General features: G+C 44.5%; 1 protein-coding gene across 2 annotated transcripts; it reads left to right on the top strand.

Annotated features, from left to right (window-relative positions):
- Positions 1 to 15,427: 15,427 nt before the first annotated feature.
- On the top strand, positions 15,428 to 68,006 carry LOC141047486 (triggering receptor expressed on myeloid cells 2-like). 2 transcript variants are annotated; one of them, XM_073542593.1, is made up of 5 exons: positions 15,428 to 15,541; positions 54,716 to 54,800; positions 55,348 to 55,753; positions 55,846 to 55,959; positions 67,705 to 68,006. In XM_073542593.1, the coding sequence occupies exons 2-5, from the start codon at positions 54,758 to 54,760 to the stop codon at positions 67,862 to 67,864; spliced, it is 723 nt and encodes a 240-aa protein (XP_073398694.1). In that variant the 5' UTR covers positions 15,428 to 15,541; positions 54,716 to 54,757; the 3' UTR covers positions 67,865 to 68,006. The 2 variants fall into 2 exon arrangements, with proteins under 2 accessions (XP_073398694.1, XP_073398695.1); XM_073542594.1 differs by lacking the exon at positions 15,428 to 15,541 and adding an exon at positions 18,264 to 18,338.
- Positions 68,007 to 144,179: the final 76,173 nt, after the last annotated feature.

Raw genomic sequence — 144,179 nt, forward strand, 5'->3', positions numbered from 1 at the left:
GCAGGGTCCTAAATGACCATTATGGGTCTCAAGGTGGGTGGCCTTGGGATGCAGGATCCAGGGTGTATTGATCAGCAGAGGTACTGCTGATCTTTCTGTTACACTGTATCAGGGAAGCCTGTATGTACAATACAACCTTTAGTGATGTCATAGCCATGTGATCACCTGTGGGTGTGGTTACAGGGCTATGTAATTGAGGTGTTTGGCACATGTGAGAGAGAGTGGAGTGAGTGTCTGAGTGTGGACAGACTTCCATGTGTCCAGGTGGGACACTACAGAGGTTGTATATGGGGAGGACTACACCTCCCAGCATGTGCTGAGACTCTCAGTCCGAGTCTGAAGCCACGGACGTTTATGTTCTTTTGTGCCTAAGCTAGAGGCTATTTTGGTGGTACGCTGATTTATGGTTTATGGAGCAAATAAACCTCATGAACTTTGGGAAGAACCTGCCTCATGATTGTCTCCCGCTGCACCTAAGCGAGTCACATCCCTACAATATGTAGTATGTATGTATATTGTATGAATGTAGTATATATGTAGTATGTATGTATGTATGTTGTATGAATGTAGCATATATGTAGTATGTATGTATGTTGTATGAATGTAGTATATATGAAGTATGTATGTAGTATGTATGTTGTATGAATGTTGTATATATGTAGTATGTATGTTTTTGTTTTTTTTTTACATTCAACACATTAGCCGGATGATGGGACTACTACTGTACTATCATTGGCTAATGTGTCAATCACTGTCATTGTAGCAGGCATTGCCTGATGGGACTTGTAGTCCCTTCGGACGATGCCTGCACACACACAAGACCCCCAGCAGGCCCGCACAGACCCTCGGCAGCCGGCACAAGCCCCTGGCAGGCCCGTACAAACCCCCGGCAGCCGGCACAAGCCCCCGGCAGGCCCGTACAGACCCCCGGCAGCCGGCACAAGCCCCCTGCAGGCCCATACAGACCCCCGGCAGCTGGCACAAGCCCCCGGCAGGCCCGTACAGACCCCCGGCAGTCGGCACAAGCCCCCGGCAGGCCCGTACAGACCCCCGGCAGTCGGCACAAGCCCCCGGCAGGCCCGTACAGACCCCCGGCAGCCGGCACAAGCCTCCGGCAGGCCCGTACAGACCCCCGGCAGCCGGCACAAGCCTCCGGCAGGCCCGTACAGACCCCCGGCAGCCGGCACAAGTCCCCGGCAGGCCCGTACAGACCCCCAACAGCCGGCACAAGCCCCCAGCAGGCCCGTACAGACCCCCGGCAGCCGGCACAAGCCCCTGGCAGGCCCATATAGACCCCCGGCAGGGCCGCACAGACCCCGCCCGCACACACAGACACGCACAGTGTCCGCCCACTCACCGCCCACACTCTTCCCCCCTCCCAAACTGGATGTGCAAGTAAAGAAAGGGGTTTTTTTAATTCCGATATTTCTGTCCCATTGACTTGAATGGGACTTCCGGGATCGGAATCGGCGATATCCGATACTTTTTTGGGTATCGGGCCAATCCAATCCGATCCGATATTTCTCAAAATCGGATGGTATCGCTCAACACTAGTCAGCACCCACTGATGTTGTTGATGTACTCAGGGGTGTCCCCGCAAAAGCGGGTGATGTAGTGTCTTTAGGACCGCGTATGTGGATTTTACTCAGTGCATACCGAGTTATGCATGAGCAAAATATCCATATGCAAAGAAAGTTGTCGGAAATGGAACAAAAAGTGAATGAAATCGAGGGACAAAAAGTGGTACTGGAATGCAGCACTAGATTGCGCCGCGATAAGCTAGAACATTATCAAAACATTGCAGAAAGGGCTGCTGTAAAGATAGCTCAAAATAAGTATAAAAAATGCAGAGGTAACAAAGAAAAGGTGCATAAAAGTATTGCATCTGCCTCCGTAGCCTGGGATCCAGATCAATGGGATGGGGATGTGTGGGATACCACCTCCTCTGATGAGGACTGGGAATATTCCCCAGATCCTACTATTAATCCACCCAGTAGGATTACTGCGAAACCCATTAAAAAAAATCTGAAAGGACAGAATATGAAACAACATGAGTCCAAGCACGGGATAGTGGGGTATATCCTCAATATGGTGAGGATGGACAACCCATCTGGGTAGAAGACGTAAAACCTCACATCCGTTGTCGAGTGACTGTGGAAGATTTTGCCCAAAATGAGATAGATGACATTTTAAAGTGCTTTGGACAGCACCATGGGGAAAGTGGTATAGCTTGGCTGGTCAGAATACATGATCAGGGAGGAAATGGAGTACAATTGAATGCGGCAGATGTAACAAAGTTTATCACTTTGTCCAAAGATCCCACCATAGTGAGACATATCGAAATTCACTTTTCAGAAAGGGAAAAAGGACCCCATAGTTTAGTGACTATTATCGCAGCAGCAATAATGGACAAATATGTTACCGAAGCAGACATAGCCCTTAATGAAAAACCTTGGTTTACATTAAGGGATGGTGTTGATCGCCTGAAAGAAGAGGGGATGAGGGCAGCTATTGGGGTTTTAGCTATAGAAGAGGATTATCTTCAGCATCCTTTGACCGCCAGCATGAGAAGCCGGATTGTGAAAGCTGCTCCCCCAGCTTATAAGACTGTGGTGCTGACCTTAATGGTAGCACTCACAGGAGAGAGTTGTAGTACTGTTATTACAGGTATGAGAGAGTTGCAAGATATGGGGGATTGGGGATCCGTTAAACTAAATATTAATACCCCCAGTCACCCAGGCAACTCTAAACCTGTTAATCCTGATTGGAAGAATGCTTCTAATAATAATAATCCTTTGGAAAACCCAAGGGTGTCTAGGAAAGAGATGTTTCAGGCTTTAATAAAGGCTGGGATATCCAAAGAGTCTATGGATGGGAAAGAAACTGGAGAATTGTGGAAATTATACAAAAAGAAGGTCCTTTCTGCCAAAATGATTGATACAAAATCTACAACCAAAACCAATGGGATTAATGAGTCAAAAATGGAAAAAGTCGTCAAGCCCAAAAAGGTCGCTTGGGATGACTTCCAACAAGTTTATCCGTCGGAGGAGTTGGCTGCTGCTGTAGCCACTTGAGTGATAGCACAATTGGGGAAGAGTGTGGCAGCATCTGCCCCTCCTCCTGAGCTAAAGTCTGAATCCGATAGTGATGCATAGGTAGCCAGCCAAGTCCCTGTTTGGATGTAACCTTGCAAATTCATTGGAAAGGGGGGAGTGTTCAAAGAGTCCCCGCTTTAATTGATACAGGGGCGGAGGCTACTTTGATTTATGGAAATCCACAGAAGTACAAAGGTCCTAAGATTAAAATTGCTGGACTAGGAGGAAAAGTGACAGTGGGTGTACAAACCCAGGTTGCTTTAAAAATAGGGAATTTACCTATCAGAAAATACAATGTGTTGGTTGTCCCTATCCCTGAATATATCTTAGGAATAGATATATTAAAGGGAATGACTCTACATCTTAAGGAAGGAAAATTTTCCTTCGGGGTCCAAAAACAGGATCTTGTACATTGTCATACAGCAATGGTGGGCAAAGTAAAAATGACGCCAATTCATGCTCCCCCAGCCACTAAAATGGTAGCTATGAAACAATACAGGATCCCAGGGGGTCATAAAGAAATTGGGGAAATCATCAAAGACTTGGTGGGAGTAGGAGTAATGCGTCCTACAACCACTGCATGGAATAACCCAATTTGGCCAGTAAAAAAGAATGATGGATCATGGAGAATGACAGTGGATTATCGGGAATTGAATAAGCATACTCCTCCCTTGATCGCTGCTGTTCCTGATACTATCACTATTGTTGAAAATATCCAAAGTCATGATGGTACTTGGTATGCTGTAATAGATTTGGCCAATGCCTTTTTCGCTATACCCATAGAGGAGAAGGCGCAAGATCAGTTCGCATTCACCTGGCTAGGAAGGCAGTATACTTTCACTAGGTTGCCTCAGGGTTGAGGGGGTTTTACACATAGCGATATCGCTAGCGATATCGCTATAACGTCACCGATTTTGTGACGTTATAGCGATATCGCTAGCGATATCGCTATGTGTGATACTTACCTCCGACCGGCTCCCCCGCTGTCCATCGCTGATCGCGCGAGAATGTCCGGCTCCATTTCTCGTCGTCAGCTTCCTGCTGGGGCTTTCTGCTGTGACGACGAGCGACGCGTGGAGGCGGGCGGGAGGACGCCAGGATCGCTGTGTGTGAAAAGTGAGTATCGTGCGCTGCGTCGCTGCTGCATCGCTGTGAGATCTGCCTGTGTGACAGCTCACTAGCGATCATTTAGCGATGCACCAGCGATCCTGACCGGGTCGGATCGCTGGTGCATCGCTAAATGTAAAAGGGCCTTTGGATTCATAGTCCAACTATCTGTCACCGGATGGTGGCCGAACACTTGGATGAGTTTCCATTGCCTGCCGAAATGCAGTTTTCTCATTATATCGATGATATAATGATACAGGGAAAAGATGAGGAGTCAGTAAAAGATCAGCTGACCAAATTACTATCTCACATGAGATCCAAAGGGTGGGAGATTAATGATGCTAAGGTCCAAGGACCGGCTTAGTCGGTCAAGTTCCTGGGAATCCAATGGAACAAGGGTCATAGGGAAATTTTACCCAAAGCAAATCAGAAAATAATCAATTTCCCTATTCCCAAGTCAAAACAAGAAACCCAATCATATATTGGTCTTTTTTGCTTCTGGAGACAGCATATCCCACATGATGCCCCATTGTACAAGGTGACTCAGAAAAAGTATGAATGGGGTGAGGAACAACAAAATGCTTTTGAAATGGCCAAAGAGGCCATTCAACAAGCTTAAGACTTGTGGCCCATTAAGGAAGGGGACATTGAATTGCATGTTTCCGTGCAACACCTGTATGCAAATTGGTCACTGTGGCAAAAACAAGGGGCAAAGAGAGTTCCCCTTGGTTTTTGGAACCGTAAATTACCGAATGCGGGAGAGAAATATACCCCATTCGAGCAACAGCTGCTAGTGTGCTACTGGGCGTTAGTGGATACTGAACAAATGACAGTAAGGCCGGGGTCACACTAACCTGCGCAAAATACGGTCCGTAGATTACAGGTGTAATACGGATGAATGACCCCTAAATAGTGCTCCGTAGGTCATCCGTAAGCAAGGTGCGGTCGCGTATTTTGCGCATGTCTGCATCCGTATGTAATCCGTATGGCATCCGTATGCAATCCGTATGGCGAGATTTTCTCGCAGCCTTGCAAAATGGACATTTAACGGTTTTGAGGCCTGCTAACAATTTAAATAATTAGCCTGCACCCTATTTATACACTCAGAAACAGGTGGCTGCCTCCATTCTGTCCATTTGTGAGCTTGCTTTCACGAGGTGTGTTGGTGTTCTTTGTGCAACATGGCAGAGGGTCTGAGATTCAATACAATTGAGCAGGTTCTCTTCAACTGGCTTTTGTCACGGCGCTTTGGGCAACCATACCCAGTGATAGTGGATCCGCGGAGGAGGAGACGCATGTGGGTCCATCCACTTTTGAGGCAACGACTCACAAGAGGTCATTTTCACCACCTCTATTCTTCTCTGCGGGAGCATCCAGAGAAATTTTACCAGTACTGTCGCATGAGCATTTCCACATTTGATCGACTCTTGGAGACAGTGCGCCCTGGGATAACCTTTCAGGACACAAGGATGCGCAAAGCAATATCTGCAGAGGAGCGACTTCTACTCACAATACGGTATGTACTACACAACCACATTCTCTATGTTCATAATGTGTGTGCTAAAGTATGTTTTTTTGCCTTCTTGGACTAAGTTTAATGCCCTCATCTTACTCAAAATATGTTTCAACTTACACACCAGAATGTTAGCTCTAATATGTACTGCATATCACTTAGTCATTGTGCAACCAAATATGTGTGTGTTATTCTATCTCAATTCCTACCAAGTTTGGTCGGCATGTAACTGATGTTTTTGGACTTTATGCATTCTAAAATTATCAATTTCTGTTGTTCTACAGCTTCCTGTCCACTGGCCTGTCTTATGCTGCCCTCCACCATGAGTTTCTCATTGGAAGATCAACCATTTCAGGCATAGTGAGGTCTACATGTACAGAAATCTGGACAAGACTCCATCAAGTGGTCATGCCCGAGCCCAGGATGGAAGACTGGTTGAGGATATCAAGGGACTTTGAGGAGGACTGCCAGTTTCCAAATTGTATTGGGGCCCTGGATGGCAAACATATCCGGGTGCGTAAGCCGCCGAACTCTGGCTCCCAATTCTTCAATTATAAACAATACTTTTCTGTTGTATTGTTGGCTCTGGTAGACCCTCAATACAAGTTTATAATTGTTGACATTGGGGCCTATGGAAGGACGGGAGACTCTAGAGTCTTCAATACTTCCATAATGGCTCGGCGGCTACGCACCAACCAGTTGGATCTACCACCACCACGCCAGCTACCAGGCTCCCCTGAAGAACCAGTCCCTTATGTCCTTGTGGCAGATGAGGCGTTTCAGTTATCGTGCAATGTCATGAGGCCATATCCCCGGCACAACCTTGACCACAGGCGCAGAATTTTTAACTTGCACTTGCTTTAATTTTTTAATCACGTGCTAGGCGACTGGTGGAGTGTTCCTTTGGGATTCTTTGTGCCAAATGGCGGGTACACCAGTCTGCCATTCAGTTGAGTGAACAAAATGTGAATGAAGTTGTGAAAGCCTGTGTGGTTCTGCATAACTTCACCAGGATACATGATTGTTCCTCCTCTGATAGTGTTGTGCGTAGGCCGGACAATGTGCGCAGGGTGAGACCACCTATGAACCCTCAACGTAGACCGCTCTCTGGCCTCAAAGTGCGTGATAATTTCACTAATTACTTTATCTCACCTGAGGGGGCAACTTCTTGGCAAGAGCATGCTGTGTCTGTTATAATTTGTTTCTTTAAGTGTGTCTAAATATATATTACTCAACCCCTTATGATTCTATGACTGTTTCATTGCATTGGTTAGTGTATGTTAGTATGTTGTCAGGGTTTTTGAGAAATCACACAGAGACGTTAACTATAGTAGACAAATTTTTAGTTTTGCCTTTTTTTTTGTTTCTTAAAGGCAAACATAATATTGCCATATGAACATTTTGGCAATGGGCTAAATGGCCCTTTTTGTCTTCTTAAACTTTATTGAAAAGTAACATTGTATAACATAACCCAAAAAAACATTAGGCAATAACAACATTGCTGCATGAGAATATTTAAATACAAAGGAAAAAAATAGGTGAGCTCCATCAACAAAATTAATGCTAAAAGATAACACTCACATTTCTTCAGAATGTTTTCCAATCATAGAAATAATCCACCATGACAGGCAAGGCTACCTCACGGCTTTCAGACAGATATTACCTGTCTGTAGAACAGAGAATATTTAACCATGCTATACTGGAAAGGTTTAAAAAACAAAACTCACTTGTTAAGACATAGAGAGAGTGTGATATTCTGAAGGCTGGTCGCCTTCATTTGTTACTATAGATTAATAGCAAAAAAGGTGACTACTTCACTAAGGCCAGCATGCCTTTCCTAGGCATTAGCAAGTGAGTAGTGTATTTTCATCCTTTGACTTTACAGTATAGCGCGTTTAAATATTCTCTTTTGTACACACATGTAATATCTGTCTGAATGGCGTGAGGTAGCCTTGCCTGTCATGATGGATTCTTAATATGATTGGAAAACATTGTTAAAAAATTAGAATGTTAAATTTTGTAACAAAGTTTGGTGATGGAGAACACCTGTTTTTTCCTTTGTATTTGGAGCACCAGTCAAACCGCACTGGACATCTACGGCCATCAGACTTATAAATCCTCATAGGTTGGGGAAGGGGAACGTGTAAGAGAAGCCTGTGGGTGCTGCTGGACACTGTGGCCAACATCGCCCTGTGTGGGGCCATACTGTTGCCCATGATGTGGGAATTGTCCTGCCTCCTGGGACTGTTGGGGATACTGGCCAGAGTAATGATGGGGAGGGGCATCTTGTTGGCTGTGGTAGGCACGTGGCTCATACCCGGCAAGATAGCAAGATCATCCCCAACCAGGTTGGGACCAGCCTCCAACACTGGGTGGGTACAAGTGGCCATATTGGTGGGGTTGGCTAGAGGCTGACATTTGTGGCTGCTGAATAGAAGGTTGGGTAGTGGGAGGAAGGGGGTGAGGTGTAGGCCCACGTATTAGAGGATGTTCGGACCCTGCTTGAGCAAGCATCTGTGTGGATGGTCTCATGCGCATTAGATTTCTGGGGGAAAGCTGCCACCTCTCCAGATATTCGAAAAGCTCATATGGGGTATTGGGGGGGGTGCTTGCATCAAGCAGGATCTGAAAACATCCCCTAATACGGAGCCTGACCTCACGGGTAAGGGCACGGAGTTAAAGGGTGAGGCTACGTGAGTAGGCCTCCTCCCCATCATCTGTAGTTACTCTTGATAAATAATTTAGCACCCCTGTGTCCACATTGGTCCTGCTCTCTTGAACAGTGACCTGGCGCCTTCTTCGTGTTCGCCGGGATGTAACAGCAGCCTGTGGGGATCCCCTGATATGGCCAGTTGGGCTGCTGCTCAAGTTGCCGGCTCTTCCAGGATGGGTGATGGGGCAGCAGCAGACCGTCCTGGTGGTGTTGTGTGTTGGGCAGCCAATGGGTTCTCCTGTGATGCCTCATCTTCTGCCATCCTTCTTGTAGGGGGAGAAGATGGGCCAGCCACCTCATCCCCTACAGGATCAATTATGGGCTCTCTCTCTGAGGCCGTTCCTCGATCCGTAAGGTTGGATTGAGTTCTGTTATGAAATAGAACAGAGGCAAAAATACATCAATATTTTTCGCCCTGTAAAGTATTTGTGTAATGTGGTGTGAGGTATCTACTTACGGACTCAGATCCAGAATTGGGGCGAGGAAGGGGAGCCGGTCATAATAGATGTATTTCCTTTTGACGTATCCCGCATCCCCACTCCTGGACCGCTGCTGGCGTTCACGGCCGTATTGGTTCCGGATGCTTTGCCAGCGTTTCATCACATCTTCCACTGCAATGTGACAGGAAATATTGTCAAATTCACATATTTGATAGGTCACATTTGCTACCAGTAGTCTAGGCATGGGGCCTTCTGGGGTGTGCTTTCTACCCATGGTGGCATATCTAATTGGGCAGATACACAGGGTCTCTTTAGCTACACTTAATAATTGGTTTGTCTAGGAGGATGAGGAGCTTGTGGCCTAACCCCAAATTATGGCTGTGTGAATCCACGTCTCACATCCAAATCTAACAGCCTCATGAGGCAAAAAGTACATGCACAGGAAGAGGGGGTGCTGATTCTATATTCCTTTTTTGTTGTGCGCTAAGGTTACTCATGTTTTGCCTTGTACTTACGAATTTTATGCTGCTCCTCACGTGGTCGGTCACCAAAGTCATGGTACATCTGGCGACAGATGCGCCTCCATGACGCCTCCTTTCTTGCCCGGTTTGCATCAGGGCTGTGAAGTCGGTAAGCCAAACCTGCGACTCCGACTCCTCAATTTCCCTTACACCGACTCCAACTCCGACTCCGACTCCACGACTCCGACTCCGACTCCGACTCCCACACATATTGCTTATATTTAAGTGAAAAATTTATTGTAGTACAATGTGAACCTCAGACATTTAATCATTTTTATGATCCAATAATCAAGATATTTAGATAGAACAGAATATATATTGGTGTACTACCCGGTTTTCATTCTTTTTGGTACAGATACGATATGGATAGACAGATATGGATAAATGGATATATAGATAGAGCAGATTTCTAATCTGCTTTTGCTATTGAAAACATTATCTATGAGCTCAAAAACCTTTCAGGTGATGCAGTTTTTTAAAAAGATGATCAGCTTTTGCAGCTGAAAAACGTATCCTCAAAAAACACAGGAAAAACGCTGTGCGTGAATGTAGCCTTAGATCAGGAATAGAACAGCCATTTATAGGACATTTCATAACTTTCCCAAACTCCTATAAAAAAATATTCAGCACATCCTGCATTGAATACTGTACCCAATTTATTATATATTTTAGGAGTCGGAGTCGGTCCATTTTATACCGACTCCAACTCCGACTCCGACTCCACCAAAATGAGCACCGACTCCGACTCCACGACTCCGACTCCACAGCCCTGGTTTGCATAATTGGCATCGCGTTGGTCCCAGATTTCAGGATGCTCCTGCACCAGGACAATGAGCATCTCCACATTTATGTAAGTGGGCGCCATGCTTCTGCTGTACTCCGTGGAGGCGTACTTCTGGGATGTCTGGAGCGCTTTTTGAGCTCATTTGCATGTCTAGGCTTCCTGATGATGGATTGGCCCATTTCCTGTCACCAGCCAAAAGACCTGCGTATTGCTCGCAGGTCACACGTGTGTTCCGTGTGTAATCCGTATTTTCTGCACACCCATAGACTTGCATTGGCGTACTACGTAGTACGCTGACAATCGCAGCATGCTGCGATTGGCACGGAGAGTAGAATACGGATGAGAAATATACACCTGGTGCGAGTGACCCCATAGAGAATCATTTGTCCGTGTCTAATGCGTGCTTTTAGCGCCTCTCACTCGGCCGTATTCCTCGCCAGTGTGACCCCGGCCTAAGACATGTAGTTCTATTAAGACCTCAGATACCCATAATGCAATGGGTATTATCAAATCCTAAAATTCACAGGGTAGGACATGCCCAAGAACAAAGTATCATTAAATGGAAATGGTATATTTCAGAAAGGGCAAAGAAAGGAGAAGGTGGGGTTGCTACCTTACATGAAGAAATTGTTGAAATATCAGAGGATCCAGGAGTGAATCCTCTCCAAGCAACTCAAATGGAGGAATCTCCAGTCAAATGGGGACAGAGCTATTCAGACTTGTCAGAAGATCAACAGAGGCACGCCTGGTTCACGGATGGATCTGCCAGGTATGTCAATGGAAAAAGACAGTAGAAAAGTGTAGCATACAATCCAAAGTTGGAAAAATATATTACCATGGAGGGAGAAGGAAAAAGCAGTCAGTATGCTGAGTTGTATGCTGTCTTTCTTGCCGTAAGTTTTGAGCAAGGAAATGAATGTCATTTGTACACGGATTCCTGGTCAGTGGCAAATGGATTAGCCACCTGGATGATGGGGTGGAAAAAACATAATTGATCCATGGTAAAAGGGGCACAGAGGTATGGCAAATCTTTGAAGAACTAATTCAGAATACCAAAACAACTGTGTTTCATGTTGATGCACATGTACCTATTGACTCACTTGAACGTCTGTTTTATTCTGAAGCAGATAAAGCAGCTGCAATACTCAAAACATCCATTGAAGGAGAAAAAGACAAAGAATCATGGTTACAAGGTACAGCTATTTGGGTACATCAGAAAAGTGGAAACCTGGGAGAAAAAGCCACTTACAGGTGGGCCCAGGAGAGAGGTATTCCTTTGACCTATGATATAATAAAACAAATCATATTGCAATGTCCAGTGTGTCAACATTCACAAAAACGAGAGGTCCTGCACACAGTCATGGGACACATAGGAAGTGGACAGCTACCAGCTCATTTGGATTTAGATTTCATTGGTCCCTTGTCAGAAAGTAGGTGGTGTAAATATGTTTGCACAGCTGTAGACACCTTCTTAGGACTGATGGTGGGGTTCCCTTGCAAAGCAGCCACTCAATGGAGCACACTTAGAACTTTGGAGATAATCACTCAATACTATGGGACCCCACTACAAATGCAAACTGACAATGGGTCACACTTTACAGGACAACAGGTCCGAGAATATGCTACACAGAATAACATTAGATGGGTATTTCGTATGCCATACTATCCCCAAGCCGCTGGTTTGGTGGAAAGAATGAATGGATTATTAAAATCCATGCTGAAAAAATTAAATAAGGGATCTGATTCACAATATGGTGAATGAGAGATAATCTAAGTGAAGCATTACAGATTATTAACAATAGACCAATCACTGACTCAACGACACCACTGATGAGAATGCTGACACCAAATCTCAGTATACATGAATCACACGTGATAGGTATCATCATATATTGGAAATTTGATGAGGGAGCAGTAGTACCAGAGAGATATACCCCTTTGTCTGCTGGATTGGAGCTTCATTCTACTAAGGTTTTTTTAATAACACCAGGTAAGGTGGGAGTCATTCCCACAGGTTTGGGATGACAAAATATTCCAAAAGGCCACTATGGGCAAATAGCTACAAGATCTAGTTTTGCCTTAAGAGGAGCAATGTTGTTGGGTGGAGTAATTGATGCAGATTATCAAGGTGAAATTAAGCTAATAATGATCAATATGGGAGAAGAGCCTTTGATCATTGAAAAGGATCAGCAAATGGCACAGATGCTGCTGATAACTGTATCTTTAGCCCAGACAGGGGAGGGAAGCGCTCCTACTGAATTAGCCCTTAGAGGGGACAAGGGTTTTGGGTCCTCAAATATCACGAATGTTGGTGCCAAAATCTGGATCCAAAATGTTCAAGGACCTCCTTCTGAGGCTGAGGTCATTGCAGTAGGGAAGATCATAAAACAGGCAAACAAAAATAGGTTTATTGCTGATTTTCAAAATCCAGCCACAAACACTAGAGAGTCGTTCCAATCTACCTGACATTGGAACGACTCTCTAGTGTTTGTGGCTGGATTTTGAAAATCAGCAATAAGCCTATTTTTGTTTGCCTGTTTTTTGAAGTTTTGAAAACTTTTTAATGATTGGTCAATAAAGTATCTTTAAGGCTAAGTGCACACGTACCGGAACTCTCGCGGAAATTACCGCGAGAATTCCGGAATTCCAGTCCGCGGGAAAATCGCATTTTAAATTCCCGCGATTTTCCCGCGGAAAAACTAGCATTTTGCAAGCGTAATTAGCTTGCAAAATGCTAGCGTTCTCCAAGCGATCTGTAGCATCGCTTGGAGAACTGATTGACAGGTTGGTCACACTCGTCAAACATAGTGTTTGACTAGTGTGACCAACTTTTTACTACTGAGGCTGCCTATGCAGCATCAGTAGTAAAAGATAGAATGTAAAAAAAAATAAAAAACGGTGTTATTCTCACCCTCCGACATCCCGCGCATCCGTTCCCAGTAATCCTTTGCGAAAATGCCCGCGATGACGTCAGTTCTCGCGGGATCGCGACGTCTCGCGGTCATTCGCGATGACGTCGCGCGAATGACCGCGAGACTTCGCGATCCCGCGAGAAGGGACGTCATTGCGGGCATTTTCGCAAAGGACTACTGGGACCAGAGCGTGAAGAGAAGCGGGAAGACTGCGCGGGACGTCGGAGGGTGAGAATAACAATATTTTTTATTTTAAATTCTATTTTTTACAGGGATATGGTACCCAAAGCCCGGAGGACAGTCTCCTCTCCTCCGGACCGTGGGTACCATCCGCAATTGTTCTGCTTACTTTCCGCATGGTGTGCACAGCCACATGCGGGAAATAAGCGGAACAATGCATTCCTATGGGTGCGGGATCGCCGCAATTCCGCAAATTAATGAGCATGCTGCGGTTTTTACCGCGAAGCGATTCCGCCGCGGTAAAAACCGCAGCATTAGCACAGCATTGCGGAATCCCATAGGAATGTATGGGATGCTTATTTTTCGCGTTTTCGCGGCAAAATCGCGCGGTTAAAGCTGCCGCGGAAATGCGAAAAAAACGCCACGTGTGAACTCAGCCTTAAGGATTGATTTTTTTTTGTATATGAGCCGTTGAATAATTAATCCAGAATTATGTTTATTAAGAATTTTTAGGGAAAGATCATACCCTATTAGTAATGAGACCGGGGGTTGAGAAATGGGAGTATGTTCCCCAAGAAAAATGCTATATGCGGGAATAATGCTTGTGTCTCTAGATTACAGGAGTAAAAACCAGTTTATGGAATCCTTGGTGCAGAGTTATTGGCCAATCTAGAAAATGAAGTATGAGATGTGGTGGCTATGGGTCCTGGTATTCCCTTTTGCGGATTGATGGAAGAATTTCTACAAGGAGGAGCCAATGTCCAATCGATTCTTAAAACATCATCAAGTGATTTTTGAGGCATTGAACAGCAGTCAACATACGGATTGCTGGATATGTACCCATTCTCCGGTAACAGCCACCAGTATTCCTTTTCTAGCTATCCCTGTGGCAATGGAGGATATTTTAACATGGAACAGCTGTTTTAATACCTTAGCAAACAATGACACTTGGAATTCTCGGTTATGGAACATGATCGTACCCATACCTATTTGTATATTAGTGAGTGTTACATAAGTAAGGGCGTACCCGCCCTGTCACTTTGATATGGTAAAACACTCGGTCAGGGTCGTCATAAATGAGGGCCAGGGCCCCAAAAAATCCCTCCACAGACTGGAGACAAACAGAGTCCTGTGGAAAGGAAAAAGCCCAGGAATGAGGATGTCCCTGCAATAAAGAAATCACAATCCCTACTTTTTGCTCTTGAATGCCAGATGAGTAGGGACGAAGTTTGAAATACAATTTGCAGGCCTCTTTAAACACAAAAAACTTGTCCCTGCCTCCTGAAAATCTGTCAGGGAAAGCAATCTTAGGTTCAGGCCAACCCGGCCCAGCAGCAGAGGCCCCCAACACTGGCAACCTGCATCTGCTACTGCTGCAGAACCTCCCAACAGAGATCAGTCACTTCCAGAGACAGACAGCGTAGTCACTCAGCCAACTCAGTGACTGCATCCATCTCCAAAGGAGAGAGAAAAAAAATACCCCAACCAAAAAAAACACAAAACTAACAAAACACATGCACAAATGAGCCATGTGTCAGTTTTTTTTTTCTTTTTTTTCTCTAAACAGTGCGGCGGGTAATAATGTCACTCACGGTGAGGGAAAACCAAGTGTAGCATAAAGGGAAATGGGGAAGGGGGCCCAGACACTAAGGAAGGGATTTGGTGCCCCTAGGCTAGATCAAATCTCTCTCTAGAACTCCTACCGAGTCCCTGTATTGGTTCCTCACCAATCGTCGAGCCGGAACCTGAGGCCCTGAATCTCCCTGGGGCTTAGTCCTGAATAGGGAACGGGAGGGAGATGCGCGCTAGGCAGTCTCCGCTAAACTAAAGATGGTAAGGTGAGACAAACAGGGGAACACTTAGCTGAATCGCCAGATACGGATACCAGAAGAGGGATTCCAGACACCAAACTGGAGCACGTTGAGATGGTCCAACACTCTAGCAAGCAGAAGTGGAAATTAAGCTATTACCCGCACTGGGTCACAGCTGAGCCACTAACTAAATAGATCCAAACTTCTCAGGGCAGGAGGAGGTCGACGCTGGGTCCTAGAGGCAGATGGTTCAGGGAGCAGTCTGTATGGACAGGTGCTCAAACCTTCTTAGGCCCGATGCAGGATGATAGCCTGTCACCTCCGAAGCACTCGTGACAGCTCTCCCTTTAAGAGCTTGTTCAGTTTCCTGGGGCTAAAGAAGTTGTAGCCATATTCTCCCCGGATCTGAGTTACACACACGTGTCCTGCTCCCTGCAAATCACTGCTTCTGTCAAGCGGATTCCGGTGAGGGTTTAATGCAGTTATGTGTTTGTGCAATGTATCTGTGTTAGCTAGCCATAATGCAGCTCCCGTGATATGTGCAATGTATCTGTGTTAGCTAGCCATAATGCAGACCCTGTGATATGTGCAATGTATTTCCAGCTCGTAATGCTCTTGCACTGCATGTAGTTAGATGCATTTCTGTTCAAGGTAGTGCAATGTTGGCAGCCTAAGTTTGCTTAGATACTGTATCTCTCTTAACTGCATTATGTGTTGTTTTGTGCAACCTCTGTATTATTTCCTGTTACTGCTGTAATCGCACCCTGTATTACTGCTGTTGTTATCTGCCAGTACTGATATATTGTACTGTCTGTTTCTTTGTAGTTTTTACCTGTAATCATCGACTATATCATCCACTACTATATCATCCGATCTCATCCATATCATGTTATCATCTACCATTTGTTAGGAACGGCAGAAAGCACAAAAAAAAATAAATAATAAAGTGCGTTTGCCGCTCGGGGTGCACCGTGCAGGAGGTGTAAACACTGCTGCTAAGTAGTGACAGACGAGCAATATGGCGAAATTGCGCACGTGGGTTGAACGTCACTAAAGTGCGCTAAGCAATCTCTGTTTGCTCACAGAGATGTCAGCAGAGGTAAACACAAAAGGCTGAGCCTGTTAGTGTCACAGGTCTCAGGTAAATGCACACACGGTATCTGGTCACAGGAGCAGGACCCAAGACAGAGGAGCTGCATCCGTCTAGACCTACCATGTGTGCGGCGTGTCTACTGTGGACGCCAAAGAGGGCTGCAACTGCAGCGCGACATAGGGCACAGCCGCTAGTCGACAAAGCAAGGAAGCAGGCGCAATGTCGGATGCTAGCACTGTGGATGATGCTGTAGTGGCTTGAGGCTTGCCACGCGCTGGCGCTGACTCTAATCTAAGTCCCTGTACACATTCGTAATATCAGAGGGAGGAGATCTTAATGAGTCATTCGCAGGTTCATACATCCATCATCATTCACACAGTAGCAACTAGAGACTATACTAGCACATGGCCGAACGGTCATGTGCGCTTTTTATAGCCGGGACCTTCTGGAAGCTTCCAGATCTCCGAGATGGACCAATGAGATCTGGAGCAGGACCTGGGCACATGACTACCGATCTCCAATGGGAGATCGTCTCGTGAGCATGCCCAGAAGGAGAACAGAGGAACTTAGTCTCTGGAGCAATCTGCTGCAAAGTAATCTCCTCTGCGGTAGATGAACAGCAGGAGACCGCAGAATGTGAGGCTCTGGAATCCTGCAGAGCAGATGCAGAAACCTGACGCCTAACACCATTGTTGTACTCCGTTACTAAGTTAATCATCATCTCAACAAACATAGACTTATGCACCCATGCAGTCTTTTTACTGGGAGTGGATGAAGGATTTAGCCGTATGCTGGAATCCACACAGCATCATGCGTGGAAAAAGGCAGAACAAAGCCTATAGAGAAAAAAAAACACCAAAACTGAAGAGTTCAGCAGCGTCTTTAGTCGCTTCAAGGGCGGAGATTTCATGGAATCACATCCACTTTGCCTAGACATTTAGATCGAGTTCACATGTAGCATAAATGCTGCTTTTTTGGACAGAAATTCTGCTGTGTTTAACCGTCCAAGCAAAGTGGATGTGATTTTATGAAAACTGCCCCCCCTTTGGTCTAAAGACTCTGCTGAACTGTGCTGTTTGGTGTTTTTTTTCTCTAGAGGCTTTTATGTGGAGCCTTAAAAAAATGCATGTAAAAAACTGCAGTTACTTTTTTTTAAGTGCATACTCAAAGCTTTTGTGCACTATAAAAAGCAACCTGGCTTCACATCTGCACAAAAATGCATCAAATAAGGGGGAAAAGTCAGACAAAATGCAACAACAATGCAATAAGAAGACTCTTATTGTGTAGTTTGGTGTGGACACCAGCAGAAATAAAACACACTATTTCTGCAAGGTGTGAATACGGCTTTACAAACACCAAAAAGCCAGATGTCATATAGTGACACTACATAAAGATGAGAAAGTTCTGTAGCCTCCGACTGTGAATTAATGAACAAAAAATAATCCACAGGTCCCAGCTAGAGATGAGCTGGACTCACAGATGACATCACACCAGTACTGACTATTAAAGCCACTCCAGATTCGCAGCCTTCCATCCAGCCACTAGGTACCACTGACCTGGACGCTGGATCAGAGATCTGTGAATCGATCCACTCATCTCTAGTTCCAGCTGTCATGGATACAGCGGGTAGTCTCGGATTTGGGTCTATGTCCTGCAGGCATGGGCAACTGCTGAATGTACCTCACTGCCACCACCTCTCTGACATCTCCTCCTGCCAGGGGAGAAAGAAATGGTAAATGGGCGTGAATTGGGGTGTGGCCAGCAGGGGGGGGCAAAATTTGCCACATGATTTCTTCCTCTTTGTGGTCTTCAAAAGTTGGGAGATATGCATCAGTGTTTCATCAGTTTTTCTCATATACAAAGAAAAATCTGATGGAGGGTTCCCAAGCTTATTCTAAGGGTGTGAGAAGATGGACCGGACCAGGGGTACCTCTCTTTCACCGGTTCTGGAACTGTCGGGGCTGTCACCATTGTTGCCCGGGGGAAAGCTTTCCAACCTGGACCGACCTTTGCACTTGACAGGGGGCATGACTGAGATAAAAGGGCCAGTGTGCGGGAAAGGGGGAGGAGACTTGGTGGGAAGACAGAGCGCGCAGCAGGGAAAGTTTGGTGCTCTGTCCTCTGAGTACCGTTACAGCGCAGGCTTGTGCTACAGATCCCTGCATCCAGGTACAGTGACTATAGACAGAGATTTGCTGTGGGCACATTGGCTCCCACAACCAAAAGTATCATAGTAACATAGTTTTGAAGGCTGAAGGAATGTTAGGAGTCAGATTTCTTCCTCTCCTATGATGAAATCTAGACCCTTACATTCTGCACTCTCCTGCACTTCATCTGCTGCAGAGGGGATTGCAGAGGAGAGTGCCTTGCGGCAACTCTCTCCAGAGGCTAAGTCCTTTGTTCCCTCAACTGAGCATGCTCATGGGACGAACTCCCATTGGAGTTCAGGAGTCAGGTGCTCAGGTCCTGTGTCGAATCCTATTGGCTCTTCCTGGAGCCTTGGAGATTTCCGGAAGGTCCCGTTTGGTATAAAAAGCGCGCATGGCTGTTCCGCCATGCGCTAGTATTTCTCATACTTGCTGCTGTATGTATGGTAATGGATGCTTGGACTGGTGACTGACTTATTAAGAAACACCTTCCCTCTGATAATACGATTGTGTGAGTGTTTGGGTTCAGCCAGTAGCAGCGCTAGCGCCAGCAAGCCTCAGCGCCATCGTGCTCAGCAGCTTAGCATCTGCATTGCGCCAGCGTTATTGCAGCTCCTTGCCAGCGGCTCAGTTCTTGCCACGCTGCAGTTGCAGCTAGGCCTCTTTCACACTTCAGTTTTTTGCATCAGTTCAAATCCGCCAAAAAGGCAGACAAGCGGATCCGTTCTGAACTGATGTGAACGGATGGCACAGGATCCGTTTTCAGACGGATCCTGAAAATGAGGAAATTTAAAGGAAACGCTGGTCGGGAAGGAGAGAGAGAGAGAGAGAGAGAAGAGAGAGAGAGAGAATATTTTTTTTTTCTTCATTTTGTCCGGCAACCAGAAAGAATTTCGGGTTAAAGTAGTCTCTGGAGGATCCACCAGAAAAAAAAACGTTGCAAGCTCCGTTTTGAAACTTTTGGCGGATCCTCAAAAAAAACGGATGAAACGGACAGCCATCCGTCACAATCCGCCATTAATGCAAGTCAATGGGGAAAAAACGGATCCTCAAAAAAAAATTGAGGATCCGTTTTTTTTCAAAACCTGGCGGATTGTGACTGATTGCAAAAAACTGAAGTGTGAAAGGGGCCTTATCTGTACGTCCGCAGTTGCGGCGTCTCGCACCTCAGTTTACGGTAGGTCTAGACGGAGTAGTCCTGCTGTTTAAGGCTACTCCTGTGACGTTTAATACCGTGTCCGCGTCGCTGAATGTCTGTGACTCTGAACAGACTCAGCGATTAGTTTATGCTTTGTGCCTGCAGCTCTGTGAACATAACAGAGCTTGCTTCGGTGCACTGGATGCAGTTAAAACCCTTTGCACATTACCGCCATAGTGCTCTGCCTCTTTTAGCAGCGTTTTTTCCATCCACCGCACGGTGGACACCGAGTGGCGAAGGCACTTAATTTATTTTTATTTAGTGTCTTCCGCCACTCCTAACATAATACTAGCGCCAGGGTCTGGCTAGAGATGGCAGAACAGCAGCAACTTCTGCAGTGTGTACATCAGCTCAAGACTCGCTTGGTCACCCTCGAGAGGTCTCTCACTGCTGCGCAAGCCACAGACGCTGCTGTTCAGGCACTCACAGGTGCGGTAGGGCGTATGTCCATGTCTTCCCTTGCGCTGACAGTTGCCCGCCTCCCATTGCCCGATAAATTCTCTGGGGATGGCGTCTCCTGCAGGGGATTCATCAGCCAGTGCTCAATAAACCTGGAGCTGCTAGCTGCGCAATTCCCTACAAAGCGGGCTAAGGTGGCCTTTATTATCTCCCTACTGTCGGGCAAGGCCTTAGAATGGGCTACGCCTCTATGGGAACGTGGTGACCTCGAGATTCGGATGGCTGCCAACTTGCTAACAGCCATCGCAAGTATTTCTCGGTCCTCAAGTCACGCACGATACATCTCTGCAACTACTCGCCCTTACTCAGGGGTCACTCTCGGTTAGCCAGTATGCCGTCCGTTTTTGGACACTGGCGTCCGAGTTGGAATAGTCCGACAAAGCCCTCATTTCCGTTTTTTGGCGAGGTCTAGCAGAGCACGTGAAGGATGCTCTCTCCACTTAAGAGATCCCCACCAGCTTGGAGGAGTTAATTTCCATCTCCTCACGTATTGACCTCCATTTTTCGGAGCGTGGTATGGAGCGGGCTCACTCCAAGCGAAGAGCTGTTTTGGCTCCTAAATTTTTTGAACCTCTTGAGCTGTCTGAACCAGAGGTTCTACCCCCTGAGCCCATGGAGGTGTCTCGTACCAATCTTAATACAGACTCTGATCAGGAATCCATTTGCGGTTGTCACCATGTATGTGCGGTTTCTCCGGAAGCCAGCTCCCCGCAATGGTCAGAGTCTGATCCGGTTAACGAGGCCTTTGTCCCTCCTCATCTTAGGGCTCAGGTTCTCGCATGGGTGCATGCGTCCAATGCGCCTTACCATCGGGGCTACATGCAAATCTCGAAGCTCTTGGCCGGAGCGTATTGGTGGCCCCATAGAGCTCGGGACATCAAAAAAATTATCCAGGCTTGCACCTCATGTGCTCAGGACAGCCTTCCTAGGCGGAGAGTGGTGACGGTCGCTGATTCACGGCGGCGCTCTGTTACCTCGCCTGCTCCTGCCATCTCTCAGGTTTCTCTTCTGAAACCTGGTGACCTAGCTTCCACTGATGCCTTCCAGGTGTCCCGGTTTACTGTAACACCTATCAGGACACCAAGCTCGCCTTCAGTCGAGTTTGAGCCCTATGCCACCGTAAGGTCCAGGTTGTTGGTCCGGAAGGCTCAGGGAGGAGGGGGCCCTAGGAAGGGGGGTAATGTTAGGAGTCAGATTTCGTCTTCTCCTATGATGAAATCTAGACCCTTACATTCTGCACTCTCCTGCACTTCATCTGCTGCAGAGGGGATTGCAGAGGAGAGTGCCTTGCGGCAACTCTCTCCAGAGGCTAAGTCCTTTGTTCCCTCAACTGAGCATGCTCATGGGACGAACTCCCATTGGAGTTCGGGAGTCAGGTGCTCAGGTCCTGTGTCGAATCCTATTGGCTCCTCCTGGAGCCTTGGAGATTTCCAGAAGGTCCAGTTTGGTATAAAAAGCGCGCATGGCTGTTCCGCCATGCACTAGTATTCCTCATACTTGCTGCTGTATGTATGGTGATGGATGCTTGGACTGGTGACTGACTTATTAAGAAACCCCTTCCCTCTGATAATACGATTGTGTAAGTGTTTGGGTTCAGCCAGTAGCAGCGCTAGCGCCAGCACGCCTCAGCTCCATCGTGCTCAGCAGCTTAGCGTCTGCATTGCGTTATTGCAGTGCCTTGCCAGCGGCTCAGTTCTTGCCACGCTGCAGTTGCAGCTTATTTGTATGAGTTGCGGCGTCTCGCACCTCAGTTTACGGTAGGTCTAGATGGAGTAGTCCTGCTGTTTAAGGCTACTCCTGTGACCTTTAATACTGTGTCCGCGTCGCTGAATGTCTGTGACTCTGAACAGACTCAGCGATTAGTTTATGCTTTGTGCCTGCAGCTCTGTGAACATAACAGAGCTTGCTTCGGTGCACTGGGTGCAGTTAAAACCCTGTGCACATTACCACCATAGTGCTCTGCCTCTTTTAGCAGCGGTTTTTCCATCCACCGCACGGTGGACCCCGAGTGGCGAAGGCACTTAATTTATTTTTATTTAGTGTCTTCCACCACGCCTAACAAGGAAGACCTTATGTCCATCTAGTTCAGCCTATTTTTAGTGCAGCTGTTCTGCATTGTTGATCCTGGGGAAGGCAAAAAACCCACAGAGTAGAAGCCAATTTTCTCCATAGGGAAAAAAATTCCTTCCCGTAATCTGGGTCAACCATCTACCTATAATATTTTGCTATTCGTAACCTTCTATACTGTTACTCACAAGAAAAGCATCCATTCCTTTCTTAAATTCATTCAGTGAGTTGGCCATCACCACTTCCTCAGGAAGAGAATTCCAGAGCCTCACTGCTCTTACCGTGAAGAACCCTCTTCTATGCTGGTGCAGAAATTGTCTTTCCTCCAAACGAAGAGAATGCCCCTTTGTTCTTGTCACAGTCCTTGGTACAAACAGTTCATTGGAGAGATCTCTGTATTGCCCTCTGATATACTTGTACATATATATTAAGTCTCCCCTAAGTCTTCTCTTTTCTAGAGTAAATAGACCTAATTTTGATAACCTTTCTGGGTATTGTAGAGATCCAACTGCATTTGTCATTTTAGTAGCCTGCCTTTGAATCCTTTCAAGTTCAGTAATGTCTTTCTTGAGCACCGGCGTCCAAAATTGCACACAATACTCCAAGTGTGGTCTGACGAGTGATTTGTACAGAGGGAGAATTATGTTTTCATCTCGTGTCCCCAGACGTCTTCTAATGCATCCCATGACCCTATTTGCTTTGGTGGCAGCTGCCTGACACTGGTCACTCCAATTTAGCTTCTTATTGACAAAGATGCCTAAGTCTTTTTCCATGTCTGATTTCCCCAGCAGTTTCCCATTTAGTAAGTAATTGTAGCATCTGTTTCTCCTTCCCATGTGCATAACCTTACACTTATCTGTGTTAAACCTCATTTGCCATTTTTCAGCCCAATTCTCCAATTTACTCAAATCTGTCTGCAGTTGCAAAGTGTCCTCCTTTGTGTTAACTACCTTACATAGTTTTGTATCATCTGCAAATACTGATATTTTACTGTGTAAGCCATCCACTAAATCATTAAGAAATATATTAAATAGTAGGGGGCCCAATACAGAACCCTGTGGTACCCCACTAGTAACCCTGGCCCAATCTGAGTATGCACCATTAATAACCACTCTTTGTTTTCTATCACTAAGCCAGCTACCTACCCATCTACACACATTTTCCCCTAGCTCAAGCTTTCTCATCTTACTTACCAATCTTTTATGTGGGACAGTGTCAAATGCTTTAGAGAAGTCGAGATAAATGACATCCAATGATTCTCCTTGGTCCATTTGAGAGCTTACATCCTCATAGAAGCTGATCAGGTTAGTTTGACAGGAGCGATCCTTCATAAATCCATGTTGATATGGAATTAAACATTTATTAACATTGAGATATTCCATAATGGTATCCCTTAGAAACCCTTCAAAAATTTTACCCACAGCAGATGTTAAGCTTACCGACCTATAGTTTCCAGGTTCCCTTTTACACCCCTTTTTGAATATTGGTACCACATTTGCTTGCCGCCAATCAAAAGGAACAGACCCTGTTTCTATAGAGTCTTTAAATATAAGGAATAGAGGCCTGTCTATCACATTACTTAACTCCCTTATTACCCGAGGGTGAATGCCATCAGGGCCTGGTGATTTGTCAATTTTAATCTTACTAAGGTGGTTCTGCACTTCTTCCTGGGTTAGGCAGGTAATACTTAATGGGGAGTTTACATTATCACTCTGCATTTCCCCTGGCAATTCCTTTTCCTGTGTGAACACTGTGGAGAAAAAAGTATTTAAAACATTTGCTTTTCCCACATCACTCTCTATGATTTCACCCTCATTGTTCTTTAAAGGACCGACACCATCAATTTTAATCATTTTACTGTTTATATAATTAAAGAATAGTTTGGGGTTTGTTTTACTTTCCTTAGCAATGAGTCTCTCAGTTTCCACTTTTGCTAAATGTATTTGTTTTTTTCACATTTTATTTTTTTCTCTATAACTTTTAATGCTTCTTCATTGCCTTCTTGTTTTAGCTTCCTAAATGCCTTGTTCTTGTTATTTATTGCCCTTTTTACATCCTTATTTAGCCACATTGGTGTTCTCCTGTTCCTAGCCCTTTTATTTCTGTACGGTATGGCTAGCTCGCAGTGGGTGTGTAAAACTGATTTAAATATTTCCCATTTATTTTCTGTGCTCCTATTTTTGAGGACATTGTCCCAATCAATTCGGCGAAGGTCCTCTCTAAGCTGATCAAACTTTGCTTTCCTGAAATTCAGTGTTTTCGTAACCCCCTTCCAGGGCACCTTACTGAAGGACAAGTGGAATTGTATTATATTGTGGTCACTGTTCCATAGGTGCCCATCGACTTGTACTTCTGTTATTCTATCTGGCCTGTTGCTTAAAATTAAGTCCAGAAGGGCTGTCCCTCTAGTTGGGCCCTGCACAAGTTGTGACAGATAATTATCCTTGGTCACTGACAGAAATTGGTTTACTTTCTGAGATACGCAGGTTTCAGTTTCCCAGTCTATGTCGGGGTAGTTGAAGTCCCCCATAATAATCACCTCATTGTGATTTGCTGCTTGTCTATTTGTTTCAATAATACATTTTCAGTGGGTTCTGTCATATTTGGTGGCTTATAACAAACCCCTATGAGGATTTTATTACTTCTCTCTCCTTGTATCTCCACCCATAGAGACTCCACCTCTTTATTTCCCTCTTGTATATCTTCTCTTAGTGTGGGCTTTAAAGTGGACTTTATATATAGACAGACTCCACCTCCTTTCATTTTTTTACGATCCCTCCTAAACAAATCATATCCTTGCAAGTTAGCCGCCCAGTCATAGCTGTCGTCAACCATGTCTCAGTTATTCCTACTATGTCGTATTTTTCCTCATACATTACCAACTCCAGATCTTCAATCTTATTGGTCAGGCTTCTTGCGTTGGTCAGCATGCAGGAAAGAAGTTTTGCTTCATTTTTCTTAGCTTCCTTCTGAGTACCCTGTCTTGGGTCCTCTTTACCACATCTAGTATCCTTGATTAGCTTGTCCTTCTGCTGCATGTTCTTGTCTGCTGTTTTTCCTCCCATCCCCTCTTCTTCTAGTTTAAAGCCCTCCTGATGAGTGTGGCAAGTCTTCTGGCGAATGTGTGTTTCCCAGGTTTTGTGAGGTGTATCTCATCTCTTGTGAGAAGTCCATCATAGAGGTAATTCACGCCATGGTCCAAGAATCCAAATCAAGCGCTCTGGATCAGTTGTTATCCCCGCGAGCCAACTAAGTCAACTAATTCAGACTGGGTGACTCATCCTGAACTGTGCCCTCCTTCACCCGCATACTACTGTATAGCTGAGTCATGCTCTGGCAGTGATACAGACTGCGCTGTACTGCACACAACAATCCTAGAACACAGGGCCCCGCACAAGTTAACAAGGACTCATCGCCATAGCCGGGAACCGGACCCACCACTTCTCCAGGACCACATCAGAATCATCATGCACTAGTTGCGTAGGCGCCATTATTGGAACCTAAGACTCTGCAGTCAGGAAACCGTCAGACTGATAAGTTAACTTTTTCATGAACAGTTGCTTGCCCTATTACAATGATTACTTCACCCCACACCTATACTGTGCTAATAACACTTGCCACATCCCTGCTAAACCCAATACCTCCCTGCGTGGATTATTCCCCTGTTAATAAATCTGTTAACCCTTGCTCTGCCTCCTGTCCGTCACTGCATCCCGAGTACCTGCTCACACTTGGCGTAGTCGGCAGGATGCAGTCCAACAGCATGGAGGCGGAGAACAAAGCAGTTGGGGTGGGACCTAGGTCCAGCATATCCCTGGGGGCGATGTTGAGCAACCTCTCGAAGTTAACTGGGAACAATACCATGCTATGGAGCTAGACTGAGTGGATCAGGGGGATGATGAGGATGCACCCCATGACCCCTGCCTTAAAAGTGGCGGTTGCCATGATGGCTTTAGATGGGGAAGCGAGGGATTCTGTTATGTTACGACCTCCCCGGGAACGAGACACTTTTAACAAGGTGTTACAAATACTGGAGGAAACCCATGGAGACCCCACGGATGCAGGGGAGTTGCATACGCACTTATTTTTCCGGGGCCAAGGGGAGGGAGAGACCATGACCCAGTACACCCGCTACAGGAGAACTATACTGCCATTATTAGAAATACGGTGTAGGCATAGGGTCTACTGACATAGTGCTGCAGATCAGTTGGTGACAGGCCTGCGAGACGTGCTGCTGAAACACGCCTTGCAAGAGCGCTTGCGGGTAAACACACGCATTGTTAGGAATCGGAATTCTGTCGCTGCACAGCGAGAATCCCGAGTCTTACTTCCAGTGGTCTCCCATTCCTCCCCAGCCACAGAGGAGGTTGCTCAGCAAACTCGTCGGTCCAGGCGCTCTGCCCAGACCAGCTCCATAGGTTTGCTTGCTGCTGCCACCTCTGGCACAGCTATGCCAATACATGCTGCTCAGCAGCGAGGTTCTCCAGGGACTAAGCCCCCATGTCGGGCCACTGAGCATGCCCGTGGAGTGATCTCCCATTGGAGATCGAAGGTCACGTGCTAAGGTCCTGCTCCTGTTCGGATTGACCCATCCGAGAAGCCAGGCAGGTCCCGGACGCTCGCGGCCATGCGCTAGGATAAGACTGTATTTACAGACTATGTGGAATGAGTGATGTATGCATGTATGATTGTCTCTGGTGAATGACTCATTAAGAAAACCCTACCCTTGGTACGCATGTGTTGTGCATCCTAGCCTGCTAGCGCCCAGGCTTAGGCGTAGGTAGGTCAGAGGTTGAGTCAGGCATCAGTCCTCACCAGGGACTTGGCACGCCTCAGTGCACGTGCTCCACAGCCAGCGTCTCAGTGCACGTGCGTCTATAGCCCTAACACGCATGACCTTTTCTGAAGTGGGGAGTGAGGCGCGCACACATAAACAGGAGCAAGGGGTGAAACAATGTGGAAAAAAAGGTCTACCTTCACAAAAAGTCCAATTTATTGTATAAAATAAAGTACAGAAACAGTAAAATTTACATGAATAACAAATAGGCTACGCGTTTCGAGCAAAAACCTTGTTCTTTTTCTTGTTCAAAACGTGTAGCCTATTTGTTACTCATGCAAATTTTACTGTTTCTGGACTTTATTTTATACAATAAATTGGACTTTTTGTGAAGCTGGACCTTTTTTTTCCACTTTGTTCTGACTACTACGTAATGACTGCACGTGGTCCGTGCTTCCCACAACACATGCCGACAGGTGAGCTGGCTATCTTTTTCCTTTTATAAGGTGCAAGGGGTGTCAATCCTGGTGGGAAAGGTCCGGAGAGGAGAGGTATCTGTGACAATGGCCACCGAACCGAGATGGGTGGAAGAGTTGCATAAGGAAATTTGGGATATACGAGAAGAGTTAGCTGATTCAAAAAAGAAACCAACAGTATCATCAAACTTGCCTGGGGAAGAAGTGGTCCTAAAGCCCGTCGTGCAACAAGAACATCCCGCCTTGAAGAACTTCCCACGTGTTACAATTGCAGTGAAATTGGACATTTGGCTCGGGGGTGTTCAGGACGAAGTAGGCCTCTTCAGCTCTGACCGTTAAACTTGGAGGTTCCGAGGCAGAGGGACGCCGCCCGGAGCCTGAACAATCAAGAAGGAGTAACAGAAGTCCCACAAATCTAATTTCCATGTGTCCCTTCGTCTGGGCCAAAATGGATGGTCAGGCTGTTTGTTGTCTAGTAGACACTGGCTCACGGTGCCTGAAACATATTTCCGACAGCACCTCCCTGAGGCAATGCGGCCCGAATGGGCCCAGTGATAAAGTTGACGGCTGCTAATCACTTGCCCATCCAGGTTGCAGGGGTGGTCCGGATGCAAATAACCATCTGTGGTAAAGATCTGGGTCGGAAGGGAGTGGTGCTGACCGCCAGTGATGCCAGTCACGGACATGCTGTCACTCTAGGGATAAATGTGTTGAAGGAATTCAAAAGTCTTCTCATCATCGAGTTCCCAGATGTGTTCCTAAAACAGTGGAGCCCTTGCACTCCCCAAAAGAGAGCATTTCAACAGCTAATCCATGAGGTCCAAGCCCAAGAGACCTCTAGTGATGGGAAGATGTTGGGAAAAGTGATTGTTTCAGCCTCAGCCAATCTTGTTTTGCCACCGGGACAAACCGCGCTTACCCTGCCGTCCGGACTTGTACCACTCTGGAAGGAATCGAGATCCAGATAGAGCCAACTATTATGGAGCAACTACCTCCAGGGTTCCTTGTTGCACGGACATTAGCTACTGTATACGACAGGATGGTCCCAGTGCGATGTCTTAATTTGGGAGAAAGTAATATCACGCTGCCATCCAGGAGTGATGTAGCGCAAATTCTGGGCATGCCGTAAGAACTGATACCACCCCAGGCCATACAATTGATGGTGGAACAGGGAGATCCTTGGACCGTGGCTGTAGACACACCGTTAGTACCAGAACCTCAGCACCTGTGGGAGGAGTGTGGTATACTGGAACAAATGTGGGCCGAATTGACAGAACTGACACCACAACTGGTCCAGCAGGTAGAAGCTATATTAGGGCGATATCAAAATGTGTTCGCATGACAGGAGGATGATTTCGGCTGCACTACAGCAATCACCCATGAGATTCCAACTGGAAACGCCACGCCCACTCATAAGAGAACGGTACCGACAAATTCCACCGCAAATGTACCAAGATGTGAAAGGAATGCTGATACAGATGCTCCAGTGTGGTGTAATTCGAGAGAGTCAGAGCCCATGGGCTGCTCCCGTCATGCTGGTGCAGAACAAAGTTGGAACTTTGCGTTTTTGTGTGGACTATCGTAAACTCAGTGCCTGCACTGTGCAAGATTCCTACCCACTACCAAGGATTGAAGAATCTTTGTCTGCGCTCAGAAGCACAAAATACTTCTCGTCGTTGGATTTAGCCAGTGGCTATTGGCAAGTACTGATGTCCGAGCATGACCGAGCAAAGACAGCCTTTATACTTCCCATGGGTCGATACGAATTCAACAGGATGCCTTTTGACCTAGCTAATGCTCCTGGTACTTTCCAGCAACTGATAGAGAAGTGACTTGAACTTTGAAGCCACTCTCATCTATTTAGACGATATCATCGTGTATGCCGCCTCGTTCGAGTAACATCTTCAGACACTGGAATAGGTGTTGAGCCATCTCCAAAGACACGGTTTGAAAGTGAAGCCCCAGAAGTGTCATCTGTTTCACACCCAGATTGAGTACTTGCGACATGTCGTCTCTTCTGAGGGAGTGAGACCGTCCTGTGAGGAAATTGCTGCGGTACAGGATTGGCCTACCCTGAAGACGGTGAAAGACGTACGGGCCTTCTTGGGGCTTATCAGATATTATCGGCGATTCGTAAAGAACTTTACTCGTATAGTGAACCCGCTGTTAGAACTTCTAAAAGGGGTGCCGTCTGGCCTGAATAACAAAACTATTTCGTGGGGAGAATGCCAAGAGAAAGCATTTCGAGCTCTGAAGGTGGCTTTGACTGAAGCGTCAGTGTTAGCCTATGGACTCGGAGCTGTGTTGTTCCAGATACAAGAAGGAAAAGAATGAGTAATCGCCTATGTGAGTTGATCTCTCTATGACTCCGAAAGGAATCCGGACAATTACAGTTCGTTCAAAACTGGAGCTGTTGGCATTGATGTGGGCCATGATGGAGAAGTTTGCGGAATACTTGGCTGGCTCTGAAGTCCTGGTACGCACTGACAATAACCCTTTAGCACATCTGGAAAATGCAAAACTAGGAGCTCTAGACAAGCGTTGGGTGGCTCATATGGCAAAGTGTCAATATTAAATCGCCTACAAGAGGGGAGCTGAGAATACTCACGCAGACACATTATCCAAAGTGACACAAGAGAAGCCTGGGCCCAACCGGGATGAAGAAATAGAGACTGAAGAGGTCCCTGAGTTCTGGGATTCTGCCATGCCATTGGCATCTATGCAGGAGCAGGTGCAGGTAGTGTCCCGGGAACAAATACTGGGACGGTCCCGTGATGAGTGGGTCCGATTGCAGCAAGATGGGGAACTCACTCAAATGAGACAATGGGTCACATTAAAACAACTTCCCAGTCAGAGAGAGAGACGCCCTGTCCCTGGGGACCTTGCAGATCCTTGGGCAGTGGGAAAGGCTCCAACTGAAGAATGGGCTACTGTACCGGAAGATCCAACTTCAACGGGAGCTGGGTGTTACCTGGCAGGTGTTTATCCCTGAAGCACTGCTACCTAAGGTAGCCACAGAAGCACAGGAAAGAGGAGCTCACTTTAGTCAGGAGAAGAATTTTCAGTGGCTACAAAGACTAGTTTATCATCTTCGACTGAAGGACGTGGTGGAAGAGACCTGTCGGCTATGTCGAAACTGTGAATTAGCAAAATCTCCAGAGCAGAGAGCTCCCACACAGACCATTGTGAACTCTGCCCCTTTGGAAGTACTGATGATAGATTATCTGACAATTGTCCCGGCTCTTCAAGGATATGAACATTGGTGATGACAGACCACTTCACGAAGTTTGCTGTAGTGACCCCGACATGTTATCAAACTGCCAAATCTGCTGCACATGCCATCTGCAAGAATTTCAATAAGGTGTACGGCTGCCTGAAGCGAATCCACTCTGATCAAGGCACCTGTCTTCCTGGGTGGGTGATGGACGAATTGCATCGCCTTTACCAGATCTAAAATTCTCAGACGATGCCTTACCACCCTCAGGGAAATGGAGCCTGTGAATGGTTCAACCGAACTCTGATTCAGATGTTAAGGACGCTGGAGGAAGATCAAAAGGCCCAGTGGCCTGAATTTGTAGCTGAGTAAGTGTGGGTGTACAACAACTGAATATATCGCACCACGGGTTACACTCCATACACCCTTCTGTTCGGCCGTCCAGGAAGAGAGATTACTGAGCTATAGTGGGATCCCGGGGAAAACTACCCACGGACGGGAGTGTACACCTGGGTCCGAGAACATCATCATCGTCTGGTGCAGATCAGATTTCAGGAACTGGAATATCCAGAGACAACTCCTCTGCGAGGGACAGCTCTCCAAGCAAGGGACCGTGTGTTGGTCCAAGATAAACGTCCTCGAGACAAGCTGGAGTACCGGTAGGAAAAGACCCCAGTACAACCTGACTCGACTACCCAACTTGATTCGGCTACTCCTTTTGACTTACAGCACTTTGAGCAGGCAACAGCCAGGATACCCCCCAACAGATATAATCAAGATCAATTTATTTGGCAGGGGGAGTGTAAGAAGAAGGACCTGACTGGGGGTACCACTCTTGCGCCGGTTCCGGAACTGTTGGGGCTGTCACCATTGTTGCCCGAGGAAAGCTTTTCAACCTGGACTGACCTTTGCACTTGACAGTAGGGGGCATGACTGAGATAAAAGGGCCGGTGCATGGGAAAGTGGGAGGAGACTTGGTGGGAAGACATAGCGCGCAGCAGGGGAAGTTTGGTGCTCCATCCTCTGAGCACCGTTACAGTGCAGGCCTGTGCTACAGATCCCCTGCATCCAGGTACAGAGACTGTGGACAGAGATTTGCTGAGGGCCCATTGGCTCCCGCAACCAAAAGTACCAAGTGTTCCGGGTCAGTTGTTACCGCGCGCGAGCCGCCTAAGACAGACCGGTTGACTCATCATGAACTGTGCCCTTCTTCACCCGCATACTACTGTCGAGCTGAGTCATGCTCTGGCAGTGTTACAGACTGCGCTGTACTGTACTACACACAACGAACCTAAAACACAGGGCCCCGCACAAGTTAACGAGGACTCATCGCCATCGCCGGGAACCGGACCCTCCACTTCTCCAGGACCACACCGGAATCATCACGCGCCAGTTGCGTAGGCTTCACCGTTGGAACCTAAGACTCTGCAGTCAGGAAGCCATTGGATTGATAAGTTAACGCTTTCATGAACAGTTGCTTGCCCTATTACAATTATTACTTCACCCAGCACCCATACTGTGCTAATAGCACTTGACACATCCCTGCCAAACCCAATACCTCCCTGCGTGGAGTATTCCCCTGTTAATAAATCTGTTAACCCTTGTTCTGCCTTCTGTCCATCACTGCATCCCGTGTACCTGCTCACAAGGGTATATGCACACTTTTAGAATTTGGTGCTGAAATTTCTGCACTATATGCTCATCTTTTGACAGGAATAATACAGCTGCAAAATGCCTGTTTGTGCTGTGTTATTCTTTTGTTTTTGGTAAGTTTTCCAAACTCATTAGAATGTTTTAAATTTTAAGCAAAGCCATTGAAAGAATCTGCAAGTCACAAATATGCAATACATGCATGAGACTTCTCATTCACATTCTAGCAAACTCTAGCAATTAAAGGCAAAACATTAACTCTTCTATATCACTGGCAGCAGGAAAACCTTCAGGTTTTGTGACAAATCTGCACTGAAAAAAACACAACAGAAAAGCAAAGTGTGCATACAGCCTAACAGTAAGTGAAAAACAGATTAAACAGATGAATTCCTATTTTGCATCTGTTTTCTCTCAGAAAGGAAATGTAACATCAACTGTTCTTCACTGTCCTATTAAGGGAATAGAAGAATCCAGGATATCTATAAACAGAAAGATAGTGTGGAAACACTTAGCTAATCTAAATGAATTCAAGTCTCCAGGTTCAGATAAATTACACCCCAGAGTACTGAAGGAGATAGCAGAAGAAATGTTGTTCCTATCTTCAAAAAGGGGAAGAAGGTGGACCCAAGCAACTATAGGCCGGTGAGTCTGACTTCTATACCAGGAAAGATCTTTGAACAAATTATTAAACAACATGTATGTAAGTACCTGGATAAGAATGAAGTGATTAAACAGAGTCAGCATGGGTTTGTAACTAATAAGTCATGTCAGACTAACTTAATTTCCTTCTATGACAGAATCACTGATTGGGTGGATCAGGGAAATGCTGTAGATATAGTATTTCTTGACTTCAGCAAAGCATTTGACAAAGTATCTCACACAATCCTTATTGAAAAAATGACTAAGTATGGAATGGACAAGGCAACTGTTAGGTGGATTCATAACTGGCTTAGTGATCGGACCCAAAGAGTGGTCGTAAATGGCTGCACATCGAGTTGGAAGAATGTCTCAAGTGGGGTACCACAGGGCTCTGTCCTGGGCCCTGTATTGTTCAACATCTTTATCAATGATTTAGATGAAGGAATTGTGGGTAAACTTTTTAAATTTGCTGATGACACAAAGCTAGGAAGGATAGCTAATACTAGAGAAGAGAGAGAGAGGATTCAAAAAGATATATATAGTCTGGAGCAGTGGGAAGCAACTAACAGAATGGTTTTTAACAGGGAAAAATGCAAAGTACTACATCTGGGCAATAAAAATGAAAAAAGCATATACAGAATTGGAGGAATAGGGCTAAGCAACAGCACATGCGAAAAAGACTTGGGTATACTAATAGATCACAGACTGGATATTAGTCAACAGTGTAATGCAGCAGCAAAAAAAGGCAAATTCAATTCTAGGATGTATTAACAGAAGCATACAGTCTAGATCACGTGAAGTCATTATTGCCCTCTACTCCTCTTCAGTCAGACCTCATCTGGAACACTGTGTCCAGTCTTGGGTGCCACATTTTAAAAAAGACATCAACAAACTGGAGCAAGTTCAGAAAAGAGCGACCAGAATGGTGACTGGTCTGCAAACCTTGTCTTATGAGGAAAGGTTGCAGGTAGAGTTGAGCGAAACAGGTCGGTCAGATTCAAAAGTCGTCAACTTTCGCCAAAGTCGGGTTTCATGAAACGAAACCCAACCACAGTGTGAAGTTGGCCATGCGGTCGGCAACCCAAGCGTCAAAGTCGGGTTTCGCCGAATGCTTGCACGTGACTTTTTTCAGCCAATGAGAGAAGCGGAGCATAGCGTAGCGGGAGCGTAGCTGGAGTGGGAGTGGGAGAGAGGGAGAGAGAGAGAGAGATTTTGCCGCCACTGGGGTTAAAATTCATGCCAGGTGTGTTTACAGTCCTTCACTCACTGCCGACTTTTCTCCGCATTGACTTGCATTGGGTTTCGTGTTTCACGACTTTTCCCTTTAGTTGGCTGATTTTGTTCGACTCGACTTTTGAGAAAGTCGGGTTTCATGAAACCCGACTCAACCCTAAAAAAGGCAAAGTCACTCATCTCTAGTTGCAGGATTTGGGAATGTTTAGCTTGCATAAGAGAAGACTGAGAGGAGACTTAATAGCTGTCTACAAATATCTCAGGGGCTGTCACATTGTAGAAGGATCATCTTTATTCTCATTTGCACAAGGAAAGACTAGAAACAATGGGATGAAACTGAATGGGAGGAGACTCAGATTAGATATTAGAAAAAACTTTTTGACAGTTAGAGTGATCAATGAGTGGAACAGGCTACCACGAGAGGTGGTGAGTTCTACTTCAAAAGAAGTCTTCAAACAGAGGCTGGACAGACATCTGTCTGGGATGATTTAGCGAATCCTGCTTTGAGCAGGGGGTTGGACCAGATGGCCCAGGAGGTCCTTCAAACTCTACGATTATATGATTCTAAACTATAATGCCATCAGTGTGCTGTACAAATGTTTCAAAAGACCATACACTTTCTTGAATGGATGAGTTTCATCTGTGACTCAGATCAAAAATGTAATAAAAACTGGAGGGTCAAAAAAGAGAATAGGGTGCTATCCTGACCACAGGTGTTTAAATATTCAGAAAATCTTCACATGGTGATGTTGTAAGCAAGCACAACACTTGGAAGGGCTCAAAAATAAAGGTTCCAGCTGCTGCTCTGGAAGTTGGTAGATCCAACTTAGAGATGCAGAGACGTAGAGAAATGGATATACTGCGCCACTTGTGGCTCTCCTCCTGAAATGTGTTGAGAATGAAACCACATTATTTACTCCACTTTCGCAAATCTCATTCTTGTGATCATGGCTCATGGCTATGTCGTTACTGACGTGATTGCCCGTGAGAAAATCTATGGACGACGTGGGACCTAGTTGGACGTCGTCAGATCTGCGGAGATTTTTTTTATTAATAAATGGGTAAACCAGGGAATATGTGAGGGAGTCTTCATTCAAATAAAATGTTTTTTTGCCTGTGTGTATATTTACAGAATTTTATAATGTTTATCTGTGAAAATAAAACAAAACAATACATTTTTTCCACAAAAATGTTGGTTCCGCCCCAAATTTTTCATTTTCACAAGGGTAACAAAAGAAAATGGACCATACAATTTGTTGTGCAATTTTTCCTAAGTACAATGGTACTCCATATGTGGTGGAAAACCACTGTTTGGGTGCACAGAAGGGCTCAGAAGGGAAGGATCACCATTTGAATATTGCATTGAAGATTTGCTGGAATAGATAGTGGACACCAAGTCGTGTTTGCAGAGCTCCTGAGGTGCCTAAACAGTGGAAACCCCAAACAACAGACCCCATTTTGGAAACTACACGCCTCAAGGAATTTATCTAGTGGTGCAGTAAATACCATAAGCCCACAGTTGATTCACAGAATTTTACAATGTTAAGCCGTGAAAATGGAAAAATACCCCCAAAGAATGCTGCTTGCCCCACATTTTTCATTTTCACAAGGGAAACAGGAGAAAATAGACAGTACAATTTGATGTGTAATTTCTCCTGAGTATACTGATGCCCCATATGTAATGAAAAACTACTGTTTGGGTGCATGGAAGGGTTCGAAAGGGAAGGAATGTCATTTGAATTTTGGAGCACCATTGGAATAGATTTTAAAGGTAACATTTGAAGAGACCCTGATATGCCAAAAAAGCAGAAACCCTCACAAGTGACCCCATTTTGGAAGCTTCCCCTCTCCAGAATTTCATCTGCTTGTGTAGTGAGCATTGTTAAACCTCAGGCGATACATAGCATTGTATAACATTCAGCTGAGTAAATTGAAAACTACCATTATTTTCAATAAAATGTTGCTTTGGCACAAATTTTTAATTTTTAGAAGAGGGAATAGGAATAAATCAATGTTGCAATTTGTTGAAAACTACTTTTGAGGCACAGTGTAAAATTCAGAAGGGAAGCAGAGCCATATTGGCATGCAGATATTGTTGGAATGGTTTGAAGGTTCCATGTCACATTGGCAGAGCCCCTGACATGCCAGAAAATCAGACTCCCCCCATGAGTGACCCCATTTTACAAACTACAACCCTCAATGAATTAATCTAGGGATGCAGTCAGCATATTGACACCACATGTGCCTCACAGCGAACTACACTTTTACCACTTTTAAAATGTTGCTTTAGTTTTTAATTTTTTATAAGGGCTAATAGGAAAAAATGGACCTCTGTTTGTTATGCAATTTCTCCTGAGTACAAAAATACCTCACAAGTAATACCTTTCAGGCACAGTATAAAGTTCAGTAGAGAAGTGCCATATTATTGTGTAGCTTTTATTATTATAGTTTGAGGGTGCCATGTCACATTGGCAGAGCCCCTGAGATGCCAGAACAGCAGAACCAGCCCCATAAGTGACCCCATTTTACAAACTACACCTCTCAATGAATTCTTCAAAAGGTGCAGTGATTATATTGACACCACGGGTATATCATAGAATTTTATACCATTGGCTGATGAAAAAAAATTAATTACATTTTTACATGGGGAAATAGGAAAAATGGCACAAAAAGTTGTCACACAATTTCTGATGAACGTTGCAATACCTTATATGAGACTGTAGAGCACTACTTAGCCACATGGTGAGACTCAGAAGGGATGTCCAGTTTTATGACTCTTGGAGAACAAATTTTCATAGACTAGTTTGCGGGCTCCATATCCAGAGCCCCTAAGTGTCAAAAGAGCAGAATTTCCCCTCAAGAGACCACATTTTGGAAATTACATCACTCTGGAAATTTACTTACAGGTGTAGTGACTATTTTGACTCCATGGGTATTTTTCAGAAACAATCAGCAATGGATGTTGCAGAATGAAAATTGCATAGCTGCCCGTAGTGCCAGTACACTGTCATACCCACACATTGTGTCCAGCTCGTGCTTCTTGAAACATGAACCCCATAAATTAGGCAGGCTCTCATCTCTACAGCATTGCCACATGTGAATGCTAACTGCCATTTAGGCAAATTGTGGGGCTTAGAAGCAAAGAGGGCATTAGGATTTGGGAGTGCAGAATTCGCTGGATTTCTTTTGGGGGATGAGGCGCTATTTTGCTTTTCCAGAGCCTATGTGCTACCAATTTTCTTTATATTTGACTGCTTTCTCACACACTAAAAGATGTTTGTTTTTTTTACAAAAAAAAGTTTTTGCATCATCATATTTTAGGAGCTACAATTTTTCTTCCGAAAGAGTCATGTGAGGGCTTGTTTTTTTGCAGGATGAGTTGACATTTTTATTGATACCATTTTCAGGCACATAACCAGCAATGCAGGAATTGCTTTTTTGGGGGGAAGAGGGGTTTACCCATTCTTCGTGTGGGAAAATCATAAATCAGCTTTATTCTTTGAGTCAGTACGATTAAAGCCATACCACATTTATATATTTCTTTATGTTTTGGCACGCTTACACAATAGAAGCTATTCTTTAACCCCTTCCCAACATGCACCGTACTAGTACTGCTCTTCGGGAGCTGCGTTCCCGCAAACACCAGTATTAGTACGGCACATCGATCGTGCTGCCTCACGCTGAGTGCTGCGGCGATCAGGAGTGGGTGTCAGCTGTATGTGACAGCTGACACCCCCCAGTAATGCCCACGATCAGTACTAGCACCGATCGCGGACATTTACCCTCTCTGATGCCGCTGTCACTAGTGACAATGGTATAGAGAAGCATTGTGCAGGGAAGGGGCTCCCTGCGTGCTTACCTCAGGAAATTGCGATGCAATAGTGTTGTCCTGAGAGTCTCCATGGAGACCCCAGGCACCAAGATGGCCTCGGGGTTCTTCCGGGTCCTTCAGTGAGGTGTCTTGTGAGCAAGCCTTCTTCACTGCCTGTTAGATCGCTGATCTGATACTAAGCAATGTAAAGTGTCAGATCAGTGATCTGACATTATATAGTGATGTCCCATACTGGGACAATGTAAAAAGTTTTTAAAAAATTATAATGTATACAAATATTTTTTTGAAAATTCCTAAATAAACAAAAATTAAATATTTTCCAATAAATGCATTTATTTATGTAAATAAAAAAAACAAAACAATAAAAGTACACATATTTGGTATCGCCGCATCCATAACGACCATCTCTATAAAACTATCCCACTAGTTAACCCCTTCAGTGAACACCGTAAAAAAAGTAAAAAATGAGGCAAAAAACAATGCTTTATCATCATACCGCCGTACAAAAAGTGCAATAAAACGCGATCAAAAAGATGGATGTAAATAAAAATGATACCGCTGAAAACGTCATCTTGTCCCGCAAAAAACAAGCTGTGATAAAACTCCATTAGCAGAAAAATAAAAACGTTACAGCTCTCAAAATAAAGCAATGGAAAAATAATTATTTTTTCTATAAAATAGTTTTTATTGTGTAAAAGCGCCATAACATAAAACAATATAAATGAGATATTGCTGTAATCATACTGTACTGACCCAAAGAATAAAGCTGTTTTAGAAATTTTACCACACGTGGAATGGTATAAAAACAACAAAAAAACAAAAAGCAATTCCTGAATTGCTGGTTTTTGTTCATTCTGTCCCCCGAAAATCAGAATAGAAAGCGATCAAAAAAAGTAATGTGCCCGAAAATGGTACCAATAAAAACGTCAGCTCGTTCCGCAAAAAACAACCTCACATGACTCTGGCGGCCAAAATATGAAAAAATTATAGCTCTCAAAATATGGTGATGCAAGAACTAGTTTTCGCAATAAAAAGCGTCTTTTAGTGTGTGACAGCAGCCAAGCATAAAAACCAGGTATAAATCTGATATTGCTGCAATCGCATGGACCCGAAGAATAAAGTCGCCTAGTCACTTATACCGCACGAAGAACGGCGTAAAAAATAAATAAAACCAATTCTTCACATGCTGTTGATTTTTTTCATTCTTCCTCCTAAAAATTGCAGTAAGGCTCGGCGCACATTTATCCTGTGCTCTTTTCTGAGTGCTTATACCAGGGTTTCTGTGTAAATCTCTGAAATACAGTACGTGATTCAGACAGAACCCCCGGCGGAAGTGAGTATCGTAGGACCTGTGATCCAGCGGTGTCCGTCTTTTAACGATTGCATAAAAGGCCACAGTTTTGTGCACTTCTGAAAAGGACACTGCTGAACAGAGGCCAGACAGAGTCCAGAGTAAATCTGCTGCCTCATTATAGCGAATGGATCCCTCTGGGTTTTCATCTGTCACGTCACTCTGCAATTTAGATGGAAACCCCAAAGTAAGTGATCAGCATAGAGAGCCGGATTACTATCATCCCAATCGTTATATAAAATAGTCCCAATCAAAGCTTCCACTCAATCCACCAAAAAAGCAAGTCCCCGCTCAGATCTGTCATCTATTAACGGAAATACAGGGGGCTCCACCTTACTGGTAGTACAAAGGCTCTGGAAAAGCTAAATGACTTCATGCTCCCCAAAAGAAATTCAGCCAATTCCGCATTCCTAAATCCAAATGCCCCCCCTTCTGAGCCCTAGTGTGCCTGATCAACATTAGTGCCCACATGATTGGGATTTCTATAGTGTTGAGAGCCTACCTAATTTACAGGTGCTTGTCTCCAGAAGCATGAGCAGGGCATAACATACTGGTCACTACAGTGGCAATTTGCAATTTTCACTCAGCAACATCCAATGCCGCTTGATTTTGGAAACCACCCATGGAGTCAAAATCGTCACTACATCTGTAGATAAATTCCCATAGGGTTCTAATTTCCAAAATGTGGTCACTTGAGGGGGGTTTCCACTTTTTAGGCACATTATGGGCTCTCCAAATGCTACATGGCATCCGCTAATTATTCCAGTAAATTTTACATTCAAAAAGTCAAATGGTGCTCCTTCCCTTCCAAGCTCTTCCACGCACCCAAAAAGTAGTATTCCCCCACATGGGGTATCGGTGCACTCAGGAGAAATTGCACAACAAATTGTATGGAGAAATTTCTCTTGTTACCCTAATGAAAATGCTAAATTTGGAGCTAGAAAAAGATTTCTCTGGGAAAAATGTGATTTTTTTTTTTTCACGGCTTAACATTCACAGCTGCTGTGAAGCACCTGGTGGTTTAAGATGCTCAATATGACGCACCCCATGGACCATGGGATACTCGGTACTGAGCCCATTAGCTTCAATGGGAGATGTCACAGAGGCGGTGACCCGGTCTGTTGCCCCAGGCGGTCATGTAAAAGGGGTAGAATTGGATGGAAATAAACTTTATGTAGTGATTCGTGACGACAGTTGGAGTGTTCGACTGTAGTATAGCCGGCACTGCAGATGATCCCTGGGGAAGTAGATGGTGATGGCAGTGCAGATGTTAAACCCTCTCCAACCAGGGCAGACCCCCAGAGATTGTGATGCAAGTAGAAGGCACGGAGTAATAAGGCAGGAGACAAGGAAAGTCACTTTATCATTTACTATAGTTCAGGTGCAATTCAGAGGAGATATTACAAATCTTACGAGGTTACAGTCTGCTCTGGAGAATGGGAGTTATCTTTCCCTGCTGTGACTCAGTGTAACTTCCTGCTATTCTAATCCCTTCTGGGACCAAGGCTTCCCAGAGTTTAGAACTTCCAAGTATTGCCTCTACTCACTGTGTATTTCTCCTTCAGCAACTTGCAGCGAGAATCCTGTGTGAAGCAGCTCAAGTTCCCACTTGCACTATCCTTCACTGATCCTAGGTTATTGCAGTATTTCTGAGGGAAAATACTTTTCTGCTGGTTGTATAATCCCACGCAGTCTCTCAGCTTACCACCCTGCTCTGAAAGCATGGATGGTCTAGGGGCTGGTCCCTGATGCTTCTTTAGCTGCACTCCTGGATCGAGTGCATGTCTTAACATGGCTTCCCAGAGCCTCCTTCCTCGTTCTTCACTGAAACAACTGCTCTGCTCCTCCCCCTCCTAGTTAGGGTGTGTCTGCAAAGCTCTAAGCTTCAGACAAGTAAGGTAGGAAGGTGAATTGTGGGGGTGTGTTGTGGTCTCTAGCAGAGAAAGCATAACTCCCATTTAACCCCTTTTGTGGAGGTAAAGATGCAGGGCGCCACAAATACACACCTAGATAAGTTACCTAAGGTATCTACTTTCCAAAATGGTGTCACTTGTGGGGGATTTACACTGTTTAGGCCCACCAGGGGCTCTCCAAACGCGACATGGCGACTGCAAATTTTACATTAAAAAAGTGAAATGGAGCTCCTTCCCTTACGAGCCCTGCCGTGTGCCCAAACAGTGGTTTTCCCCCACATATGGAGTATCATCATGCTCACGAGAAATTGCACAACAAAATATATGGTTCATTTTCTCCTGTTACCCTTGCTAAAGTAAAAAAAAATAGGTCTAAAGAAAATTTTTTGTGAAAGAAAAGTAAATGTTTATTTTTTCTTCCACTTTCCAAATATTCCTGTGAAGCACCAGAATGGTTAATAAACTTCTAGAATGTGGTTTTTAGTACCTTGAAGGGTGCAGTTTTTATAATGGTGTCACTTTTAGGTGTTTTCTTTCATATAGGCCCCTCAAAGTCACTTCAAATGTGAGGTGGTGCCTAAAAAAAGGAGGTTTTGCAAATTTTGTTGTAAAAATGAGAAATCGCTGGTCTACTTTTAACCCTTATAACTTCCTAACGAAAAAAAAATGTTTCCAAAATTGTGCTGATGTAAAGTGGACATGTGGGAAATGTTATTTATTAACTGGTTTGTGTGATATCACTCTCTGATTTAAGGCCATGAAAATTAAAAGTTTAAAAATTGCGAAATTTTCGCCAAATTTCTGTTTTTGTCACAAATAAAAGCAAGTCATACCAAATAAATTATACCACTATCATAAAGTACAATATGTCACAAGAAAATATTCTCAGAATCAGCTGGATCCATTGAAGCGATCAAGAGTTATGACCTCATAGAGCGACAGTGGTCAGAATTGTAAAAATTGGTCTGGCCAGGAAGGTGAAAACAAGCTTCGGGATGAAGGGGTTAAAAAAAAAAAGAATCATTTTTGCATCATTATATTCTGAGAGCTATTTCATTTCACCACTGACGGAGCTGTATGGAGCTGCAGGACAAGTTGACATTTTCAGCAATACTATTTTTATTTACAGTCGACATTTTGTTCGCCTTTATTCGACTTTTTCGTATGTTGAAAAAGTATAGTTTATTTTTTTTTTTACAGTGTTCACTGTACTTGTGTGACAGTTTTATAGTTCGGTTTGTTACAGACATGGCGATATCAAACATGTGTCCTTTTTTGCTTTATTTTTGTTTCACAAAAATATACTGAGCAAAATCATAAATGCAACTCTTTTGCTCCCATTTCTCATGAGCTGAACCGAAAGGTCTAAAACTTTTTCTATGTACACAAAAAACCTTTGTCTATCAAATATTGTTCACAAATTTGTCTAAATCTGTGTTAGGACTCTTTTATATATATCCTGATATCCGTGTATATGTGTTAATACTTATGGCATACGTGGGGCAACTGTGTGACGCATCAGTATCACAGTATCACACGTGCAGGTGCCTGGGAATCAACAGTACTGGGTGCTGAAAACAGCTCACATCAGAGGGCAATGTTGAGAGCTTTTTTCAACTGTTAACAGCGAGAGCAGGTGGTGGCAGATGGGAGTATTCATCAGCCTGTCACCTGCATTATAAATAAATAAATTTAAAAAAATAAAGTTAGGTTCCCCTGTATTTTTGATGACCAGTCAAGCAAAACTGGAACTGTAACCTTCAGCTGTCAGCTTTAGCAAAGCTGGTTATGAAGAATGGTTCTCAGCCTGGACAGTCGCATCTTGGCACCACCCAGGATGAAAACTGTTTATCCCCAGACCCCCAGACATGTATTATAGCATGGGACAGAACACTGGACACATGAAGGACATGGTTGTTTTTTATTTCTGTTTTATTACAAGAGACGATGGATTCAAAGGAATGTGTGTTAGTGAGTATAACTGTGCTTGTTATTGTTAAATAAAAAAAGTAAAAGTGTGTTTTATTTTTATTTCAAACAATGGACTTTATTCAGGCTGTGAGTTTACTTACAATATAACTATAGGGTTAGCAAATGTGGAATATCGCCTACTGTGTGTGTTGGGGAAAACTCACTTGGCAGCGGATTAACGTCGTCAGGCACAGATTTTTCACACAAAACAGTCCATACGGTTTATTTAAACGTCATAAACCGCACCGTAAGCCAGATTTCACATCACCGGCTTACATATAGTCCATTATTTCATCACATGTGGCTTTACAAAGCATTCACTAGTCACGCCGGACTCTCTCCAGTCACCGGGTGACCACACAGTTCAGTAACTGACCTTTGTCAGTGCACATAGTTCTTTCCCCATACCCGGGGTTACCTCTCAGGAGCTCCTTCTCCACAGACTGACTCCTCGTTAGTCTAAGGTCCTCAACAAGACAGCGTCTTTCTAAGTGTGGAGTCGTCCCAGACTCTGCCCACACATGTGGCCTGTCCGGGTGCTATTCAGGACGTTCATCCAACACCCAGGCTACCAGGTCCATAGTCTCACCACGTGCTCCAGGAATCCGATCCTACTCCCAGGATCTTCCAACACAGACCTTCCAGGACCTTGCACCCTGAACCATTCGGGTAAACACACTCTCTCTATGTGACCAGACCTCAGTCACATTATATGGTTGTAAACACCCCATGGATGGGCGGTACCTGTGTGATTACTCAATTCCTGTCCAACTCTCTGACTAACTGTATAAGCCGCCCTTATAAGTAATACACAACAAACAGTTTTGGAACTATAAGTCCCAGCATAACCATATAATTTTGGATTTGCAGTGCAGAGAACCTATGCAATACATACCGGCCATTTACAGTAATGCCTGTCCCTAATTCATCATCATAATTATCAAAGCGCATCCTGAAGTGCATACACAGCGACCCCTAGTTGTAAGAGAGGTTACTGCATCACATAATGGATAGGTGTCTTTTATACACCTCTCCATTACTAAGCCAAGTGGGAAAGCCAGATGAAGTGCCAGAATTGGCATTTAACAGATGTGCAGCTTCCAGGCTGATGAGTGCAAATTTGCCTTCAGTATTTGCTGATCTTTCCTTCAACTTTGACCAAGTTTCCTGTGTCTTTGCAGCTCACACATCCCAAAAACATCAGCGATCCACCTGCGTGCTTTACACTAGGAATGGTGTTACTTTCATCATAGGCCTTGTTGACCTCTCTCCAAGTGTAACGTTTATGGTTGTGGCCAAAAAGTTTAATTTTGGTCTCATCACTCCAAATTACCTTGCTCCAGAAGTTTTGAGGCTTGTCTCTGGGCTGTTTTGCATATTGTAGGCGAGATACTTTGTGGCGCAGTAATGGCTTTCTTCTGGTGACTCGACCATGCAGCACAGTTTTTCTTCAAGTGCCTCCTTATTGTGCATCCTGAAACAGCCACACTGCTAGTTTTAAGAGAGTGCTGTATTTCATCTGATGTTATTTGTGTGTTTTCTTCGCATCCCTAGCAACTTTCATGTGTCTTTGTAGCTCACACATCCCCCAAACATCAGCGATCCACCTCCCTGCTTTACAGTAGGAATGGTGTTCCTATCATCATAGGCCTTGTTGACCTCTATCCAAGTGTAAAGTTTATGGTTGTGGCCAAAAAGTTCAATTTTGGTCTCATCACTCCAAATTACCTTGTTCCAGAAGTTTTGAGGCTTGTCTCTGTGCTGTTTTGCATATTGTAGGTGAGATACTTTGTGGCGCAGTAATGGTTTTCTTCTGGCGAATCAACCATGCAGCCCATTTTTCTTCAGGTGCCTTCTTATTGTGAATCTTGAAACAGCCACACCGCTAGTTTTAAGAGAGTCATGTATTTCAGCTGATTTTATTTGTGTGTTTTTCTTTGCATCCTGAACAATTTTCCTGGCAGTTGGGGACAACAATTTAGTTGGTCAACCTGACCGTGGTTTTGTTTTTAGAGAGCCCTTGAGTTTCCATTTGTTAATCACAGTTTGAACGCTGCTGACTGGCATTATCAATTCCTTGTATATTTTTTGTATTCGTTTCCTGTTTTATACAGTGCAATGACCTTTTCCCATAGATCCATTGATAATTCTTTTGCTTTCCCCATGAATCACAATCCAGAAATGTCAGTGGCTGGATGAAAGATACAAGAGCCTGTCTGGATCCCTAAAACTCGCTCAGCTTTTCTGCACATGTAAGGAGGAGAACCGGGCCGTGGGTACCTGTCTTGTTCCATGTCTGGAACTGTCAGGGCTGTCTCCTCTGTTGCCCGGGGGAAAGAGTAAGAGAACGTACAAACCTTTGCATTCAGAATCAGGGGGCGTGGTTAAGTGGACACAGCCACAGCACGCGGAAACAGTCAGTCTTGTGGGTGCAGGCAGCACGCAGCACAGAGAAAGGTGTTCTCCGTCCCTTGATATATGGGGCTGCATCAGCCTGTGTCCTGGGACTCCCGCTGACAACAATGGGGACTACAGAGGGAGAAGCGCAATATAGCCGGTAGTTAGCATCAAGTGGGGTGCAGTACGTGCCCCAACCGTGAGTACTGCGTACGTGCCTCAGAGAGAGAACTGGGTGCCGGATAGACGACTATGGCCCACGCTACCGGCATATTCCTGCTCGTCCATGGTGAACTTTAAAAGTGTTGCAGCTTTGTTTGTTCCGGTCGCATATGCTCATGGACTAGGGGCTCAGCGGAAGGTGCCGTAGACCGACCTCTGCCGCCAGAAGACAGACCGCCGCTGCCAACAGAATCTCCTTGGACCAAGCCGCCCCAGCCGTTGTTGGCGCTATCAACCCCCCAAGCAGCGCCTGCAACCTGAATGACCCCTGGCATGCCAATTGTACCAAAGAACTGCTGTTGTTTTGTTCATTGACGCTTCATATGCTTTATAATAGAATTGCTATTCTTCCATTTAACCCTTCATTTCCCTGCGAGGAGTTGATCCCCTGTTAAATTAAAGCTGTTAAATTGCTTTCTGCCTGTCACTGCATCCCTCAACCTGCTTACACACAAACACTGATTAAAGGCAAACAGGTCAGATGTAAGGATGTTACCTTTATTAGCAATTCAAACTCATTTGTGTCAACTTCTGCACATGTTATCAAGCCAAAATTACCAGGGTATGTGAACTTTTGACCAGGGTCATTTAAATGTTTTGAGTTGTCATTATGATTTAAAAAGAGAAAACACAATAGTTTGACAATAAATGGCTTCACCCAACCACTAACCATGAGTGGAGAAAAAAATTTTGATGTTATCATTCATATTCTCTGAAAAAAAGCCAAAAAAATCAAAAATTCTGCTGTGTATGTAAACTTTTGAGCACAACTGTATTTATTTATAACGCAGGCAGCGACTGATGAATACTGTCGCCTGTTCTCGCTTTTAACAATTGAATACAACTCTCAATATATCCCCTACTAGCGCTGATCGCCGGCAGAACAGGGGAGAATGATGTGAGCTGTCTTCAGCACCCGGTACCAGAGAACAGTGTGAACAGTAACGCTGATTCCCAGGCACCGGGGCATGTCACACTTGATATAGAAGGATTAATGGTTTGCCTTTATATCCCTTTAACTCCCTTTAATTCTTCAATTGCCTTTTGCCGTTCATTGCTATGTTTTTTATTCTGAGGACACAGCAGACTATTAGTCTCTGCTTCAAGGATGTTATCATATATGTTCTCAATAGTAAGTAACAACATGTTCTGGGTACATTGTAAACATGGTATGACCCTGGTGTAAGCACTGGGGGCCATATGAGCTCCACAGAATTACATATTGTTGTAAATGGTATAAAAGATTGCCTTGTTTTTCATTACGTCAGACAAAGTGATTTGCCCACGACCAGTGTGTGTGTGCAGTCTTCTTTGTCTCCAAGCACTTGTAAATTAAGGGCGTAAACTCCTAATTTGGCCTCACTAGTGATCTGGCAGACCTGACTTTGGTCAGAACGAAAACAGCTACACAACACTGATGACACATGAATGTCATCCGTGTATCATCAGTGTGCTTATGTGCGGGATGTTTTGCAGCCCGTGGTGCTGCTAAAAAGCAGACATGTCAGCGTGTTTTACCCACACACACATGGTCCGTGGAAACACACTGGCATGTGCACAAACCCATTCACTTGAATGGGTCTACTTGTGTAAGTGTCTCCAGTATGTGTGAAAACTGTCACCACACGTACAGGAAACACTAACATGTCAAAGAGACCTTAGTAAACACTTCTCCTTTGCTGAGATATTCCATCCACCTCACTGCTGTGGCATATCAAGATGCTGATTAGACGGCATGATTATTGCACATGTGTGCCTTAAGCCCCCGTTACACATAACGATGTCCCAGCGATCCCACCAACGATCCGACATGATGGGATCGCTGGGACATCGTTAGGCTGATCGCTGGTGAGCTGTCACAAGACAGCCCCAGCGATCAGGATCAGCGACGCTGGATGCTGGTTTCTAATGTAAATGTCAGGTATCCAGAAGCCGCAGCTCCTGGATACCCGCTGTTTACCTTGGAAACCGGCACTTGAACGCTGGTTTCCAAGGTAAACAGCGGGTATCCAGCAGCCACGGCTGCTGGATACCCGATGTTTACATTAGAAACCAGCATCCAGCATCGCTGATCGCTGGTTTCTCGCTGCCACATGCAGCGATGTGCCCTGGTCAGCGGGAGACCAGGGATTGAAAATGGCCCTGGCCGATGCTGCACGATCAGCGATAACCAGCAGGGGAGCCGGTCGCTGATCCCCGTCACACACAGCGATCTCACTGGCGTGTCACAAAATCAGCGATCTCGCTAGCGAGATCTCTGTGTGTGACGGGGCCTTTAGACTGGCCACAAAAAGGCCAGCCTAAAATGTGCAGTTAGCAGTATTGGGGAAGCCTGGGTGGGGGGATCAGAAAACCAGTCAGTATCTGGTGTGACAACCATTTGCCTCAATTGTAAAAATATGCTTAAAAGATTCACAAAATAATAAAAAATAAACTAAAAATATATTGTACTCATATATATACAGTTGTGGCCAAAAGTATTGACACCCCTGCAATTTTGTCAGATGCTCAGTTTCTTCCTGAAAATGATTGAAAACACAAATACTATACTAAATATTATCTTCATTTAATTTGTCTTAAATGAAAAAACACAAGAGAGAATGAAGCAAAAAGCAAAACATTGATCATTTCACACAAAACTCCAAAAATGGGCCAGACAAAAGTATTGGCACCCTCAGCCTAATACTTAGTTGCACAACCTTTAGCCAAAATAACTGCGACCAACCGCTTCCGGTAACCATCAATGAGTTTCTTACAATGCTCTGCTGGAATTTTAGACCATTCTTCTTAGGCAAACTTCTCCAGGTCCCTGATATTAGGAGGGTGCCTTCTCTAAACTGCCATTTTTAGATCTCTCCACAGGTGTTCTATGGGATTCAGGTCTGGACTCATTGCTGGCCACCTTAGAAGTCTCCAGTGCTTTCTCTCAAACCATTTTCTAGTGCTTTTTGAAGTGTGTTTTGGGTCATTGTCCTGCTGGAAGACCCATGACCTCTGAGGGAGACCCAGCTTTCTCACACTGGGCCCTACATTATGCTGCAAAATTTGTTGGTAGTCTTCAGACTTCATAATGCCATGCACACGGTCAAGCAGTCCAGTGCCAGAGGCAGCAAAGCAACCCCAAAACATCAGGGAACCTCAGCCATGTTTGACTGTAGGGACCGTGCTTTTTTCTTTGAATGCCTCTTTTTTTCTCCTGTAAACTCTATGTTGATGCCTTTGCCCAAAAAGCTCTACTTTTGTCTCATCTGACCAGAGAACATTCTTCCAAAATGTTTTATTCTTTTTCAGGTAAGTTTTGGCAAACTCCAGCCTGGCTTTTTTATGTCTCGGGGTAAGAAGTGGGGTCTTCCTGGGTCTCCTACCATACAGTCACTTTTCATTCAGACGTCGACAGATAGTACGGGTTGACACTGTTGTACCCTCGGACTGCAGGGCAGCTTGAACTTGTTTGGATGTTAGTCGAGGTTCTTTATCCAACATCCGCACAATCTTGCGTTGAAATCTCTTGTCAATTTTTCTTTTCCGTCCACATCTAGGGAGGTTAGCCACAGTGCCATGGGCTTTAAACTTCTTGATGACACTGCGCACGGTAGACACAGGAACATTCAGGTCTTTGGAGATCGACTTGTAGCCTTGAGATTGCTCATGCTTCCTCACAATTTGGTTTCTCAAGTCCTCAGACAGTTCTTTGGTCTTCTTTCTTTTCTCCACGCTCAATGTGGTACACACAAGGACACAGGACAGAGGTTGAGTCAACTTTAATCCATGTCAACTGGCTGCAAGTGTGATTTAGTTATTGCCAACACCTGTTAGGTGCCACAGGTAAGTTACAGGTGCTGTTAATTACACAAATTAGAGAAGCATCACATGATTTTTCGAACAGTGCCAATACTTTTGTCCACCCTCTTTTTTATGTTTGGTGTGGAATTATATCCAATTTGGCTTTAGGACAATTCTTTTTGTGTTTTTTCATTTAAGACAAATTAAATGAAGACAATAATACCAAAGAATTTGTGTTTGCAATCATTTTCAGGAACAAACTGAGTATTATCTGACAAAATTGCAGGGGTGTCAATACTTTTGGCCACAACTGTATATAAATATTTTTATGGAAAAAAAAATAAACACAAAAAAGTCTATGTTTGGTATGGCCGCGTTTGGAACGACCCAACCTATAAAACTGTCACACTAGTTTGAACATCATAAAAAAAAATTTAAAAAGTGGCAAAAAAATATGATTTTTCATCATATCACTGAACAAAAATTACAATAAAACGGAGGCAAAAATAGGAATAAAAATAAAAATAGAATTGCTGAAAACATCATCTTGACCCATAAAAAAAAGCTGTATGGCGACTTATCAGTGGAAAAAAAAAATGTATAGCTCTCAGAATAAAACATTAAAACAATATATAAATGTGGTATTGTTGCAGTCGACCTGACGTAAATTATAACGCTGCCTTATTAATTTTGGCACACGCGGAACTGCATAAAAAAAATTAAAAAAAAACAATTCCTGAATTGCCTCCCAAAAATCCAAATAGAAAGTGATCAAAAAATGTCATGTGCCTGAAAATGGTGCCAACAAAAACATGAACCATTCATGAAAAAAAACCAAGCCCTCACATGACTCAGGAAAAATGAAATATGGAAAAATTAGTGCTATCAAAATATGGAATTGCAAAAACTTGTTTTTGCAATAAAAAGCATCTTTTAGTGTATGACAACAGCCAAACATAAAAAAGATATAAAGATTATATCAATTATGTTGTACCAGGAACATCGTAAAAAAAATAAATAAAACCAATTTTTCACCTGCCTTTGATTTTTCATCCTGCCTCCCAAAGATCCTAGTAAGGCCGGGGTCACACTTGCAAGAAACTTGCATGAGTCTCGCGTCTCACTACCCGGCACTGCCGCCGGCACTTGGGACCAGAGTGTGTGGCTGCATGTATTTCTATGCAGCTGAGGGCTCTGATCCGAGTGCCAGTGGCAGTGCCGGGTATTGAAGCGAAAGACTCGCGTGAATTTCTTGCAAGTGTCACCACCAACCTAAGGCACATTTATTCTACACTCTGCTAAGCACTTACATGTGGATTTCTGTGTAAATCTCTTAAATACGTGATTCAAATGGAACCCTGGCAGAAGATTCCCTATTCTGCAGCAGATGGAGGCACTGTGGACACTGTCTGCCCAGTGATCCAGCGGTGTCCAGCTTTTTAGGCATGTATAAAAGCGCAGTTCGTGAGAGTTTTGTGCATTTCTAAAAAGAAGGATACCACTCAACAGAGGCCAGATGGAGTCCAGAGTAACTCTGCTGCCTCGTTATAGAGAATGCGTCTCTCAGGGATTTCATCTGAATCACATCCCTTGGAGATTTAAATGAAAACACCAAAGTAGTTGCTTAGCATAAAGCGCAGGGTAAATGTGATCTCAAATGTTATGTAAAATGTTCCCAACAAAAGCTTCAAATCATTCCAAAAAAGAAAGCAAGTCCCCACTCAGGTCCATCATCTGTTAATAGAAATATAGGGGCTTCCATGTTATGATAGAAATATAGGGGCTTCCATGTTACTGGTAGAACAAAGGCTCTGGAAAATCTAAATGGCTCCTTGCCCCCCAAAAGAAATTCAGCAAATTCTCTGCTCTCAAATCCAAATGACCCCCTCCCTTCTGAGCCCCAGTGTGCCTAAACAACATGTGTCATCTACCTAATTTATGGGTATGTGTCTCCAGAAGCACAAGCTGAGCACTGCAACGTACTGGGCACTACAATGTATTGGGCATTACAATGGCAGTTTGCAATTTTCACTCAGCAACATGCACTACTGCTTGTTTCTGTAAAACACCCATGAAGTTAAAATCATAATTACACCTGTCGATAAATTCCCACATTGGTATAATTTCCAAAATGGGGTCACTTGATGTGGTATTCTGCTCTCCTAGCAATTAGGGGCTCTGTATATGGAGTCCTCAAACTATTCTAGGAAAATCTGCACTACCGGAGGCAAATAGCGCTCAATCCCTCCTGAGTCTCGCGGTGTGGCTAAGCAGTACTGTACAGCCACATATGAAGTATTTCTACATTCAGCAGAAATTGTGTGACAAATTTTGGTGCCATTTTTACCATTTCTCCATGTGAAAAACTAAGTTTTGGTGGTAAAAGTTTTATTATTTCTTCTTCACTGCCTAATGGTATAAAATTCTGTTACACATTTATGGGGTCAATATGATCACTGCAACCCTAGATTAATTCATTGAGAGGTGTAGTTTGTAAAATAAGGTCACTTATGGGGAGTTCTTCTGTTTTGGCTCCTCAGGGGCTCTCCCAGTGGATCATGGCGCCAGCAAAGCTTAAAAGTAAAATCTGCACTATAATGTGACTCTCCTTCCCTTCTGAGCTTTGCATTGTGACTGAAAAGTATTTCCCAATTACATGTAGGGTGTTGGCACACTCAGGAGAAAATTTTACAACAAACTGTGGTCCATTTTTCCTAATTGCCATTAGAAAAAATGAAAACTTGGGGCTAAAACAACATTTCAGTTGTAAAATTGTAATTATTTTTTCTTCACCGCCTAATGGTATAAAATTCTGCGAGGCACATGTGGTGTCAATATGCTCACTGCACCCCTAAATGAATTCATTGGCTGTGTAATTTGTAAAATGAGGTCACTTATAGGTCTTTCTGCTGTTCTGGCACCTCAGGGGCTCTGCCAGTGTGACATGATGCCGTCAAACCTGTCCAGCAAAATCTGAAATCTAATAAGGCACTTTTCCCTTATGAGTTATGCACTGTGCCTCAAAAGTAGTTTTACTATGGGGCATCGTTGTACTCCGTAGAGATTGTGCAACAAATTTTCTCCTGATATCCTTGTAAAAAGTAGAAAAATTGGGGCTAAAACAACATTTTTGTGGGAAAAATATTTTTTTCATTTTCACAGATCAATTTTGTAAAATTTTGTGAAGTACCTTTGGCTTCAAAGTGCTCACCACACATCTAAATTATTTCCTTAAGGGGTCTAGTTTCCAAAATAGGGTCACTTGTGGGGAGTTTCTGTTAGCGTGGGTAGTCTGGAGCCGGAAACTCCAGGAGTGGACCCTCTGGACCGTGGCACCGAGGGGCCCCGGGCGAGCTGCCAGGTGGAACCGACCCCTATACAGGGACCGTTAGGAGCAGGCCCAGGGGTTCGAGTACCACGGTAGCTGGTACCGAGAGGGGTGGCTCAGGATGGACCGGAGTAGGACTGTGGGACTGAAGTATAGATGACAGAGCAGAAACACTGGAGGCAGGGCTGGAGTAGGATGGCAGGACTGGAGCAGGATGGAACAGGAACACTGGAGGCAGGACTGGAGTGGGACGGCAGGACTGGAGCAGGATGGAACAGGAACACTGGAGGCAGGACTGGAGTAGGATGGCAGGACTGGAGTAGGATGGAACAGGAACACTGGAGGCAGGACTGGAGTAAGACGGCAGGACTGGAGCAGGATGGAACAGGAACACTGGAGGCAGGACTGGAGTAGGATGGCAGGAACACTGGAGACAGGACTGCGGAAGAGAGCAAGGAACCCAGGTAGCAGGACTGAGAGGCTGCTGCGGAGAGCAGGCAAGAACGGAACTGCAGGAGCCGAGAGCACATGATGCAGCGAGGCCAGTGTGCTAGGAAACACAACAATCAGGCACCTCCCTCAGGGGAAGCGGCCTGATATGCTCCTGTCTGGTCTGCCATTAGTCAGGGAGGTGCTTCCGGGTCAGGGCATAGCCAGAGCACAAGAAGCAGGAGGGAGGCGTGGCCTATGGCACATGCGCATTGCATGCAGGGATGCCGCCGGCCACGCACCTGCCAGAGGCGACCTCCGTGGATGTCGGGCGGCGGGAAGCTGTGGCGTGGGAGCGATGGCCGGGTGAGTACACAGGGACGGAGTAACAGTTTCCACTGTTTAGACACATCAGGAGCTCTCTGAAAGTGACATGGCGTCCGCTAATGATTCCAGCAAATTTTGCTTTCAAAAAGTCAAACTGTGCTTTTTCCCTTCCAAGCCCTGCCGTGCACCCAAACAGTAGTTTTCCCCCCACATATCGGGTAATGGCGTGCTCAAGAGAAATTGCACTACAAATTTTGTGGCTCATATTCCCCTATTACCCTTGTGAAAATAACAAAAAATGGGGACTAAAGTACAATTTTTGTGATAAAAACTTAACTGTTCATATTTTCCTTCCACATTCCATTAATTCCTGTGAAGCACCTGAAGAGTTAATACATTTCTTGAATGTAGTTTTGATAACCTTGATGGGTGAAGTTTTTAGAATGGTGTAATTTTTGGGGGTGTTTCTGTCATATCAGCCCCTCAAAATACAGATTTTTCAAATGTGATGTGGACCCTAAAAAAATGGGTTTGTAAATTTTATTGGAAAAATGAGAAATCGATGGTCATTTTTTAAACCCTTATAACTTCCTAACAAAAAAATATGTTTAAAAAGATTGTGGTAAATATTATTTATTGTCTATTTGGTGTGACATAGCTCTCAGGTTTAAGGGCATAAAAATTAAAATAAACGCAAGTCATAGTTAACAAATGTTACCACTATCATGAAGTAAAATATGTAAAACAATCTCTGAATCACTGGGATTCGTCGAAGAGTTCCAGTGTGATTACCACAAAAAGTGACACTAGTGTACACTAGTCAGAATTGTAAAATTTGGCCTGGTCATGAAGGTGAAAACAGTCTTGGGGTAAAAGTGGTTAATTCAATTTTGTGAAAAAGTAACAGGTCTTTTTTAAAATATAATATTATGCATGATACTGTAACTTTAATTAAAATAGCAGTCAGAAAATTGCCACATATTCTAGTTGTACACTGCTTCTTCTCATCACATGGCTCATATATTTGAGTATTTAGTTAAAAATAAAGTGCAACCAGCTAAGTACATTGCACAATCATCAGTACAAAGGCTAATAATTTGTTTTTGCCACTGCATTGTCTGAAACATTTAAAGAAAAGAGGATCTTCTAGATTGGCGTCTCTGCAGACTGCAAAAATGGACAAATGCTTCTTATTCTTCTTCAACATAATTTTACTGGGTAAGAAACCACCTCTAAAATACAATCTCATGATTTTTTTTATTGTTAGTCCAAATTATTATTTGCCAAATATTATTTTCAGTTATACATGTGAGTAGCTTCATGACAATCGAGAAATAATATTTTCACATACCTAAAGTATTGTCGAATTCAAATAGTTAATGTATGATCATATAAATATTGTATAAAATGTATATATAGATTACTAATACAGCATTTCATTTTATGTTTTGATAAAGTTTTTTTAGAAAAGCATTGAAACATACATCGTACAGGTGTAAATTTCAATTGTTAACGGTGATCAAAATATTTCTCAATGTAGAATTGATAGGCTAATACTTCATTGGCTAATACTCCATTAATATTCCTTGTATGAAGTAGTGTTCATTATAACAGCAATTCAACAAATTATTTTGAAATGACATTTAATGTGCACTTTCTTTAAGTGCTCTACATCTTTTTTAGTTAATATAATGCCCCCTAAGCAGAAAACGTTTACATTTTTCTTATAATTCAATTTTCTACTTGGGATAATGTCTTTTATCAGGTATATCAGGCTGGAGTTTGGCAAAAGATATTACTATTTATTCGGGACAACTAGGAGAAAATCTTAACATCGTTTGTCCATATCAGCAACGTGCAGATCGTTGGAAAAAGAAGATATGGTGTAAAGAAGATGAAGTTGGATTTTGTAAGGGTGTCGTTAGTACAAAACCATATTGGTTGTTCAGCAAAAAAATAAATGTGAGTGCTGATATCTCTGACAATCATCACAAGGGTATCATCACAATCAATATTACGAATTTACAAAAATCAGATGCTGGCGTCTACCAGTGTAGAACGGTCACATTTGGTGATGTTAACACTCTTAAAAGGATCAAAGTAGAAGTGATTGAAGATCTACCGGATGAAAGTGTTTCAGAAGGTGCAGATACACAGCACAGCATATCTGGGTAAGAAGGCTTTACATTGTTTTTCGATGGCTTAATATATGTATAATATCATATACAGCTCACCTAAATATATGTGTTTTATTATTAAAAAGGTCACAATCTGCAACACAAACACCTGTGATGTTGGGTGCAATTGGAGGGAGCATCATCTTATGCAAGTTACTTCTGATGGGACTCGTCTACATCTGGTGGAAAAGACATGAGGAGTAAGAAATCCTTAAATAATGCTCTAATGGCCTGAATTCAAAATTATATTAACAGAATAATGTATTTATGAACATCATATCTTATCTTGGGCTGAGACAACTAGTTGGACCACTAAATAATATACCATATTAACTTAAGTAAAATACATACACAGATATTTAAAAAGTGAAACGGCATAGAAAATAAAAGTGAAAAAAATGAATATATGTGTATACAGAAAAACACTAAAAATGTGACAAATTAGAAGTGCACAAAATAAAAGAAATAGTGGTCAAGTCCTCTATATGAGGATTAAAACCCCATAAGTGTTGTTGCCAACCATGCAGCTAACTCGGGTATAAATAACTGAATACATAAACTAGTTATTTATCTATATTATACATGTGTACAATATTTAGACTATGTACACACATTCAGTATATGGTCAGTATTTTAGATCAGTATTTTTAAGCCAAAATCATAAGTGGAACAATCAGAGGAAAAGTATAATAGAAGCACGTGCACCACTTCTGCATTTATCACTCCTGATTTTGGCTTGCAAATACTAAATGAAAAACCTCACCAAATAGTCAATGTGTGCACGTGGCCTTAACCCCTTCACGACATGCACCATACATGTACGACGCATGTCGGGTCTGCCCCTTTGATGTGGGCTCCTCCGATGAGCCTACATCTTTTTCGGCACATTTCAGCTGATTTTACTAGCTGACATGTGCCCCTAACAGCTGCGGGCGGAATCGGGATAATCGCGATAAGTGCATAATTGGGGGAGACGGTAGGGGTGAGGGCCCAAGGGGTTCCTGTAGACCTTAAGAGTCTGAGGTAGCTCAAGACAAAACGATTCTGAACAAATGATGGCAGTTATCTTATAGGGACCAATAAATCTAGGTCCGAACTTCCAAGAAGGAACCCTCAACCTGAAATTCCTGGTAGACAACCACACAAAGTCACTCACATTCATATCTGGACCTGGCACGTGTTTACTTACAGTCAAGCATTTATACCTGTCTCCCCTGACCCTGTTAGGAACAGGTAGTGGTGAAACAGGACAAGATGGACGGGTATGCGGTACCTTAGAATGTGCGCAAACACTGCAGGTAGCCTCTTGTTTAACCACATCCCAATGTAACCCCGGTCACCAAAAACGACTAGAAAGGAGGTCCGCGGTTGCCTTACCACCTGGGTAGCCAGCAAGTACAGAATTAAAAAAATTCTCTAGTTACCTTGCTGTGCAATTTAGATGGCACAAATAACCTCCCTGAAGGGCAGGAGGCAGGGGTGTTCTCCTGAGCCTCCAACACCTTACCCTCCAGGTCAGTACATGGCTGAGATGCCTACCCCCTTCTGTAAAATTGGGACAGGATCCTCTAAGCCACAAAAAAAATGCCAGTAAGGACCCTGTAGATACAGCAGAAAGGGAAACATTTAGGCAGTTACCATGACAGTAATCTCCCCATTTAACAATCTCTCTGGGTTGCCAAACCACAGTTAGATTATGTTTCACCAACCAGGGCAAACCCAGAACAATTGGAGGTGGAGACCCTTCAGGACGTAACAAGGGATAACTTCATAATTAAAAGACTCCCCTTCAGTCAATGTTATGAACAATTTGTGTCAGTGTTCTCTGTGCAAGTGGTGTTGAGTCGATGGCACAAATAAGAATAGGTTTAGCCAAGTTAGAGCAGACAAAACCATAGCTCTAGCAAACTCAGCATCTACCATACTGACTCCAGCTGCACTGCCTACAAACACATATTTTTTCAGACCTGCTCTCTAGCACCACCTCTGCTGTCAGGACAAAACGAGAATTGCAGGTTGAAGATGAACACACCCCTTGATTATCAAGCTCAAGGCTCCCAAAGGTTAATCGAGTCTCTTTGTGCTTTAGAATTGCAGGACATGCCCTAATAAATTGTCCCTTCTTCCCACAAAAAAAAAAGCACACACCATTTTTCTTAAAAATGTCAGGGGAAACATGCAATGTGAATGCACCTCCCAACTGCATGAGTTCCTCTAACTCCAGAAGTATAGGGTCACCCCAGGACCTTTCCTCCAACACCGGGATCTTGTCCCGGAAAGAGGGTTCAGAAGCAGGGTGTCTTACCCACTTGTCCCTCAGATGTCTATCCACCTGAATAGCCATGGACATGGCAGTCTACAAAGACACAGGAGTTTCATACACTGCTAATGCATCCTTTAACCTTTCAGTGAGGCCCTGTAGGAATTGGCTTCTGAGAGAAAGGGTTATTCCATTTGGTATCAGTAGACCACCTGTGGAATTCAGAGCTATACGTTTCTGCTGAATGATTTCCTTGCTGAATGCGACGCAGCCTGGATTCAGCCAAGGAAAGACTTTAAGTCCATCTAGTTCAACCCATATCCTATCCTAACCTGCCCTAACATATTGATCCAGAGGAAGGCAAAAAAAACCCATGTGGCAAACAGTAAGCTTCACATTGGGGAAAAAAATTCCTTCCCAACTCCACATATGGCAATCAGACTAGCTCCCTGGATCAACGCAATATTAAGGAAACTAGTGTATATACACTGTAATATTATACTTTTCAAGAAAGGCATCTAGCCCCTTAAAAAATTTTAGTAGGGAATCACTCATTACAACGTCATATGGCAGAGAGTTCCATAGTCTCACTGCTCTTACAGTAAAGAATCCGTGTCTGTGAGTATGCTTAAACCTTCTTTCCTCCAGACGTAGAGGATGCCTCCTTGTCCCTGTCACAGGTCTAAGAGTAATAAGATCATTAGAAAGGTCTTTGTACTGTCCCTGCATATATTTATACATTGTAATAAGATCACGCCTAAGCCTTCATTTTTCCAAACTAAATAACCCTGTCATGATCCAGGTTGGATGATGACAGTTAAAAGCACATGTAACCTTTTTTTTTCCTTAAGCTGTGTGCTTAAGTTTGGTTTTGCCCCTGGTGGCCTTTAGGATTATTACATAGTGGTGTCTTTTGTTCTAGTTTGCCCCCGGTGGTGATTAGCGTTATTACACGGGAATCACTAACAGGTGTGATTCCTCTGGCCTAACTACAAAGGTGTGTCATGTGCTCTCACTGGTGATGGTAATAGTGTTCATTTCCAACCATCCTTGGTGGAGAAAGGAGCTAGAGAGTTCCTTGCAGCACAGTCCTGGTGTGGAAGGAGTCAGAGGGGATTTCCTTGCAGCTCTGACAGAGCTTGGTGGCAGCTATTCAGGAGGAAAGCTGCATTATGGTGGTGGACTCTGTTGCTGGGAGCAAGAGCAACAGAGCAAAGCTAAGTGGTGATTCCCTGTTTGTGCCTTTCCTTTATGTGTGTTTCAGTGCAGTGGTGGGATTAGTCTCTGCACTGGCCATTTCACTAGAAAGGGGTAGGTGCAGGACGAGCTAGGGTTTAAAGGTATCCTGATGGGCGCCCGGTGTGGAACCAGCTTAAGGATCGGTAGTAGTGTTGAGACACTGACTCAGGCACGTGCACCGTGGCGTGTAGAGCCACCGGTGGACACTGATTCCAGTCTCTGACTCTGCCTCTACCTACAACTAGACCTGGGCGCTTAACAGGCTAGGCTGCACAACACATGCGTACCAAGGGTAGGGGTTTCTTAATGAGTCATGCACCAGAGACATTCATACATGCATACAACACTTACTCCACATGGTCTAATCTTTGTCTATATTAGGCATGGCCAAGAGGCCAAGCAAACCTTTTATAGCAGCATCCTTCCGGGACCTTCCTGACCTTCCTGATGGTCCAATCTGAGCTGGAGAAGGACCTGAGCATGTGACCTCCGATCTCCAATGAGAGATCGTCCCACGGGCATGCTCAGTGGACCGAAAGGAGGACAGTCCCTGGAGTAGCTCGCTGATGACCAGCATGCGTTGCTATAGCTGGACCAGAGGTGGCAGCAGCAACCAAACCCACAGAGCTGGTCTGGGCAGAGCACCGGAATCGACGAGTCTGCTGAGCAGCCTCCTCTGCAGCCGGAGAGGAATGGGAGACTGCCGAATGCAAGGCTCAGGATTCCTGCTGTACAGCGACAGGAACCCAACGTCTAACACCTATCTTGGTATTGCAGACCCCCCGTTCCCTAATAACCTTGGTCGCTCTTCTCTGCACCCGCTCCAGTTCAGCTATGTCTTTCTTATACACCGGAGAACAGAACTGTACACAGTATTCTAAGAGTGGTCACACTAGTGACTTATATAGAGGTAAAATTATGTTCTCCTCATGAGCATCTATGCCTCTTTTAATGCATCCCATTATTTTATTTGCCTTTGCAGCAGCTGTCTAACACTGGCCACTAAATGTGAGAATGTTGTTCACCCATACACCCAGGTCTTTTTCAGGGACAGTTTTGCCCAGTGTTTTACAATTAAGCACATAATTATACATCTTGTTTGTTGTACCCAAGTGAATGACCTTACATTTATCCCCAATAAAACTCATTTGCCATTTATCAGCCCAAGCTTCTAGTTTACATAAATCCTCCTATAATATAAAATTGTCCTCCTCTGTATTTATTACCCTGCAGAGTTTAGTGTCATTTGCAAATATTGAAATTGTACTCTCTATGCCCCCTTCAAGGTCATTAATATGTTAAAAAGAAGCGGGCCCAATACTGACCCCTGTGGTACCCCACTGCTAACCATGACCCAGTCCGAGTGTGCTCCATTAATAACCACCCCTTGCGTTTATTTGTGGAAAAAACGGAAATTTGGCAAAAATTTTGAAAATTTTGCAATTTTCCACCTTTGAATTTTTATGCCCTTAAATCACAGAGATGTGGCACACCAAAAACTTAATAAGTAACATTTCCCACATGTTTACTTTTCATCAGCACAATTTTGGAACCAAAATTTTTTTTTGTTAGGAAGTTATAAGGGTTAAAAGATGACCAGCGATTTCTCATTTTTGCAACACCAGTTTATTTTTACGGAGCACATCACATTTGAAGCCACTTTGAGGGGTCTATATGATAGAAAATACCCAAAAGTGACACCATTCTAAAAACTGCACCCCTTAAGGTGCTCAAAACCACATTCAAGAAGTTTATTAACCCTTCATGTGCGTCACAGGAATTTTGTGAATATTTTTAAAAAAAAGAACATTTAACTTTTTTTCGCAAAAAAAATATTTCAGGTTCAATTTTTTTTATTTTACCAAGGGTAACAGGAGAAATTGGACTGCAAAAGTTATTGTGCAATTTGTCCTGAGTACGCTGATACCTGATATGTGGGGGGGAACCACTGTTTCAGCACATGGCAGAGCTCAGAAGGGAAGGAGCGCCGTTTGACTTTTTCAATGCAAAATTGGCTGGAATTCAGATCGGACGCCATGTCACGTTTGGAGAGCCCCTGATGTACCTAAACAGTGGAAACCCCACACAAGTGACCCCATTTTGGAAACTAGACCCCACAAGGAGCTTATCTAGTTATGTGGTGAGCACTTTGAACCCCCAAATGGCTTCACAGATGTTTAAACTGTACAGCCGTACAATTAAAAAATCATTTTTTCCACAAAAATGATCTTTTCACCCTCAATTCTTATTTTTCCAAGGGTAACAGACCCTAAAAGTTATTGTGCAATTTGTCCTGAGTACGCTGATACCCCACATGTGGGGGCAAACCACTATTTGGGCGCATGGCAGAGCTCGGAAGGGAAGCAGCGCCATTTGACTTTTTGGCTGGAATTGAGATCGGACACTATGTCGCATTTGGAAAGCCCCTGATGTACCAAAACAATGGAAACCCCCCACAAATGACACCATTTTGGAAACTAGACCCCCCCAAGGAACTTATCTAGATGTGTGGTGAGCACTTTGAACCCCCCAGTGCTTCACAGAAGTTTATAAAGCCCGGGCATGAAAATAAAAAAATCGTATTTTTTCCACAAGCATGATCTTTTAGTCACCAATTTTTTTATTTTCCCAAGGGTAACAGGAAAAATTGGACCCCAAACGTTGTTGTCCAATTTGTTCTGAGTACGCTGATACCCCATATGTGGGAGAAAACTACTGTATGGGCACACGTCGGGGCTCGGAAGGGAAGTAGTGACGTTTTGGAATGCAGACTTTGATGGAATGGTCTCCGGGTGTCGTGCATTTGGAGAGCCGCTGATGTACCTAAACTATTGAAACTCCCCACAAGTGACCCCTTTTAGAAACTAGACCCCCCACGGAACTTATCTAGATGTGTGGTGAGCACTTTGAACCCCCAAGTGCTTCACAGAAGTTTATAACGCCCGGGCTTGAAAATGAAAAAAATCTTTTTTTTTCCACAAAAATGATATTTTTGCCCCCAATTTTTTATTTTCCTAAGGGTAACAGGAGAAATTGGACCCCAAAAGTTGTTTTGCAATTTGTCCTGAGTAGGCTGATAACCCATATGTGGGGGTAAAACACTGTTTGGGCGCATGGCAGAGCTTGGATGGGAAGGAGCACCATTTGACTTTTTCAACGCAGAATTGGCTGGAATGGAGATCAGACACCATGTTGCATTTGGAGAGCACCTGATGTGCCTAAACAGTGGAAACCCCCCAATTCTAACTCCAACCCTAACCCCAACACACCCCAAACCCTAATCTCAGCCCTAACTCTAGCCCTAACCCTAGCCCTAACCTAGCCCTAGCCCTAACCCTAATGGGAAAATGGAAATTAATACATTTTCTTTTAATGTTATTATTTTTCCCTAACTAAGGGGGTGATAAGGGGGGGTTTGATTTACTATTTATGGCGGTTTTTATGTTTTGCGGCTGTCGCATGCTAAAAGACGCTTTTTATTGTAAAAATAGTTTTTGCATCACCACATATTGAGAGCTATAATTTTTCCATATTTTGACCCACTGAGTCATGTGAGGTCTTATTTTTTGCGGAACGAGTTGGCGTTTTTATTGCTGTCAGTTTCGGGCATGTGACATTTTTTGATCGCTTTTTATTCCGATTTTTGGGACGCAGAATGAACAAAGACCAGCGTTTCATCAATTTCTTTTGGGGGGTGCGTTTACACCGTTCCGCATGTGGTAAAATTGATAAAGCAGTTCTATTCTTCGGGTCAGTATGGTTACAGCGATACCTCATTTGTCTTTTTTTATGTTTTGGCGCTTTTATGCAATGAAAACAATTTTATATAAAAAATAATTATTTTTGCATCGCTTTATTCTGCGAGCTATAACTTTTTTATTTTTTCTCTGATGATGCTGTGTGGCAGCTCGTTTTTTGTGGGACAAGATGACATTTTCAACTGTACCATGGTTATTTATATGTGTCTTTTTGATTGCGTGTTATTGCACTTTTTGTTCGGCGGTATGATACTAAATCATTATTTTTTGCTTCGTTTTTTATTTTTATTTTTTAAGTGGTTCGCTAAAGGGGTTAACTAATGGGACAGTTTTATAGGGGGGGTCGTTACGGACACGGCAATACCAAATATGTGTACTTTTATTGTTTTTTTTTTATTTCCAAAAAATGAATTTATTAGGGAATTTTTTTTTTTTATTAATTTATTTAGCGATTTTTTTAAAATTAGTTTTACACATTTTTTTTTAACCTTATTACATTGTCCCAGGTGGGACATCACTGTCCTGTGACAGATCGCTGATCTGTCACATCACAGATCAGCGATCTGTCACAGGCACTGCACAAGGCTTCCTCGTGCCTGTGCTTTGCAGGCACTGAGGAAGCCAGCTCCCTGCAGGCCCCCGAAGGTCCCCGTCGCCATCTTAGATTCGGGGACCTGCAGGGATGGAGACCCCCGCAGCAGCGCTGCACATTGCGCTGCTGTGGGGGGCTCAGGGAAGCACGGAGGGAGCCCCCTCCCTGCCGATGCTTCCCTTTAACCCCGGTACACCGCAATCGTGTTTGATCGCGGTGTGCAAGGGGTTAACGTGTCGGGGGCAGTCTGTGACCACCCCTGACACATTGTGCCCGGTGTCAGCTGTGATAATCAGCTGACACCCAGCCGCGAACAGCGGCGCTCAGCACGTGAGCGCCGCTGATCGCGCTAGACGTTCTATCCCGTCCATGGGCATAGGGGCCCGGGTCCCATGGACGGGATAGTACGTCTGATGTCAGAAAGGGGTTAAAACTTATTATTTTGTGATCACTATTACCCAAGTGACCCTCAACCCTTATATTTGATATGCGATCAGGCCTGTTGGTTAATATTAGGTCTAGCAGTGTCCCCCCCTCTTGTTGGGTCCTGAACCAGTTGTGAAAGGTAATTGTCTCTCATAGTTGTCAGCAACCTATTGCCTTTGATGGAACTGCAAGTTTCGGTTCCCCAATGTATTTCAGGGTAGTTGAAGTCCCCCATAATAATGACTTCTCCTTGAGTCGCAGCTTTATCTATTTGCTTTATGAGGATATTCTCTGTTGCTTCCATTATTTTTGGAGACTTATATCCAACCCCTATCAGTAATTTATTTATCAGTAATTTATTATTTTCCCCCCCTCCCCTTATCTCCACCCACAGGGACTCTACATTTTCATTAGATTCATATATATTATCACGCAGGATGGGTTTTAAGGTTATTTTACATATAAACACACGCCTCCCCCTCGCTTATTTATACGGTCATTTCTGAACAGACTATAGCCCTGTAAATTAACCGCCCAGTCATGACTCTCATCCAGCCATATCTCAGATATCCCCACCATGTCATAATTATGCTCCAACAAAATTAACTCTAATTCCTCCATTTTGTTGGCAAGGCTTCTGGCATTAGTATACATGCACTTTATGTATCTCTCTGTACCTCTATTCTTTCTTAAATTATTAACTGTTTTAGCCCCACCCCCAATTTCATTATTTGTGCCCAGGTCTCTATCTGCACTGTCTTCCCCTCCTATAAAAGGAATACCCTCCCCCCAGTCCCTAGTTTAAACACTCCTCCAACCTTCTAGCCATTTTCTCCCCCTGCAGAGCTGCACCCTAACCATTGAGGTGCAGTCCGTCCCTAGCGTAGAACCTGTAGCCAACTGAAAAGTCGGCCCAGTTCTCCAGGAACCCAAACCCCTCCTTCCTACACCAATTCTTGAGCCACTTATTAACCTCCCTAATCTCCCGTTGCCTCTCTGGCGTGGCACGTGGTACAGGAAGTATTTCCAGAAATACCACCTTGGAGGTCCTTGCTTTAAGATTGCAGCCTAATTCCCTGAAATCATCTTTAAGGACATTCCACCTACTTCTAACTTTGTCATTTGTGTCAATGTGCACCATGACCGCTGGATACTCACCAGCCCCTCCCAGTAATCTGTCAACCCAATCAGCGATGTGTCGGACTCGAGCGCCAGGTAGGCAGCACACCGTTCGACGATCCCTGTCTTTGTGACCGATTGCCCTATCTGTTCCCCTAATAATTGAGTCCCCCACTACCAGCACCTGTCTGGCCTGCCCTGCTCTCATATTTCCCCCCTTACTGGAGCAGACACTCCTCTGGCTTTCAGAGGACATGCCTTGCTCCTGCACTGACACTCCCCTCATCTGCCAACTTAGCAAACTTATTGGGGTGTGCCAGATCAGGACTAGCCTCCCTGGTGCTCTCCCCTCTACCCCGCCTTCTAACTGTCACCCAGCTAGCTGCTGCACTGTCCTGCAGCTTCAACCTAGCATCCCCCCCTCATCTATCCCATTGAGTGTCTGCTCAGTGAGCAGAAGACTCCTTTCCATATTGTCTATGGATCTCAGTGTTGCCAGCTGGACATTTGGATCCAGTATCTGGGCTTCCAAATGCACAACGTGCGCACATCTCGCACAGCAGTATGCACCCTCGACCGGCTGTTCAAGGATTTCATACATGCGGCAAGACGTACACTGGATGGCATTGGTAATAGTGGAGCACATCCTAATGGGGATTGCACCAGACAGAAAAAATAAGTAAAAATAAATAAAAAGTATCAATAAAATATAACAGTAATTCAGTAATACCTCCCTTGGAAACTCCCTGAATCCAAAGTCACTGAATCACAAGTCACACACTTACCACAGTTCGCACTTACGCTCAGGTCACACTCAGCTCGTTCACACTCACCCAGGCAGAAGGTTTAAAAGAGATTTTTTTTTCTCCCTTTTACCAGCAAACCACCCTGCTGCTCAATGCACTTCCAAAAGGATCATCATAGATAAGAATTAGGGCCCTGAAAAACTCCTCCACAGACTGGAGACACATAGAATCCACTGGTAGAGAAAAAGCCCAGGACTGAGGTTCCACCTACAACAGTGAAATAGCAATTCCCACTCCTTGCTCTTCATCTCTAGAGGAGTAAGGATGAAGTTTAAAGTACAATTTGCATGCCTCTCTAAACACTAAAAACTTGTCCCTTCCCCCAGAAAATCTATCAGGGAGGGCAATTTTGGGTTTAAGCTGGACCCGTCTACCTACAGCATCCCCCAAAATAGAAGCCTCCAGCCTCTGCTGTTGCTGCTGAACCTCAGAATGAAGGTCAGTCACCTCCAGTGCCAAACCTCTGCAGCTGCTCTGCTAGCATAGAAACGGGATCCATGAACCCAGCAAAAGAAAAAAAATCACACAAACTGTCATTGTTTTTTTCTTCTTTTACAAATGTGAACGGCGGGTGATAATGTCATGCACAGTGTAGGGAGTCTAACTGCAACATGAAGGTATAAGGGAAAGGGAACCAAAAACTAAGGAAGGGGGGAGTGGAGACCCCTAGACAGATCTAACATCACCCTGACTGCCCTATCGTCCCTACATAGGTTCCGCACATATCGCTGAGATGGATACTTAATCCCTGCCTGACCCTAGCAATAAGCCTTGCACTGGGAAGGACAGGATGAGTGCTAGTCAATCCTCACTACCGCTAAAGACAGATAGGGTAAATGAAACAAGGGAGACACTTAGCTTAAGTAGACTCAGAGAGAAACATGGACGTCCTACAAACACCAGAGAGGACACTAGCAGACTGCTACAGCTCCAATCCTCAACAGAGAAGTGCAAATAGAAAATATTACCCACAACTCCAAATAGCAAGTTGGGAGTTATAAATAGAGATGAGTGAATTTTTTCGCATTCGGTTCCGAATATGGACGAAAGTGAATATTGTTTTTGCAATATTCGTCGAACACTGCTGAACGTCATTAGTAGAGTAGAAATTACCGAATAAGTTCAGAACCAATCATAAGACAAACATTCGGCACGAATAGTGTTCGAATCTAGCTCGAATATGTCAAAATCAGATTCGGGAACAAAATCCGAAAAAATTTGCTCATCTCTAGTTATAAACACTCAGATCCAGGTGTGACCATTAGGGCCGGGGGATGTGGCCACTGGGTCCTAGCGTCAGAAGGACCAGGCAGAAGTCTGCAAAGCAAACTGCTGAGACCTTCTGCAGAAAGATGCAGTGCAACAGTCTGCAGCCTCTGACACATCCGTGACACCAAATGGCTGTTGGGGGAAATGCAATTGGGCATGTCCATTTTCAGACCGCTGATCATATTTTTCTCTTGTAGATAAGTCATCACCAGAGATTTCTTTTGGTGGCTTTCTCATAGAGAACAAAGGAGCACTAAGCCGAATGAACATTCTTGTGTAGGGGAGAGAAGACTGGTGATGGCCAAACATTTAGCCGAAGCTTTGTTCGGCTAACAGCCTTTGGTTATGGGCGCCTTTGGTTTTAGTGAATGTGCTATCAGTTTCAGATGTATGAAAATAGAAAAATAAAGAAAACTCTTTGAGTAGATGTGTTCAGACTTTTGATTAGCACTATATATTTTCTTCATCTCTTTTAGTTTCTACTCTACTACGATGGACCAAGAACCATTTTCTCTAATCTCATCTGCTGGACATTCGGATGCTGAAAATTCGGTATACACTGCCATGGAAGAAATTAGTGACTGTCCGCAGTATATTAACTACGTTTACTTAGGACATATAAACCAAGCACCTTAACAGCAATAACTAAGTCAAGAGATTTAAGTAAGTGTCTCTGAAAAGACTACTGCATTATTAGAATGCTGGACAACATGCTTTAATGCTCTATTGTTCCATATATTTTAAAAACTGAAATCTCATAAAGAATAGCTTATAGAGTTTGTTGCCCTATTTTATTCTTGTTTTGGATTCTTTAACCTAGTATTCCCAAACTCCAGTCCTCAACAGCCACCAACAGATAATGTTTTCAGGATTTTCTTAGTATTGCACAGGTGTTGGAATTCTTGCCTGTCCAGGTGATGCAATTATCACCTGGGCAATACTAAGGAAATCCTGAAAACTTGACCTGTTGGTGGCTTTTGAGGACCGGAGTTGGGGAACATTGCTTTAATTCCGAACAACCAATGATATATTTATTATAAGTGAATGCTAGTTCCTACATCATAAAGTATATGTTCGCAATAATGACCTTGTAGGTACTGCCCAATATCATAACAAGAGTGCAGCAGTTGTGTAGCTGTAATACACAGCCAGTCATCAATGCAACGGTCAATAATATAACCAATTGAATGCATCTATAATGACCAGATGTCCGAATAAGATCCAGTGGGTCACAATCCAAGACTGAGGCAGTAAGGGTGAGGTTTAGTATCGAAGGAAACAGACTGAAATTCTCTTTCATTTATACTCATTCAGCCAGAGCTGAAATCAATGTGCCAATCCCAAAGTTCCCGCTTTGATTGTGTTAGGCTGGTTTCACATTAGCGCTTTTTAAGCGCACGCACGGCCGGGGGTAGCTCCGCCCCCGAGCCGGCTCTCTGCCCGGCGTGCCCGCCCCTTGCTTGTAGCGCCGCCTCCTAGCGCACAGCGGCGCCTGCGATCGGCGCACCCTATCTTTAGCATAGGGTGCGCAGATCGTGCGCAGGCCGTGCGCTAGTTGCGCTTTGACCTGCGCTGCGCACTTTTGACGGTGCGCCGTGCGCGCCAAAATCCGAACAGTTTGATTTTGGCGCGCACGGCGCACCGTCAAAAGTGCGCAGCGCAGGTCAAAGCGCTACTAGCGCACGGCCTGCGCACGATCTGCGCACCCTATGCTAAAGATAGGGTGCGCCGATCACAGGCGCCGCTGTGTGCTAGGAGGCGGCGCTACAAGCAAGGGGCGGGCACGCCGGGCAGAGAGCCGGCTCGGGGGCGGAGCTACCCCTGGCCGTGCGTGCGCTTAAAAAGCGCTAATGTGAAACCAGCCTTACACTGAGGTTTAGAATAAATTTACCTGTGCAAAAGGTCAAACCAGGTACTAAGAAAACAGGTGTAAATCGGATGAGGTGATATTATGGCACCCCCTGGGATGGCACACTGAGTATAAACTGTTCAAAACCCATAATAACAATACATATAAATATAACAGAAGTTCTTAAACACTTAATTTGGGGATACGGTTATGATTAGGTAACCGAGGAGGATAGCAGGTGAATAGGCTAGATAACCAGATAACCAGAGAGATTGGTAGCTTAGCAGATTGCAGACCCGTAAACTGACGACACAACTAGAATTAGCCGTAGGACGTACCTACGATAGCCTAGATGCCTCGGTACAGCCAAAGAATTAACTAAGCCTAAAGCGAGAAATGAGAAAGTTAAACTGCCCCAGAGTAGAACCTCAAAGGAATAGATAACCCCCGAACATATATTGCTGGTGAGACAAGATGAGGCACAAAACACAGGCAGAAAATAGAGTAAGCAAATGATGGAGCCCAAACTGTCTAGATAGAACAGGACAGGAAAGGATACTGTCTGCAATCATGCAAAAAGCCCTAAGAAAAATCCAACACATCTGATAAGCAAAAATACTGAGGCCACACGACCTCTCCCCCACTAAATAAGAACTCTGGTGTGAACTGGACGCAAAACAAAGATACTGATACAGGGGATTAGAGATACAGAAAAGACTGACATAAGCTGTGGCATATGAAACAGAGTCCAGCACAGGCCCCAGCAGGGAACCAGGCTGAACTCACACCAGCAGAGCAAAAATCAGAGAAAAGCAAAAATTAATCAAAATGCAAAAAAGATTCAAGCAGACAAATAACTTATCTGAAAGATGCAGGACGGAGCAGGAGGCAAGCAGTCTTCCAAAATGCTCAGGAAGCAAACCAAATCACCGGCAGCAACTGAGGGAAGGTTGCTCAGTTAAATCTCTCCAGTATGTAACACCTGACCTCCAATCATCATCCTCAGGTGATTGACTTCTGTCAGCCAGACCAGCTCCATTACCAGCAGCAACCACCAGAGGGAGCCCAGGTCAAAGGTGTTCACAACAGAATACCTGGGTATCCATTATTACGGTACCGTTAACCTGAGATGAGTCTCTACTCAGGCATATAATTTGCATCGGCTTTTGCCTTTGGCACCAAAACAACCACAGGAAAACAAGGTTCAACATCTTGTCGGCTGATGCCGGGCCCACATGCCAGGGACTTACAGTTCTGAAGCCTCAGGATACGGTTCGGGATAGCACTTCAATGGGGCTTTTCGGGATCCCTCTCAATACAAATGGTACAGGATACGTCTCTCCTCCAGCAGTCACTCACAAATTCTCCTGAGAGCAAACCGCCTGAATCTGCACAGGATAAATGTTTTCTGTTGCTTTTCAGCTCAGCACAGCAGGGACTCCACAGAGCACCAAAGTCACACAGCTCTCATGAATGCTCTGTAATTGTTTCACAGCAGAACCACAGGTTCACAAGAGGAAGGGGTTAACAACCTCACAAACACGCTAGCAGCAGTCTTTACAGAGTCCAGACTCATTGCTTCTCATCAGCTGCCTCATGCACAGCGTCTTACACAGCAGTTTCTCACCTTCTTGAGGCATCATTTCTCAGTGTCCTATACAGCAGACACCAGGCCCCACCCCCCAGCACACACAGTTTCCCAGGCTTTTACTACTCTCAGCTCAGATATGCAAAAGCATCAGGGTCCTAATGCTCTCCTGATGTCATTACAGTTCACACTCTTACACATCTGTCATTAGCGACTGTGGCATCTAAAGTGTTTTTCAAAGTCAGGGAGTTGTCTCTGAATAGCCATCTGCACCACGTAACACAATCACAGGACACTGATGGGTTATGAGAAAAGACCCCCAGTATCTGCCTATTCAGCGATACTGAATAGAAGAGTAACCTAATAGGTTATATAGAAAAAACTGACGGCACATCTAGAACTAGTCTGAATAGGTGCATACCAAAAAACAGCTTACATATCAAACAAGGAAATGGTTGCACTCAATTGCATCAAGGCATATCAAATATGAAATATGTGAAATACGAGTAGCATAATGGCTTTTGTAATCTAGAAAAAACATATGAGATACTTAGCACAAAATTTGGCCAAAAGATGTGAGCCCATTCACCAACGTCAAGGTGATCTCATTGAACGGGTCCCTATTATCTAACTGTGCACCTATTCAGACTAGTTCTAGATGTGCCGTCAGTTTTTTCTGTCATTTGTATGTTAGCTTTCTGACTGAGCACTCCGCCCTTCATCAGGTTGTGATTTTAATTACATCCAATCACATTTTGGTTTCTATCTTCCTATAAATAAAGGCTTTACCATGTTATTAGCCAGTAGTTCACATGAGGCAGTTAGAATAGGGACCCGTTCAATGAGATCACCTTGACGTTGGTGAATGGGCTCACATTTCTTTATTTAATAGGTTATACATTCACAGCTTATAATGCTTTGGCTCACCACACCATTATTTCATTGATTACTGCTTTAAGTATGCGCTATGGAAAAAAAGAGAGTAAAATAACATTCAATGAAGTTTAATTGAAAAAAAATTTTACTAATCATACTTCACAACACATTGTGTAAAGAAAATTACTGATTTGCAGTTTTCATGCAATTTATTGACTTATTTTTACAATTTTTGCTCAATGGAGAACATTGAGCAAAAATTGTAAAAATAAGTCAATAAATTGCATGTACTCCAATATGGTTCTAATAAAATCTACAACTCATTTTACAAGTTGTGCCTATAAGGTCCCTATAAGTAACTTAAAAAGAAATAGGTATGGCTCTTAGGATGCAGACACATAAAATGAGCTGCCTTTATTATGTAAAAAAATGAAAATATTTGGTATGACTGGATCCATACCAACTTGTTGAATAATCCTGTTTAACATGTTATTTTTACCTTGGGATAAACTGTACAAAAGATTTTTAAAAAATGGTGCAAATGTTAATTATTATTAATTCCCTCCCCAAAATGCATGTTCTCTAAAATAGTGAAAAATACAGCTTGTCTTGTAACAATAAAGCGATTACACAGCTACTTCGGAGAGGGGGGGGGGAGTTTACAAAAATTAAACAACGTAAAAAAAATTAAATTACTTCTATAACTGTTTTTTCACTGCTCATTCTAATTGCATTTTTATCCCAGTTTTAGGGTATGTGCACACGTTGCAGATTGCTGTGCGGATCTTTCTGCGTGGAATCTGCATCTCTCGGCAGAATCCGCAGGTCAAAATCCGAGTGTTTTTTATGTGGATTTCCTGTGGATTTTTTGCGGATTTCGCCTGCATTTTTACACCTGTGGATTTCTATAATGGAATGGGTGTAAAAACGCTGCGGAATCCGCATAAAGAATTGACATGCTGCAGAAATTGAACTGCTGCGGATTCCGAATTTTCCGCAGAATGTGCACAGCCAATTTTTTTTCACATATGTTATCATTGTACTGTAAATCACTTGCGGATCTGCAGCGGATCCACAGTGGCAAGTCCGCTGCGGATCCGCAACAAAACCGCAACGTGTGCACATACCTTTAATGTTATTTCTGTGTACCTGCTGTGCAAATAAAAATCCATGTTAGGCTAGTTTCACACTAGCGTATGCCCGAGGTGCAGACGGCTGCAGGCTTCCTCTGTGAAGCTCCACCCCGGCCGCACCGTCTCCATTCAGCCCCGCATCTGTCTGCATGCGGCCTGCGTACTCTATCTTTAGCTGTGCCGTTGAATGCAGATGCCTCCGCATGCATCTTTTTGACAGTGCGGCGACCGTCAAAAAGACGCATGCGGAGGCATCTGCATTCATCAGTACGGCCTGCGTACCAAATGCGAAAGATAGGGTACACAGCCACATGCCGACAGGGGCGGAGGTTCACGGAGGAAGTCCGCAGCCGTCTGCACCTCGGACATACGCTAGTGTGAAACTAGCCTTAAAAAGTTGCTTGTGTTTTTATTGCAAAGTTGCAGCATTTTTGTGTTACATAATTTGGCAAGATGATTACTGCGGATGAAACGTATTTCAAAAATGGGAAACCCAGCCTGAGGCCTCCTTCACATGTCCGTGTTTGCAGTACGTATGATGTCCATTCTTGTTACAGATACTACGCGTACCCATTATAACCTATGGTGCTATGCACATGTCTGATTTTTTACTCAAACGATGTGTCTGGGCAAAACACATGGAATCATGTCCATTTTTTCCTGCAGCAATGATGATAAGGGCCAATACAAGTCTATGTGTCCGTGAATAATACGTATCCGTGTGACAAACATGTGTTGTATGTGTTTACCATTACAAAGTATAGGAGAAGCTTTGCAATTAAATTCTTCATTTAACCATATTGGAAAAGCAATTATGGTAAACATGGGCACACACTGATGGAAAGCACTGATGACACTGGTACCGTCTTTTAATGTATGTGTTTTATACGGACATTTAAAGGAGGTTTAAGGCTGAATTTACACATCCGTGAAACACCATTTGTGAGTAGTAGAGTTGAGCGAAACAGGTCGGCCAGATTCATAAGTCGCCGACTTATGGCAAAGTCGGGTTTCGCTGACCGAAACCCGACCACAGCATGAAGTCGGCCATGCGGTCGGCAAAACGAGCGCCAAAGTTGGATTTCCCAGAATGCTTGCACGTGCCTTTTTTCAGCCACTGAGCGAGGACGTACACTGTGGGCAACGAGATGACATGTGCAGCGTGCGGGGACAGAGAGAGATTTGCACACTTTAAAAAAGCGGTCCGGCATGTAGGTGTGTTTACTGTCCTCCACTCCCTGCCGACTTTGCTTCCCCATTGACTTGCATTGGGTTTCGTGTTTCTGTCGGACCTTCGACTTTTCCAGATAGTCGGCCGATTTCGTTCGACTCAACTTTTGAGAAAGTCGGGTTTCATGAAACCCGACTCGACCCTAAAAAAGGCAAAGTCGCTCATCTCTAGTGATCGGTTCAGAATACCCACCTGTGTTGGGTTTCATAACATAAACTAAATGTCTAACAAGCATATATGCGGACATAACTCAAATAAGGAGACCTGGAAGCAGAAAAAGGTATTTTAATTTGAGGCCGGTCCATGAACAAGAACCATGTGAAACCAGCCTTAGTGTATGTGCACACACTGCATTTTTTATGATTTTTTTCTCACATATTTCTAACATGGCATGGGGCGGTAGCGCCTTTAACGCCCCAACACAGTACATGAAGATGGGGGTCCTGTTTGGGTGTTGGATTCTTCTATGGGGGCGCTATGCTCGCAGGCCGCATGATACTGTTGACTTTGGTTGGCCAAGACCAGTTGTTGTAGAGTTCAATGAGGGCGACCACCAGTTGAAAATAAATAGTCTTTTACTAAACCACCACTTGGTAGGAACTATGTACAATAGATAGCTGGTGCATAACTTCACGAACATTTCCATTACAATACAGAGCATTTTCACACACAGTCTCTTTACTTCTTCAAAATTTACCTGTTTCTGCCTCAACAAGTCCAATTTCCTACACCACACCCCAGAACGATACTGCACGATACTGCTGTCCAGATAGTGAGAGACCTTTTCTCAACATGTGGTTCTGCATCTGCTCTTCCTCTTAAAGGAACTAGTTTGCCAAAATGGCCGGCACTTCACTCCTCTGCTTCTGACGTCTTGGAACTCCCGACTGGGGCACTCTCTGCGCCTCATGTTCCCTCTTCCTTCCTGACCTGTTACCTCTCTGAGTTATAAACTCAGGGCTGTACTGCTAGGCATCCTGCCCCAGGACCCATCTCAGATTAATCACTCTGTCCTTCTGGCAGTTATCTTTCCTCTTTATCAGAATCACACTATCCACTGCCTTTTTTCCTCTCACTTCAGAGACACCCACACCATGCGTCTCAGCTCACTGTCCAAATCTTAGAACTGCTTTTACAGCATGCTGGGCCCTATCTGACACCTTGACAAGAAACTGTCTCTGTCTCTTCACCTTAGCTCCTCCCACTCTGAGCTAGACCCAATCATTAACTCTAACTCTCTCTACTGTCGAGCAGAACAGATCACCAATACTAATAACACACATTACAATTCACATTATGCACCATAACAGTACTCATGTCATCATTTTTTACAGTACCAACAAAGTGAATGAGATTTCTGAAATTTCATGTACAGGACCAGCTCCAGGTTTATGTGGGCCCGAGGCGAAAGAGTCTGTGGGCCCCTTTAACACATACTACAATTCATGATGCACAGATACTGCAAAGAAATATAGGTATAGTACAATGTCAAATATTTCACTTCTTACATTACATGAGAGATATCTTTTGTAAATTCAACACCAGACAGTATAGTCCTTCATACAGTATTATGGGCACCACATAGTGCTCTATACAGTATAATGAGCCACATATATTGCTCCATACAGAATAATGAGCCCCATATATTGCTCCATACAGAATAATGGACCCCATTTATTGCTCCATATAGAATAATGGACCCCATATAATTGTCACGTCGCCGTCAGACACAGGGACTGCTGTTGTTCCTGCTTCGGCCACTGGGAGGCACCGGACTGTCACGTCGCCGTCAGATACAGGGACTGCTGTTCCGGTCTCAACCACTGGGAGGCGCCGGGCGGTCACGTCACCATCAGACTCAGGGACGGCTGTTAATGCCTCGGCCACTAGGAGGCGCCGTGGTTTCCCCGTGGGTGGTGGTGACAGAGAAGGTGCTCCTGCGCAGGCATCTGGTAGGCGCAGGCTCCGCTTCTCTGTCAGTCATGAAAGGGTTGAGGCATCACCATCTTGCCTGGTCCTGGGGGCGGTCCAAATGACATCATCAGACTGTGAATCTGTGAGGGATAGCCTGATCCTTCAAACACCTTGAGGCCGGTCTTGCAGGCCGCCAGATATAGTCTTGGTTTCCCCAGTGTGCTAATTGTTCTTTGCTATCTTTGATTCTGACCTTTGCCTGGATTTCTGACTCTGCTACTGCCTAACGATTCTGTACCTTTGCCGTCCTCCTGGTTTATGACTCTGACCTTGGCCTGAATTTGACTCTGCTATTGTCTGCCGTTTTTGTACCTTTGCTGCCCGCCTGGTTAAGACTTGGATTCCTGACTACGCTTGTGGTCCTGTTTTTAACCCCTCTCTGGCGACCGTCCTGCTCTGGCCCACTGCTCATATTCAGACAGCGCCTCCTGGGCTCTGCTGTAAATCCAGATCCCTGTATAGGGGTAAAGGGTATCGGGGTTGCTCGGGGTGCTGTCTTACTGCAGCCCAGACTTGCAGGCGGACGTCACATTATATCTGGCCCCCCTCAAAAAAATTGTTTTTATATATATATATATATATCGCATATATATAAAAGCATTATCCCTGAACTTTTTTTCTCCCCTCTCCTGCCTTAGCTGATTAATTGGCTAAAGCCCTGTTACCTGCTTCAGTGCACAGCCTGGAGCAGCACTCTCATCCTCCTACACAAGCATACTGCAGTCTGGAGACTTCAGGGAAAACGTCGGACTTCAGAGATCCACAGTCCTGGTACATCGGCCCCTGGGCAGCTCTGGTCAAACCTGCCCGGGGGCTCAAGTATTGCCCGCAAATGCGGCTAAAGTTTTGTTACCTGTCTCTCTCTCTTTTTGTAAGAGATCTCTGTGCTTGAAAGCTTATGTGGATAGTGGCTCTGAGGGAAATTTCATGGATTCTTTGATTGCCAGGAATCCGGGTGTACCGTTACTGAGGCTGAATGCCCCTATTAAAACCACTGCTATCAATGGCACATCTATTATTCAGGGTGGAGTGGAATTCGTTACTCCAGGAATTGCTATGTCAGTGGGGGCATTACATACTGAACATATCTCATTTTTTGAGGTTGATGATTTATCAGTCGCAGTTGTTTTAGGTATGCCGTGGTTACACAAGCACAATCCTGTCATTGACTGGCACCTTGCTGATATTGTGCGCTGGAGTCCACACTGTCAGGATAACTGCATATCGCTAGCAGTGAGCCAGGTTAATGTTACAACCCTCGTCATACCTTATGCCTTCAGGGACTATGAGGATGTCTTTTCTAAAGTGGAATCTGAGAAATTACCCCCTCATAGAGAATATGATTGCCCTATAGACTTGATTCCGGATGCCCATCTCCCAAAGGGGAGAATATTTAATTTCTCCGGTGCAGAGTGTCAGGCCATGAATGACTACATAGCAGAAACTTTACAAAAAGGTTTTATTAGACCGTCCACTTCACCAGTTGGGGTCGGGTTCTTTTTTGTGGAAAAGAAAGATGGGGGTCTCAGACCTTGCATTGATTACCAGGAATTAAACGTGTGGCGCCCCTGAGGCTCGGTCGCCACAGAGATACTGCACCTTCCTCTCTCTTTAAAGGTGTGGTACCCCACCATCCAGGTGTAGGGTCGGTGGGCCGAGCTGGGGGGGTGGTCCCTCTTCTTACCGTGCAGAGATAAAACAGAGACAAGATGGAAGCAGATTCTGGGTGCAACAGGTCCAAGTTTATTTCACTCGCCGTCCGTCTGACGGCCTCAGAGCACACCGCACTTTCTTTACCTCACGGCCCTCCGTTTCCAGGGCCGCTTCTTACACACCGTACTCTATACTGGGGACGTGTATGCATACACTGTCCCCTCTGCACTCGTCGACGCTCCTGACAGGTCCGTCACTGTGGCCGCCTTAGGCCCATAAACCAACAGCACTTCCACTGATCAGTCGTCGTGTCCAACACGGTGTCCCACACCAGGTGTCTCGTCTTATCTGCGGTTCTTCCTGTCAGGACCACCCCCCTGACGTTCTCTCTCCTCAGTCCCCCTGGTACGGTTTTCCTCACAGCGCACGAACTGTTGTAGTCCTCCTGTCACTGGAGCTCCCCCTGGGGACTGGAACTTTCTGGAACCCTCCCTCAGTATTTATAGCACTCCCGGTCCCCTGTCACTGTAACTCCGCCCCCATGACCAACGGTTTCTAAAGCCCTAAGCTGATGTCAAGTCCTTTGCTCACACTCCTCCCTGCCATCTAATGGTCAACCCAAGGTACTGCACGTCCACTACACTTTCCTAGCTGTTTCCCCACTGTAGTAACTGACACCTGTCTAAACTGTGCAAACCTATCTTTCTCTATTCTGACACGTCCTTCCGTCAGGTCACCTTTCCCTACACAGGTAAGGTGGGAACTCCTTTCCACACTCCAACACTCGCACCCCACACAACAGGGTAGTTCTGCACAACCACATTGCGGCTCAGTGCTTAGAGAGTAGCAGATCACCTCTGGTGGCTCCTTGCTTGGAACACTGGATGTGCTGGAAGGTGGGTGGAGTTAAGATACATAAAAGAGTGGGAAAGTGTAGGATGACAGGTCAGTCTGACAGAAGGTCAGTCGGGTAGGAAGTCACTCAGACAGGAGTGAGGATCCCTGGAAGAAGGGATGGTGGAAGGAGTGCTGCAGCTGCCTCAGTGATCTGAGCCAGCTGGCACGGGAAAGGAAAAGGAGAAAGATGTAGAACTGAAACCTAAGCTGCCATAAGAGAGAGAAAGACAAGTATGGAATGAAGGAGTAGAGAGAACAGAGAGGACGTGGGTTGGAAGAAGAACCCTGCCTATAGGTTCTCAGCGCAAGGCCGGGGCCCGGTCCCCGAGGTTATATGGACACTTATGGTTCTGCAGCAGACACCGGTGGAGTAGTTGGCTGTAAATGCATTACTCCCATCTAAGACTTGGGGCACAACAGCAATCGGATAGAGAGCCGGGACTCAGGAGAAGGGAGTCCCCGAAGCAGGCTACAGCTGTCTGCCGTACAAGTAGAGTTCTTGGGAACATCTGTTAAGAGGAACTCCAGAGTACCATGGTTCTGGAGATCTTCACAATAGAGGCGCAATATAGGAGACGTTCAGGAAAGGTACATGTTGGCGGAGTGTTGGAGGGGAGCTTTCCATCTTGCATGGAGGTTGGCTGGGCCTCTGACCCGGAGGACACGGCCCGGAGGTAGGCACCATTGTGTACCGCAGACTGTGAGTAAAGCTTTGGAACAACAAGCCCCGGTGTCCTCTATTCATTCTTGCGCCAACCCGCTCAGCACTGCTACATCTGGGTACCATCCTTTACACTGCCTGTGTCTCTCCTCAATCATTACAACTACACGGCCCTGGAGCTATTGCTTCACCTGTAGGGAGCTACACCATCTATGCTGCAACACACCACCAGCCCCAGAGGATCCGCATGCAGCGTCAGCATAACATCTCACTTGCCGAACACCACAGGTGGCGTCACGAACTATTCTATTCCACATTAACTACATTACATTCCCCCATTGATTTGGGCGCCCAGGGCCACGGACCGGGTCACCGCTGCTGTGACACATCCCCCTGACACCGGCCCGGTACCAAGTACCCCGCAGCCCTGGGAGGGCGACCCAAACACAATCACTGTAAAGAACCAGTATCCGCTTCCACTCATCCCTGATCTTTTTAATCAGCTTATGGGAGCCCGTTGGTCTACTAAACTTGACCTCCGGGGGGCATATAATCTAGTCCACATAAGAGAGGAAGATGAGTGGAAAACCGCATTTAACACCCCCTTGGCCACTTTGAATACCTCGTAATGGCGTTCGGACTCAGCAACGCACCTGCCGTGTTTCAACATTTTGTAAAAGACATTTTCAGAGACATTTGTGGGGTATATGTAGTCGTGTATTTGGATGACATCTTGATTTACTCTTCTGACCCTGTGACACGTCTGTTCTGTACTCCAAAGACTACGGGAGCATTCTTTATTTGCTAAACTAGAAAAATGTGTTTTTTGCTGAGGAGGTACAGTTTCTGGGGTACATGGTCTCAGGCAAAGGTTTCCACATGGATCCTGCTAAGATCCAACCCATTAAAGCATGGGTACAACCCAAATCGCTAAAAGCACTGCAGCGATTCTTAGGGTTTGCCAATTACTACCGCAAATTTATCAAGGGTTTCTCAGAGATTGCCAAGCCACTCACGGATTTGACCCAGAAGGGGGCAGATGTGGCTAATTGGAACCTGAGGCACTTCAGGCATTTTCTTCTTTAAAGGAGTGTTTTGTGGCTAACCCGATATTAATCCAGCCTGACCTAGACCGGCCGTTTGTGATAGAGGTGGATGCCTCTGAGGTTAGAGTGGGGGCAGTGCTTTCACAAGGCACCTCAACCCTTACGCAACTTCGTCCATGTGCTTTCTTTTCCCGAAAGTTCTCTCCTACGGAGAGAAACTATGATATTGGGAATCGGGAATTGTTGGCCATAAAATGGGCCTTTGAGGAATGGCCTCACTTCCTCGAAGGTGCTAAACATAAAATTACTGTGATCACAGATCACTAGAACTTGACCTACCTGGAGTCAGCCAAAAGGCTGAATTCTAGACAGGCAAGGTGGGCCTTGTTTTTCTCGAGATTCGACTTTGTAATCACCTTTCATCCAGGTACTAAAAACGTAAGGGCTGATGCCCCCTCTCGCAGTTTTTGCCCCTCACAAGCCAAGGACTCTGAACCAGTTCCTATATTGGCCAATGGGATTGTTGTTTCGGCTGTGTCTTTGGACCTTCTGGAAGCGATCCGTGGGTCCCCAGAACAAGCCCCTGACATGACGCCCCCTCAAAAATTGTTCGTTCAGGCCACGTTTTGCCTGCAAGTTCTGAAAGAGTCACACAACTGGCAGGCCATCCTAGTGTCAACAATACCACCAGACTGGTGACTAGGAATTTTTGGTGGCCGACGGTGGTAGAGGATTGTAAAAATTATGTGTCAGCTTGTGAAATCTGTGCCCGCGCCAAGTCCCCCCATAATCGCCCTGCCGGCTGGCTCCAGTCTTTGCCCATTCCTGAGAGTCCATGGACCCACATCTCCATGGAATTCATTACTGACCTGTCGCCCTGAGAAGGGAAGATGTGTATCTGGGTGGTGGTGGATAGGTTCAGTAAGCAATGTCATCTAAGCTCTTCATAGTTTATGTTATACAATTGCACGGCGCTCCGGTAAATATTGTGTCCGACAGGGGTACTCAGTTTGTATCCAAGTTCTGGAGGGCGTTCTGCAAATGCATAGGTGCGGAATTGTCCTTCTCCTCTGCCTATCACCCTGAGACCAATGGTCAAACGTAACGCACCAACCAGGCTCTGGAGCAGTATCTCCGCTGTTACGTATCGGAGCATCAATCCGACTGGGTGGAACATCTGCCATTAGCTGAATTCGCCCCGAACAACCAATACCAGGAGTCCATCAAAACTACCCCTTTTTACTGCAATCTCGGACTGCACCCACGCTTTGGTTCATTTTCGGCCACGTTGTCTGAGCTTCCGGTGGTAGAAAAATCTATACATCGGTTAAAGACTATCTGATTGGAAGTAAACACAAACTTGAAGGGGTCCCAGGTTAGACAAGCTTTGGCTGCAAATAGACGGCGATCCAAGGGACCGCACCTGGGAGTTGGGGACAAGGTCTGGCTTTCCACCAAGATTTTCCAACTTAAAGTGCCGTCTGCCAAACTGGGTCCCAGATTCATTGGTCCATATGAAATATTGGAAGTGATTAACCCTGTAGCTTTTCGTTTAAAACTCGCTCAGTCCTTTAAATTGCCTAATGTTTTCCACAAATCTTTCCTCAAGTTGTACCGCTCTCCAATCCATCCTGTCCAGTCCCCTCCTCCTCCAGTTTGGTCAGGGGCGCCTTGGAATACGAAGTTCAGGGTGTTCTTGACTCCTGCTTAGTGAGAGGTACCGTGCAGTACCTGGTGCACTGGAGGGGCTACGGCCCGGAGGAGAGGTCCTGGGTTCCTGCAAGTGACATCCACGCCAAAGGTCTGATTAGAAAATTTCACCTCCTTCACCCTAACAAACCTGATTTTGAGGGTCCGGAGGCCCCACTTAGAAGGGGGGGTACTGTCACGTCGCCATCAGACACAGGGACTGCTGTTCCTGCTTCGGCCACTGGGAGGCACCGGACTGTCATGTCGCCGTCAGACACAGGGACTGCACTGGGCCACTGGGAGTCGTCAGACTGTCACATCGCCGTCAGATACAGGGACTGCTGCTCCAGTCTCAACCACTGGGAGGCGCCGGGCGGTCACGTCACCGTCAGACTCGGGGACGGCTGTTCCTACCTCGGCCACTAGGAGGTGCTGTGGTTTCCCCGTGGGTGGTGGTGACAGAGAAGGGGCTCCTGCGCAGGCATCTGGTGGGCTCAGGCTCCGCTCCTCTGTCAGTCATGAAAGGGTTAAGGCATCACCATATGGCCTGGTCCTGGGAGCGGTCCAAATGACATCATCAGACTGTGAACCTGTGAGGGATAGCCTGATCCTTCAAATACCTTGGGGCCTGTCTTGCAGGCCGCCAGATATAGTCTTGGTTTCCCCAGTGTGCTAGTTGTTCTTTGCTATCTTTGATTCTGACCTTTGCCTGGATTTCTGACTCTGCTACTGCCTAACGATTCTGTACCTCTGCCGTACGCTTGGTTTATGACTCTGACTTTGGCCTGAATTTGACTCTGCTATTGTCTGCCATTTTTGTACCTTTGCTGCCCGCCTGGTTAAGACTCGGATTCCTGACTACGCTTGTGGTCCCGTTTTTTAACCCCTCTCTGGCGACCATCCTGCTCTGGCCCACTGCTCATATTCAGACAGTGCCTCCTGGGCTCTGCTGTAAATCCAGATCTCTGTATAAGAGTAAAGGGTATCAAGGTTGCTCGGGGTGCTGTCTTACTGCAGCCCAGACTTGCATGCGGATGTCACAATAATGCTCCATACAGAATAATGCGCACCATGTAATGCTCCATACAGAATAAGCACCATGTAATGTCCATACAGTATAATGAGCCCCATATAATGCTACATACAATATATAATAGGACCCATATATTGCTCCAAACATTATAATGGGCCCCATATAATGCTCCATAAAGAATAATGATCCCCATATATTGCTCACACATAATGGGTCCTATATAATGTTCCATACAGTATATGATGGGCCGCATATAATGCTCCATATAGAATGAGTTCCATATAATCCTCCAGTAGATGATGGACCCCATATATTGCTCCATATATGATGGGCCCATATAATGCTCCATATAGGATGGGTTTCATACAGTATAATGAGCCTCATGTATTGCTCCATACAGTATAATGAGTCCCATATAATGCTCCATACAGTATATGATGGACCCCATATATTGCTTCATACAGAATGGTCCCCATTTAATGCTCCATACAGAATAGGCCCCATATGATGCCCCATATATGATGGGCCCCATATGATGCTCCAAATATTATGGGTCCCATATATGATGCTCCAGTGTATGATGGGTCCCATATAATACTCCATATATAATAGTTGCTATATATGATGCTCCAGTGTATGTTGGGCCCCATATAATGCTCCATATATAAAGGGCCCCATATGATGTACCCCATATATTGCTCCAAACATAAAAAGATAGAATGAAATACTCACCTCTCCTCGCTGAACGCTGCTCTGCTCCGGACTCCTCAGCGTCACCGTCTTCCTGCTCTCTGCACTGTGACTGTACAGGCAGAGGGTGCACAGATGTTACGTCATTGCACCCTCTGACCTGAGCATCACAGTCAGAAGACGCCGCAGCGGTGGAGCAGGGAGAGGTAAGTAAGCAAGTGTCAGGGCCCTGAGCAAGGGAGGAGGTGCACCAGCACTGGCATCGGGTCACCATAGAGCACCAGTTTCTTGAAGAGCGAATGGGGCCCCCCCACCTGCTCAGGGCCCTGGCACTTGCCTGGGTGCTGACGCCATCCCTGCTCATGCACATGTTGCTTCTTATGCCTTGTAGAATGGAAGCAGTTCCACATCTGCAGCATGTCAATCCTTTCAGCTTTTTTGCAGCATTTTTCACCTATGAAAAATGAAGGGGGGAAAGCTTCAAAAGCATGTCTAAAATGTAGAAAAGTCACACATATTTTATGCAATGGTTTTCCTGCCAACACTTCAGTATTTGCAAAAGATTTTTCTGCTGCAACTACTGAACGTGTGCACATACCCTTAGGCCTGGTTGTTCAGGGATTGATTATATTGATTGAGGTTGGTATCCTTTAGCATCTAAATAGTTTTAACAAATACTAGAGAAATAATAATTAATATATAAGATGAAAATTTAGATATTTAAATGCAGTTGGAAAAACACCACATTGTATATAATCAGATCTGACATCGGTAATTTAAAGCCAAAAAATGAAGAAAAATGCAGCATTCGTGGAATCCGTTAAAAAAGACCATAGTCCTTTATTGAATTAGTTGGACAAGGTCAGCATGAGGGCTAGGTATATGAGCAACATGCAGGGAGAAAGACTACAGCTGTTTCGCGTTATACATGCTTCAACAGGTCCAGATGCATCAATTAAAACGTCGTATCCTTTTATAAGGCTTGTATTCAAAAAATTACCATACAACATTTACATATTCAAATTAAAAACAGCAATGAATGCAAAAAAATTTTTTAAAAAACAATGCAAAAAATACATCCAATTTTCTGATTGTAAGTTATCAACAAATAGATTAAAGCAATATTATAGGAACACAGAATAATCTAATCTATCATTTAACCCCAACCTTGCTTCACGTTGCAATAATAATGAAGCAAGGAGGATTATCAAAACCAATGCACAAGGAGTTTTGGGGTTAAATGATAGATTAGATTATTCTGTGTTCCTATAATATGCTTTAATATATTTGTTGGTAACTTACAATCAGAAAATTGGATGTATTTTTTGCACTGTTTTTAAAAAAAATTTTGCATTCATTGCTGTTTTTAATTTGAATATGTAAATTTTTGTATGCTAATTTTTTTATTACAAGCCTTATAAAAGGATATGACGTTGTAATTGATGCATCTGGACCTGTTGAAGCGTGTGTAACGCGAAACAGCTGTAGTCTTTTTCCCCTGCATGTTGCTCACGTACCTAGCCCTCATGCTGACCTTGTCCAACTAATTCAATAAAGGACTATGGTTTTTTAACGGATTCCACGAGTGCTGCATTTTTCTTCATTTTTTGGCTTTATACTACATGTAGTGTCATGCAAGCACCGGATTTACTGTTTTGAATATCACCCAGACGCCCGGATTTCAGACATCCGTATCTCCACCAGTGAGTAGACTTTGCTTTAATGCTGTTTTGCTGTTTCTTTCTGTTTGCTGACATTGGTAATTTCATGCAGCAAAAAATAAAAGAATAATAGTATAAAGCATAGCACATTTTTGCATCCTCACAATGACCAAAGCAACCATTTTTAACATTCACTTTTTTCTCTTATCTAGGTTTCTGATTGTAGAAGTTAATAAAAGTTAAATTGAACATAAAATATATTTCATTGGTATTTTTGTATCATAAACTATTCTTGTGAATTCCAAATTGTGCAACAAGATATTCACAGCATAGAATATTTCCTTATCATGTATCATATACAATTGCGCTAAGGAATTATTGAAAAGAGTGTTTTCCCTTTAAGAACTCAGGTTATTGGGCAAGCATTCATTCACAAACTTCCTCATAAAAACTACCCCATACTTAACAAATGTTGAATCAGCATCAGCATGCATCTGACTCACAGCGACAAAAAAGAGGGGATGTATACAAAAAAAAATAAAAGATCAGCACAGATACAGAATTTGCCTTCTGTTTTTGGATTGACACCAAGACATGCCAGTATCACTAGCTCAAAGTCTGGATAGTTTGCGGTAGACATACAGTATCTGTTATGAATCAATTATTATTTCAATATCTTTGTACATGGATCAAGGCCCAAGATCTTAAAGAGAATGTGACAGATGATACCGTGGGCAGCATGTATCAGCCATTGGCTGGAGTTTCAGAGAAAAACATACTTTTAATGTCCATATGGGATCAAGCTTGTGTGTAGTCGTACAGGTGGGTTCCCAGGGGTTTATCCCTGCCTGCTGACAGTGACTGACACGCATGTAGGCAGAGGCTTATCAGTCACTGTCAGCGAATGCGGAGAAGCTACCGGGGACCCACATGTATGGCTAGTGCACAGTGCGGAACACTACAGTCAATGGCTGATACCTGCTGCCCACGGTTTGGCTAGCATGTATCAGCTGACAGGTTAAGGTAAGCATGCACACAAGATAGCTGTCAGCCCACCGCTGTCTCAATTCCCTCATAAGGGTATGTGCACACGTTGCAGATTTGCTGCAGATCCACAGAGGATTTTCCACGCGGATTCACTGCAGATCAGCAAGTGTGTGACCAACCCTATGTAATTCAATAGGAAAAAAAAAAGGCTGTGCACATGCTGCGGAAAATTCCGCACGTAATCCACAGCTGTTTATTTTGGGCAGCATGTCAGTTCTTACACCCATTCCATTAATGAAATCCGCAGGGCTAAAAACGCATGCCAATCCGCAAAGAATCCACACAAAAATGCACAAAATCCGCAAAAAAAGGTGCGGATTTTAACTTGCGCTTTCTGTCAAGAGATGCAGATTCCGTGCAGAAAATTCTGCAGGCAAATTTGCATCGTGTGCACATACCCTAAATGCAACTTTTGCCACTGATGTTGATAGGATTTGCTGCTGTCATCATCACCAGTCCAATGTTTTAATATAAACATTTCTTTTCAGATCAATTATGCAAATTGTCTCTTCAGAGAGGAAGAGGACTAGAATATTTTCAGATCAATAAATGATGAAATAAACATATTGGGACCAGGTCATCTAGATATTTACTCCAGAAAAGTGGCGTCAAAGCTTTGAAAAGTCGCAAAAGCTTTGCACAACAATTTAGTGATTTTTGGTATTTTCATGCCAGTTTGCGTCAGCTCCGCCAAAATTGGCGGGAGCAGGTAAGGAGCTGGGGTGAGATGGGCATGATCACTCCCATCTGATCAATTCATTAAAATTCTATTTGCATTTCTGGCACGGTCCAAGGACACACAGTTGAATTCATGAAATGGCCATACACCTTGTACTCTAGCAAGACTAGCATAATGCGAGTGTTTGGTATCTCAGTCTTTGAGGAGTCTGAAACTAATTGAGGCTTGTGCTGAGTGAGGAAACAATCTGTGCAGGCAGAGGCTCAGGAAGTGCACGGTCACGCCCAATGCACTTAGTGGCTCATTTGCATGTGAATTAAAATGCAGATTTTTCAGGAATGCAATAGATAGGAGAGATAAAGGTGTTCTTGGATTTGGCTTTCAAATATCTGGATGCCTATATGTGGTTTAATGAGGATTCATCTTACTGACAGATTCCCTTAAAGGGGCTATTTGCTGCATGCCCTTCCACATTTTCAACCGTCTATGCAGTGAATTGCTGAATCTCCCTTGGACATCAACTTTCCCTTGCACTGTTATACAATTTTATGTTTAAACTTAAATTTTCAATTGTAGAAATGGACTTTGGTGCACTAAAGTGTTCTTAACAAAATATAAAGAATTCGGGATGTTAGAATTATGGCAAAGGGAATTTGTCATTTCTATAAATGCTATTGTGGTGCCCCTGAGGGTTCAGTCGCCACAGATGTACTGCACCACACCCAGAGGGGGCACCTCACAGCACTCTAACACCTGCACCCAACACATACCCTATAGCAGCAGGGCACCCTGGATGTACCCTATGGGAGGATGATCTCAACCCTGCCTGGGTAGTAAAGGTGTTGGGAGGTGGGTGGAGCTAGTAGGTTGCGAGTGGGAGAGTTGAGTTAGGAGAGGAGTCTTACCGGAGGGGAGGAATTGGAAGGACGTGTGTGAGGCAGCTCCTGGTGAGAGGAGCTGCTGAAAGGAAAGAGACTGAAGGAGGCTCCCTGAAGAGGGAAGGGATCCTAGAGGCATGGTACAGCAACCATACTGTCCGTGGGGCTTGTTCCACGCCGGCTGATGTCAGATGGAGGGATCAGGTCGCAGTGGGGTACTGGCCCCCTGGCCTAGTGGAGATATCATCAGACTCAACTAGCAAGCCGGAGGTAGAGGCACCTTTAGGTACTTTAGCCACAAGCTGCAGTTATCTTCTCCAGAAAGGCAGCCATAAGTGAGCAAGGGAACGCAACAAGGATATTACCAGACAAGGTCCGCGGCTGCTAGTCTGGGACACTGACTGTGAGGTGTTGGGGAGGAAGAGGAGTAGGAAAGCCAGCACAGTGAGATGGCCAGGAAAGGCACATACTGAAGGGAGTCCTGGGAAGGTGGATCCTGATCTACCTGGTCGTTGACTGGACCCCTCACCTGGAGGATGCAGTACCAAGCGGGCATCTGTGTGCACCAGAACTGTGAGTAAACCTTTGGAACTGCACCCAGCTGTGTCCTCTAATTATTTCTGCATCACCTATCCAACTCTGCTACATCCATACAACATCTTTTCTATTACAACTGCTCTGGGACCAAGATCTGCCTGTGGAGAGCGATACCAACTCTGCTGCATTATCATCAGTGTCAGAGGATCTGCACTGCAGCGTTGGTCACCTCTGACCAGAAACCACAGGTGGCGTCACGAACACTACTTTACAAACTCTTTATTTTTCCCCTGTAAATATTTTCCCTTTTATAGGACGCCCAGGGAACGGACCGGGTCACTGCTGCCACTGTGACACATCCCTTTAAGACACTGGCCAGGTACCGCGTATTCCCCACTGCCATGGTGAGCGATCCACTTTTTACCATAGAAATAGGGTTAATCAGCAGGTAAATAGCATTACAATCATATTATGCTGCTTTACTGAAGCAGCAGCTGCAAGAAATTGAACTTAAATCCTACCTATCCTCTGGATTCCAGTCACTGGGGCGGTGCAGGGAGCGGTTACAGCTGCCGCTCACTACACAGTAAACACGCTGCAATCACTCCACTCCATAGCGTACAGTGGCATGTAAAGATTTGGGCACCACTGGTCAAAATTACTGTTATTGTGAACATTTAAGCAAGTTGGAAATGAAATGATCTCTAAAAGGCCTAAAGTTCAACATGAAACATTTTATTTGTATTTTAGGCAAAAAAAAATATATATTTTCTTTAATCTTTAACTTTTTAAAAATTGAAAAAGTGGAAAATAAGCTGATGCAAAAGTTTGGGCACCGTGCATGGTTAGTAGCTAGTAGCACCCCTTTTGAAAGTTTAACAACATGTAAACACTGTTTGTAGACAGACAAAAGTATTTCAATTCTTGTTTGAGGGATTTTCATCCATTCTTCCAGTTCTGTGAGATTCCTGGGTCGTCTTTTATGCACTGCTATTTTGAGGCCTAGCCACAGATTTTCAATGATGTTAAGATCAGGGGACTGTGAGGGTCATTGTAAAACCTTCAGCTTGCACCTCTTGAGGTAGTTTGTTGTGGATTTTGATGTGTGGTTAGGATCATTATCCATTTGTAGAAGCCATTCTATTTCTCAACTTCAGCTTTTTTTCACAGATGGAGTTATGTTTACATGAAGAATTTGTTGAAATTTAATTTTAATCCATTTTTTCCTCTGCCCATGAAAAGTTGATTTACTCCCATGCTTAATGGTTGTCGAGATGTTCTTTTCCTGAAATTCGGTGCCCTTTTTTCTTCACACATACCTTTACCCCCAAGGGCGGTTTGCATATTAATGACCGGGTCAATTTTTACAATTTTGACCACTGTCCCTTTATGAGGTAACAACTCTGGAATGCTTCAATGGATCCCAGTGATTTTGAGAATGTTCTCTCACGACATATTGTACTTCATGATAATGGCAAAATTTATTTGATATGACTTGCATTTATTTGCGGAAAAAATGGAAATTTGGCGAAAATTTTGAAAATTTCACAATTTTCCAAATTGGAATTTTCATGCCCTTAAATCACAGAGATATGTCACACAAAATACTTAAGTAACATTTCCCACATGTCTACTTTACATCAGCACAATTTTGTAACCAATTGTTTTTTTTTGTCAGGAAGTTATAAGGGTTAAAAGTTAAACAGTGATTTCTCATTGTTACAACACCATTTGAAGTCAGTTTGAGGGGTCTATATGATAGAAAATACCCAAAAGTTACACCATTCTGAAAACTGCACCCCTCAAGGTGCTCAAAACCACATTCAAGAAGATTATTAACCCTTCAGGTGCTTCACAGGAAGTTTTGGAATGTTTTAAAAAATGAGCATTTAACTTTTTTCACAAAAATTTACTTCAGATCCAATTTTTTTTTTTTTACCAAGGGTAATATAGGAGAAATTGGACACCAAAAGTTGTTGTGCAATTTGTCCTGAGTATGCTGATACCCCATATGTGCAGGTAAACCGCTGTTTGGGCGCAACATCATTTTTTTCCACAAAAATAATCTTTTCGCCCTCAATTTTTTTATTTTTTCCAAGGGTAACAGGAGAAATTTGACCCCAAAAGTTGTTGTGCAACTTCTCTTGAGTACACAGATGCCTCATATGTAGGGGAATATTACTGTTGAGGCACAGTGCAAAGCTCAGAAGGGAAAAGGCTCCATATTGAAGTTCAGATTTTGCTGGAATGGTTTGAGGGTGCCATATCACATTGGCAGAGCCCCTGAGGTGCCAGAACAACAGAAATCCTCTATATGTAAACTCATTTTACAAACTACACTCCCCAATGAATTCATATAGGAGTGCAGTGATCATATTAACACCACATGTGCCTCACAGAATTTTATACAACTGAGAGGTGAAGAAAGAATAAATTACATTTTTACCACTAAATGTTGTTTTAGCCCCAAGTTTGTAATGCTAATAGGAAATTTTATTACAAGAAACTGAGGTCCATTTTTCCTGAGTGTGCCAATACCCTACATGTAATCAGGAAATATTTTTCAGGCACAGCGCAAAGCTCAGAAAGGCAAGGAGCGCCCGCTTATACTGTTATGGTTTGCATGTGCCATGACCCACTGGAAGAGCCTATGAGGTGCCAGAACAGCAGAATTCCCCTATAAGTGACCCCATTTTATGAGCTACACATCTCAATGAATTCATCCAGAGGTGCAGTGATCATATTGACACCATGAGTGAGTCACAGAGTTTTATACCATTGGGAAGTGAAGACAAAATAACTACATTTATACCATCAAAATTTTGTTTTAGCCAAATATCTTACATTTTCACACAAGAAGTGGGTAAACATGGCACCAAAATTTGTCCCACAATTTCTACTGAATGTGGCAATACCCCATATGTGACTGTACAGTACTACTCAGCCAAGCAGAGAGACTAGGGAGGAGCAGAACGCTATTTGCCTATTCAAGTGAATGGGTCTGTGCACGTCAATGTTTTTCCATGAACCATGTGTCCGTGGGCAGAACACGCTGAAATGTTCGTTTTTAATGTCAGCACAGGCCACAAAACATCCCACACACATGCATATGCATAACACACATGAATGTCATCCATGTGACATGCATCGGCGCCGGGGAAGAAGCGTTACAGTAAGCGCTGTTCCCCGACACCGGGTGGGGAACACGGCTCTCATCATTCGTCCTTGCTCTGCCGGTGATCGGCACGAGCAGGGGAGAATGATGAGAGGTATATTTAATTAATAAAAGAGACAGCAGGCGGCAGCTGAAGAGACTATTACTCCCATTAGCTTTCCCCTGCTGCTGCTAATAAGAGTGACAGCAGGAGTGGCTGATGGGGGTATTCATCAGTCGCCACCTGCGCTATAAATAAATAAATGGAAAAAAGGCATGGCTTCCCCTGCATTTTCTGTAACCAGCCAGGCAAAACTCAGAGCAGGGGGCTGCAACCCTCAGCTGTCAGCTTTAGCAAGGCTGGTTATCAAGAATAGAGGGATCCCCATGCTGTTTGTTTTTTTAATTATTTAAATAATTAATTTAAAAATGTGGGGTCCCCCCCTTTTTAACAGCCAGCCTTGCTAAAGCTCACAGCTGGGTGCTGGTATTCTCAGGCTGGTAAGGGGCCATGGATATTGACCCCCCCAGCCTAAAAATAGCAGCCCGCTGCTGCCCAGAAAAGGCACATCTATTCGATTTCCACTTGCCCTTCCCACTTCCCGGCTTTTCTCTGGCACCCATCCGTGTGGTACTGATGCAGCACACGTGTGCCACACGTATTACAAACACGAACACTGGCTGGACTGGAGAGCTGCATATGGGGGAAATAGCGGTGGACCGGACGGAGTGAGATGGGGTTGGTGATGGTATTGGTGGTGATGGTCTAGATTCAGTGTTGTGTTGCAAAACCACTGTGATTGCCTGAGTGCTTTGGCCTTGTGACGACACCTCAACATTTAGTGCTGGTGGTGTTCTTAACGGTGGTGGTGGTCTACAGTGGGGGAAGCGATGGAGCGTTGCTGGCTACCTTCAGTTGAAGCAGGTGCACATGTGCTACCTGAGGTTTTGTAGTCCATCCACACTTGCAAGTGCATGTTGATTAAATGTCTAAGCATGCAACCGTAATTCAAATTTCTGAGTTGTTTACCTCAGCTAAAGGTCCTTCCGCACTTCTTACAGGTAACCTTTGCCTCATCAGTAGGATTTTGGACAAAGAAGTGCCACACTGCACTCTTCCTACTATGGTATACATTTTCTGGCCTTGCACGCTGTGCTAAGTTGACCATCTGGCCAAGCTGTCCTGCAACTCTTTTAGTTTTTGGTCCACGTTTTTGGACAGCTACGGGCCTGCCAGATATCCACTGCAGTGATGTCAATGTCTGCTGCGGATACTTCTCCTTATCTGAACTATTGCCAGCGCCACCCTCCTCCCCCAATGGATGCCAATCCGGGTCAAGAAATGGGTCATCCTTCACCTCCTCTTCAAAGTCATCTGTGTTATGATTGAGTCACCGTAGGAGGTAAAAACAGAAATGCTAGCTAAGTCCAGAAAACCAGAGAAGTTGGCAGCTATCGGATTGCAGACCCCTGAACCTATCAACACAACTAGCAGTAGCCGTGGGGGGTTCCTACGATGCCCTAGACCCCTCGATCACAGCCGGAGAAATAGCTAGGCCTAAAGAAAGAAAGGGGAAAACTAAACTGCCCCAGAGCAGACCCCAAAGCAATAGGCAGCCCCCAACATATAATGACGGTGAAGCAAGATGAAAACACTAACACAGGCAGAAAGATAGACTGAGCATAGACAGGGCCCAATCTAGCTAGAAAAGGACAGGAAGGCTGCTGTCTGCAATCCATGAAAAACCCTATGAAAATAAGAGCCAACAGACTGACAGTGAAAAAGGCCATGAAGACGCTAGGCTTCAAAAAAGCTATGTCAGTACTCAGGAATATTCTGAAGACAGAGCTACAGGCAAAAGGAGATTCAGCTCACCCCAGCAGGGAATGGCAGAATCCAGAAAAGCAAGGAAAACAAAAACAAAACACTAATGCAAACAGGAAAAGCAGAAAAACTTAGCTTAGAGGAGCAGGAATCAGACTGGTGTCCTAGAAGTCCACAGAGAAATCACCCGCAGGGCAGAAGGGCGTCGGCAGCCTTATATCCAGTCCGTGACTCCACTCAGCCAGTCATCCTCATCAGGTTCAGGTGCCTGATAATCAGGCTCATTACCTTCCTTCACCAGAATAGGGAGTTCACCAGACCTCAGTGACGAAGGGGAAAATGAACTCACAACAGTACCTCCCCCTTGAGGAGGGGTCACCGAACCCTCAACCACGCCATCAGGGTGAGCCCGATGAAAGGCACGCACCAATCTTTTGGCATGAATATCAGAGGCAGAGACCCAGGATTTATCCTCCTGACCATAACCCTTCCACTTAACCAAATACTGGAGTCTCCGTCTAGCCAGACGGGAATCCAGTATTTTCTTTACCTCATATTCCATGTTACCTTCAACCAATACAGGGTCCGGAGGTGCCACCCCAGGAACAACTGGTTCAACAAACCTCTTCAACAAGGACTTATGGAACACATTATGGATTTTAAATGTGACAGGAAGAGCCAAACGGAAAGAGACCGGATTAATAATCTCCAAAATCTTGTAAGGTCCAATAAATCTAGGCTTAAACTTAGGAGAAGCCACCTTCATAGCAATATTTTTTGATGATAACCACACCATATCACCAACCTTAAACTGGGGACCAATGGTCCTATGTCGATTGGAAAACCGCTGGGCCTTTTCCTGGGAGAGAGATAACTTATCCACCACTTGGTACCAGATCTGGTGCATTCTCTCCACCACAGTGTCAACACCTGGGCAGGCAAAAGGCTCCACCTGCCCTGAAGAAAATCGAGGATGAAACCCAAAGTTACAAAAAAAAGGTGACTTCAAAGTGGCAGAACTAGCTCTATTATTTAAAGCAAATTCGGCCAAGGGCAAAAATGAAACCCAATCATCCTGATCAGCAGAAATAAAACATCTCAAATACGACTCCAAGGTCTGGTTTGTTCTCTCTGTCTGCCCATTGGTCTGAGGGTGAAAAGCAGAGGAGAAGGACAACTGAATTCCCAGCTTGGAACAGAAAGTCCTCCAAAATCTAGACACAAACTGAACTCCTCTGTCAGATACAATGTTCTCAGGAATCCAGTGTAAGCGAACCACCTGTTGCAAAAACAGGGGCACCAACTCAGAGGAAGATGGCAACTTAGGGAGTGGTACAAGATGAACCATCTTAGAGAACCTATCACAAATCACCCAAATAACAGTCATTCTTTGAGAGACCGGCATATCAGAGATGAAATCCATTGAAATATGGGTCCATGGCCTCCTGGGGACAGGCAAAGGCATCAACAACCCACTAGAGCGAGAACAAGATTTAGACCGGGAGCAAGTCCCACTGGACTGCACAAAATTCCTGACATCATGAGACAAGGTGGGCCACCAAAAAGAGCGACTCACCAGATCTCTAGTACCAAAAATACCTGGATGACCAGCCAATGCAGAGCAATGAACTTCAGACATCACTCTCTTCTTCCACTGGTCAGGAACATACAACTTTCCACTGGGACAACGCTCAGGTTTGTCTTCCTGGAACTCTTGCAGAGCAAGTCTCAAATCGGGCGAGATGGCAGAAAGAACTACCCCTTCGCCTAAGATGGTAGCAGGCTTGGTCACCACAGGAGAATCAGCAAAGAAACTCCTAGAGAGGGCGTCTGCCTTGACATTTTTAGTTCCAGGAAGAAAAGAGACCACAAAATCAAAACGCGTAAAAAACAAGGCCCACCTAGCCTGTCTAGGGTTCAAGCGTTTAGCCGACTCTAGGTAAATCAAATTCTTGTGGTCAGTGAGGAACACAACTTGAAGTTTAGCTCCCTCCAACCAATGTCTCCACTCCTCAAATGCCCATTTCATGGCCAACAGTTCCCGATTTCCCACATCATAGTTACGTTCAGATGGAGAGAACTTTCGGGAAAAGAAAGCACAGGGATTCATTTTAGCTGTTACAGGATCCTTTTGGGACAAAACAGCTCCTGCACCAATCTCAGAAGCATCCACCTCTACCTGGAACGGGAGTGAGACATCAGGTTGCCGCAAAACCGGGTCGGAGGTAAATCTTCGCTTCAGCTCCTGAAAGGAAGCAACAGCCTCCGGAGACCAATTCAACACATCAGCACCCTTCTTAGTCAGATCAGTCAATGGCTTGGCAATACTAGAAAATTTTGCTATAAATTTCCGATAAAAATTAGCAAAACCCAAAAACTTCTGGAGGGCCTTCAAAGAAGTGGGCTGAACCCAATCATAAATGGCCTGTACCTTGGCCGGGTCCATTTCAATAGTTGACGGAGACAAAATAAATCCCAAAAATGAAATCCTCTGTACTCCAAAAAGGCATTTCGATCCTTTGACATACAGGGAATTCTCCCTCAAGATCCGGAACACAGTCCGAATATGTTCCACATGAGAATCCCAATCCTTGGAGAAGATCAAAATATCATCCAGATAGATAATCAAAAATTTATCGACAAAGTCTCGGAAAATATCGTTCATGAAGCACTGGAAGACAGAAGGGGCATTAGTGAGCCCAAAAGGCATCACCAGGTACTCAAAATGTCCCTCCGGAGTATTAAACGCCGTCTTCCATTCATCCCCCTGCTTAATGCGGATAAGATTATACGCCCCCCTGAGGTCAAGCTTGGTAAACCAGCAAGCACCTCTAACTCTAGAGAATAGATCCGAAATCAGGGGTAACGGATACTGATATTTAATAGTAATTTTATTGAGGGCACGATAATCAATACAAGGCCTTAAAGAACCATCCTTTTTGGCCACAAAAAAAAACCCGGCACCTAAGGGTGAAGAGGATGGTCTAATATGACCCGTCTCCAACGCCTCCTTAATATAGGACCGCATAGCCTCGTGCTCGGGTACAGATAAATTGAAGAGCCGACCCTTGGGAAATTTGCACCCCGGGCTTAGTTCAATTGCACAGTCATAACTCCTATGAGGAGGCAAGGACGCAGACTCATTCTCACTAAATACATCATAAAAGTCCGCCAAATAGTCAGGAACATCATGCGACTGAGGAGAGGTGGAAAAAACCAGAGCCTCACTAAAGGTACACCGACAACCCCAACTCACCACAGACACAGATTTCCAATCCAAAACTGGATTATGAATTTGCAACCAGGGAAACCCCAGAACAACGGCATCATGCAGACCATGCAACACCAAAAATCTGCAATTTTCTTGATGGTCTGGGGCGACCCGCATGACCACCTGGGTCCAAAACTGAGGTTTATTTTTAGCCAAAGGAGTAGCATCAATCCCCCTCAAAGGGATAGGCGTCTGCAGAGGTGTCATCGGAAATCCACAACGTTTAGCAAAATCCAAGTCCATTAGGTTTGGCGCTGCTCCCGAATCCACAAAAGCCTTGGCGGAAAATGTGGACAGGGAGCAGATCAGAGTAATTGCCAGAAGAAACTTAGGTTGAACACCACCAACAGAAAACGTGTGTGCAAAGCGTTTCTCTCGTTTAGGACAAACAGAAATAATATGCGAGGCATCTCCACAGAAAAAACACAGCTTATTACGCCTTCTGAACTCCTGACGTTGCGCCTTAGGCAAAACTCTATCACATTGCATAGGTTCAGATGTCTGTTCAACCGGTGGCAACACCTCTCGTGCAATCCTGCGTTCACGTAAACGCCGATCAACCTGAATGGCTAATGACATAGAATCGTCCAGACCAGAGGGAACAGGAAATCCCACCATAGTATCTTTTACGGCTTCTGACAAACCCTTCCGAAAGAGAGCAGCCAAGGCATTATCATTCCAGGTAGTAAGGACCGCCCACTTTCGGAACTTTTGACAGTACAACTCTGCAGAATCTCGACCCTGGTTCAATGTCAACAGGGTCTTTTCAGCCTGATCAATAGCATTAGGTTCGTCATACAACAACCCCAAAGCTTGAAAGAATGCATTCACATTAGTCAGAATAGGATCATCTGGTTTCAAAGAAAACGCCCAATCCTGGGGATCGCCACGCAGCAAAGAGATGACAATTTTAACCTGCTGCGCGGAGCTCCCTGACGAATTAGGCTTCAAGGCAAAAAATAATTTACAATTATTTTTGAAACTCAAAAATTTAGATCGATCCCCAAAAAATACATCAGGTGTAGGGATCTTTGGTTCAACAGCATGCGAACGAGCAAGGTAGGCGGAAATTCCCCGCACTTCCGCAGCGAGCTGCTCCACACGATCAGACAATTGCTTTATCTCCATTGAGAGAAAAAAAAATTCCCCATACGGCCTCAGAGATATAGAGGAAAGAATATACACACTTTTTTTTTTTTTTTAAACACAATTCTTTCCTGCTATTGAGTACCCTAGGATCTGCAGTATGGCTGGTGATTCTGTTATGATTGAGTCACCGTAGGAGGCAAAAACAGAAATGCTAGCTAAGTCCAGAAAACCAGAGAAGTTGGCAGCTATCGGATTGCAGACCCTTGAACCTATCAACACAACTAGCAGTAGCCGTGGGGGGTTCCTACGATGCCCTAGACCCCTCGATCACAGCCGGAGAAATAGCTAGGCCTAAAGAAAGAAAGGGGAAAACTAAACTGCCCCAGAGCAGACCCCAAAGCAATAGGCAGCCCCCAACATATAATGACGGTGAAGCAAGATGAAAACACTAACACAGACAGAAAGATAGACTGAGCATAGACGGGGCCCAATCTAGCTAGATAGAAAAGGACAGGAAGGCTGTCGTCTGCAATCCATGAAAAACCCTATGAAAATAAGAGCCAACAGACTGACAGTGAAAAAGGCCCTGAAGACGCTAGGCTTCAAAAAAGCTATGTCAGTACTCAGGAATATTCTGAAGACAGAACTACAGGCAAAAGGAGATTCAGCTCACCCCAGCAGGGAATGGCAGAATCCAGAAAAGCAAGGAAAACAAAAACAAAACACTAATGCAAACAGGTAAAGCAGAAAAACTTAGCTTAGAGGAGCAGGAATCAGACTGGTGTCCTAGAAGTCCACAGAGAAATCACCCGCAGGGCAGAAGGGCGTCGGCAGCCTTATATCCAGTCCGTGACTCCACTCAGCCAGTCATCCTCATCAGGTTAAGGTGCCTGATAATCAGGCTCATTACCTTCCTTCACCAGAATAGGGAGTTCACCAGACCTCAGTGACGAAGGGGAAAATGAACTCACAACACATCTGCACCTTCCTCTTTACCTTCCTCTGTGTCACGATGTAAGGTGGTATAGTATCCGGGAAGGGGCACCTGAGTTTCATCAGGGTCAGATTCTGGCTCAGTAGACTATGAGGGCAATGTAGTGCTCTGGGTCAATGTACCAGCAGAATCATCTAGCAGTGGCTGTGCATCAGTGCACTCCATGTCAGATTCATCTTGGACTGGGGAATTCAGGATTTGACTGGATAACCCAGGCATGATATGTGAAAAGAGCTCCTTAGAGTAATCTGAAGTGTGGGCTGCCGCATCCTTAACTTTTGGTGGGGGTGAGGGACACAAGGAAAGGGGTTTTTTATGACCAGAACCCTGCACTGATGACTTCGTGCTTGCAGCTTTTGAACGTTCAGAAGAGGAGGCAATAGAGCTGGTGGATGTTTCGGCAATGTACGCCAAAACCTATTCCTGATGCTCCGGCTTTAAAAGCGGTTTTCCTACTCCAAGAAAAGGAAACCTTACTGGCCTTCTTGGGCCAGATGATGACGCAGGCTCCACACCTCCTGCCTTAGCTGCTATTGTGCTTTTGCCAGAACCAGCCGATGCACCACCACCATCAGTACCAGCTGCGCCCCCCTGCCCACATCAACGGCCTCTTCCACCATACTTCCTCATGTTTGGGAAAATGTACCAAAAATACCAGCAGAGAGATGGTAATGTATGAGGAGCGTCCAGCTGTGTAAGGTGTATTAAAAAAATTAAATCTACGTATATATTTTGTTAGTCACTGTCGCTCTCCCAGTATGTATTTGACCGCAATCCAACAAGCAGATATACGGAACTGTATCAGAAGTGTACAGCTGTATACGTTTTTTGTGTAACTAACAATATATATGTATTTATGGAGTGTCACACACAGACGTTGACTCTGTATAGATGTGACTGTAATGTGAACGGCAGACATACAATACTGTTTGAGAATTGAACAGCTCTATACTGTGTCTGTATGGAAAACTGTCAATCTCCGTCTGTTTTTATACGGAGTGACACACGCTGTCTCTGTTTAGTTTTGAGCATAATCAAACAGCAGATATACAAAACTGTCTGAAAAGCGGACCACTAGAGACGGTGTAGGTCTGGAAAAATGGAAAATCTCCTCGGTTTGTTTTTCCAGAGTCACACACAGCTTGTATTTGTCTGTGATACCAGTCAGTACACGGTAGTGTGTGAGGAGCGTACACCGCTATACGGTGTGTGAAAAAATGAACGCTCGGTAACTCACCAGAACAAAATAATAAAAGTTGGAGTGCTTTGAAAAAAGCAGTTTGAACAGCAGTGTGCACACAGCAATGCAGCTATCAGGTAGCCTTAAAAGGCAGCCTAATCACCACCAGCGCTGCTGCACACAACAAAAATCCTCCCCCTTCACTGCACACTAACTGTACAGTGAAAAGCGCTATCAGCAGAAGCAATTTTTTTTTCTTCTTCCCTGCCTAACGCTCTCCCTTATTCAGAATCAGCAGCAGCACCTCTTCCTATTCTAAGATCGGCAGAAGTAAGATGGCGGTTACAGCCTTTTATAGCCACTGTGACACCACACAAAGCCAGCCAATCACTTCAATGCCCTTCTCCAAGATGGTAGTGGCCGCTGCCCATGTCATCTCGTTGCCCACAGTGTGCGTCCTCCATCATTGGCTGAGAAAAGGCGCTGAAAGCATTATTTGAAGCGTGACTTTGGCGCTCGGCGACCTCACGCTATGGTCGGGTTTAGCTAAAGTCGGTGATTTTTGAATTTGACCGACCTATTTCGCTCAACTCTAGTGAAAATGCAAAATTGGGGCTAAAATTCAATTTTTGTGGAAATTTTTTTTTTTTTCGCTCTACCTTGTAAAATTCTGTAAATCAGCTTGGGGTTCAAGGTGCTCACCACACATATAGATACATTTCTTTAGGGGTCTAACTTCCAAAATGGTGTCAATTGTGTGTTTTTTCACTTTTTAAGCACATCAAGGGCTCTCCAAACGAGACATGACACCAGAAGACCATTCCATCAAAGTCTAGTTCCAAAACGCCACTCCTTTTCTCAGCCCAGCCGTGAGCCCAAATAGTAGTTTACCCTGATATATGCAGTATCATCCCAGTCAGGAGAATTTGACCAACAAATTGTACTGTTCAATGTCTACTGTTACTCTTGTGAAAATGCAAAATTTGGTGCTACAAAACCTTTTTTGGGTGAAAATGTGACTTTTTTTTATTTTCATGGCCCAATGTTATAAAATTCTGCGAAGAACCTGGGGGTTCAAGGTGCTCACTAAACATGTAGATAAGTTCCCTGAGGGATCTAGTTTCCAAAATGGTGTCACTTGTGGGGGTTTCCACTATTTAGGCACATCAGAGGCTCTCCAAACACGACTTGGCATGCGCTCAATGTTAGGAGTGGTGGAACGCACTAAATAAAATTATAAATAAAGTGCGTTCACAGCTCGGGGTCCACTGTGCGGTAGATGGTAAGACCACTGCTAGGTGGTGGCAGAAGGTATCCGGCGGGAGAGTGCACAGGGTTCAGACTTCACCCAGGTGCACTGAGCAAGCTCTGTTGCACTCACAGAGCTGCAAGGATAAGCACATGAACAGATAACGCTGGAGCAAGCTCTGTTTCACTCACAGAGCTGCAAGCATGCACAAGCTCTGTTGCACACACAGAGCTGCAAGCACACACAAGCTCTGTTGCACACACAGAGCTGCAAGCATACACAAGCTCTGTTGCACACACAGAGCTGCAAGCATACACAAGCTCTGTTGCACACACAGAGCTGCAAGCATACACAAGCTCTGTTGCACACACAGAGCTGCAAGCATACACAAGCTCTGTTGCACACACAGAGCTGCAAGCATACACAAGCTCTGTTGCACACACAGAGCTGCAAGCATACACAAGCTCTGTTGCACACACAGAGCTGCAAGCATATACACATGTGCAATAACGCTGAGTCTGTTTAAATGTCACAGGAGCTCAGCGACACAGACGCAGTATCTGGTCACAGGAGTGGCCCTAGGTGACGGCACCAACTCAGTCTAGACCTACCGTGGACGTCTGGAAAATAGGAGGATGCACGTGTGAACGCACCTAGTGCTGCAACTGCAGCACAGCGATAACTAAGCCGCTGAAGAAACACCACTGTCAAGCAGGCGCAAGCTGACGCTAGCTGCTGAGCGCTGGCGCTAGTACTGGCTCTAACTCAAACTCTCACACATTCGTAATAACCAAGGAATGGGGGTTTCAAATGAGTCATTCACCAGTCCATGCATCCATCAACAAACATACAGCAGCAAGTATGACTATACTAGCGCATGGCGGAACAGCCATGCGCGCTTTTTATAGCGTACGGGACCTCCCAGAAATCTCCAGAACTCCAATAGGAGCCAATAGGATTCAGAGCAGGACCTGAGCACCTGACTCCCGAACTCCAATAGGAGCTCGTCCTGCGAGCATGCTCAGAAGCTGGCACAAAGGACTTAGCCTCCGGAGATTAATGTGAGAACCTGGGTTTCTGCATAGGTATGGCAGAACTCAGATTCCTAACACTCCCAATTCCAGCCAAGTCTTTGTTCAAAAAATCACTCTTTTCCTTCCCTTCCAAGCCCTGCTGTACGCCCACACAGTGGTTTTCCCCCATACATGGGTATCGATGTACTCAGGAGAGATTGCAAAACATATTGTATGGGGCGATTTCACCTTTTACCCTTGTGAAAATGCAAAATTTGGAGCTTAATAACATTTTTGTGGCGAAAATGTGTTTTTGTTTTTTTTTGTTTGTTTGGTTTTTTTTTTGTATTTTCACGACTCAACGTTGTAAATTTCAGTGAAGCACCTGGGGGTTCAAAGTGCTCAAAAAAAATCTCAGGGGTCTAGTTTACAAAATGGTGTCACCTGTTGGTTGTTTCTACTGTTTAGAAACATCAGGGGCTTTCCAGATGCAAAATGGCATCCGCTAATTATTCCACCAAGTTTTAAATTCAAAGTGTCAAATGGTGTTACTTCCCTTCTGAGTCCTGACGTGTGCTTAAACAGTCGTTGCCCCCCACATATGGGGCATTGGCATGCTCAGGAGAAATTTGATAACAAATTATGGAGTCCATTTAATCCTATTACCCTTGCAAAAATAAAAAAAAAAGTTTGGGTCTAAAGTAAAAATTTTTTGAAAAAATGTCAAATGTTCATTTTTTCATTTCGCATTTTAAAAATACCTGTGAAGCACCTAAACGGTTGATAAACTTCTTAATTGTGGTTTCCAGCATTTTGAGGAGTGCAGTTTTTAGAATGGTGTCACTTTTGGGTATTCTCTGTCATACAGGCCCCTCAGAGTCACTTCAAATATGATGTGGTCACTAAAAGAATAGTTTTGTAAATTTTTCTGTAAAAATGAGAAATCGCTGGCCAACTTTTAACCCTTATAACTTTCTAACAAAAAATTATGTTTAAAAAATTGTGCTGATGTAAAGTTGACATGTGGGAAATGTTATTTATTAATTATTTTGTGTGATATATTCTCTGATTTAAGGGCATAAAAAAATAACATTTGAAAATTGCTAATTTGTCAAAATTTCCACCAAATTTCCATATCGAAGATATGACACGAAAAAACAGTCTCAGAATCAGTGGGAGCCATTAAACCGTTCCAGAGTTATTACCACATAAAGTGACAATGGTCAAAATTGTAAAAATTAACCTGGTCATTAATGTGTAAACAGCCTTGGGTGGTTAAAGGGATTCTCTATTACAAAAATCAAGCTGGTACTTACTGACCTTGGACGTATGGATACGTCATGTGGAGAACTGCCGGGTGTCAGCTGATTCTGACAGCTGACACCGTGCAGTAGTGATGCCTGCACCGCTCAGGGCTCTTTAATCCCCTAAATGCTTCGATCGAAATCAATCATAGCATTTATAGCAGGCATGCAGAGGAAGGTAGCCCCCTCCGATCAGCGCCACCACAACGTTATCACGAGGGGTTGATCATTGCCATGGTAACTCGATGTCGCCATAATTACCAGAACTTGGCTTAGAGGAGCTTAGAGCATGGTGTAGCAAGTTTGTCTGTCAGTGCAGCATAACCGTTTGCAAAGCTCCTGCTTTGCTATACCTTAAAAGTGATCAGACCGCATAAAGTGAAAGTCCCAAAGTGGGACAAAGTAAAAAAAAAGTGGAAAAAAAATTGTACAAATATTAAAAAAAATCACAAAATAATTTTTAAAAATTTTCACTCAGCAACATCCACCGCTGCTTGTTTCTGGAAAACACCCAGGAAGTCAAAATTGTCACTATACATCTAGATAATTCTCAAAGGGGTATAATTTCCAAAATGGAGCCAATTGAAGGGGGATTCTGCTCTTCTAGCACTCAGGGGCTCTGTATATGGAGTCTGCAAACTATTCTAGGAAAATCTACACTCCAGGCAGCAAATAGCGATCTGTCCCTTCCGAGTCTCGCCTTGTGGCTAATCAGTACTGTACAGCCACATATGAGGTCTTCCCTTCTGAGATTTGCACGTGGCTCAAAAGTAGTTTTCGACCACATATCGATGTACTCAGTAGAAATTGCACAACAAATTTTGGGTTCCATTTTCTTCTGTTACCTTTGTGAAAATAAAAAAATTGGGGCTAAAATAAATGTTTTTATTGGAAAAGTATGTTTTTTATTTTTTTTTTATTTTCATGGCTCAACATTATAAACTTCTGTGAAGCACCTGGAGGTTCAAGGTGCTCACTACACATCTAGATTAGAGTTGAGCGAAACGGGTCAAAAAAATTCAAAAGTCGCCGACTTTTGCCAAAGTCGGGTTTCATGAAGCGAAACCCGACCTTAGCGTGAGGTCGGCCACGAGGTCGGCGACTTTAGCGCCAAAGTCGAATTTCAAAAGATGCTTTAACGCCCTTTTTCAGCCAATCAGGAAGAACGGACACTGTGGATAACGTGATGACATAGGCAGCGGTCACCACCATCTTGGAGAAGGGCATGCAAGTGATTGGCTTGCTTTGTGTGGCGTCACAGGGGGTATATAAGGGCATGCACGCCGACCGCCATGTTACTTATGCTGATCTCAGAATAGGGAGAGCTGCTGATGATGATGATTCTGTAGGGAGAGCGTTAGGAAGGGCAAAAGAAAAAAAAACGGTTCTGCTGATAGCGCTTTTCACTGTAGTTAGTGTGCAGTGAAAGGTGAAGATTTTTGCTTTTGTGCAGCAGCGCTGGTGGTGATTAGGCTGCCTTTTAAGGCTACCTGCATTGCTGTGTGCACACTGGTGTTCAAACTGTTTTTTTAAAAGCAATCTAAATTTTATTGCTTTGTCCTGGTGAGGTACTGAGCGTTCATTTTTTCACACACCGTACAGCGGTGTACACTCCTCACACAGTACAGTGTACCGGCTGTTATCATGGCCAAATTGAAGCTGTGTGTGACTCTGTAAGGAAAAGCCGAGGAGTTTGTCCATTCTTACAGACCTACACCTTAGAGTTTTGTCCGTTTTTCAAACAGTTTCGTATATCTGCTGTTTGATTACATTCAAAACTAGAGAGACAGTGTGTGTCAATCCGTATACAAAAACACGGAGCTTGACAATTTTACATACACACACTGTACAGCGGTGTACGCGCTTCACACAGTACCGTGTACCGGCTGGTATCACGGACAAATTGAAGCTGTGTGTGACTCTGTAAGGAAAAGCGAAGGAGTTTGCTCGTTCTTACAGATGTCATGATCAAAAGTTGATCTGACAGTTTTAAATTGCACAGGGTGAACTTTTTTTACTTTGGCAAGTGCCAAAGTGACTTGACTGTCACCGGTGGTTAGTGGTATCGCACATAAGTGCCAAAGTGATGTGATTGCCCCCGGTGGCCATTAGAGTTATCGCACGTGGTTTCGTTCAGTTGCCCCGGTGGTGGTGAGTGGTATCGCACTTTAGGTTTAATGTGCACGTAATTAGGAATCAGGTGTGGGCCTCTATAAATGAGTCTCAGGGTGTGCAATCACGGCTGGTGATATTCATTCATTGATTGATTGATTCTGAGTTTGTGAGAGCCTGGTGGAAGGATGGAGCTGAAGAGGAGTCCTGCGCAGTCAGCCAGAGGAGACGAGTGGCAGCTAATGGTGTCTGCAGGAATTGCTGGCATGGCGTGGAGGAGTTGCAGTTTATGGTGTCGGCGGGAAGTGCGTGCATGGCTTGGTGGAGTGGTGACTATGGAGAGAGTTGCACTCGGCATGCTCGACTTGGTTGCCGAGAGCTGGACCCAAGCATGCTTAGATTCTTGGCAGAGGCTGACTCATCCTTGGGACTCTGTGACTGGACTGCTGCAACTGGTGATGGACTCTGCTCCAAGGCTGCACTATGGTGTAGGATCCAGGATGGTGATGGATCCGGGTGGAGGAGAAGACGCACCAAGGTGGTGGGGCTCTGTTGCAGGAGCATAAGCACAGAGCATAAAGCTAAGTGGTGTTTCCCCTGTATTGTCTTCTTTCCTTTTGTGTCTCTAGTGCAGTGGTGGGATTAGTCTCCGCACCGACCAATTCCCTAGTGAGGGTTTAGGGTCAGGGCGAGCAAGGGTTTAAGGTCCGCGTGCGGCGACAGGTGCGGAGCCTGTATAGGGAATGTGAGGAGTGCAGGGACACTGGCTCAGGGGAGTGCAGGAGGTCTCCATGTCCCCATTCCCTATCGCAGGGCCCACCATTGTTAATGTTTCCCAGGTTCCCCCTTATTATTTAAATTCGCCGTACTGGAGGCGGGGTTTCCAGAATGTATTTCTAACGTGTAATACCTAAATTTGCCACGTGGCGGCGGCGTATCCATCTGCACGTATTATTATTTAAATTCGCCCCACTGGAGGCGCTGTATCCTGGGTCATGTGTGTTATGGGTTCGCCTTGTGGTAACATCTGCATCCAGACGGAATCCAACTGTGTCCTGAAGTCTGTAGAGAGATTCAAATACTCCCCACTACTATATACACCTTGTACCTTGTTTTACAGTACCATATAGTTGGTGGTATTTTGGGTACATTTTCCCCAAAAATGAGGAAGTGTGGTGGCAGAGTCCGTGGAAGTGGGCGGGGGTTGGCAGCTGGTAATGATGGTGTTGGTGGTGGATCTGCTGGTAGTGGCAAAAGCAAAATAGCACCAAATGCAGGAGGTGTTGAGCCTGCGTCATCGTCTGGCTCCACAAGGCCTCGAAGGCTCCCTTTTCTGGGAGTAGGTAAACCGCTTTTAAAGCCGGAGCTTCAGGAACAAGTTTTGGCTTTCATTGCTGACTCGGCCTCCAGCTCTATCGCCTCCTCTTCTGAAGTTTTAAAAAATAATAGCACTGAGTCGTCATTGGAGGCTCATGGTCATGAACCACACCTTTCCTTGTGTCCTTCACCCCAACCAAAATTGAAGGATGCGGCAGGCCACACTACAGATTACTCCATGGAGCTGTTTTCACATACCATGCCTGGGTTATCAAGTCAAATCATGAATTACCCAGGCCAAGATGAATCTGACATGGAGTGCACTGATGCACAGCCACTGCTAGATTTATCTGCTGGTACATTCACACAGAGCACTACATTGTCCTCGCAGTGTACTGAGCCAGAATCTGACCCTGATGAAACTCAGGTGCCCCTTCCTGCATACTATGCCACCATACACTGTGACACAGAGGAAGGTGCACATGACATTGAAGAGGAGGTGATGGATGACCCAGTTGTTGACAAAGATTGGCATCCATTGGGGAAAGAGGGTGCTGCTTCCAATAGCTCAGAAGAGGAGGAGGAACATCCGCAGCAGGCATCGACATCACAACAGCTGTTATCTGGCAGGCCTGGAGCAGGCCAAAAACGGGTTACAAAAACCAAAAGAGTTGCAGCACAGCTTGGCCAGACGGTCAAAATAGCAGAGCATGTAAGGCCTCAAAATGTCTTCCATAGTAGGAAGAGTGCAGTGTGGCACTTTTTTGAACAAAATCCTAAAGATCAGGCAAAGGTTATCTGTAAGAAGTGCGCAAAGACCTTTAGCCGAGGGAAAAATCTGAGAAATTTGAATACCAGTTGCATGCTAAGACATTTAACCACCATGCACTTGCAAGCGTGGACGGACTACCAAACCTCACATACCACATGTGCAACTGTTCCCAAAGAAGGTAGTCAGCAACGCTACATTGTTTCCCCCACTGTAAGCCCACCGGTTAGCACACCACCAGCAGCAAATGTTGAGGTGTCTTCGCAAGGCCAAAGCAATCAGGGAATCACAATGTTATATCAACGAAAGACTGAATCTAGGCCATCAGAAAGAACACCAACTCCATCACCATCATCAACCCTCTCTCAATCCGCCATGTCCTCCGCTAGTTCCACCATATGCAGCTCTCAAGTCCAGCTCACCCTACCAGAGACTATGAGTAGGACAAGAAAGTACTCATCCTCTCATCCACGTACACTGGGTTTGAACGCCCACATTGCCAAACTAATCTCGTTAGAGATGATGCGCTATCGCTTGGTTAAAAGCGCAGCTTTCCGCGAACTCATGGCCTACGCAGTACCACGCTATGACCTACCCAGTCGCCACTTCTTTTCTCGCAAAGCCATCCCAGCCCTCCACCTTCATGTGAAAGACCGCATTGTCCATGCACTCAAGCAATCAGTGAGTGGAAATAATAATAATAATAATAAATTTTATTTTTATAGCGCCGACATATTCCGCAGCACTTTACATTTCAGAGGGGATTTGTACAGACAATAGACATTACAGCATAACAATAATCACATACAGTAGATTATAACAAATACCAAAAGGAAAGAGGGCCCTGCTCGCAAGCTTACAGTCTATGAGGAAAGAGGGAGACACGAAAGGTGGGTGGTAACAGTTACCCTGATTGTATGGACCAGTCATAATGTTAAGTGTGTAACAGTACAGACACAGAGGGCTAATGGAGGCATAAAGCATGTGGGAACATGATGCGGGGAACCTGGTTATGGTAAAACTTTTGGCTCTGCCACACAGGGATAGATTAGGTTAATGTGTTGGGGTGGTAGGCCAGTCTGAATAAATGCGTTTTCAGGACACGCTTAAAATTGTGGGGATTGGGGACTAATCGTATTGACCTGGGAAGTGCATTCCAAAGAATTGGCGCGGCACGTGTAAAGTCTTCGGAGACGGGAGTGGGAGGTTCTGACTATTGAGGATGCTAATCTCAGATCATCAGCAGAACGGAGGGTGCGGGTAGGGTGGTATACTGAAACAAGGGAGGAGATGTAGGGTGGTGCTGAGCCATGGAGGGCTTTGTGAGTGAGGGTAATAAGTTTATACTGAATTCTGGAGTGGATGGGTAGCCAGTGTAATGACTGGCACAAGGTAGAGGCATCGGTGTAACGATTGGTGAGGAATATGATCCTGGCTGCAGCATTCAAGACAGATTGGAGGGGGGAGAGTTTGGTAAGAGGGAGACCGATTAGAAGAGAGTTACAATAGTCGAGACGAGAATGAATAAGAGAAACAGTAAGAGTTTTTGCAGAGTCAAAGGTAAGAAAAGGTCGAATTCTAGAAATGTTTTTGAGGTGCAGATGACAAGAGCGAGCCAGTGATCGAATGTGGGGGGCAAAGGAAAGCTCGGAATCAAGTATGACCCCAAGACAGCGGGCCTGTTGCTGGGGAGTAATAGTGGAACCACACACAGAAATGGCAATGTCGGGTATAGGTACATTAGTAGAGGGAGGAAACACCAGGAGTTCAGTCTTTGACAGGTTCAGTTTCAGATATAGTGAGGACATGATATTAGACACAGCGTTTAGACAATCGCCGGTGTTTTCTAGAAAGGCTGGCGTGATGTCAGGAGAAGAAGCGTATAATTAGGTGTCATCAGCATAGAGATGGTACTGGAAATCAAATCTACTGATTGTTTGACCAATAGGGGCAGTGTACAAGGAGAAGAGGAGGGGACCTAGAACCGATCCTTGGGGGACCCCAACAGTAAGGGGAAGATGAGAGGAGGAGGATCTGGCAAAAGATACAGTAAAGGAGCGGTCGGAGAGATAGGAGGAGAACCAGGAGAGAACGGTATCCTTGAGGCCAATGGAACGGAGCATAGTGAGGAGGAGCTGATGATCCACAGTGTCGAATGCTGCAGAGAGATCCAAGAGAATTAGCATGGAGTAGTGACCATTTGATTTAGCTGTTAGCAGATCATTAGAGACTTTAGTGAGGGCAGTTTCAGTGGAGTGTAAAGAGCGGAAACCGGATTGGAGAGGGTCGAGAAGAGAGTTTTCTGAGAGATAGCGGATAAGACGGGAGTGGACCAGGCGTTCCAGGAGTTTAGAGATGAAGGGAAGATTAGAGACAGGTCTATAGTTAGCGGCACAGTTTTGGTCGAGGGATGGTTTTTTAAGTAGTGGATGTATGATGGCATGCTTAAATGAGAAGGGAAAAATACCAGAAGAGAGAGAGAGGTTAAATATTTTAGTTAGGTGAGGGGTGACAGCAGGGGAAAGGGACTGAAGGAGCTGTGACGGAAATGGGTCACTGGTGCAAGTAGTTGGGCGAGAAGATGCAAGGAGCCTGCTTACTTCTTCTTCTGTGACTGGTTCAAAATCAGAGAGTGAGTTCGATGCAGTGGGGGAGGGAGGACAGTGCATGGTATGAGGTGATTGGGAGATAATTTCCTGTCGGATCTGGTCAATTTTTTCTTTGAAGTAATTGGCCAGATCGTCAGCTCGGAGCTCCGTGGTTGGGGCCTGTACTGTACCTTTCCTGTACTGGAAAGGTGCACCTCACAACTGATGCATGGTCCAGTAGGCATGACCAGGGCCGTTACGTGTCCATCACTGCGAACTGGGTTAATGTGGTGGATGCAGGGTCCACAGGGGACAGCGGTGGTGGGACAGTGCTGCCTAGCCCACGGTATAGGAAACAGTTGATTGTAGACGTTCGACCCTCCTTCTCCTCCTCCAGAAGCGAAAGCTCGTCCACAGAGCGCCGTCGCACAAGCACTCCATCCACAGCTGCCAGTGTTGCACACGAGGTGTCCCCCTATCGATCAGCTAGTGGAAAGCATCAGCAGGCTGTGTTGTAGATGATGTGTTTGGGCGACAGACACACCGCGGAGGTTCTGGCCGACTACTTTCAGCGACAAACTGAGTCATGGCTGGGCAGTCTACATCTTGAGGCAGGCAAGGTAGTTAGTGATAATGGCCGGAATTTTGTGGCAGCCATAGCCCTTTCAAAACTCAGACACATACCTTGCTTGGCTCACACCTTGAACCTGGTGGTGCAGTGCTTCCTCAATAATTATCCGGAGTTAACAGGCCTGCTCCATAAGGTTCGAAGACTGTGCTCGCACAGCCGCCAGTCACCGGTAAACTCCAGTCGTATGCAGAAGCTGCAGCAATTACTCCACTTTCCCAAGCACCGCCTAATTATCGACGTTGCAACAAGGTGGAACTCCACCCTGCACATGGTTGAGCGACTGTGCAAACAGAGGCAGACCGTAATGCATTTGTGGGAGGATACACGGGCAGGCACTTTGAGGGCAGACATGGAGTTGACAGATGTGCAGTGGTTGAAGCTGAAAGACCTCTGTAAAATCCTTCAGTGTTTTGAGGAATGCACACGGCTGGTAAGCGCAGATGATGCCATCATAAGCATGAGCATCCCACTTATGCGTCTGCTCATGCAAACTTTGACGCACATTAAGGAGCAGGCGTCTGCAGCCGAGGTTGAGAAAAAGGAGGAGGGAAGCCTTGATGACAGTCAGCCATTGTCTGCTCCAGGACCTCTCCTGGACGAGGTGGAGGAAGAAGAGGAAGAGGAGGAGGAGGATGGGGATGATTATTTAGGGGAGGAGGATGCTTCTCGTGGGGCAAGAGAAAATGTTGGCGTGGCAAGGTCTGGTACAGGGTTTGTGCGTGACTGGAGGGATGTGGATTTGCCAGAAAGTGCTCCTCCACCCAGCACTCGTAGTGCATCATTGACACCGGGAACATTGGCCCACATGTCAGATTATGCCTTGCAGATCCTAAAAAGGGACCCCCGCATTGCCAAAATGATGAACGATGACAACTACTGGTTGGCAAGCATCCTGGATCCACGCTATAAAGGCAAATTCCAAAACATAATGCCACAGGGGAACCTTGACCTAATATTGGCTAACAAACAAGCATCTCTGGTAAACCGGTTGGTTGAGGCATTCCCAGCACACAGCAGCGGTGATGGTTCTCACATGAGCCGTAGGGGCCGGGGGCAGCTAGGAAGAGGTGTTCACAGTGCACACATCAGAAGTGGCGTTGGAGACAGGGGTTGACCATGTTGTGGACTGATTTTTCAAGTCCTGCTCACACGACTGGTAATACAGCATCGATTGAAAGTGACAGGAGACAGCAGTTGTCAACTATGGTTACAAACTACTTCTCGTCCCATATCGATGTTCTCCCTCACAGGTCATTCCCATTTGACTATTGGGCAGCTAAACTGGACACCTGGCCTGAATTGGCACAATATGCCTTACAGGAGCTCGCTTGTCCAGCTGTAAGTGTGCTATCGGAAAGAGTCTTCAGTGCAGCTGGATCAATCCTGACAGAAAAAAGGACCCGTCTGTCGACCCAAAATGTGGATGATCTAACCTTCATTAAAATGAACCATGCATGGGTTTCCAAGGATTTTGTCCCACCTTACCCTGATGACACATAGGTTGCCAGAAAAATGGCTTGCTTTGGTCCTCCTCTTCCTCGGACTTGACCAATTTCGCCTTTAGCAGCAGCTGAATGTCCCACATCAACATATGCCATTTTGTAAACCTCCCTAACTGGGCTGCCCCCCCCCATTGGCCGGGGTCACCACCTAGCGCACGCAACCATGTGAGTGCCGTTGCCCTGGACAGGTGGGTAGGCCGACTCTTGGGCGCGGGCACTGGCACAGGGTCCCTCATAGTGCAATCAAGTGTCTCTGACGGTCGGGGTGCACACCCGCCATCAGACACACCGCCGTACTATGAGGGGCCCAGTGCCAGTACCGACGCCCACGAGTGTGTCCCCCTTGCTTGGGCAGGGCCACAGCATTTGCAATGTTTACCTCTCCCTGCTCCTCCGCTGTGTAGTCTAGGCTGTCAAATCCTTCACTGGGACTGCCACTACAAATTTGTTGAACTGATAGATGATGGTTAAGATGTAGCTATGCCCTGTCCCGCTGGCCGGGCTCTAGCTTCAGATGATCAATGGTTTCCATTTCTTATGGACGTCGACTCACAGTGACATGCAGTGGTGGTTTATCATCAGCTTTCACAGTTTTCCTACTCACAGACGTGTGACATTCCAGCACCTATTTTTAAATGTGCCCTCTCATGCCAATCCAAATGAATCGCCTGCGGCCTGTGGATTCTGTCTTTTGCACTCCAAAGTTACCTGACAGATCATGATAGGCATTGAGCACCATGTTTACATCTCTCCCTGTGATAAAAATTTGATGGAGATGAGTAACGCTGATGGGATCAACGGTACTGCGATACAGCAACACTTTCTTTACAAAGAATGTTTTCGCTGTCTCCACACACAATTTAATTGAGGGTCAGCATCGCCTCTGAGAATTGTGATGGAATTTTTTCCCGTGATTATTAATTCCTAGATTTCTGCAATCACTAGACTGTCAGTAATTGTATGCATCTAATTTCCTATTGCGGAGAGGCTGGACTGTCTTACTGAGACAGAAATATATATGAAGATTTAAAAATACCACCAAAAGTGTATACTGGTGTATGCTTCAAATACATTTCCTTTTTTATACTTTTTAGTTTGTTGTCTAATCCATACTGAGAACACAGAGATTTTAAATGTTTAAACTATGCTCTATATACCTGCTATCCAGTGATAATGTACCCTTTCTCAACTTTGTACAATCTGGTCAAATCCATACTGGGCCTGAGACCGTCTGAGCCTGCCTCCTGATCTATAGACATAGGTTTTTAATGTGTAAACTATGCTATACATACCTGAAATCCGGTGATACGTTACCCTTTCTCACCTTTGTCCAATCACATCTAAACCATACTGGGCCTGAGACCGTCTAAGCCTGCCTCCTGATCTATAGACATAGGTTTTTAATGTGTAAACTATGCTATACATGTGGCACCCCTGAGGCTCAGTCAACACAGAGGTACTGCACCTTCTCCTAAGGTGTAGTGCCCCACCGCCTAGGAAAGTTGGGAACTCCTTTCCACACTCCAACACCTGCATCCCACACACAGGATAGTTCAGTAGGTCCACATAGCAGCTTCAAGCTGGGGGTAGCAGAGCACCCTTCGTGGAACCCTGCTTCGTAACACGAGATGTGCTGGGAGGGGGTGGAGTTAGTATAAAAGAGAGGGAAAGGTTAGAATTACAGGTCAGTCTGGGGAGTGTCCCAGAGAAGGAGGTCAGTCTGGCAGAGGCCAGAGAGAGAGCAGGCTGACAGCAGGTCAGCCTGACGGGAGTGAGGCGGAGGAAGACAGTCAGTCAGGAGAGGCTGAGAACTGGTCTTAGTGGAAGATCTCCCGTGGAACGAGATAGAAGAAGGAGTCCTGCAGCTGTCTCTGTGATCCGAGTCAGCTGGCACTGAGAAAGGAACAGAAGGAGAAAGATGTAGACCTGCAACCTAAGCTTCCATAAGAGAGAGAAGGAACAGCGCGTAACGAAGGAGTAGGAGAACAGAGAGGAGTTGTGGGTTGGAAGAGGAACCCTGCCTATAGGTTCTCAGTGCAAGGCCGGGGCCCGGTCCCCGAGGTTTTATGGACACTTATGGTTCTGAAGCAGACACCGGTGGAGTAGTTGGCGGTAAATGCACTACTCCCATCCAAGACTTGGGACACAACAGCAACCGATTCGCGAGCCAGGACTCTGAGAGGAGTCCCCGATAGAGGCTACAGCTGTCTGTCATACAAGTAGAGACTAGGAACACCTAGAGAGAGACATTCCAGGGTAACTAAGTACTGGAGTGCTTCGCACCACAAGGCGCATTGAGGAGTCGTTCAGAAAGGAACATGTTGGCGGAGTGTTGGAGAGGAGAACTGTGACTTGCCCGGGAGGTTGATTGAGTCTCTGCCCCGGAGGACACGGCACGGAGGCAGGCATCAGTGGGTACCACGAACAGTGAGTAAAGCTTTGAAACTGCAAGCCCTGGTGTCCTCCATTCATTCGCCGCTAACACCTTCAGCACCGCTACATCTGGGTATCAGCATCTATACCATTCTGCACCTACACTGCCCTGGGACCACAGCTCCACCTGTGGGGAGCTACACCATCTTTGCTGCACCACACCATCAGTCCCATACTATCCATATAAACTATTATACTATTAACATCACCGCCATTGAAATTGGGTGCCCAGGGCCACGGACCGGGTCACCGCTGCTGTGACACATTCCCCTGACACCGGCCCGCTACCGAGTACCCCGCTGCCCTGGGTGTGAGGGCGACCCAATACATACCTGTTATCCAGCGATACTGTACCCTTTCTAACCTTTGTCCAATCACGTCTAATCCATACTGGGCCTGAGACCGTCTGAGCATGCCTCCTGATCTATAGACATAGGTTTTTAATGTGTAAACTATGCTACATATATACGTGTTATGCGGTGAAACTGTACCCTTTATCAACTTTCTACAATGTTGTCGAATCCATACTGGGCCTGAGAACGGCTGCTGAGCTGTTAAGCAAGCTACAGCACCTGTGGTTTGGACACGTAATTTTTTCATTTTTTCAGGAATGCCGGTTAGGCCTAATTCCATAATTGCAGTTGACCTGCACTTACTGGGAAATCATCGTTCGCGGGGAATAATTGGAATCCCAGATCCCCATCACTAACGGTGTTCAGCGGGTTATCAGCACCTGTAAGCGACAAAACCTAGTCCTTTCAGTGTAGCGCGCATGCAGCCCCGGACATGTAAGGTCATGATAGACCTGTTATTGCTCGATCTCACGTGCCAGAGCCTCGCGTATCCCTCTAGTAAGATTGACGCGTACCGCGGGGGCATGCCGGAGTCTCAGTCGTTAACGGATAAAGCTGAGAAATCGCTAGCACAACTACAAACGGACATACCACACCACACACAGAATTGACAAAGCTTGCAATCTGTCCATCTTTTCTGTAGCTTGCTTGGTTGTGGTTTCCCGGGTGGAGTCCAATTAAGCCACAGGCTCCACTCCTGGTGGTGCCCTTTTGGACATTCCTTTAAGGTACAGCTTTGCAATCATACAGCCCCCGGAAACCAAACACTTTGCCTTCATGGACACTGTTTGGTGGTTCGTGGGAATAATGCCGCCCCATCGGCAGTTGGCATAATTTATTGGTGGGAAGTCCGACGGTATATGATCGTGTTCAATTTCAGAAATTTTTGTTTTGTTTTGGTTTGTATTTTACATTTTTATTCCAGTCTTTCTTGACTTCATAAGGGCATGACAAGCCTATATCTGTGTCTCCTCCACCTCCTCCTTTTACTCCTCCACCTCTTTTCTAAATGTAGTTGCCCTTTTCCATGTTATTTTTGTCTTCTGAGCATTTTGTCTGCTTTGGGACACTTTTAAAGGTGTTTTGTAATTGATTTCTATGTGTTTGTATGTGTTTGTGTTTGCCTGCCATTGTTTTCAATGGGGTTCGACGGCGTTCTTCGAACGTTCGACGAACATTCGACAAACTTGCCTCCTGTGCGACGAACAAAAACACTAGCGGGGTGGCTCAACACTACTCCTGATATATAGACGTACATTTTTAATGTTTAAACTATGCTATATATACCTGGTATCTGGTGATACTGTACCCTTTCTGCCAGGAAGTCCTCCTCCAACCAACACTCTAAGTGTATCATTGACACCTGTAACATTGTCCCACATGTGTGATTATTTCTTGCGGATCTTCTTGTTATATTGTGTTGTGATCCATCCTTAGCGTGTGAGTGTCTATGGGTTACTCCTGCAATTTATATGTACATTTACAAATTACCCCAACACTGTATACAGCTCTATGCTTGTGATACATTACCCATTTACTGCTTGTTATATTCTGGTCTAATCCAAACTGACCAAGTGAGAGTTATTTTCTGACTGTGGAAATAAATACTGAGATTGACAACAATGACACCTACACTGTGTACAGCTGTACTCTTCAGATCCATTACCGTTTTACAGCTTTTTAGATTGTGTTGTAATCCAATACTGAGCCTGAGAGTGTCTGTGTGTGCCTCCTCAAATATATACGGAGATTTAGAATGTTTAAACTATACTATATATACCTGCTATATGATGATACTGTACACTTTGTCTAATTTTTATATTCTTGTCTAATCCATACTGAGCCTGTGAGCAACTCTGTGTGACTGATGGAATATATAGGGAGATTGACAATTATCCTTTGACTGAATAGAGCTGTACGCTTCTGATACAGTGCCATATATCTGATGTTATTTTGGGTCTATTTTCTGCAAAATTTTGAAGTTTGGTGGAAGAGGCCACGGACGTGGGCGTGGGGGGGCCAGCTGGTGCTGATGGTGTTGGTGCATCTGCTGGTAGTGGCAAAAGCACAATAGCAACTAAGGCAGGAGGTGTTGAGCCTATGTCATGGTCTGGCTCCGGAACGCCTGGAAGGCTACCTTTTCTGGGAGTAGGCTAACCACTTTTAAATGCGGAGCATGAGGAACTGGTTTTGGCTTACATTGCCGAAACAGACTCCAGCAAATATGCCCTCCTCTTCTTAACTTTTAAAAAATGCAAGCACTGAGTCGTCAAGTGCTGGCTCCTGGTCAGGAAGAACCCCTTTCCTTGTGTCCTTCACCCCCACCAAAAGTGAATGATGCAGCAGGCCACACTTCACATTAGTCCATGTAGCTCTTTCTAACATACCATGCCTGGGTTATCAAGTCAAATCGTGAATTCCCAAATCCAAGATGAATCTGACATGGAGTGTGGGTGGCCAGCCAGGGCAGTGGGGTTAATCGGTACCGTGCCGGTGTCTCACAGGGATGTGTCACAGTGGTGGTGACCCGTTCTGTGGCCCTGGACGTCCATGCAAAGGGGTGAATTACATTTCTAGGTGAATGATACGTGGTTTCTGATTAGATTGACCAGCGCTGCAGTGTCTCTTCTCTGGGACAGATGTTGTGGTGCAGCTAAGATGTAGAAGCCCTGCACAGGCAGGGCCGTAGTCGCAGGGCAGATGAAAGAGTTGGTAGATGGTGTGCAGTGCAGGATGTAGCAGAGCCGTGCGCCAGGCGCAGGAGAAAGATGACAGACAGTCGTGCAGTTCCTTTACCTGTCTCTCTCTACAGATAGGTAGTATGGCCTCCGTTCTAGCGCTTATCTGAGGTACTCGCAGTGCTGAGTTCAATGAAGTTCTCCCTGTTGACTCTCTCTTGGAACTTTCTCGTATGGCAGGCAGCCGTAGCCTTTTCCTTCTGGCTCCCACACGTCGATGCTGGGGCCTCCGAGCCTTAGTTGGGTACAGAGCATTTACAGCTGCTACTTCCTCCGGTTTCTGCTGCAGGAACATCAGTTTCCCTACAAACTCGGAGACTAGAATCTGGACCATGCGCTACAGCTAGGAGTGAGCCTTAACTCTGCTCATCCTCCAGCTCCCCTTCTCACGTCCACACACTTCCCCTTCCCTGCACAGAGTGCTCTAACTTACCTCCTCCCGACCACAGAGAGCAGCTCCTCAGCAGTCAGGTTCAGAGGTCTCCCTGCTGGCCTGGAGTGGGAAATGTGTTGTGTGTTGGTTTAACTGCTAGAGAGATCCTTCATTGCTCCCAAGCATGACATCTCACTCCCTAGGAGGAAGGTAATGCCACTGTGGCGACCGTACTCCTGGGGACGCCACAAGTGCACTGATGCCCAGCCACTGCTAGATGATTCTGCTGGTACATTGACCCAGACCACTACATTCCCCTCACACTCTACACAGCCAGAATCTGACCCAGAGGAAACTCAGGTTCCCCTTCCCACATACTATACCACCTTACACGGTGACAAAGAGGAAGGTGCAGATGAAAGTGCAGGTTCCTTGAGCAGGTGGGGGAGCATACTCATGGGCGACGGCACTGGTACGCAAAAGTGTCTCTGCCGGTGGGAGGGACCCGCCGTCAGACACACCGCCGTACTATGAGGGGCCCTGTGCCAGTGCCGTCGCCAACGAGTGGGCCCCCCCTGCTTGCTCCGGATCACAGCACTTGCAAAGTTGAAATACTTACCTCACCCTGCTCCACCACCATGCCGTCTTCCGCGTGTCCTAACAGTGATATTCTGATCAGAGAGCGCAATGACATCACGTCTGTACGCCCTCTGCCTAAACAGCCAAGTGCAGTGAGATGGAAGATGGGGACGACGAGGAGTCCAGACTAGTACAGGGATTCCCTAGCGAGACTTATTTAATTGTTTTCAATGTTGGGACAGCAATTTTTGGGGAGCACTATACTCTGGAGAATGATATATGGGGCCCACCATACACTGGAGCATTCCAAAGGTGGACATCAGACACTGGAGCAGCATTTACAGGGCCCATTATACACTAGAGCATTAGAAAAGGGGCCCATTATAGATGGAGCATTATTTGGACCCATAAGACAGTGGAGCTTCATCCATGGGGACCAACATATACTGTAGCACTATGTGAAGCTCATCATATACTGTATGGAACATTATATGGGACCAATGATTCTGTATGGAGAAATATATGGGCCTCATTACTCTGTATAGCGCACTATGCGGTGCCCATAATACTGTATGGAGTTATATACTGTCTGTTTTTGGAGCTATTGGAGAATTTAAAATGGATATCAGTCATAAGATGTAAAAAGTGAAGTATTTTTTTCATTCTACTATACCGCTATTTCTCTGCCATATCAGAGCATCATGAGTTGTGGGATGTGTTAAAGGGGCGCTCTTTGGCCCAGGGCACAAGAAAACCTGGAGCCAGCCCTACCCCCCCCCACAACTTTAGCCAAATAGCACCCAGTTTTCAGTGCGTAACTATTATGAAGTAAATTAAGGTTGACAAGCTTCAGTAATAAAAATTGATGTTTTTGCCATTCAAATGGGCACTGTTGGTGTGTTTCCTGTCCTCCACTCCCTGCCGACTTTGCTTCCCCATTGACTTGCATTTGGTTTCGTGTTTCAGTCGGCCTTCGACTTTTCACGATAATCGGCCGATTTCGTTCGACCCGACTTTTGAGAAAGTCGGGTTTCATGAAACCCGACTCGACCTGAAAAAAGGCAAAGTCACTCATCTCTAATCTAGATACATTCCTTGAGGGGTCTAGTTTCCAAAATAGGGCCACTTGTGGAGGATTTTCACTGTTTAGGCACATCAGGGGCTCTCTAAATGCAACATTACAACCGCAGACCATTCCATCAAAGTTTGAGTTCAAAAACATCACTCCTTTTCTGAGCCCTGCAGTGTAACCAAACAGTAGTTTTCCCTTACATATGGGGTATCTGCATACTTAGGAGAAAATGGACCCAAAAAATGTTGTGCAATTTCTCCTGTTACCTCGTGAAAATAAGAAATTTGGGACTAAAAACATTTTTGTGAAAAAAATGTGTTTTTTTTTTTTTTTGTTTCACGGCTCAATGTTGTAAACTTCAGTGAGGCACCTGGGAGTTCAAGGTGCTCACCACACATCTTGATAAATTCCATAAGGGGTTTAGTTTCCAAAATGGTGTCACTTGAGGACTGTTTTCACTGATCAGGCACATCAGGGGCTCTCCAAACGTGACATGGTGTCTGCTAATTATGCAAGGAAATTTTACATTCAAGACGTCAAATGATGCTCCTTCCCTTCCAAGCCTTGCCATCTGTCGTGCGCCCAAACAATAGTTTTTCCCCCACGTGTGGGGTATCAGCATACTCAGGAGAAATTGTAAAACAAACTCTACTGTAAAATTTCTCCTGTTATCCTTGTGAAAATACAAAAGTTGGGGCTAAAATTGTTTTTATGGGAAAAAATGTATTTTCTTTATTTTCAAGGCTCAACGTTATACACATAAGTGAAGCAGCTGGGGGAGTTCAAGGTGTTCACCACACATCTAGAAAAGTTCCTTGAGGGGGTCAAGTTTGCAGAATGGTGTTACTTGTGGCGGGTTTCCACTATTTTAGAATATCAGGGGCTCTCCAATTGCGACATGGTGTCTGCTAGTTATTCAAATTATAGTCAAATGGTGCTCCTTACATTCCGAGCACTGCCGTGCGCCTAAACTGTGGTTTTCCTCCCCATATGGGATGTTGGCATGCCCAGGAGAAATTGGACAACAAATTTTGGTGTCCATTTTTTCCTGTTACCCTTCCAAAAATAAAAAAATAGGTATAAATTTAAATTTTTGTAAAAAAAAAAAATAAAGTTAAATATTCAGTTTTTCCTTTCACATTCCAAAATTAACTATGAAGCACCTGAACGGTTAATAAACTTCTTGAATGTGGTTTTGGGTGTAGTTTTAAGAATGGTGTCACTTTTGGGTATTTTCTGTCATATAGATCCCTCAAAGTCACTTCAAATGTGATGTGGTCCCTAAAAAAAAAAAATGGTTTTGTAAATGTTGCTGTAAAAATGAGAAATCACTGATCAACTTTTAACCCTTATAACTTCCTAACACACACAAATTATGTTTCAAAAATTGTGATGATGTAAAGTGGACATATGGGAAATGTTATTTATTAACTAGTTTGTTTGACATCACTCTGATTTAAGGGCATAAAAATTAAACTTATTTTCACAAATAAATGCAAGTTTTATCAAATGAATTGAAGTATAATGAGTCACAAAAAAAGCTTTCTCAAAATCACTGGGATCTGTTGAAGCATTCCAGAGTTGTTACCTCATAAAGTGACAGTGGTCAAGAATTTTAAAATTTGGCCTGGTCATGTTGTGGCAAACAGGCTTGGTGGTTAAAGGGGATAAATCACCTGATTGTAATGCCCCGTTCATGCTGCAGTAGTCAAAGGAAATCTACTGCAATTCTGTGATATAGCCTGGTGCTTCATCATTAAATGTTAACCTTTCCCTCCCCTAACATGGTCTTAAATACAGTAACTTTGATCTACAATGCTCATGTTAAAACGTATTAGATCTCTAACAATCTGTGAGAATAGAATTATTAATGCTGTGTATAAAGATAGCCTGTGGTTTTTATTTTATTTAGCAGAGTGTCCATAATGACAAACTATTTCCTTTTGTGGTTATCTGCCACTTCCAAACTTCCTATGCTATAGGCTGGGGAAGAATGATGAAGAGACATTGCTCACAATGATTGTCACGATTGTATAGCTTGTTGTGTCCAGGCGCATTACCAGCATCATGTTGGTCAAGTCATGGCTCTTTCAAACAGTTCTGGGACCCATTGCTTTTCAGCTTTTCTTCTATACACGAATGCAATGTAAGTTACAGATTTATAATTTTGCTAAGTAAAACTTACTATTGCTTAATTTTTTAATGCATGTGCATTGTTTTTCTTTTGTTGAACTGAACATTTATCTTCAGTGTGATGGAAATCATAATGCAGAGAGAAAATGTACACATTTTTACTTCTGTTAATTTTATGATAGATGCAATGGATATAGTGTGTAATATAACGTCATGAAATAAAGTGGTGAACATGGAAGTAATCTTATTAATGGGCAACGTCACTCTGATATATATTCTAAAAAAAATCACGTATGGGTCATACATACATTCTCTTTTACACCAAATGCAAACAAAAATGTCATTTGCAACTAGAGATACCATTCGCAGCATCTGCTGTACCTTAGTGGAAAAAGATGAGCTTTAGGGCTCATACTCACATGCGAGAGACTCGCACGATCCTCGTGTGACTCTCTCGCATGAAAACCTGGGACTGCCGCCGGCAATCAGACCGAAGCATGCAGCTGCATAGAAATACAGTTGTGGCCAAAAGTATTGACACCCCTGCAATTCTGTTAGATAATACTCAGTTTCTTCCTGAAAATGATTGCAAACACAAATTCTTTGGTATTATTATCTTCATTTAATTTGTCTTAAATGAAAAAACACAAGAGAATGAAGCAAAAAGCAAAACATTGATCACTTCACAGAAAACTCCAAAAATGGGCCAGACAAAAGTATTGGCACCCTCAGCCTAATAGTTGGTTGCACAACCTTTAGCCAAAATAACTGTGACCAACCGCTTCCGGTAACCATCAATGAGTTTCTTACAATGCTCTGCTGGATTTTTAGACCATTCTTCTTTGTCAAACTGCTCCAGGTCCCTGATATTTGAAGGGTGCCTTCTCCAAACTGCCATTTTTAGATCTCTCCACAGGTGTTCTATGGGATTCAGGTCTGGACTCATTGCTGGTCACCTTAGAAGTCTCCAGTGCTTTCTCTCAAACCATTTTCTAGTGCTTTTTGAAGTGTGTTTTGGGTCATTGTCCTGCTGGAAGACCCATGACCTCTGAGGGAGACTCAGCTTTCTCACACTGGGCCCTACATTATGCTGCAAAATTTGTTGGTAGTCTTCTGACTTCATAATGCCATGCACATGGTCAAGCAGTCCAGTGCCAGAGGCAGCAAAGCAACCCCAAAACATCAGGGAACCTCCGCCATGTTTGACTGTAGGGACCGTGTTCTTTTCTTTGAATGCCTCTTTTTTTCTCCTGTATACTCTATGTTGATGCCTTTGCCCAAAAAGCTCTACTTTTGTCTCATCTGACCAGAGAACATTCTTCCAAAACATTTTAGGCTTTTTCAGGTAAGTTTTGGCAAACTCCATCATGGCTTTTTTATGTCAGCATAAGAAGTGGGGTCTTCCTGGGTCTCCTACCATACAGTCCCTTTTCATTCAGACGCCGACGGATAGTATGGGTTGACACTGTTGTACCCTCGGACTGCAGGGCAGCTTGAACTTGTTTGGATGTTAGTCGAGGTTCTTTATCCAACATCCGCACAATCTTGCGTTGAAATCTCTAGTCAATTTTTCTTTTAAGTCCACATCTAGGGAGGTTAGCCACAGTGCCATGGGCTTTAAACTTCTTGATGACACTGCGCACGGTAGACACAGGAACATTCAGGTCTTTGGAGATGGACTTGTAGCCTTGACATTGCTCATGCTTCCTCACCATTTGGTTTCTCAAGTCCTCAGACAGTTCTTTAGTCTTCTTTCTTTTCTCCATGCTCAATGTGGTACATACAAGGACACAGGACAGAGGTTGAGTCAACTTTAATCCATGTCAACTGGCTGCAAGTGTGATTTAGTTATTGCCAACACCTGTTAGGTGCCACAGGTAAGTTACAGGTGCTGTTAATTACACAAATTAGAGAAGCATCACATGATTTTTCAAATAGTGCCAATACTTTTGTCCACCCTCTTTTTTATGTTTGGTGTGGAATTATATCCAATTTGGCTTTAGGACAATTCTTTTTGTGCTTTTTCATTTAAGACAAATTAAATGAAGATAATAATACCAAAGAATTTGTGTTTGCAATCATTTTCAGGAAGAAACTGAGTATTATCTGACAGAATTGCAGGGGTGTCAATACTTTTGGCCACAACTGTACATGTAGCCGCATGCTCCGGTCTGAGTGCGGGCAGCAGTGCCAGGTTTTTATGCGAGAGACTCGCACGAGTATCGTGCGAGTCTCTCGCAAGTAATATGAGCCCTTAGGCTAGAGATACGTGGTGACTTGTTGCACAATGTAAAAATGTGTGCTGTTTGTGTTTGACTTTTTGTTGCACAACAATTTTTGAGGTTGTGATTTAGGTGTTAAGAAAAGAAAAAGATAAGCAAACTGCAGAGAGAAGTCAAAAAGCAAGCAAGACACATTGGCATGAGACATACTTTGTGGTCTATTGTTGTCACGATCAGGGAGTGTGACTTTTGGCCGCATACAGCTATCACAGGCACAGGGGGGCTTATCTTAGTTATCCCACCGCTAGCACCATGTGATAAAAACAGAAAGCTAGTCTTGCCCTCACAATTTACCGCAGGGGGTTTATTTTCGTTATCCCACCACTGCCACAGTAGGTTACAAGGTGCAGGGATTTTATGTATATCCCACTTTTCAGTTCCACTTTGGAACTCGCAGCTCCCCGGTGCCCCCTTACCCTCAGGTCAGTCAGGGAACTACACCTAGGATAATTAGTCGCCGGATGGGCTACTTGTTGTGCACTGGCTATTAGGCCACTGCAGTGAGGGAATTATAACTAGTCCTGGCCGCAGCCAGACAAATCAGCTTATAAAACCCTTTCAGTCACTGCCAGCTGGCCCACCTGCCCAGAGCACACTTTGCTGCCACCAGCTTCAGATTTCTCTTATTAATATTTAAAATTAATAGGGGGGTTCAAAGCTGGCCCATATTAGTAGCGTAATTAGCTTATAGGCACCTGAATTCGCCACAGAGCAAAGAAACTGAACTAATAAGTTTTATAGATTATTCCCAAAAAATGGGCAGTGTTTACAGAAGATAAAAAGGTTTTACGATATGAGACAATAACAGTATGTACAATGCAACTACAAATAAAAGGGATATTCCGTCCTCAGCTAAATGCACGGGGCTCATATAGCTTATATGGGTAGCTAAACCGCTATACCGGGGGTCGAATAAGAAGACTGTAGGTTGAATATGTGCTTATTGAACGCGATGGTATATAGATGCACGGTGAAACTACAAATAAGCACATAATACAAACAATCAGTATAGCTACATAAAAATACATATATACATTACAGATTATCTGTGCTAACAACTAACCAGGGGAGCTAACTAAGCAGGGCAATCTAGGACAGGAATTAGATGAAAGAAGAGTGATTACGTACCGACGATGCTGACACAAGGGGAGGTGGAGAAATGAGATGTCCACATGAAGCAGGCTTGGCAGAAAATGGCAGACTGGACAGAGAAAGGGGGCAGTCTTAGACCATGATGCCTTGTAACTTACCCAGGATACATTGGGAATTGGAGGGAATGAATCAGGAAGTATGAATCAGGAAGTATAATGCATAATATCATGCAGTTATAGCTTTTGGCCTCCAGATGGAGCTGGAAACACTAAACATTAAATGTATGATAAACTGAGCATTATACCGAATTTACGTTATGGAAATGAACAGTTAAGAGTCATAATTTATGTCGGAGACAGAACAAGGGATTTTAAAAAACAGAGAAACTTACATATTGCTTAGATCATTTCAGGCAGAACCATGCTGGGGGTCGAGCCATACATCATAATTCATGGATGAGGTCTTGTGGCAACAGCTCCAAGGCAGCAACTCTCTGGGGGGCTCAGTTGCAGACTTCTAAGTTTGGGCTTGTGACATCACTAAAGGGGCTGGTTTGTGACAGTCCTCCCCCCTGCTCTCGCAGTTACAATATGGCTAAAAAACTTATCATAACCATAACTCGCAGAGGGTACTTCGTATAGAAACGCACATAGTATCATCTTTTCCAGCTTGTTGCTGGCATTCATCCAAAGCCAAACTCGAACTAGTTATTCCCCACCGTTCAGGAGAAATCCATTTCTCTGGTTCTGTTGGTGCTGGAACAGTGAAAAACATGGGCTTTGAAGCTTAGTCGACGCACGTCGCAGAAATGTAACTTTCGTATTTTTATCATAAACTCGCAGCGTTTTATGACCAAATGATTAGGTTCCCATTATTGTCTATGAGAGTAGCTGCACATGTTGGAGACAAAGAGACCCCCTGCTGGGAGGCGGGAAGCCAGGGACTAGTAATTCAGGTTACACTGGTCTTGTGTTTGCGCTGTGGAGGAGGAACAAGGGGGTGAGTGGCTGCTGTCTCAGGTTACAGGCTGCCAAAGGAAACACAAAGCTGCAATGTGTGACAGGCACACAGGGACAAGAACAGGGGGGGTCAAGCCCTCCCCACTGAGAGAGCAGAGCTCAGTATGTGAATAGAAGATTCTGCAATGAGATAATCAGGGGAATCTTGCATCATATTTTATATTATCGTTACAATTGTGGAGAGCACATTGACAATCATTAGATGAGATGTTAGCAATGCAGCCTTGCCACCTATATGTCGTACCAAATTATGGAGAGGACTGCATGTGGAGGCATGAAAGCAGAGTGAGGTCATGATCGAGATTTAAGAAGGATCGAAACATTAGGTGTCTCACTAATTTGTTGCGTTCCTATACTGATCTCACAATAAAATTATCCATTTGATGTGCAGACTGAGTGTCATGGTTTTCTACAGTATATCTACACAATCAAATTTGATATCTCTTGTTTTAACACCAAAGGAAGAGTGTGGAGCTTGTGAGATTCAGGGAGTTTAGAAGGGAGTCACTTGTATTTATTTACTGCTTGTGTGCCTTTGTTCCCTTGAATGATGCGGAGGAGAATGGTATCATGGAATTGTAGGGAAATTAGGCCAGTAGCTGGATGAAAGAAAAAGGTGTAGAGAGAAAGCACAGGGAGGCGAGTCTGTTGTGAGTTCATTTTCCCCTTCCCCATTGAGGTCTGATGAACTCCCTCTTCTGGTGAAGGAAGGTAGTGAGGGAGGTTACCAAACACCTGGGTATGATGATGATGACTGGGTGACGGGAATTGCTGACTGGATATAAGGCAGCCGACGCCCTTCTGCCTTGCTAGTTATCTCTCTGAGGGATTCTAGGAGACCAGTCTGATTCCTGCTCCTCAAAAGCTAAGTTTTCTGCACTGCCTTTTGCATTTGTGTTTTGTTTTGTTTTGCCTTGTTTTTCTGAATTTCTGCAATTCCCTGCTGGGGTGAGTTGAATTCCTTTTTGCTCTGTCTTCAGAAATTACCTGAGTGCTGATATAGTCTTTTTGAAGCCTAGCGTCTTCAGGGCCTTTTTCCCTATCAGCCTGTTGGCCCTTGTTTTGATAGGGTTTTTGGCGGATTGCAGACAGCAGCTTTCCTATCCTGTCCTATTTAGTTAGTTTGGGCCCCATCATTTGCTCAGCCTATCTTTCTATCTGTGTGAGTGTTTTTTCATCTTGCTTCACCGTCATTATATGTTGGGGGCTGCCTATTGCTTTGGGGTCTGCTCTGGGGCAGTTTAGATTTCCCTTTCTGTCTTTAGGCTATGTAGTTCTCCGGCTGTGATCGAGGGGTCTAGGGCACCGTAGGAACCCCCCACGGCTACTGCTAGTTGTTGTTGATAGGTTCAGGGGTCTGCAATCCGATAGCTGCCAACTTCTCTGGTTTTCTGGACTTAGCTAGTATTTCTGTTTTTGCCTCCTACGGTGACTCATTCATAACACGAGTCCTGATCTAGCACAATCCCACAAGTCTGCCAACTTTTCAAATAATGGGAATGTTAATTCAAGGGTATCATGCTGCCAGCAAGAGGCTTCCTTAACAGCTTGGGGGAATGTCTGCTCCAGCAGAATAAAAGTGCTGAGAGGTCAGACATACAGTATGTACAGGTCAGTGGTCACCACTCACCACCACCACACACAAGCTACACAGATATGCCATTTCAAAGGTCTTAAACCGCTGGTGTCGATAGTCATGTACGACAGTGGGACTAAGTGAAAAAGTAAAGAAAGTTAAATAAAATGTAACTGTCATACAGTATAGTATGCAGGGTCTAATAGGTAGAGTCAGTGAGACACTGACAGGTCTCACACACTGCAATACACGAGCACTGCAATGCATGAGACCAGTGATCAAATATATATAAAAAATAATCATGTCCCACAGTGGGAATAAGTGAAAAGGTTAAGAAATGTAAACAAAATGTGTAAAAAACTAAAACAATTTAGAAAAATCACAAAAAATCCATTTTGCCACTAAAAGTGCAGTCTTTGCGATAAACAAAAATAAATAGAAAAAAGTACACATAATTCGTATTGACAGGTCCAGAACAACCCAAACTATAAAACTGTCACATTATTTATCCCTTACAGCGAACACCATAAAAAAATAAAATAAATAAATAATACCAAAAATGTTGCTTTTTCATCATACTTATCATACTCACACACAAAAAAAATGAATAAAAAGAAATCAAAAGTCACATGTAATACAAAATGGTATCAATGAAAATGCCAAAATCAAGCCCTAATTTGGCTCCTTTTTCAAAAAATAACAGTTACAGCTCTCAGGATATGGTGATGCAAAAACAAATTCATTTTTGTAAAATATTGTTTTTAGTCTGTAAAAGTAGCAAAGCATAAAAAAGCTATATAAATCTGATATAATAATAATAATCTTTATATAGCGCCAACATATTCCGCTGCACTTAACAGTAAGGCCGGCGTCACACGTAACATATAAAAAAAAATAAATTGGCCCATTTTTCATGGCCGAGAATCGCAGAAATGTTCCCTGAACAGTGATCCGTATGTCATCCGTGTGCAAAGCAAGGATGCGATTTTCTCGCATCTAAGCATCCTTGTGACATCCGTATGACATCCGTATTGCATCCGTATTTCAAGATTTTCTCACAGCCTTGCAAAATGGACATTTTAACTGATCCATGGCCTCAAATATTCATCAAAACATATAAACAGTATATATATTGTAAGATAGCGCTCACTGAGTGCGTAGGGGGGACACTCACTTGGCATGGGATTAATGTAGACAGGCATGGTTTTTTCTCATAAAACAGTCTATTTTGGTTTATTTTATACAGCATAAACCAAACCGTAGGCCATTTTACACTTCACAGGCTTAACACGTAGTCCATCATATTTCTTAGTACACAGCTTTAACATGCTGTCACCAAACACGCCAGAACTCTTTGTCCAGTTACCGTGGGCGACCGCACGCCGAACAGTTCATTAACCTCCACGGAACATCACAAGCACTAACGGTTATTTCCCCATGTCCGGGGTTACCTCTCAGGAGCTCCTGCTCCAGATGCCAACTCTTTGTCAGTCCTCTCTCCTAGGGAAGATGCCTTACTGGGATCACCATCCTTGTGGCCAGGGCACTCCTGACAGTCCAGATCCACAGAAGGAACGGTAGCTTCCCTAATAAAGGGCCGTCACAGACTCTGCTCACACATAGTCTCTCCGGGTGCTATTCAGGACGTCCGTCCCCACCTGCCACCGACGTGCGTTTTGCTGCTCTTTTTCAAGGTTTCACCGCACCTTGAAAAGAGCAGCGAAACGCGCGTCTGTGGCGGACGGCTCTGATCCTGATTTATATCGCTCATGGGTAAGCACTTGATGTATACAATTATGGTTTATAATTAATTTTGCTTTGGCCAGTTCCAACTCTGGGGGACTCTATTTATACTGGCAAGTATCTATATAATCAGTTCCCATAGCGTTATGTTTACTGTGTATGGCACTTTGGCACTTTATGTGAATATTTAATCAGTAACCTAGCCTTCATTACCTGATCCAGTTTTGTATTTGTACGTACTCATTGTTTGTGGCATATATGTTTAATAAATTATATATTTTTTATACAATTTGGATTTTATACTCCTTATGATTTCTATGGTTCTCAAGCTTTAGTGGGGCATGTCCCTCTGGGAGCCCTTTTATGACCTAACATGTTTGCAGGTCGAGCAGGCGTCCCAGATAATATTCTGCCTTGGTTGGTCTGTTATTATAATAGTACAACTGGATACGTCGATGGTGCCGTCAGCAAGTATTTGGATCTCTGGATCACGGAGTGAATTACCTATGTGATGAACTACTTGCTAGAGATGGGGTGCACCTTACAAAGACTGGAAAACGTATTTGGAAGAAACCTTGCTACACTCACCAGGAGAGCTTTAAACTAGAACAAGGTGGGTAGGGAAGCAAAAGGCTATAAAAAAGACATACACTTGACAAATACTATTGAGAACTCTGCTATTAGAAGTAGAAAGGGAGAACAAAGACAAAAAATATAAATAATACAAATATTGGAGAAAGAGAAACCAATAACAAACTAAAATGTTTCTATACAAATGCACAAAGCATAGGCAACAATCAAGGAGAATTGGAGCTACTAACGCAGGAAAAGAAATATGATGTCATTGGAATCACTCAAACTTGGTGGGGCGATACACATGACTGGAATACATGGCTTGAAGGAAACAACTTATTTGCGAGAAACAGACTTGATAAATGAGGAGGTGGTGTCGCATTGTATGTCAGAAAAGCATATATCTGTGTAAGGAGATAGGACAGACCGCGGGTACCTGCATGCCGGGTCCAGAACTAGAAAGGCTGCATCCTTTGCTCCCGGGAGGAAGCCTGAGTGGGGCGGACCTTCCCCTACTGTCTGGGAGAGGCTTGAGAGGTGGACATTCCCCTGCTGCAGGAGGGAAGGAGGAGAGAGACGGAGCTTCCTGCTCAACGAGGAGAGCTGGGAAAGCGCGCGCAGCAGCAGGGGGATAAAAGGGAGAAGCGCGCCAAATAGGTCAGTCTGGCGCCGGCGCAGAGCAGTGAGGAGGACAGCGCAGAGAACAGCGCGTTCTGCTTCCCCCACCAGAAAGTACCAGTTTGGTGACAGGCTGTATAGAATGAGCCCCCATCGCCTGCAGAGTGGAGGCATGCAAGCAGAGCAGAGCCGTGCAGAGCCATACCAGCAGAGCAGAGCTAAGCCGAGTGCTGTACCCGGCGTCATAATGAGTACCGCACACGCTCTTCCCAAGAGTGACCTCGTACTTGACAGACCCTTGCATACAGGTCCACTCTTTGTGGACGACCGACTGTCAGCTCCATGCTACCCTCCATGCTAGGAGGTGATCCTAGTGAAGGCAGAGACTGCACTATGAGTGTGACGCACTGAGAGAGATAGACAGATGGCTAGGACAGAGCCTCGCTATCAAGGACTTGTGTACACCGTGGAGCGAAGTACCATTTCGGCGGATCCCACACACTAGAATCAGTACTGTGCTAGATATGTTTGAGCACGGAAAATCTTCCTGCCACCCAGAAACTTCGCAGAGACGTCCCACGCTGCTGTTGTTGGTGCCACCATTGGATCCCCACCTGTTACAGACCTCACCGAGACATCACGTGCTGCTGTTGTTGGTGCCACCGTTGGAACCCTGTGTGAGGAGCTGCACCCAAGAAGACCACAGACTGATAAGTTTCACCTCTTTATTACTGAACTTGTGTTCGTCCCTGACCTACCCTGCCACTCTCCCAGTTCTGCCCCATTCCTTATCACCCTACAATCCCTCACTCCCTGCATGGAGTACATTCCCCTGTAAATAAACCTGTTAACCCTTGCTCTGCCTGTGTCTCGTCACTGCATCCCATGTTCCTGCTCCTAACCTTACACTTGCACAGAGATTGAAGCTTCAGAGACTGGGAGTTCTGTGGAAACTGGGTAAGAATATAAGGAGAGAACAACGGAAAGGACACCACTGTAGTCATTTACTACAGGCTGCCTGTGCAAGCTGAAGATATGAATGAAGTCTTTATGCATCAAATGGCCAAATTCTCCAAAAACATGGCATAGTGGTCTTGGGAGATTTTAACTATCCAGACATTTATTGGGAACCTCTCTCAGGCAAAACTAACAGGTCAAGGAAATTCTTATCCTCTCTTGCTGACAACTTTATCTTCCAAAAGGTAGGGGAGAAAACAAGAGGATCTGGTACCTTGGATCTAATCCTTATAAACGGGGAGTAAATGGTAGAGGTAAGAGTGGCTGGGACCCTAGGAGGTAGCGACCATGCTATTTTAGAATTTTGGATAACTAGAGGAGGAAGACCTGTGAAGACTCAGACTTCAAGATTAGATTTCAGAAAGGCAGATTTTAAGGGACTCAGAGAATCAGAGGGATACAATGGCTGGATATCCTTAAAGATAAAAATGTCCAGGAAGGATGGGAAATCTTGAAAAATTAGATTCTCAAAGCACAATCCTTAACAATTCCGAAAAGAGGGAAGAATAGGAAGCATTTAAGGAAACCAGGATGGATGAACACAGAACTTAAATACATGCTAAAAAGGAAGAAAGAAATGTTTATCAATTGGAAAGAGGGAGGCATATTTATGGAGGAATATAATGCTGTCTGCAGAACCTACAGGGCAAGAATCAGATTATCTAAAGCTGACAATTAATTAAGGCTTGCAAGAGATGTCAAAAGCAATAAAAAAGGATTTTGGGGATATGTCAAAAGTAAAAGAAAAGTCAAAGATGCTATAGGATTTTTCCGGATGAAAATGATGAAATGGTAAGAAAGGATGTAGAGAAGGCCGAACTTTTAAATTCCTATTTTGCATGTGTTTTCTCTCAGAAAGGTAAAGTAACATCAACTGATCTTCACTGTCCTATTAAAGGAATAGAAGAATCCAGGCTATCTATAAGCAGAAAGACAGCTAGGGAATACTTAGCTAACATAAATGAATTCAAGTCTCCAGGTCCAGATGAATTACACCCCAGAGTACTGAAGGAGAAAGCAGAATAAATTTTTGAGTCACTCTCCATAATCTTTGAAATTTCTTGGAGAACAGGAGAAGTCCCAGAAGACTGGAGAAGAGCAAATTCAAAAAGGGGAAGAAGGTGGACCCAGGGAACTATAGGCCGGTGAGTCTGACTTCTATACCAGAAAGATCTTTGAACAAATTATTAAACAACATGTATATAACAACATGTATATAAGTCTCTGTATAAAAATGAAGTGATTAACCAGAGTCAGCATGGATTTGTAACTAATAAGTCATGTGTCATGATCATTTCAGTGGTTAACTTTTCTCAGCCTCAGTCTGGTTTCAGGATTGCTATTTAGCTCCGCTGCATCCTGCAGGTGGTGTCAGCTGCCTTCGGCGTGTGTTTCTGACTCTGGTATATCCTGATTTGCCCTGCTGTGATCCCTGACTTGTCCCATGTCTGTTTATTCCCTCTGTCTGTCCTTACTCTTTGTTTCCCTGTAGGTTTGTTGACTCTGGTTTTGACTTGGCTTGCATTCGGACCTGCTTGTTTTTTGTCTTTGTCTTATGTGCTTCCGACCGTTGCTGATCCCCTGGCTTGTTTCTGACCATGTGTACTGCTGTGACCTCTGGTACTTCTGCTCCTGACTGTTTCTGACTCGGCTCGTCTGACCACCGAGTGGCGTTTGTGCTGCTGCTCAGTGTTGCTACGCTGTGTGTGCAACCTCTCTTTCCTCACCAGCACCCCTTGGTGGAGGTAGCACTATATTGCACTGCAGTAGCATGACATTATAGCTGACCTATACATTTAAAGGGGATTTTGCATTTTTTTTCTCTGATCATGGATCCGCTTTGTAACTTGGCCGATCAGGTGTCCAATCTGACCCAAATGATGCAGGATTTGTCAGTGCAACATAGGGCTTTTGCTTCCTCTCGCAACCAACCCCAGCGGGAGCTTACTGAGACTGTTAAATCATTTCAGGGTTCCATGACTAAGTCAGCTGTTAGGCAATCTAACCCTACTGATGTGTCCTTACACTCTCCTGAACCTACGGTCAGGCTCGCTGACACTTTCTCTGCAGAGAAGCAGAGATTTCTTGCATTCAGAGAAAGTTGTAAGCTATTTTTTTCCCTTCGACCCAGATCCTCTGGAGATGAGAGTCAACGGGTGGGGATAATTATTTCATTACTCCGAGAGGGGCCTCTAAGCTGGGCTTTTTCTTTACCTGCTTCTGCCCCTGAACATACATCTGTGGACAGGTTCTTTGAGGCTTTAGGACTGATTTATGATGAACCAGACTGGGCCAGGGTAGCAGAGGACATGATCATGGGTCTCTCCCAGAGTAAACTCACTGCTGAACGGTATTGTTCTGAGTTTAGACAGTAGTCTACTGAGGTGTCTTGGGATGACTCTGCTTTGAGATGCCAGTTCATGAGAGGACTTTCTGATCATCTCAAGGACGCACTGGCCCTCCATTCACCACCTAGTTCCCTGGAGGCAGCCATGACCCAGGCCATTTGTATGGACCGTAGGTTTTTCCTTTTTTTTACAGGAGATCAAGGGATTCAAGATGGAATTAGCAGTGTAATAAAGATGGAAAAATGTGTGTTGTATTATTTCATTAAAAGACTTTATTCTTACTGTGTGTGTGTGTGTGTGTGTGTGTGTTTATTTAACCCTTTTCTTACTATAGGAATAGTAATGGATAGATGTCCTATTGACACCTCTCCATTACTAAGCCGGGCTTAATGTCACCATACAATAGAAAGGTGACATTAACCCCTTATTATCCCATTTGCCACCACTACAGGGCAAGTGGGAAGAACCTGGCAAAGCTCTTGAATAGGTGCATCTAATAGATGCGCCTTTTCTGGGCAGCTGCAAACTGCTGTTTTTAGGTTGGGGGGGTCCCTTACCAGCCTGAGAATAGCAGCCCACACCTGTTAGTTTGGCCAGGTTAGTTAAAAATATAAGAGGGACCCCACGTCGGGTTTTTTCATTCATTCTTCACTGCTCGCGCTGTTGCCGGCAGAGCAGTGAGAATGACAGCCGGGTTCAGCACCACATGCAGGGGAACAGCTCTTACAGTAGTGCTTCTTCCCCGGCGGCCGTCAATGCTCATGGAGGACAGTGTACACTGTTCTCCGTGTGCACGTGTGCTGCAAGTGTTGCAACCTGTGTGTCCGACTCAAAACGAACATGTCTGTGTGTTTTTCACACGGACCGTGTGTCCTTGAAAACACGTTGACATCTGCATAGACCCATTCATTTGAATGGGTCTACATGTGTCAGTGTCTCCGGTACGTGAGAAAACTGTCACTACACATACCGGAGCCACTGACGTGTGAAACAGGCCTAAGGCTCAGTTCACATTTATTCAGTGCTCTCCTTTGAGCACTAGCGCAATAGTTTCCATGTGTATCCCAAAAACCGGAGTTTGGACAAAACCACCTACAGAGCCACTCACTATATTGAGGCAGATGGATACACTTTGGACTGTCTGGTCTCTATTTCAGCAATGTGATGTCCCATAATTTTAGGCGTCTTTTTATTGCACAAGTGTGGATGACCACAGTTCTGTACACAGAGTCCAAAGAGTCTTGACCTGCCTCATTACAATGAGTGGTTCTATTGGGGTATTCATGTGAATCACATTTTTATGGCATTTACACAGAGAACCTGTTGTAAGTGATCATTGTAGAACACAAGAATGTCATCCCAGGCTTATACTGAAAGCGACTTAAAAATGTTATGTACCCCAAAATATTACAAATAAAAATGCTAACTTTTCCCAACCAAAACCAGCCTCCCTCAGGTCCATCATATGTCACTGAAAATATAGAGGTTCCCGTGTTACTAGTAAAACAAAGACTCTAAAAAGCGGCATGGCTTCCATCCACTTAAATAAAATCTTCTGAAACCTGCGCTCACAAGCTCAAATACCCCCTTCTTTTGGGTCCCACAGTGCCTATACTGCAGAAAGTGTCCACATGTTTGGTATTATTGTAGCAAGGAGAGCTCACTTAATAATTAAATTCTTTTCTGCCACCTTAAGCGGTCCGCAAATGTCACCTGCAAAGCACAAACATGTTCCTCATCATAGAGACGGACTGTTTATGCTTCAGAGTGGGCCTGTGGGCAAGTCTTTCATTGGTTTCTTTGGCTTAGAGCAGGAAAGAGCAGGAAGATAAGACTCTGCCTACAGTCCTGTCCCAGAGCATGAGCATCCCATTAGCTGCAAATTTCTAACACTGATTACACCAGAACCACAAGAAGGATTTCTTCACCCCAGGTATAATTGTATTCAGTTTAACACTGCCAACCTGATAGTGTCTGTAGTTTACTTAGCAAAATCCTGCAGACAGGTTCGCTTTAAGCAGTGAAGTTTACAGTATGGGGCCACCTGGGGGGGTTCTGCTGTTATGGCACGTCAAGGGCTCGGCGAATGGATCCCACAGTCTATTCAAACAGAATCTATGTTCTAAAATCCAAGTAGCGCGCCTTTTTATACGAGCCCTGGCATGTGCTCAAACAGTAGTGTACAACCACATATGGGGTACTACAGCATTCAATACAGTTTACATAACAAATTGTCTTGTCCATTTTCTCTTATTACCCCTTGTGTGAATTAAAATTTTGAGGCTAAGTTAAAATTTTAGTGGAAAAACCCTACCTTTTTTTATTTCACGGCCCAGTCTCATAAAATCCTGTGATATAGTCTGTGGGTTAAAAATACTGATCACACCCATAGATGAATTCAATATGGGGTTTACTTTGCCTAATGTGGTCACTTGTGGGTGTTTCTGATTTTTTGCCCCTTAGGGGCTGTGCTAATGCAAAACTGCATCCAAATTTGTGTTCCAAACATTAAATACCACTGTGTGCTTTAAAAGTTTTGATACATGCGCAAACATTTGTTTTTGGCCACATATGGGGTATTGATGTGTGCAAGTGAAATTGCATAACAAAATTAAGGAGTCCATTTTATCCTATTACCTCTCATGTAATTTATAAATTTGGTGCTAAAACAGTGTTTTAGTGGAGGAAAAGTAATTTTTTGTTTTCACATCTAAATGTTATAAAGTTTCATGAATCACCAGTAGGTTAAAATTGCTCACTATATAAGGGTGGTAAGGATTACACTCCATCCTCTAACATCCCCTAGTGGTCAAATGCGCTAAAGTGTATCTTACATGCATGTTACAGTATTGTAATTGTGTTATCCTTCTGTGGCTTCAGTTTCCTGTTCGTAGTGTAGATAGGGTTAACTGTCAAGATGTGTCAGACAAGTCCTGAGAGCTGTGGGTCCAAGAAGAAACAATTCAGCAAAGTTGAGGACAGTACAGTACAGTAAACAAGTTAGTCACAGGTGCTACATTTGCATGATTACTAAAACGTGGGCTGAAGATATCAAGCACAGGAAAATAGCAGCTAAAGTGTCATAGCTGTCTAGGAAGCTTGCAAATACCCAATGCTGCTAGTGAGAAATTTCTTCAACTGTGTCATTGGAAATGTTTGTTGAAGACATTTCTTTCACATAAAAGAAAGATATCTGCATCTCCTGCTGTGCTTTTTTGACAACTAATATGGACAGTATAGTTGAACTTGGTTTTTATACACAGTTGTGGTCTCCTGTTCGTGGGGTCGCGGGGAAGTACAGCCACACTAAGCGTGGTGGACAGGAGGGCTCAGGAGGTATCCACAGTCACAACAGCAACACACACACCCAAAGAAGGCTCCTGTTTTCTGTATCGTGCCGGGGTATCAGATTTAGGACACTTGCCTACGGCTAGCACCCCGAGTCCGTTACACTTGGTGTAGTCAGCAGGATGCAAGTTCCTTGCATCCAGAGACCGGGTTAAGGAAGACCGGGGTGCAAAAGAGAGGGTGCCTGAATACGTGCAGCCTAAGATTGTAGCCAGAAGCATGGACTCCAAGATGGCAACGGCGGCAGGTAAGAAAGGAAGAAATACTACCTATCGTGGGAACGGCTGGAAGGAGAATGTGCCCTGTAGCCAGTATCCAGCCCAGGATGGGAGGTGCTTTCCAGAGAAGGGAGAGGTGCAGTGTGAGGCATGACCCATTATGTGGAAAACGGCAGAGGCAGGAGGCGTGGTCGAAGGCAAAGTCTCCGGGAATGACGGTTGACGCGGTGATCTCCTCAGAAATCCATAGAAATCCACAGCAAGTGTGTGGTAAGGAAGTGACTGGTGCCATTTTCTTCTATGCATGCAAGAGGTGATGGTCTGAGAGAAGAGCTCGGAATGACAATAGCACATGGTGGTCTGGATTCGGATGAGTACCAGGACTGGCCCATGGACATCAGTGAGGAGGGGACAGAGGCGGAAGAAATGCAGTGGATTATCACCCCAGAGGCTTCGGCTGGACTTTAATGAACAACGGGCTCTGCTTGTGGACAATCACCCCACCTCAGCCCGTGGTAGGCCTTCAAGTCCATGAGCTGTGCTGGAGCTACATGCCAGAAGAATAGGCCCCCTTGGCTCAAGGAGGGAACAATCCTATTGCCACCAGTGCAGAAACACCACCTCCTGTAGGGGTCGAAGAGGTCTCTGTGAGTCTGGTCCCTGCTGCAGTCTCTGTCAAGGTAGTCTCCAAGGGAGAGGCGGAACACATCAGGCCCATTGTCAGTCTGGTGGAGGTAAGGCCGGAAAATCCGAAGCTTCATAGTATTAACTAGTGGAGAATAAAGCAGAATATACTTAGTACCCCGCCGACCAATACTCCTCCTGATTAACGGCCGAGATGTTTGACGGAGCATCCACCAGATATGCATGACCCAGTGGCACAAAGGAAGAGAACCTTTCTCTGTCTGAGAGAGTGGCTGGATAGCTTTAACAGTGCCCGCTGAATGACTGCAGAGGATGTTCAGACTAGGGTCTGCGTCATGGAGTTTGATTATAAAAAGGGAGGTTTGATTATAAAAAGGGAGTTCTGATTTCTGAAGAAAGATTGAACCGGGGATGAAGTGTATGTGAGCTGCGACGTAATAAAGATGAAGTGCCTGCCTCTCCGGCTCTATAATCTTTACCCAGGCGAATTTGTGGTATTTGTCAAATGTCAGAGCAAAAAAGGTTGGTATGCCGTGGGCCTGCGTGACCCTATAAGTATTCAGATGTGGAGCAGTGGAACAAGTAAGTGCTCTGTCAAAGAGCCCAAAGAAAGGCATGGAAGAGATGTGACGAAGAGGCCCCAAAGGGATTTATACAGACCCCGAGAGATAGCAACTTCTAACCTGAAGGAAAGAGAAATATCCCTACATAGACTTCACTGATGTCATCAGAAAGGATCTTTCAGAACTCCCAGGAGGATCGCGAATCCACAAAACGGTTCAGCTAGGATCACAGCTCCGTGCAGCTCCAATGGAAGAAGTCCCAGAACGTGCAGATTGGTGGCAAAACAGAAGCCTGCTTGAGATAGCAGGGCAACTGCAAGGCCAAGGTCCAAAACTTCCAAATTACCAGTTATGGGCTGACCTATGTGGGCTGTGGGAGTTCAATGTCCAGGGGGGATGATCTTAGGCCAGTCAGGTACCCAGACCAGCCCTTGAAATGAAAGAGGCCATCTTCCCTCCACCACCTGGGCCACCTTCATGGAAGAGAAGCAGAAGGCACAGAAGAATTCTTGAGAAGGTATATGGCTCAGCAAGAATTCTCTTTTGAATATTAAAGTTTGGCTATCAGCTTCAAGAGTTTATTCAAAGAAAGACTAGTTGAATTTCTGGAGACTACAAGTTATCTTTGAAGGACTGTTTTAACCTTTGCTGCTGGAAGGCCTGTGTGCGATTTAGCTTTTATTGCTCCTAAAAGGATTTAGAGGGACTGTTACAAATGCCCTTGAGGCCAGATGGACCTGTGAGAACTGCAGAGGCTGAACTTTGTTTTCTATTTTTGTTTTGTTGCTCCTGTTGCACCTTTTTTCTGCTGGATTTTAGGCACTGGTGCAACTGTGAGGGTCTGGTACCCTCAACAACAGAAGGGTCCAGTATCCACTGAGGAGAAGACGCTGGGGCAACATTTCTGTTGAATATTTTAACCTGTTTTATGATATATATGCATTAACTCTTCTTTTAAGGTCCTGTATGGTCGAGGATGACAATAATTAAAGTGTGGAGGAATGTAAGGGTGTTGAGGATGACGTTCCATCCTTTAACATCCCTTATAGGTTAAATGTCTGAAAATGTATCTTACATGCATGCTACAGTACTATTATTGAGTTATCCTTCTGTGGCTGCAGTTTCTTGTTAGTAGTGTAGACAGGGTTTACCATAAAGGCTAGCCCAGGATGGGGAGGAGTATTGAGGATTGTGAATTGGTGAAAGGAAAAGGAAGTTCTGTTAGTAAGTAAGTTCGGACAAGGAGAGAAGTAAGGAAACCCCTGTGGTCCAAGTGATTTTTACCAGAGTTTGTGTGTGTGTGTAAGAGGAGAACAGAGAAGGAAAACGTCTAAAGAAATGAGCTTGAGTTGTGGCTGTGGAATATCACTAGCAGGTGAGTTGTGAAAGGAACTTTGGTCCAGCAACTTTGTGAGAGTCCATACGGGCCTCTGTGAATGAAAAGTGTCAGCCAAGTCCTAAGAGTTGTTGGTCCGAGAAGAGACAATTCAGCAAGTTTTGGGACAAATACAGTAAATAAGTTAATCACAGGCACTTCAGTTATGCAGTTCCTGAAAAGTGGGCTGAAGATGCCATGCACAGGAAAAGAGCAGCTATAGTGTCATAGTTGTCTAGGAAGCATGCAAATCCCCAATGCTGCTAGTAAGAAATTTCTTCAACTGTGTCATTGGAAATGTTTGTTGAAGACATGCCACGGTTCTCTCACCCAAAGAAAGATATCTGCATCTCCTGCTGTGCTTTGTTGATGGCTAAAATGGACAGTAAAGTTGAACTTGCTTTTATGTAATGGGGTGGTAGTCGTGGGCGAGTCCACTAAGTCAATCAGTGAGCACCCTGGCCCCGTGCACATAGGAAGATAGATAACGTCCCATGTGGCACAGTTAATTACCTCTGACACACGGTTGCTCTCCACATGGGAATGGCGTCCTCTGGATGCTTCACAAGTCAACAGTGGCAAACTTTTAATAAAGATGAGATAAGGAGAACATTTCCTGCGCTTTCCCTCTCCAGATATGCATCATCGTTGTCTTCCATCCGGTTCCTGGGAGCACACAGTCCTTTGGTGGGCACTTCCACAGTTCCAGTGCCCTATCCCACTTCCCGGCAGTCCTTGGCAGCACTTTCTCCTCCAGGGGTATACTCTGCTCCCAACCAAGGAGCCCATCCTGCCTCCAAGCCTGCCCGGCTCTGCTCCAGAAGCAGGAAATTGATGCTTTTTCAGCCTGCTGGGCCAACCCCCTTTCTTTACTTAACCCTTTTCAGTCCCTAACCTTAACACATGCAATAGACAATATACACAATACACACAGACACAGTAAATTACATTAATAAAACAGTAATACATAACATTAGCATACAGGTAAACCCTTAGGATACCGCACAGGGCACACATGCCTGGCATATAGAAGAGAGGAGGCAAATCAGGGTTCCCGTCACCTCTTTACGTTTATACATTGTTGAGGTCTCCCATTCATGGGATCGTGGGGAATCACAGAGGTGTCCACCCTCACAACAGCAACCCACACACCCGATGAAAGCCCCTGTCTTCTGTAATGTACCGGGGTATTGGAATCAGGATACTCACCTACGGCTAACATCCTGATCATTACAAGTACACCATTCCTTGAGGGGTCTAGTTTAAAAAATGGTGTCACTTGTAGCAGGTTTCTACTGTTTTGTCATGTCTGGGGATCTACAAATGTGACATGGCATTCACAATCTATTCCAAAGAAACAGGTTTTGTAAAATTCTTGAAAAATATGAAAAATTGCTGCTAAATTTTTAACCCTTCTAACATCCTAACAAAATAAAATAACATTTGAAAAATGATAGAAATATAAAGTAGCCATATGGAACATACAATTCATTCATTATTTTATACAACATGAATAACTGGTTTAAGGATAAGAAAATTGAAAGTTTGAAAATTGCAAATATTTCAAAATTTCAACAAAATTCTGATTTTTTCATAATTTAAACACAAAGCATATTGATTTACATTTACCACTAACCTAAAGTACAATGTGTCACAAAAAAACAGTTTCATAATCACTGCAATATGTTGAAACAATCTTGAGTTATTACACCATAAAGTGACACTGGCAGGTTTAAAAAATTTGGCTTGGTCATTAAAGTAACTGTTCACTACCTGGACAACTTCTTCTCATAACCCTCGCTTGGCCCCCATAAAATAATAAAGTTTATGCTCATCTCTCGTACCGGCACCATTTCTACTGTGTTAGAACTCACTCTCCCAAGTCTCCCGTGTGGTTATTTTGTCACTGTCCCCTTCTCCTGTCGAATTGAGCAAGAAGAGCAAATCCGAGATCAGCTGCATCCCGGACATCCTCTTCATGTTCAATTTGTCCAAAGACTGAGACAGGGATGCAAGCATTGATTGGAAGCCAGCGTCACACGTCACAACAACTGCATGGGAGCCCCTGGAGAATGAGTGCCAACACTGAGGGAATGGCGCTGGAATGGGAGATAAGGATAAGCTTTATTATTTTATTGGGCCCTAAAATTTTGATCAAGAAAGGGTTGTCCTAATAGTGGACAACCCCTTTAAGATCAAAATTGGCTCTATCATTAAGTGATTAAATAATCCACTAGCACCTCACTACAGGTCCAGGCAGAATTTGGAAAGCACAATGAATGAAGCTGGTCAGGCTCCTCCAACGTCAATATACAAGTAGATCTGCTATTAGTGAATTCCATAAATTACTGATCTTTATTCATGAACTTCTATTTGAAAATAAAGCTGTTAATAGCAAAATATTGAGCTCAATTAGTTTTTGTCAGAGAAGAAATTCTCAAAAAAAGGCATAATATAAAATAAAATTTACAACCTACATAGCATAATTCGAGTTTAGCCAATTATGCCTGTATCTGCTGTATATTTTTAAAATAAAAGGGGGCAGCAACTGCAAAATGGTGCATAAATAGTAATAACAATAAATGGATTAAGTGTATTCAAAGCACCAAAGTTAAGCAGATAACAAAGTATAAGTGGCCTAGGAACCCCTGATATACAAGGAGCCTACAACAATTGTGTACAGCAAAGAATAAGTTACAAAAAATACTTTATTAAATTGAGTAGAAAAAGTACATAAAAGGCAAATATTTAAAATAGGAGAAACACTAGAGGGCGACAAACACAGCAGGAGGGGATGTTAGTACATTAGAATGGTGGAATAAAAACAATGTATACAAATAGTCACATAATGGGAGAAAGATGTCATATAACAATAGCATGACAGCCAGGGGTGGACACTGACAGCTTGGGGCCCCTGTGCAAGAAATGTGTCTGGGCCCCCTCCCTGCCGGGTACTCTGCTTATGATGAGGGCAATTTGGCAATGGGATCTCTGGAACCTCAGGCTCCGAGAAACAAGCCAGATCGCCCTCATTATTACTGCCCTGCGAACAGGGGCCTACATAGAAATCTCAAGGCCCCATAGCATAGCAAAAGTTCTACTTGGGCCCCCACACCTCTAAAAAATATATAAATTATATTTTTTCACTGAGATGGAGATATATATATACTGTGTGTGTGTGTGTAATAAATATATATGTATATACACACGTGATAAAAATTGTTGGTACCCCTGGTTTAATGACAGATAAACAGACAATGGTGACAAATTTCTTGAATCTGACATACGTAATAATAAATCAAAAATCTATGACTGTGAACAAATGAAAGTCAGACATTGTTTTTCAACCATGCTTCCACAGAATTTTAAAAAAATAAAACTCATGAAATATGCCTGGACAGACATGATGGTACCCCTGAAAATAATGTGACAAAAGGGACATGTTAAATCAAGGTGTGTCCACTAATTAGCATCACAGGTGTCTACAATCTTGGAAGCAGTGAGTGGGCCTGTATAGAGGGCTACAGATACTCACTGTACTATTTGGTGACATGGTGTGTATCACTCTCAAGTCTCAACATGTTTAAAGGTAAAAGTTATAAGACCATCTCCAAGCAGCTTGATGTTCCCGTGACTACAGTTGCATATATTATTCAGAAATTTAAGCTCCATGTGACTGTAGCCAACCTCCCTGGACGTGGCTGCAGGAGGAAAATTGATGACAACTCAAAGA

This window comes from Dendrobates tinctorius, unplaced genomic scaffold (genome assembly GCF_039654945.1).
Source record: "Dendrobates tinctorius isolate UK_male_01 unplaced genomic scaffold, ASM3965494v1 ptg000127l, whole genome shotgun sequence".
Classification (NCBI taxonomy): Eukaryota; Metazoa; Chordata; class Amphibia; order Anura; family Dendrobatidae; genus Dendrobates; species Dendrobates tinctorius.

Coding starts and splice junctions, on each gene's coding strand:
- LOC141047486 (XM_073542593.1), top strand. CDS start 54,758: ATGGACAAATGCTTCTTATTCTTCTTCAACATAATTTTACTGG. Junction 55,754..55,845: donor ACACAGCACAGCATATCTGG/GTAAGAAGGCTT, acceptor ATTATTAAAAAG/GTCACAATCTGCAACACAAA. Junction 55,960..67,704: donor TGGTGGAAAAGACATGAGGA/GTAAGAAATCCT, acceptor CATCTCTTTTAG/TTTCTACTCTACTACGATGG.